The following is a 125,897-nucleotide window of genomic DNA, read 5'->3' as shown; positions in this document are numbered from 1 at the left end:
ACTCAAAATGCCCTAGATTATTTGCACACTCTAAATTGCTCTCACTGTTTTCCATGTCCTCTCCTTTGTGAATACTGATGCAAAGTAATCGTTTCACACCTCGCCCACATCCTCTGGCATAAATTCCCTCCTTTATCTTTGAGTAGTCCTACTCTCTCCCTAGCTACCCTCTTGTTTTTAATGTAAGTATAAAATGCTTTTAGATTTTCCTTGATACTACTCAATGGACTTTACATGGCCCCTTTTGGCCCTCCTAATTCCCTGCTTGAGTTCTTTCCTGCTTTCTTTATATTCCTGTCTGACTTCAGTTTCCTAGACCTTACATTTGCTTCCTTTTCGACTAAATTTACCACATCTCTGTTCATCCAAGGTTCCTGAATCTTGCCATCCTTGTCTTTTTGCCTTACTGGAATATGCCAGTTTTGAATTCCAAAATCATTCTAAACTTTTTCCTTCCTTCCATCCATCCACATAGAAATAAACATGTTGGACAATCATTGTAATTGAACCAGCCGCTGCAGCGTCTGCTGGCAGCTCGTTCCACATAACCATCACCTTCTGTCTAAAAAAAAAGCTGCCATACAGATCCCTGTTAAATATTGCCCGTCTCACCTTAAGTCTATGTCCTCTTGTTTTAGATTCCCCTATCCTGTGAAAAAAGATTGTAATCATCCACCTTATCTACACCCCACAGGACTTTATATATCCCTATAAGGTCACCCATCAACCTCCTATGCTCCAGGGAAAAAGTCCACAATATTACAAGTGTGGCCTCAACAACAACTTGTGTAGTTATAACATAGAACAGTACAGCACAGAGAATCAGAATCAGAACCAGAATCAGGTTTATTATCACTGACACATGTAGTGGAATTTGTTGTTTTGTGGCAGCAGTACAGTGCAAGATATAAGACATAAAATGTACTGTAAGTTACAAAAATAAATAAATAGTGCAAATGAAGAATAATGAGGTAGTGTCCATGGACTGCCAGTCAGAATGCTCTCCATTGTACATCTGTAGAAATTTGCAAGAGTCTTTGGTGACATACCAAATCTCCTCAAACTCCTAATGAAGTAGCACTGCTGGCGTGTCTTCTTCATAATTGCATCGCTGTGTTGGGCCCAAGATAGATCCTCTGAGATGTTGATGCCCAGGAGCTTGAAGCTGCTCACTCTTTCCACCTCTGACCTCTCAATGAAGACCAGTGCCTGTTCTCCCAACTTCCCCTTCCTGAAGTCCACAACCAATTCCTTGGTCTTGCTGATGTTGAGTGTGAGGTTGTTGTTGCCTTCAGACCCTTCAGCCTGTGATGTTGTGCCAAACTAATTAAGCTAATGACACCTAATCCCTTCTGCCTACACAATGTCCATATCCCTCCATTCTCTGCACATTCATGTGCCTGTCTAAGAGCCTCTTAAATGCCTTCACTACCATCCCTGGCAGTGCATTCCAGGCACCCAGCACTCTCTGTGTAAAAAAAAAACTTCCCTGTACGTCTCCTTAGAACTTAACCCCTCTCATCGTAAACACATGCCCTCAAGTATTAGACATTTCGACGCTAGGAAAAAGATACCAGCTATCTATTCTATCAATGCCTCTCATAATTTTATAAACTTCTATTAGCTCTCCCCTTAGCCTCTGCTACTCCAGAGAAAACAATCCATGTTTGTCCAACCTCTCCTTATGGCACATGCCCTCTAATCCAGGCAACACCCTAGTAAACCTCTTCTGCACCCTCTCTGGAGGGTGACGGGGGTAATTACAGACATTTTAACCTCTTCCTACTTCAATCTGAGGTTCCCACCTGCTTTAAAAAGACCACTATCATCTCAGTACCAAAGAAAAATAAGGTAACGTGCCTTAATTACTACCAGGCGGTATCCACATCTGACATCCACGATCCCTCTGACATCCACATTCCCTCTCACATCCACGATCATGAATGATTCAAGAGGTTGGTCATGGCACACATCAACTCCAACCTCCCAGGCAACCTCAACCAACTGCAGTTCACTTACCACTGAAACAGATCCATGGCAGACACCATCTCCCTGACCCTACACTCATCTCTGGAGCATCTGAATAGTAGAGACACATACTGTACATTAGACTACTATTTATTGACACAGCTCTGTCTGTAATACCATAATTTCAAGCAAACTCATAGACTTGGGACTCAATGCCTCCCTTTGCAACTGGCTCCTTGACTTCTTGATCAACAGACTACAATCAGTAAGAATAGGCAGCAACACCTCCACCATGATTATCCTCAACAATGGTGCTCCACAAGGTTGCATCCTCAGTCCCCAACTTTACTCCCTATACACTCATGACTTCGTGGCCAAATTCTACTCTAACTCCATCTGCAAGTTTGCAGATGACACCACCGTAGTGGGTCAAATCTGAAATAATGATGAGTCAGAGTACAGGATGGAGATAGTGATTCTAGTGGCATGGTGTCATGGCAACAACCTTTCCCTCAATGTCAGCAAAACAAAAGAGCAAGTCATTGACATCAGAAAGCAGGACAGTGCACACGCTCTGTTTACATCAATGGTGCTGAGGTGGAGATTGTCAAGAGCTTCAAGTTCTGAGGAGTAAACATCACCAATAGCCTATCCTGGTCCAATCACGTAGACACTATGCCAAGAAAGTGCACCAGTGTGTCTACTTCCTCAGGAGGCTAAAGAAATTTGGCATGTCCCTATTGACTCTTCCCAATTTCCATAGATGCACCATAGAAAGCATCCTATCCAGATGCGTCATGGCTTGATATGGTAACCGCTCTTCCCAACACCACAAGAAACTGCAGAGTTGTGAACACAGCTCAGCACATCATGGAAACCAATCTCCCCTCCATAGACTATGTCTACACTTCTCTGTAAAGCAGCCAACATAATCAAAGACCCCTCCCACCCTGGACATTCTCTCTTCTCCCACCTCCCATTGGGCAGCAGATACAAAAGCCTGAAAGCATGTACCGCCAGGCTCAAGGACAGCTTCTAACCTGCTGTTATGACTATTGAATGGACGTCTTGTACAATAAATTGGACTCTTGAGCTCACAATCTACCTCATCATGGCATTGCACCTTATTTTCTGCCTGCACTTTCAGGGAACTATGTACCCCCAGGTGTCTCTGTTCTACAACAATCTCCAGGGCTCTAACATTTACTATGTAAGTCCTCCCCTGGTTTAACTTACCAAAATGCAGCACCTCACACTGGTTCAAGTTAAATTCCATCTGCCATTCCTTGATCCACTTTCGCAGTTCATCTAGATCCTGTTATAATCTTAGAGAACCTTCTTCACTGTCCACTACTAATTTTGGTGCCATCTGCAAACTTACTAACCATGTTAACAACATTAACATCCAAATTGTTAATATGAATGATGAACAACACTTTACTAAAACATTGTGTTCCCTTGCTTGATTCCATTGGTAAAGCCTGGCGAGAAGCTTAATGAATGTAGTAGAATAAAGTTCTATTGCTATTGTCAAAAGGATGCTGATTTCGAGCTGTTCACCCACAAAGTCATATATCTTTCCATTGACAGGTATGATGCAAACCTCAGCAAGCTTCTAAATTGTCTGTGGGTTACCTATGAGCAGACCAAAAGGTGTTGCGTAATTTGCTTCTCACTGCAAACATAGGGTCTTGCCTAGCCTGCATTAGTACTGAAGTGGTTTTTGACCTTCCAGGTGGCCCATTCCTCATCTACCCCTGCAGGAGGCTGCTCAGTTCCATGCTGACCCCACTGCTAAAGTCTGTCAGTTATTGTCTCCTCAATTGGTGCTGATTACCTGCATCATCAGGAAAAAGCTCCTGCATGACCTCAGGCATTTTTCAGTGGTTGTGTGACATGCAGAGGGCATCTTGCTGTCCTTGACTTGCTGTTTCCTTTCTCCTTGGAAGGCAACAGCCCACCAGTTGTCTGATGGTGATACTCCAGTGAAGAACTACAGGGTGTGGAGATTTGTTAGCATAAGACTGCCAGTGACAAATCTGCAGCTGTCATTCAACACCAGTGTAGTGAGGAGCAGAACAAAGGAAGCCTGGTAGGGCCTGGTCATCTGGTTACCATCAATGTGAGAAAGTTAATTTGTGCTGATGAGCTGACCCTGAGCACAGACCAAACAGATAAGGATGTTCTGCTAAGAACAGACATCCTGATAATTACAGAACTGGTAGTTAAAGACATTATGGGATGGTGCCAGTAGGAATTTAAAGAAATTGAAGAAACAAGTATGTATGTGGAAAAGTAGTTGACTTGTAGCCGTACAATTGCTGGTGAGGAACCAGGTTATGTCTGGGAGACACACAGAAAAATATATTAAATACAGTATATGCATCACAGGATAACTGGTGGTGTCAACTCCAGAGAATAACTATCATAGAAGGAACCTTGATTTAGGAGACTCAGAGAAGAGTTCACCAAGACCAGGTTCATCTAGAGCATGTACTATCTATATATAAGTAGTGAGTTTTGGAAGTTGTGAAACTAAGCTACGTAGCAAGCCTTTGAGTGAATGATGCTGTCGAATGATATTGTCTCATTCACTGACACCATCTCCAGTTTTGTTCAGTCCTTAACAATTATTTCTTATTCAAAAGTCGGATATCTCTATTGCTCTTCTCCCTTATTCTCTTCTCACTTCCCACTCCCATACAGAATACCATTGCCCATGACCTATCCTCTTTCAAGCCTTACACTTTAATTAACCTTTGTTCTCTGTAACCTCAGCTGAGAACTTCAACTTTAAGATCCCCATGCACAACTTGAGATGTTTAAGTGACTTTACCTCACCCAATCCTAGTGACCTCCTATGTTTTCTGGTCACACATTTTGCTCCTCTGATCCTGTTTTCAGTTCTCTGAGATGTCCTTCCCACCTTGGTTGAACTGCATACATAAAAGACGTTGTTATTCGTTTAAGTCCATCAACCTTAGTTGGCTCATATTTCACAGTGCCCTGGATGTTAAAATGAAACCAATTACAAAATGACAATGTTTTTACACAGACTATTAATCATTGTTGGTGGATAGAGCATTGTTCTCACTTTTTGGCACATAAATTTTCTAATCTACCTTCCTCATTGAACAGTTTCCTCATTCCTTCTGCATTCCAGTTTACAGGAAGTATTTGAGAAAGAGGCTGAACTTTTCTCTGAACTTCTTTCAAGATCAGTTTAACACTGATTTGTGTTATAACTGATAGTAGTTTGGTGAGACAAAGCTATCTGTGTCTGTGGATCCCTATTACCTCACTCCTTTGTTAATAATTAACAGTGACCTCGCTTGTAATTTGAAAAATGGCTGTCTCTAGAACAAACCTGAGGTTAGTCTTTCAAAGACGTGAGAAGTTTACCTCTCTGCCTTTGTATTATGATGGGTTCCTGTGGAAAAAAAGCACAAGGGATAAGGTAAGTGAGAATCATGTTTCAGCAATAACTAGTCAATGAACCTTGCTTTGTGTTCCTCATTATGAAGAAATATGCAGAAAGTACATAAGTATTTTTGTTATTGTTTGGAACATCTATATTAAAGAATCAAAACTGCTTGTGCAGAATGGAGAACCTTAAGTACAATCTAGAGTTGATAAGTCCATATCAGGATAAAAGGGTTACAGTAAAAAACTTCCTTAAAGGCCTCAACTTTCATTATAGTGCTGTACATGGCTTAATAACACAGATTTAAGTAGTCCCAGTTAAACTCCAGCACTATTACACAATTGGGAAGAGGGAACAAGAATAAAATGTTATACTTCAGACAGAAACTGTTTCAGTACTTTGAAAAACAGAAAATGCTGGAAACATTCAGCAGTTCATGCAGCATCTATGGAAATAGAAAGCTATCTGACCTGAAACACAGTCTCTCTTTCCACTGATGCCACTTGACCTATTTTGGACCTGAAACATTTACCATTTTTCTTTCCACAAATGTTGCCTTCCCTGCTGAGTGTTTCCAGCATTTTCTATTTTTATTTCAGATTTCCAGCATCTACAGTTTATTGATTTTCTGCACCTATGAACTTGACCTGCTAATATTTTAAGGAATAACATGAATCCTGAGGGTACAAAATACCTACACTACCACAAAATATACTGCTAGTTATCTTTAAAAAATGATAAAATAGCCTGAGATATACCATTCACTGTCCCTGGCTAAGAGTTAGTGAAATTACCCCAAGTACGTAGCGAGGAACAGACTGAGAAGTCCAATAGTGTAAAAATGATGAAATCCCATAAATGGTACAGAACTCAGGACTACTGCATATTTCCAAAAGGCTTATCATTAACTTCTCTTCAGTAGAAACCTTGCACAACCAGAAGTTTGCCTTTAAGTGGTGCCTTTTAATGTAAAAAAAAATTCAGAAGGTGTTTCTTGGAGACTTAATTTTAAATAGGCAGGAAAGCAGTTGGAGCATAGGAAGGATTTGGGGAGAAATTGCTGGATTTTGGACTTAAGTATCTGAAGATACAGCAGCCTCTGGTGAGACAAAGAGAAAGAAGGATGTCCAAGGGTATGTAGTCAAGTTTGGAAAGCTTTGGCAGTGTGGGTTAGTTTAAGACAGAATCAGGCAAGCCCATGAAGGAACTACAGAAGGATTAGAATTTTCATATTGGGTTATTGGAGAGCCTTGAGTGCAATGCAGTTGCTGGAGCAATGATGAAAGTTCAGTGGAGTCTGGTGCAGGGTAGGTTTTGGATTGCCAAGTTCTTATTCTATCTGGAATACCAGGAGTTTTGTTTTCCCCCTCTATTGGTGAAGTCCTCCTCAGTATTATAACATCTAGTCACCCTGCCTCTTCTGGAATTTGGAAGTATAAAGGCAGAAAACCTGATTTCAGATTTCCACTAATTTTGTCCACAATTAACTTTGAAGTTTCTTGGGTAACTCTATTTTTTCCTCATTAGGAAGGACTTTGCATTTGTGGGCAACCTTACCAATAAAACAGCTGTTAGACGTAGTCTCCCAAAGAATACAAGATGCCACATGACATATGGCGTTAACTTGATTATTAGTGAATTTCCTAAAAATATCCTCAATATGTAGCATCAAAATGCATTTGTATCCATTTAGTGTGTATGTTTGTTTCAACTATGCCACAGAAACCCTAATCTATATTAGGCCAGCAACTACTCAGCCTTGTTTTCAAATTCCTCCATGTCTTCAAAACCCTTAGCTATTGTTTTCAAAACCCTTACCTATCTGTAATGTTTTCCAGACCTGCTAACCTGCTCCTACTCTAGCCCCCTGTGCAATATCAATTTTTAATATTCTACCTTTTGTTTTTCTGATTGCAAGCCAAAAGACCAGTGGTGTACCACAGGGGTCAGTGCTAAGATCCTTACTGTGTATTATATATGTTAACAATTTGGATATGAATGTAGGGTGAATGATTAGTAAGCTTGCAGATGACTACAGGATGATATTCAACTGTTGATAAATTACACAGAACATTTGAAGGTGGAATTTAATCCTAATATATTTGGCAGTATTAATAAAGGTAGTGCAAACATAATAAATGGTAGGGGATAAAGGAGTAGTGAGAAACAAAAGGACCTCTGTATAAATCTAAGGATTCCTGAAGATGACACCACAGGTGGATAAGGTAGTGAAGAAGGCAAATAGAGATTAGCCAAGGTATTGAATATAATAGCAGGGAGGCTATGATACAACTTTACAAAACATTGGTTAGGCCACACCTTGTGCACTGTTCTGGTCACTCTACAGAAAGGTGGTGATTGCATTGGAGAGAGTGAAGAAGAGGTTCACCAGGATGTTGCCTGGAATGGAGAATTTGAGGAGGGACAGGATAAATTATGTCTGTTTTCTTTGGACCAAAGGAGGCTGAGGGAGGACCTGATAGAGCAGTATACATAATTATGAGGGACAGGTAGTAGAAAACTTTTCCACAAGGCAGAGGTGTATGGAACATGAAGATAAGCAGTAAGAAGTCTGGAGAGGACCTGAAGAAGAATGTTTTAGTCCAGAGGTGATTGGAAAATGAAATATACTGCCTGAGTGGATGGTGCAGGTAGGTACTCAGTCATAGAGTTGCACAGCGCAGAACCTGGCCCTTTGGCCCAGCTCGTCCATGCTGATTGTGATGCCTATCTACACTAATCCCATTTGCCCACGTTAGCCCCTTATTGATCTACTTTACCCATCCAAGTGCCTGTCCAAATGCTTTTTAAATAATGTAAATGTATCTGCCACTATCACTTCCTCTGGCAGCTTGTTTCATATAACCACCACCCTCTGTGTGGAAGAGCTTGCCCCTCAGATCTCTTGCAACACACACAAAGTGCTGGAGGAACTCAGCAGGTCAGGCTGCATCTTTGGAGGGAAATAAATAGTCGACATTTCAGGTCGAGGCCCTTCATCAGGACTGGAAAGGAAAAGGGCAGAAGCCAGGGAAGAGGGAGGAGCAGGTGATATATGAGTCCAGGTGAGAGGGGGAAGGTAGTGGGTGGGGAGGGAGGGTGAGATGTAAGAAGTTGAGAGGCAAAGGGCTGAAGAAGAAAGAATCTGGTAGGAGAGGGTAGTGGACCATGGAATAAAGGGAAGGAGGTGGGGAATAGATGGGCAGGTCATGAGTTCGGGGGATGGGGAAAGTGAAGAGGTGAGGGGGCCACAGGAATGAGGGAAGACAAAGGGGGGAGGAGGGAGAGAAGCAAAAGGAAGAAAGAAGAGGGGAGGGGTTACCAGAAGTTAGACCTCCTCCCCCACCACCATTCATGGCCCGAGTGAGGCAAATTTCCAGGTGAGGCAAAAGCAAGGATGTCCTGGTGGCCACCCACTTCAATTCCACATCCCACTCCCATACTGACATGTCTATCCACGGCCTCCTCTACTACCACGTTGAGGCCAGACGCAGGTTGGAAGAAACACCTTATATTCCACCTTGCTAGTCTCCAACCTGATGGCTTCAACATCGACTTCTCTAACTTCTGGTAACCCCTCCCCTCTTCTTTCCCCCCCTTTTTTCCCCTCCTTCCTCCTCTGGCTTTGTCTTCCCTCATTCCTGTAGCCCCCTCACCCCTTCTCTTTCCCCTTCCCCCACCCTCATGACCTGCCCATCTATTCCCCACGTCGTTCCCTTTATTCCATGGTCCACTGCCCTCTCCTCCTGGATTCCTACTTCTTCAGCCCTTTGCCTCTTCTACCTATCACTTCTCAGCTTCTTACATCTTCCCTCTCTCACCTGGACTCACCTATCACCTGCCAGCCTATGGTCCTCCCCCTCCCCGACCTTCCTATTCTGGCTTCTGCCCTCTTCCTTTCCAGTCCTGATGAAGGGTCTTGACTCAATATGTTGACTGTTTATTCCCCCCCCCCAATGATGCTGTCTAATCTGCTGTTCCTCCAGCACTTTGTGTGTGTTGCTCCAGGTTCCAGCATCTTCAGAATCTCTTGTGCCTCCCTCAGATCTCCTTTCAATTTCTCCCCCTCACCTTAAGTTTATGCCCTCTAGTTTTAGAAATCCCCCCACCCTTGGAAAAATACTATCTATGCTCATAATTTTATCAGGTCACTCATCAACCTCTTACATTCTAGTAAGAATAAACCCAGGATATCCAGTCTCTGCTTCCGTTCCAGACAACATCCTGGTGAATATTTTCTGCACTCGTTCTAATGCTACCACACCCTTTCTATAGTGTGGTGACCAATATTTTGTACAGCTGCAATATGACATCCTAAGTCTTATGCTCAATGTCTTGGCCTATGAAGGTAAACATACCAAATGCCTATCCACTTGTGTTGCCATTTTCAGGGAGCTTTGAACTTGTGCCCTAAGGTCCCTCTATGCATCAACACTGCTGAGTTCCCTGCCATTTACTGTACATATTCTGTTGGTATTTGATGTCCTGAAATTCATTATCTCACACGTGTCTGGATTAAATTCCATCTGTCACTGCTCTGTCCAACTTTCCAACTGATCTATGTCCCTCTGTATCCTTTCACAACCTTCTTCACTATCTACTACTCCACCAATTTTTGTGTCGTCTGAAACTTACTATTCAGTCCACCTATCCTGCTTGCCATTACACCTCAGCTCCCATGTGCTTTAACCTTCTGGATCAGCCTACTGTGCTGGCCTTGTCAAAAGCCCTGCTAAAGTCCATGTAAACAATGCTTACTGCCATGCCTTTATCAATTTTCGTTGTTACTTCCTCAAAAAATTCAAAGAGGTTTGTGAGACAGGATTTCCCCTACAAGAAGCCATGCTGATTCCTCCTGATCAATCTCTACCAAGTGAACATAAATTCTGTCCCTTAGAATTCTTTACAATAATCTGATGTAAATCTCACCAGCCTGCAGCTTTCAGGCTTGTGAGAAGCCTGAACTTGTCCTTCTTGTCCTTTTTGAAGGGAACAACATCCAGCTGCCATCCAGTCTTCTGGTACCTCATTCATGGCTAACAAGGATGCAAAGATTTCCATTAGAACCCCAACAATCTCCTCCTTTGCTTCCCATAGCACCTTGGAATATATTCCGTCATGCCCTCAGAACACATCACCTTAATGTGTGCCAATATCTCTAACACTTTCTTCCTGATACAGGCATATTCCAGAATATCAGCATACCCCTCCTTTAACTCTCTGTCCTCCACATCCTACTCCCTGGTGAATATCTGTGAGAAATATTCATTTCGAATCCCATTTTTTTCCCCTGGCTCCACTCATAGATTTCCCCATTGGTCCCTGAGAGGACAAAACGTCACTCTTGAAGCATTTCAGAAATATCTAGGTGGCACTTGAACTACCAAGGCATAAAAGACTATGGATCAACTGTTGGTAAAAGAGATCTCTATAGATAGGTACTTGATTGTTGGCCTGAACATGGTTGGCTGATGGGCCTGTTTTCTGTGCTATAACTCAAAGAACTTCCTTCTTATAGACAGCCTCTTTAACCAAAACTATGCTTCCTAATTCTAGATTTCGTCATTGGAGTAATTATCTTCTCAGCAGCTTCCCTGTCAAGCCTCCTTGGGAGCTTATCAGTTTCAATAAACTCTCCTCTCATTTTCAATAAATTCCAGAGAGCATAGGATAAATCTATCTAACCTTTCTTCATTAGGTAAGTTTCTATATACCCAAAACCAATAAAGAAAGCCTTCTCTGCACTGCCTCCAGAACAACCATATCCTTCCATAAGTAAGGAGATTAAACTGTATGCAGATACTACAGGAGAAGATAAAGGAGCCTGAGGGCATGTACCACCAAACTTAAGGACAGCTTCTAACCCACTGTGACAAGACGACCTGAACGGTTCCCTTATACAATGAGATGGACTATGACTTCATGATCTACCTTGTTGTAACCTTGCACCTTATTGCACTGCACTTTCTCTGTAGCTGTGACACTTTACTCTGTACTATTATTGTTTTTACCTGTACTACATCAATGGACTCTGTGCTAACTCAATGTAACTGCACTGTGTAATGAATTGACCTGTAATGAATTGATCGGTATGCAAGACAAGTTTTTCACTGTACCTCGGTACAAGTGACAATAATAAACCAATACCAATACCAATATCAGAAATCTATCAGTTAGATATAAAATCAGCCATTGATCTAACATTGATGTGGTAAATTGGATCAACAAATTTGCTGATGACACTAAGATTGGAGGTGTTGTGGACAGTGAGGAAGTATGAGAGGACATGGCTTTAGGGTGAAAGGGGAAAGATTTGGGGGAGCATTAGGGGGAACTTCTTCACACAGAGAATGGTGGGAGTGTGAAACGAGCTGCCATCTGACATGGTAAATGGGGGCTCACTCTTAAGTTTTAAGACCAAATTGGATAGATACATGGATGGGAGAGGTCTGGAGGGTTATGGACTGGGTGCAGGTCAATGGGACTAGTGGCATAACATTTTGACACAGACTAGAAGGGCCAAATGGCCTGTTTGCTGTGCTGTAGTGTTCTATGGTTCTATGGTTCTAAAAGACTGGATACCCTGGGCCAGTGAGGAAGGCTTTCAAAGCTTGCAGAGGGATCTGGACCAACTGGAAAAATGGGCCAGAAAATGGCACATAGAATGTAATGCAGACAAGTATGAGGTGTTGCATTTTGGAAGGACAAACCAAGGTAGGACATACACAGTAGATGGTAGGGCACTGAGGAGTGCGGAGGAACAAAGGGATCTGGGAGTTCAGATACATAATTCCCTGAAAGTGATGTCACAGGTAGACAGGGTTGTAAATAAAGCTTTTGGCATCCTGGTATTCATAAATCAAAGTATTGAGTATAGGAGTTGGGATGTTATGGTATGGTTGTATAAGACATTGGTGAGGCCAAATTTGGAGTATTGTCTGCAGTTCTGGTCACCTAACTATAGGAATCATATCAGTAAGATTGAAAGAGTGCAGAGAAGATTTACTAGAATGTTCCCTGTAACTCAACTCTTCAGTAACTATAGTGTTCTATGATTCTATTAATTGCGGCCTCTGAAAGAGGCTTCCAAATTTCTATACTCTTTTGTGTACAAGTGTTTCCTAACTTTACTACTAATAGCCCAGACTAAGCCTTATTCCAGAATCCTCAACAGCAGATCCAGTTCCCCTCCAAACATCCTGTACTATGCCCTTACTATCTTGAAAAGTTCATCAAATTACTCTACAACCTTATCAATTTGAAGGAATGCAAATCTTGTTTGTGTTCTCTCTCCCCATAATGTAATCTTTGGAATATAGATATCATTCTGGTAAGCTGCATTGCACTCCTTTTAAGGTAATCTTATCCTTCTTAAGGTGTGGTGCCTGGAACTGCTCAGGGTACTGCAGATGTGGTGTAACCGGGGTTTTGTATGGCTGTAGCATCATTTCTGTCCTCTTGTAAAGGCCAGCATTCTCCAGCCTTATTTATTTTCTGAATCTGTCCATGACATTTGATTAACCCTCCCCCATGTCTTTTTGTACCTCTACCTTTTCCAGCTTTTCACTATTTAGAGAGTATGCTTTTTAAGTCCCAAGTGGATGACCTCTCGTTTGCTTATATTGAAAAGTGTTTGACACAGTTTTACTCATTTACTGAATCTATCACAGTCTCTGTAATGTAAGAGTTTCATCTGTATTGCTTTCAGAGCAGCCTATCATTTCTGTTTCTGTCAATCTGCTGCTTCCCTAGGCAACAATGATTTAATCCCAATTTTTAGCTAACAGTCTCTTATTTACAGGCTTCATCATATGCCTTTTTGAAATGTATTTAAATAATAGACATTTTTCTGTCTACTATTTTAGTTACCTCCTAAATATTCCGTCATATTTTTCAAGATTTACTCTTTACAAATTCACATAAGCTCACTTTGACCACTTAATAATTATCACTTTATTCAGTCAGTCTTTCAATCCTTGACTATAGGTGCATTTCCCTACATAAACATTGGACATTTTTTTTTCATTTACTCATTCATTTTTTTTAGGATATGGGTAATGCTGGCAAGAGGGCTTGCTGGGCCATTGCAGAGAACGTTGCTGTGATTCTGGAGTCGTACGTAGGCCAGATCAACTAAGAATGGCAGATTACCTACCTTGAAGAACATTCATAAACCAAATGGGTTTTAACGATAGCCTTATATCGTTGTAGTCATTATTATTAAATTTAGCTGTTTTTGTTTCCCTCTGGTCAGCAAAGTTTAGAAATTTGTGATTAAGGCATCTGCAAGGTTTGAACTTGCATATTTTCTGATGACATATATCTCACAATGTTGTGCTGAACTAATTAAGCTGATGACCCCTAATTACACTAATCCCTTCTGCCTGAATGTAGTCCATATCCCTCCATTCTCTGCACATTCATGTGCCTATCTAAGAGCCTCTTAAACACCTCTGTCGTATCTGCCTCCACCACCACACCAGGCAACGCATTCCCAGCACCTACCACTCTCTGTGTAAAAAAAAAACTTGCCCTGCACATCTCCATTTCAACTTCCCCATCTCACCTTAAATGCACGTTCTTGAATATTAGAGATTTTGACCCTGGGAAAAAGCTACCAGTTGTCGACTTTAGTTATGCATTTCATAATTTTATGAACTTCTCTCAGGTCTCCTCTCAGCCTCCACTGCTCCAGAAAGAAACAACACTGGTTTGTCCAACCTCTCCTCATAGCACGTTCTCCAATCCACCCAGGCAGCATCCTGGTAAACCTCTTCTGCACCCTCTCCATAGCCTCCACATCCTTCTTATAATTTTTTAAAAATTTTATTTGCAGTGTGGTAACAGGCCCTTCCGGCCCAATGAGTCCGCACCGCCCATTTTAAACCCCAAATTAACCTATCTGTATGTCTTTGCAATGTGGGAGGAAACCGGAGCACCCGGAGGAAACCCGTGCAGACACGGGAGAACGTACAATCTTCTTACAGACAGTGCGACCAGAACTGAATGCAATACTCCAGATGCGGCCTAATCAGAGTTTTATAAAGTTGCAACATAACTTCCTGACTCTTGAACTCAATGCCTCAAGTAATAAAAGCAAGCATGCCATACCCCTTCTTTACCATCCTATCGATTTATGCAGCCACTTTCAGCGAGCTATGGACCTAGACCCCTAGAGCTCTCCCTAATTCTGCTATCCTCTGTACTAGGAGGAATATAGAGTAGCCATTTGACCTAACAACTGAGATGTGGGAGGAAACCATAGCATCCAGAGAAAACCTATCTGGTCACAGAAAGAACATGCTAACTCCACGCAGACTGCACCTGGCACCAGAGTTTAACCTAGGTTGCTGGAGCTGTGAGGAGACAGCTGTAATACCTGCAGTGCCACTGTGCCACCTATCAACTATTTCTTTAAAATCCTGAGATGAAAATCAATTGGTCCAGGAACCTTGTTACTCTTTAGTGGCATTTGTACGTTATGTGCTTAAATCTCGAGAGATAGATTTGACCCATAGCTTCAGATTTTGACATTTCAGCCATAGCTGGCATTATAAAAGAGCACATTGGAACTAAATTCGGTAGCCTCCTAAATGGGCATAGGGATTGTGATATTTGATGGCCATTAATTGCAACACAAGTAACACACTTAGTAAGGATGCTAAAGTTGTGAGGGGTTATATCTAGCCTGTATCTATTCAGGGGAAGGTGTAGTATGCCTGGAGCCAGGAATGTGCACAGGAATTTAAACTTGACCCATTTTGGAGGGGCAAGTTAAGTACACACTCATTGTACACTAAGGTGCACACACATGGGGCTTCAATCATGAGTGTGTTCCAGCCCATAGGTGTTTCACATGTTTTGAAAAGAAGACCTGTACTCCAGTTCACTGTCACGTACACAGAAACTGAATTATAGCAGTGCAAACAAGAAACTAAGTATTTGTAACTTAATTGGATAGAATAAATTTGAAGCAATAAACATAAATGAGGCAAGTTCCTTACCAGATGTGCTCAGTTCTTAAGCTAAAATGAGACAAGAGGCAGCTCAAGTGCAAACTTATAACTGTTGTTCTTTCATGCATTGTTGCGTTTTTGTACAATTACACACTCCTATGGTAAACGCATTGTTATTGTAACCAGCTTTTGTAAGATCAGTTAAAGGAGAAATATGTAGCAAGTTACTTCTCTTGAAAATGAGCAAAGTTAAAAAATCTATTTGGTGACTAAAATCCATGTTACTGTTGACTGGCTCTATTTCAACATGGGTTTATCAGTGATCATTGGTCCAATGCAGCACGTTTACCTGTAAGGGATGAAGAGGCAAACAGGAGAAGTTTAGGATGAGGAGAAAAGGAGAATAAAGACAAATTAGTGAAGAGAGGGTAGAAGTTAGTTAGGTGTTTGGTGGAATTGAAGGGAATCCAAGGCGCAATTTCTATGCTTTGTTAGGGAGGAAGGGCTGTTGGCTGGGGTAGATATCCTGCTAAGGAAAGGGTTGCGGGGCCCAAACACTACACCTTGGTAGTTGAAAGGAAGGGTAGTGTGGTCAAACAATTGTTCAATATACTGGTGGAGTACTGAAATAATGCTCACTGGAGGAAAGGGATAGATGGCAAGGAATATTGATCAAAGCTGGAAGAGTGGTGGATGTGGAACATAGAACATTACAATACAGCACAGGCCCTTCAGCCTATGATGTTGTGCCGACCTTTTTGCCTACTCTAAGATCGATCTAACCCTTCCCTACCACATACCCCTCCATTTTTCTATCATCCATGTGCCTATCTAAGAGTCTCTTAAATGTCCCTAATGTATCTGCTTCTACCAGCACTCCTGGCAGCATGTTCCACGCACCCGCCACTCCCTGTGTAAAAAAAAAAACAACTTACCTCTGATATCCCCCCTGTACTTTCCTCCAGTCACCTTAAAATTATGCCCCTCATGTTAGCCATTTCCACCCTGGGGCAAAGGTCTCTGGCTGTCCACTTGATCAATGCCTCTTATCATATTGTACACCTCTATCAGGTCACATCTCATCCACCTTCGCTCCAAAGAGAAAAGCCCTAGCTCACTCAACCTATCCTCATAAGCATCCTGGTAGATCTCCTCTGCACCCTTTCTAAAGCTTCCACATCCTTCCTATTGTGAGGTGACCAGAACTGAACACAATATTCTAAGTGTGGTCTAACCAGGGTTTTATAGATCTGCAGTATTACCTCACGGTTCTTAAACTCAGTCCCCTGACTAATGAAGGCTAACATGCCATATGCCTTCTTAACAACCCTATCAACTTGCGTGGCAACTTTGAGGGATCTATAGACTTGGACCCCAAGATCGCTCTGTTCCTCCACACTGCGGAAGGGCCTGTACTGTGCCGTAATGTCCTATGTTCCACATCCACCACTCTTCCAGCTTTGATTAATATTCATTGCCATCTATCCTGTTCCTCCAGTGAGCATTATTTCAGTACTCCACCAGTATATTGAACAATTGTTTGACCACACTGCCCTGCCATTAACCCTGTATTCTGCCTTCAAATTCGGCCTTCCTAAGTGAATCACTTCACACTTTTTCGGGTTGAACTCCATCTGCCACTTCTCAGCCCAACTTTGCATCCTATCAATGACCCGTTGTAACCCCCGACAACCTTCTACACTATTCACAACACCACCAACCTTCGTGTCATCTGCAAACTTACTAACCCAAGTCAAACTTACTAACCCAAGTCAAAGTCTTCGTCCAAGTCATTCGTAAAAATCACAAACAGCAGGGGTCACTGACCTCCAGGCAAAATACACTCCATCCAGAACCACCAACTGCCTTCTATGGGTAAGCCAATTCCGAATACACACAATTCCGAATGAACAATAGCAGGGTTAAAAATGCTTTTCACTGATGAGTGTTCAGACCAACCTCAATGGTCTAAAATGTAGCATTTCTTGCTTACTTACAGAAAAATAACTTTCCAGTAGAGGTAGCAGGTCCTGTTTGTTGGGGGCTGGTGGAAGGGTAGGATTAGGGTTTCTGATGTTAGGACGTTGTCATCATCTTGGGGGGTGGTTGGTTGGATGTGGGGTAGATGTGATTGCATTCATGTTGACTGCACTTGTGTTACTCCTTGGCAACCTCCTGCCAACATCTCTGCCACCCCCTTATGGTTAACATTTTTCAGCAGCCAATACATGTCTCATGGAGCCCCTGAGAGCATTCTCTCCCCACTTTTCCCATCATTGCAGTTTCTGTTCTTGAAGCAGCATCACACTCCATAGCTGGAAGAATGCAGCTTGAAATATCTATATGAGCTTTTGGTTCCTGAAGTCTCAGCTACAAGGTTAAGTTCTGGCTGCTGCAAGATCAACAGAATAGGGCATCTTTAATTTAATTTTATTTACAGTGTGGTAACAGGCCCTTCCGGCCCAACAAGTCCGCGCTGCCTATCTTAAACCCCAAATTAACCCACCCATACATCTTTAGAATGTGGGAGGAAACCGGAGCACGCGGAGGAAACCCACGCAGACACGGGAGAACGTACAAACTCCTTACAGACAGCGACGGGAATCGAACCCCGATTGCTGGCGCTGTAATAGCGTCGTGCTAACCGCTACGCTACCGTGCCGCTTTATACAAAGAAAACTCAATAGTGGTTCTGCAAATCTCATATTAGAAGATCGTGGGATTTTTAAAATCAGTTTGAGGATGACGCACAGTGGTGTTTAAGATGCAATAAAAACAAACTACAAAGAAAATGTCTAGGTTAGTGTCTATTGACAAGATTGTGTCAGCTAAAGAGTTGAAGGTGAGATGAGATGAGGTCACACCAGTCAATTTATTCATACTTAAAAAATGGAGGAAGCAGAACTTCTAAAAGACCATGGAACCATATAACCATAGGACAATACAGGCCCTTCGGCCCACCAAGTTGTGCCAACCTTCTAACCACTCCTAAGACTATCTAACCCCTTCCTCCCATATATCCCTCTATCTTAAATTCCTCCATATGCTTATCTAACAATCTCTTGAACTTGACCAACGTATCAGCCTCCACCACCACCCCCGGCAGTGCATTCCATGCACCAACCACCCTCTGGGTGAAAAACTTCCCTCTGACGTCTCCCTTGAACTTCCCACCCATTACCTTAAAGCCATGTCCTGTCCTATTGGGCATTGGTGCCCTGGGAAAGAGGCGCTGGCTGTCCACTCTATCTATTCCTCTTAATATTTTGCATACCTCTGTCATGTAAAAGGAGCTAGGGCTTTACTCATCCTCCTTCTCTCCAATGAGTAAAGCCCTAGCTCCTTTAGTCTCTCCTCATAATCCATACTCTCTAATCCAGGCAGCATCCTGGTAAATCTCCCCTGCACCCTTTCCAACGCCTCCACATCCTTCCTATAATGAGGCAACCAGAACCGGACACTAAGTGTGGTCTAGCCAGAGTTTTGTAAAGCTGCATCATTACTTTGCGGCTCTTAAACTCGATCCCATGACTTATGAAAGCTAACATCCCATAAGCTTTCTTAACTACCCTATCCACCTGTGAGGCAATTTTCAGTGATCTGTGGATATGAACCCCCAGATCCCTCTGCTCCTCCACACTGCCCAGAACCCCGCCATTTACCTTGTATTCCGCCTTGGAGTTTGTCCTTCCAAAGTGTACCACCTCACACTTCTCCAGATTGAACTCCATCTGCCACTTGTCAGCCCAGCTCTGCATCCTGTCAATATCCCTATGGAGGCTTCGACAGCCCTCCACACTATCCACAGCACCACCTATCTTTGTGTCATCTGCAAACTTGCTAACCCACCCTTCCACCCCCTCATCTAAGTCATTAATAAATATCACAAAAAGTAGAGGTCCCAGAACCAATCCCTGTGGGACACCACTAGTCACAGCCCTCCAAATCTGAATGCACTCCCTCCACCACAACCCTCTACTTTCTACAGGCAAGCCAATTCTGAATCCACATGGCCAGGCCTCCTTGGATCCCTTGGCCTTTTACCTGCTGAAGAAGCCTACCATGCGGAACCTTGTCAAATGCCTTACTAAAATCCATGTAGACTACATCTACTGCACTAGACACAATAGCACCTTCTGCAAACAAAAGCAGAGTAGCTGCAACAGAATGTGACTGAGTTGAGGATAATTTAAAGCCTGCTCTGCCATTCAATAAGATCGTGGTTGATCCATTCTTACCTTCAACAGCCCTTAACTTCACCAAATCTTGCCCTCAACACCTCTTTACATCATTTTCCCCACACATCTTAGGCTTTTATCATTTAAATGTCTGACACTCTCCTCCTTGGATATTTTCAATGATTCTGCTGCCAAAGATCTCTGAGATAGAAGATTCCGAAGATTTGCAACTCTGAGGGAAGACATTCCTTCTCATCTCCATCTGAATTTGGTGACCCCTTCTGAAACTATGCCCCCTAGTTCTGGACACCCCCACTAGGGTAAACATTCTCTTAGCATCCACCCTGTCAATCTCAATCATTGTGTCATTGACAGTGAAGATGGTTTATCAGGATTTGCAGAGGGATCTTGGTCAGCTGGGTAAGTGGGCCAAGGAATGGCAAATGGAGTTTAAGTCGGATAAGAGTGAGGTGTACATTTTGGGAAGACAAATGAGGATAGGACTTTCACACTGAATGGTAGGACCCTGGGAAGTGTTGTAGAACAGAGGGAACTAGAAGTACATTGTTCCCTGAAAGTGGCTTTGCAGGTAGACAGGGTGGCGAAGAAGGCTTTTGACACACTGGCCTTCATCAGTCAGGGTATTGAGATTAGAAATTGGGATGTTATATTGCAGTTGTACAAGACATTGGTGAGGCTGTATTTGGAATATTGTATTCAGTTTTGGTCACCCTGCAACAGGAAAGATGCCATCAAAAACATCACCAAACTCCGAGACCTAGGACTCAACACCTCCCTCTGTAACTGGACCCTTGACTTTCTGGCCAACAGACCGCAATCAGTGAGGATAGGCAGCAATACCTCCAGCACGATTACTCTCAACACTGGTGCCCACAATGCTGTGTCCTCAGCCCTCTACTCTACTCCCTATACACTCGTGACTGCGTGGCCAGATTCTGCTCTAAATCCATCTACAAGTTTGCAGATGATACCACTGTACTAGGCCGTATCTCAAATAACGATGAGTCAGAGTATAGGAAGAAGGTAGAGAGCTTAATGACATGGTGTCATGACAACAACCTTTCCCTCAATGTCAGCAAAACAAAAGAGCTGGTCATTGACTTCAGGAAAGGGGGCAGTGTACATGCACCTGTCTACATCAACGGTGCTGAAGTCAAGAGGGTTGAGAGCTTCAAGTTCCTAGGAGTGAACATCACCAATAGCCTGCCCTGGTCCAACCACATAGACGCCAAAGCCAAGAAAGCTCACCAGCGCCTCTACTTCCTCAGGAGGCTAAAGAAATTTGGCAAGTCCCATTTGACACTCACTAACTTTTATTGATGCACCATAGAGAGCATCCTATCCGGATGCATCACGGCTTGGTATGGCAACTGCTCTGCCCAGGACCGCAAGAAACTGCAGAGGATTGTGGACACAGCCCAGCACGTCACGGAAACCAACCTCCCCTCCATGGACTCCGTGTCTATACCTCTCGTTGCCTTGGTGAAGCAGCCAGCATAATCAAAGACCCCACTGACCCAGGTCACTCTCTCTTCTCTCCTCTCCCATCAGGCAGAATATACAGGAGCCTGAGGGCACATACCACCAGGCTCAAGGACAGCTTCTATCCCACTGTGATAAGACTACTGAACAGTTCCCTTATACGTTGAGCTGGACTCTTAACCTCACAATCTACCTTGTTGTGACCTTGCACCTTATTGTCTACCTGCAATGCACTTCCCTGTAGCTGTGACACTTTACTCTGTAGTCTGTTATTGTTTTTTTTTAACCTGTACTCTCACAAGATCACAAGACAATGGAGCAGAAGTAGGCCATTCGGCCCATCGAGTCTGCTTCATGAGCTAAACTAAAACTATTCCTATCTAGCCCCAAATTCTGGCCTTATCCCCATATCCCTTGATACCTTGACTAATTAGAAACCTATCTATCTCCTCCTTAAATGCCCCCAATGATTGGGCCTCACAGCTGTACGTGGCAAAGAATTCCATAATTACACTACCCTCTGGCTAAAGAAATTTCTCCTCATTTCTGTTTTAATTTCAATTCTAAGATTGTGCCCTCTAGTCCAGGACTCACCCACCAAGGGAAACAACTTAACCACATCTACCCTGTCCAGTCCTTTCAGCATTCTAAATGTTTCTATAAGGTCCCCTCTCATTCTTCTGTACTCTAGTGAGTACCAGTCCAAAGAGCCGACAAACGCTCATCATGAGTAAGCCCTTTCATTCCAGGAATCATCCTCGTAAATCTCTTCTGAACCCTCTCCAATGTCAGTACATCCTTCCTAAGATATGGGGCCCAAAACTGCACACAGTATTCCAAATGAGGCCTCACCAGTGCTCCAGAGGGCCTCATCAACACTTCCCTACTTTTATACACTATACCTCTCGAAATGAATGGCAACATAGCATTCGCTTTCTTTACCGCCGATCCGACCTGGTGGTCAAACTTTAGGGTATCCTGCTCAAGTATCCCCAAGTCCCTTTGTACTTCTGTACTTTGAATTTTCTCCCATCTAGAAAATAATCTGCCCATTTATTTCTTTTTCCAAAGTGTACAATGGCACATTTCTCAACATTGAATCTCATCTGCCATTTCTTTGCCCATTCTCCTAAACTATCTAAGTCTCTCTGCAACCTTCCTGTTTCTTCAATACTCCCTACTCCTCCACCTGTCTTGGTGTCCTCTGCAAACTTAGCCACAAAACCATTTACTCCATCATCCAAATCATTAATGTACAAAGTAAAAAGAAGTGGCCCCAACGCTGACCCCCTGCGGAAACACCACTAGTAACAGGTAACAAACCAGAACAGGATCCCTTTATTCCCACCCTTTGCTTTCTGCCTACCAGCCAAAGCTCCACCCACTCTAATATCCTACCTGTAATTCCATGAGCTCTTATCTTATTAATCAGCCTCTTGTGCGACACCTTGTTGAAGCCTTTTGAAAATCTAAATACACAACATACACAGTCTCTCCCTTATCCACCCTACCTGAGATTTTCTGAAAAAACTCCAATGGGTTGATCAAGCAGGATCTTGCCTTCACGAAACCATGCTGGCTTGGTCTCTCTTGCCTTGCACCTCTAGGTATTCTATAACCTCATCCTTGAGGATCGATTCCAATAACTTTCCCACCACCGATGTCAGAATAGTAGGTCTGTAATTTCCTTTATGCTGCCTCCCACCTTTCTTATACAGCGGAACTACATTTGCGAACCTCCAGTCCTCCAGGACCATGCTGGAGTCTATTGATTCCTGGAATATTATCACCAATGCCTCTGCAATCTCTAAAACCACCTCCTTCAGAACGCGGGGGTGCATCTCATCCGGTCCAGGAGACTTATCTGTCTTTAGTCCATTTAGCTTCCCTAGCACCTTCTCTCTAGTAATCTTGACTGAACTCAGTTCTATCTCCTGAGACCCCTGACTATCAGGTATATTGCTGATGTCCTCCACAGTGAAGACCGATGCAAAATACTCATTTAGTTCTTCTGCCATCTCTCTGTTATCCATTATAATCTCTCCCGCACCGTTTTCAATTGGTCCTATATCAACCCATGTCTCTCTTTTGCTCTTCATATATTTAAAAAAAACTCCTTAGTATCGTTTTGAATGTTATCTGCCAACTTCCTTTCATAATTCATCTTTTCTTTCCTAAAGACCTTCTTAGTTTCTTTCTGTAAGTTTTTAAAAGTTTCCCAGTCTTCTGTTTTCCCACTAATTTTTGCTTCCTTGTATGCCCTCCCTTTTGCTTTTATTTTAGCCTTCACCTCTCTCGTTATCCACAATTGTGCCATTTTTCCATTTGTAATCCTTTTTCTTGGAATATATCTATCTATCTATTATCTTGGAATATGCATTTTCCTTATTTCTTGTAGAAATTCCATCCACTTCTGCTCTGCCGTCCCTCCAACTAGCTTACTTTTCCAATCAATTTGGGCCAGTTCCTCTCTCATGCCACTCTCTCATTTCCTTTGTTCCACTGAAATATTGACACATCTGATATTAGCTTCTCCTTTTCAAATTTGAAACTGAACTCAATCATATTGTGATCACTAGTTCCTAATGGTTCCTTTACCTTTAGTTCCCTAATCACCTGCGGTTTGTTACACAGCACCCAATCCAAAACAGCCGATCCGCTGGTGGGCTCATCAACAAGTTGCTCCAAAACAGCCATCCCGTAGACACTCCACAAACTCGCTCTCCTGAGATCCACTGCCTTCCTGGCTTTCCCAATCCACCTTCATGTTAAAATCCCCCATAATTATCTTGACGTTGTCTCTCTGACACGCTTTTTCTACTTCTAGCTGTAACTTATAGCCCACATCCCGGCTGCTGTTAGGAGGCCTATATATAACTGCTATTATTGTCCTTTTACCCTTGCCATTTCTTAGCTCCACCCATAAGGATTCCGCTTCTTCTCTCTATTGATTTTATATCATTACTAACCATCAGGGCCACACCACCCCCTCTGCCTACCCGCCTATCTTTCCTATACACTGTGTACCCCTGGACATTCAGTTCCCGATCACATCCGTCATTAAGCCATGACTCTGTGATTGCCACAATGTCATATTTTTTAATCCGTAGCTGTGCCACTAGGTCATCCACTTTATTTCTAATGCTATGTGCATTTAAATATAGTACATTTAGACCAGTATCTGCTCCCGATTTCACTGTATCTCTATTGTTCAGCAAATTATCCTGTCTTTTCACCTGCCTGTCCTTCTTACCATCTTCACTGCACATTGTCTTGGACTTATTCCTATATACCTTTTCCTCTATCCTAACATCCTGGTTTCCTTCCCCTGCCAAATTAATTTAAACCCTCCCCAACAGCTATATTAAACATTCTCACCAGGATATTGGACCCCTTGGAGTTCAGGTGTAACCCATCCTTTGTGAATAGGTCATACGTCTCCCAAAAAAGGTCCCAATGATCCAAGAATTTGAAGCCCTGCCCCCTGCACCAGTTACTCAGCCACACATTCATCTGCCTGATCTTGCTATTCTTGCTTTCATTAGCATGTGGCACAAGTAGTAATCCTGAGATTACTACCCTGGAGGTCCTGCTACTCAACCTTCTTCCTAACTCCCTGTAATCTTCCTTCAGGACCTCCTCTCTTTTTCTACCTATGTCATTGGTACCTACATATACCAAGACTTCTGGCTGATCACCCTCTCCCCTCAGAATATTCTGGACCCAGTCCAAGATATCCCGTACCCTGGCGCCAGGGAGGAAACACACCATCCGGGTATTGTTGTCGGGTTCGCAGAATCTCTTATCTGTTCCCCTCACTATACGATCTCCAATCACCACTGCATTTCTCCTTGCCCGCTGGACCACGGCACCAGGCACAGTGCCAAAGTCCCGTTTGCCGTGGTCTTCCTCTGTCGTGTCATCCTCTCCAACAGAATCTAAAATGAGATACCGATTTTTGAGGGGGATTGCCACAGAGGTACTCTCTACAAATTCCTTATAGAGAGTCTGTCTATCTCCTCCTCACTCTCCCTAATCAGCCGAAGGTCATCAAGCTGCAGCTCCAGGTCACTAACACGATCCCTGAGGAGCCGCACCTCAATGTATTTTGCGCAGATGTAGTCCTCAGGGAGGCTGGTAGTCTCCCAGGTTCCCCACATCTGGCACTCCAAACATAAAACTAATCCCAGGTGCATACTGCTATGGCACTGTCTAATGTTACTAAAATAAATAAACTAGTAACTTACCCTCGCTCTATAAATCTCGCCCCTTACCCGTTCTCGCCTAAGCCCGTTGATCCAAAGCCCAACCATTCTGCTCACTCTCACTCCGCTGCCCGCTCCAAACGCTGCCCGCTGGATACGGCTGTCTTCTTTTTAAACCTCTCGCGCGCTGCCCACTGACGTGCCTGCGCACTCGAGCCCTGCTCTTTCCGATTAGAGGAAAAAAACACTTAGCTGCTCCGAAGTCTGATGTTCGCCGAAACGACCCGAATCGAAACCGCCGAAGTTTGTTTCTTCTCTTTTTAAACCTCTCGCGCGCTACCCGCTGACGTCATGGGCCCGCGGACTCGAGCCCCGCTCTTTTCGATTAGAGATGTAACTCAATGTATCTGCACTGTGTAATGAATTGATCTGTACGAATGGTATGCAAGACAAGTTTTTCATTGTACCTCAGTACAGGTGACAATAATAAACCAATACCAATACCAAAGAGTGCAGGGGAGATTTACAAGGATGTTGCTGGGACTCAAGGGACTGTTATGGAGAGAGGTTGAGCAGGTTGGGACTTTTTTCATTGAAGCATAGGAGAAAGATGGGTGATCTTATAGCTGTGTATAAAATTATGAGGGGCATAGATAGATAGGGTGAATGTGCACAGTCTTCTTCTGAGGGTTGGGGAATCAAGAACTAGAGGGCATAGTTTAAGGTGAGAGGGGAGAGATTTAATAGGAACCCGAGGGGCAACCTTTTCACCCAGAGGGTGGTCAGTATATGGAATGAGCTGCCAGAGGAAGTGTTTGAGGCAGGTACATTAATACCATTTGAAAGGTATTTGTACCTTGGACTCTACCTGTACTTCTTGTTGTCTTGGTGAAGCAGCCAGCATAATCAAAGACCCCACCCACCCAGGACATTCTCTCTTCTTCTCCTGTTCCATCGGGTAGATGATGCAGGAGCCTGAGGGCATGTACCACCAAACTTAAGGACAGCTTCTAACCCACTGTGACAAGACGACTGAACGGTTCCCTTATACAATGAGATGGACTATGACTTCATGATCTACCTTGTTGTAACCTTGCACCTTATTGCACTGCACTTTCTCTGTAGCTGTGACACTTTACTCTGTACTATTATTGTTTTTACCTGTACTACATCAATGGACTCTGTGCTACTCAATGTAACTGCACTGTGTAATGAATTGTCCTGTAATAAATTGATCGGTATGCAAGACAAGTTTTTCACTGTACCTCGGTACAAGTGACAATAATAAACCAATACCAATACCAATATCAGAAATCTATCAGTTAGATATAAAATCAGCCATTGATCTAACATTGATGTGGTAACTTGGATCAACAAATTTGCTGATGACACTAAGATTGGAGGTGTTGTGGACAGTGAGGAAGTATGCGAGGACATGGCTTTAGGGTGAAAGGGGAAAGATTTGGGGGAGCATTAGGGGGAACTTCTTCACACAGAGAATGGTGGGAGTGTGAAACGAGCTGCCATCTGACATGGTAAATGGGGGCTCACTCTTAAGTTTTAAGAATAAATTGGATAGATACATGGATGGGAGAGGTCTGGAGGATTATGGACTGGGTGCAGGTCAATTGGACTAGTGGGATAACATTTTGGCACAGACTAGAAGGGCCAAATGGCCTGTTTGCTGTGCTGTAGTGTTCTATGGTTCTATGGTTCTAAAAGACTGGATACCCTGGGCCATTTTTCCCTGCAGCGGAGGAGGCTGAGTGGTGACTTTATAGAGGTATATAAAACCATGAGGGACATGGATAAGCTGAATGGCCACAGTCTTTTTCCCAGAATAGAGGACTCTAAAACTAGACAGCATATATTTAAGGTGAGAGGGGAAAGATTTAAAAGTGACCTGAGAGGCAATTTTTTCACACGGATGGTGGTGGGTATGTGGAACAAGCTGCCAGAGGATGTAGTAGAGATGGGTAAAATTACAATGTTTAAAAGATATTTTGACAGGTACATGGATAGGAAAGGTTGAGAAGGATATGGACCAAATACATACAAATGGGACTAGCTCAGGTATGCATCTTGGTTGGCACAGACAAGTTGGTCTGAAGGGTCTGTTTCTGTAATGTGTAGCTCTATGACTCTATGGCTAAGAATCTATTAACAAGATATCTCAGAGCCCTGTACATTAATGTTAGTCATCATTAATGAAAGAAAGGAAGAGTAAATCCAAAACTGAATTGAGATCCTAAGGTTTTTGGTAACTAGGGAGATTTTTGTTAACTCACTTTTCTAGAAGACCTGTTGTGTTCTTTCCATCATAAACTGCACCTTTGACAGAGTGGAATTAAATCTGGAATAATGGCTACCAAGGAGTAATAAGACTCTTTAGAGGATTCACATTGCATTGTGAAATACAAGAGTAAACAGTGGGTAGTTCAAAGTATTAGTCCAAGTTCAAGATTAAATTACAGTGCCCAAAGCACTATTTTTGCTAATTACACCATGAAACACCTCCATGCTTCCGTCACCTGGAGATTCAATTTCTATAGTACTGTTCTTGTAGGCTTCTCCGCCTTCTCAATTAAAATATTTTCAGAGTGATAAATCCCTTATTCTCATGTCCAGAAAGCCCAGCTCACCCTAGGATCAGGCTGAATACAGGGATCACATAAGAAATTCTGCAGATGCTGGAATCTGGAGCAATACACAAAAAGTGCTGGAGGAACTCAGCAGGTCAGGTAACATCTATGGAGGGAAATAAACAGTTGAGTTTTCTGGCCAAGACCCTTTATCAGGACTGGAAAGGAAGAGGGCAGAAGCCAGAATAAGAAGGTGGGGGGAGAGGAAGGAGCACACGCAGGCAGGTTATAGGTGAGTCCAGGTGATAGGCGAGTCCAGGTGAGGGGGGAAGGTAGGTGGGTAGGGGAGGGGGGGAAAATGTAATAATCTGTGAGGTGATAGGTAGAAGAGGCAAAGGGCTGAAGAAGAAGGAATTGGGTAGCAGAGGGCAGTGGACCATGAAGTAAAGGATGGAGGGGGGAGAGGAGGAGAGGAGATGGGCAGGTCATCAAGGCAGGAGAAGGGAGCCACAGGAATAAGGGAAGACAAAGGAGTGGTGGGGGGGGGGGGGGTGGAAGAAAAAGAAGGGGTGGGGTTACCGGAAGTTAGAGAAATCGATATTGAGGCCATCTAGTTGGAGTATGAGGTGTTGTTCCTCCAACCTGCATCTTGCCTCAATGTGGCAGTAGAGGAGGCCATGGATAGACATGTCAGGGGTCTTTGATATCATCAGCAGTACAAGGGTCAAGGGATCCTTCCTGCCTCAATATTTATGTATGTTGGGATTAGTATTCTGAAATATTGCTTGAAGCAGGATCTATAGTGATAAGATGTATGTGATTCAGGCAATCATTTTAGCCTATTTGCACAGAATTATGTAGAATGTACATGGAGCTATGATGTTATAACCATTACAGAGACTTGGCTGAGGAAAGGGCAGGACCAGCAACTCAACATTCGAGGATTCAGATGTTTCAGCCGTGATAGAGAGGGTGTAAAAGAAGTGGGGGCATTGCACAACTGTTCAGGGAGAATGTTACACTGATACTTAGGACATCTTGGAGGGATCATCCAATGAGGCAATATGAAAACAATAAGATGGCAGGAGACAGAGGAACAGGTGTGTAGGAAGATTATGGAAAGATGTAAAAGCAACAGGTGAGATGTAGTGAGTGACTTTAATTTCCCCAATATTGACTGGGACTCCCTTCATACCAGAGGCTTAGATGGGGCAGAGTTTGTTAGGTGTATTCATGTGGTTTCTTGATGCTTTATGTAGATAATCCAACCTTGGAAGGAGACATACTACACCTTAGATTGGGAAATTAGCATGGCCAAGTGATTGGAGTTTTAGTGGAAGAGCATTTTGAGAACAGTGATCGCAACTGCATGTTTACATAGTTACATAGAACACTACAGCACAGGAACAGGCCCTTCAGCCCACGATGCCATGCCAAACTAATTAAACTAGGAATTAAGTGCCTTACTAAATTAATCCCTTCTGTCTACTCACCTACTAAATGTCTGTATTCCTCCATTTTCTACACATTCATGTGCTTATCTAAGAGCTTTTTAAATGCTTGTATCATGTTTGCCTCCACCAGCAGCAGCACATTCCAGGCATCCACCACTTGCTGTGCAAAAAAACTTACCCTACACATCTCCTTTGAATTTTTAGTATTAGATATTTAGACCCTGGGAAAAAGATACCAGTTGTCTACTCTATCTATGCCTTTCATAATCTTATAAACTTCTATCAGGTCTCCCTGAGCTTCCACTGCTCCAGAGAAGCCTCTGGCTAGATTGGGGAAATTGAAGTCCCAGGACAACAACCCTGTTGTCTTTACACCTTTCCCTAATCTGCCTGCATATCTGTTCCTCAACATCCTGGTAGCTACTAGGGAGTCTGTGGTATAATCCCATTAGAGTGATTGCATCTTTTCTTATTTTTGAGTTCTACCCATATAGGTGGATGAGCTTTCCATTATATCCCCTTTGAATACAGCTGTGATGTTGTCGTTAATTAATAACGCAACTCCTCCCACTATCCCCCCCCCCCCACCCCCTTTTACCTGCCTATCTGTCTTTTATTAAACATTGAAGCCCTGGAACATTAACCATCCAGTCCTGTCCCTCTCTCAACCAAGTCTCTGTAATGGCCACAGTATCATAGTTCCATGTACTGATCCATGCTCTAAGTTCATCACCCTTGCCCTTAATACTCCTAGCATTAAAATAAACACACTTCAACCTGTTCATCCCATCGTGTCTATTACTTTACTCCTGCCTTTCCTTCCTTACAGACATACTGATTATGGTATCTATCTTCCTCTCAATCTCTCCACTTTCTTACCTGGTGCTCTGGTTCCCATCCCCCTGCAAAACCAATTTAAACCCTCCTGATTAGCACTAGCAAATCTCTCAGTGAGGATGTTGATTCCCCTCCAGTTAACATGCAACTTGTCCCCCTAGTACAGGTCACCCCTGCCCTCGAACAGTTTCCACTGATCCAAGAACCTGAGCGCCCTGCACCAGCTCCTCAGCCACACATTCATCTGTTCTGTCATTCTAAACTTGCCCTGGTTAGAACGTGGCACCAAGAGTAATCCAGAAATTACTAACTGCAAGGTCCTGCTTTTCAGCCTCTTTCTTTACTCCCTGTATTCACTATGCAGGACCTCTTCCCCTTTCTCCCTGTGTCGTCAGTGCTAATGTGCACCACGACCTCTGGCTGCTACCCCTCCCCCTCCCCCTTGAGAATGCTCTGTAGCCGCTCCAAGACATCCTCAACCCTGGCACCCATGAGGCAATACACCATCCTGGCATCTCTTTCATGGCCACAAAATCTCCTGTCTGTCCCCTTTATTATCAAGTCTCCTATCATAATTGCTCTGCCGGACTTTACAGAGCCACTGACCTGACTGTTACTGCTGTGCCCTGATTCATTATCCTCAATGATTCAATCACAAAGCCAGCAGCTCTACTTCGTTAGGAGTTTGAGGAGATTTGGTATGTCACCAAAGACTCTTACAAATTTCTATAGATGTGAAGCGGAGAGCATTCTGACTGGTTACATCACAGCCTGGTATGGAGGCTCCAATGTGCAGGATTGAAAGAGGCTGCAGAGGGTTGTAGACTCAGCCACCTCCATCGTGGGCGCAACCCTCCCCAGCATCGAGGACATCTTCAAGGGGCGGTGCCTCAAGAAAGTGGTAGCCATCACTAAGGACCCTCACCATCTGGGACATGCCCTCTTCTCGTTACTACCATTAGGGAGGAGGTACTGGAGCCTGAAGACCCACACTCAACGATTCAGGAACAGCTTCTTCCCCTCCACCATCAGATTTCTGAATGGTCCATGAACACTACCTCGTTATTCCTTTCCTTGCACCATTTATTTAATTTTGTAATTTATAGTAATTTTATGTCTTTGCACTATACTGCTGCCGCAAAACAACAGATTTCACATCATATAAGTCAGTGATAATAAATCTGATTCTGATTCTCCCCAACAGTATCCAAAGGGGTATACTTGTTGCTGAGAAGAATGGCCACAGGGGAATCCTGCACTGTTGCCTGCTTGTTCTATCTTTCCTGGTGGTCACCCAACTGTCTGCTACCTGCATCTTAGGTGTGACCACCTCGCTAAAACTATTGTCTATGATGCTGTCAGCATCCCAGACAACCCTATGTATGTCCAGTTCCTTAACGCGGTCAGCCAGGAGCTGCAGCTGGGCACACTGGTAATCATAGACCCTTTAGCCTAACATCCATGTAGTTACTAGAAAGCGTTTTGAGGGAAAAGGTATACTTACATTTGGAAAGTCGGGATTGGTTAGGAGTAGCCAGCATGGATTTGTGCATGGGAGATCTTGTCTTATGAATTTGATTGAGCTTTTAGATGAAGTGACGAGGAAGGTTGACAAGGGGAGGGCGATAGACATAATATGTATGGATTTCAGTAAGGCTTTTGATAAGGTTCCGCATGATAGGCTGCTCTGGAAGATTAGATTGCATTGGCATCCAAGGAGAGCTAGCAAATTGGATACAAAATTGGCTGGATGATAGGAAACAGAGGGTGATGGTGGAAGGTTATTTCTCAGACTGGAGGCCTGTGACTAGTGGTGTGACCCAGGGGTTGGTGCAGGACCCATTGTTATTTTTCATGTATGTTATTGATTTGAATGAGAATGTACAAGAAATAGTAAGTTTGCAGATGACACTAAAGTAAGTAGTGCAGCGGTATTTTGAATTGCAGCGGTATGTGGTAGATGGGCTGAGGAATGGCATACTTCAGATAGTATGAAGTGTTACATTTTGGAAGGACAAATCAAAGTAGGATTTCTTACATTGAACAGAAGGGCCCGAGATACTGTTGTAGAACAGTATTGAATATAGATGTTGGGAGGTTATGTTGCGATTGTACAAGATGTTGGTGAGGCCACACCTGGAGTATTGTGCTCAGTTTTGGCCACACTGTAATAGGACGGTTGTAATTAAACTGGAAATAGTGCAAAAAGATTTACAAGGACATTGCCAGGACTTGTGAGACTGAGTTATAGGGAGAGGTTAGACAGGCTGGGCCTTTACTCCTTGGAGCGTAGGAGTCTGAGGGGTGATCTCACGAGGGGCATAGATAGGGTGAGCAGTCTTTTTTCCAAGGTTGGAGAATGGAAACTAGAGGACATAGTTTTAAGGTTAAAGGTAAAAGGTTTACTAAGAACCTGAGGGGCAACTTTTTTACACAGCGGGTGGTAGATAAATGCAATCAGCTGCCAGAGGAAGTGGTTGAGGCAGGTACATTAGATACATTTATGAAGTATGTGAACAGGTATACAGATGACAAGAGTTGAGAGGGATATGAGCCAATTGCTGGAAAATGGGATTAGCTTGAATATACATCTTGGTCGGCATGGACATGTATCATCCAAGGGGCCTTTCTCTGTGTTGTACAATTTTATGACTCTATGATCTCCTGCAGGAGAAGTCATCAGGGACACTGGCATCGTATCTGATCTCCCACATCTTGTGGGAGGAACATGCCTGAACTCCCATCCCAGCTAATCTTAAAGGGAGAGTATTTCTAAGGAAATCCTTCCCTGCACTTACCTGATTCTGCTGCTCACCTTCTCTCACCCAAGCCTCTCGAACCAAACCTGCAGCACTTATACTCAACCATGGCACTTGGAGGTGAAATGTAAGAGGAAAGTATGCAGTTAATGGTAGGATCCTTAACAGCATTGATGTATGGAGGGATCTTGGAGTTCAAGTCCACAGCTCCTTGAAAGTGGATAAAGTGGTGAAGAAGATGTATGAATGCTTGCCTTCATCGGTCGGGCCAGTGAGTATAAGAGTCAGGAAGCCATGTTGCAGCTGTATAAAACTTTGGTTAGGCAGCACTTAGAGTATTGTGTGCAGTTCTGGTCACAGAAGAGGTTTACCAGGAAGTTGTCTGGATTAGAGGGTATGAGCTATAAGGAGAGGTTCAGCAAACTTGGATTGTTTTCTCTGGAGCATCAGAGGCTGAGGGGAGAGAGACCTAACAGAAGTTTATAAAATTATGAGAGGAACAGATAGGGTAGACAGTCAGAATCTTTTTCCCATGGTAGAAATATTGTTACATACCAGCCACAAAAGAAACACACCGAGTCATTTATAAGTGTTAGAAACTATTTTATTAATAACTACTTAGGATAAGAAAAGCAAAAATGTTAGATATTAAACATTAACCCGAAAACTAAACTCGAAGTGTGTGTGTGGCAAATTCCCAAACTCCAAGTCCAGCAATAAGTCTCAAAGTTCAGTTCAGCAAGTCACAAGGTGAAATGTGAACAAAGGTTTTTGCAAAACCACTGTTGACTGAAGAGAAAATGTAGAGAGAATATGGAGAGAATTTACAAAATCCAAATGTTCCACGATGGAACCCATATGACACCTCAATCACTGAGGACCTCCACTGCTTTGTTCCAAAGTATCTCCCACCTAGAAAGGCATTTGAGATGTGGCCGTCCACAGAAGTACCCGTTTCCCTCTACAGGTTAACGACAAAGTGTTTGCTCCAAAAATGCATACATGGATTGTAGTGACAGACACAGTTATTGCTCTCCATCCGTTGTTACAGAGACCAGCAGTCAGTCTCCCTCTCTCTCTCACTTCTCACTGACTCACTGAGCAAAAACGTCAGCACTTTGTAATCTTGTTGTTGTGACGACACCACACACACTACTACTCTACTGTACTATATTTTAAAGCGACAGTCACCAAATAGCAACCTAATCCGTAACAATATCAAACACTAGAGGGCATAGCTTTCAGGTGAGAGGAGGAAAATTTAAAGGAAATTTGCCGGACAAGTTTTTTAGACAGAGAGTGGTAGTTGCCTGGAATGTGCTGCCAAGGGTTGGTGGCAGATATGCTGCTGGCTTTCAGGAAGCTGTTAGATAGGCACATGAATATGCAGGGAATGGAGGGATATGGATCATGTGCAGGCAGAAGGGATTAGTTTAATTTGGCATCATGTTTGGCACAGATATCGTGAGCTGAAGGGCCTGTTCCTGTGCTGTACTGTTCAATGTTCTATATGTAGCTCAGTGCCAATATAGAGCTAACCAACATGCACACACAACCCACTGGAGTAGAAATTCATCTTGGTTGAGAATACAAAAATGATAGAGGTGTGTACAATATAGTTAAGTACAATGCAGAGGTAATGCAATCTCTTTGGGTCCACTATATTAAATCTGAGAAATGTCTTCACGTGGTTAACCATGGCTTGGGTATTTAGTAAGTGATAGCTCTTGTTATTCAAGAAGAGCTCCAAGTTGTGAAGAGAAGCCCAAAGTATCCTGTGAAGGCAGTTTTATACACACATTAATGTATTCTTGATGGGGCAAGCAGAGACATGGATACACCTGCACCCTTTCCCTCCCCACCTCCCCCACCACTAATCACCTTTAATCACCTGGGATATAAGAAATTATGGATGGTCATGCACGCATCTACTGCATAGTATTAATATTAACTGAGCACACTCATAGCCTTCCAAAGTCCAGCAAATTTAAATTCCTGTGCACATCTCTCTGATATCCCATACATTTTGGAAAGTCTGTAATCCACACAAATATATGCATCCACTCTACGTGATGGTCTCTGCTGAGAAATAAAGAAATGAAATTCCTTTCCTTTGAAAATAGAGCATCTGTGACCTTTCTACTGCTGCAGTGCAGTGCATAGCAAAATGGGCAAAAGTGGCTGAGAATTTGCTTGGAGCTTAACCTGTTGGACTCTGGTGTAAACCCTGCTCACGCACATACACAGATGTTTTTGCCTCACTTTCATTTAAGTTGCAGCTGGGGAGACGGAAGTTGGTGGGAAATCCTTAAGCACAGTCTTCAACCTGACACCCCAATGGAGTACTGAGGGAATGTTGAGCTGCTGAGTTATTGTCTTTTGAATAGATTGTTCTGCTTCCTTGGGTGGGCATAGAAGATTCTACAGCACCATTTGAAGACCAATGAAATTCTGCCTGGTGTCCAGCCCAGTTGTTACCAAGGTTACCAATTTATCATAATCACATTGCTATTTCTGGGACTTTGCTGTGTGCAAGTTAGCTACCACGATTCCTACACTGCAAGATACTACACTTCAAAAGTAATTAATTGGCTGTGAAGTCCACATATTTCATTGTATCATCAGAAAATTTTCCACATATAATGAATATCAAAAGCAAATAAAAAAAGCAACTGAAGCAAAAAGCACTTCTCACACTCTGCTTTCAGGCTAGATCACAATAATGACTTGATTCTGTATTTGGTGCTCCATCTTTATAATTTTTTATTATTTTTCCAGTACACAGAAAAACTGGATCTGCAGCATTTTATATCTGTAGAAGATGACAACAGCAGAGATAAAGGCCACCAAGCAGTTAGCTTCCGACTGCATCTAAACAACGGGGAGGTGAAACTGAAGGTATCCCAATTAAATTTCTGATCTAAGTCCAGATATTGATTTTGTTTTTTTTTAATAACTTATTCATTTGTAATTCCTCATTCTGTGATTTAATGCTCAAAATTATTTTAACTGGATTTGGCTGACCTACTACTAAAATAATGGACAACAGGAAGCACACAAAAGCAAAATAATAAATTTATCAGGTGGGTAATGCTATTCTTTCCTTCATTTGGTATGGAAGGCCTAGAAGGGATGGATTTTCATACTGCATCCAGGAGAGTTTTATGAGCCAATATGTAGATAGTCCTACTAGAGAAGGGAAAATACTGGATCTAATCTTAGGGAAGGCAATGGTGCAGTGTTATTATCAATGGATTAATAATCCAGGACAAATTTCAGAGAACCTGGGTTTGAATCCCACCATGACAGATGTGATAAATTCATATTCAAATCCTGAAATTAAAAAGAGTCTAATGATGACCATGAAAACCATTGTTGATTGTTGTAAAGATCCATCTGTTTCTGCTAGAGTCCTGTAGGGGAAGAAATCTGCCATCTTTAACCATCTGGTCTGGACTGTAAGTGACTCCAGACCCACAACAATGTGGTTGACTCTTAACTGCCCTCTGAAATGGACTACCAAGCCATTCAATTGGAATAAACCACTAGAAAGCCACAAGGAAATAAAATCAGATGGATCATCGGGAATTGACCTAGGCATCGGAAACAACAACGGCAAAAGTTGTCCTGTTAACCCTGTAAACTTCTCCTTACCAACATCTGGGGGCTTGTGATAAATTTGGGAAAGCCGTCTCATGGACTAGTCAAGCAACAGCCTAAAGTCAAGCAACAGCCTGACATCGTTGTACTCACAGAAGCATACCTTACCAGACATCACCATCTCCATCTCTGGGTATGTCCTGTCCCAAGGCAGGACAGACACAGCAGAGGCAGTGGCACAGTATAATACAGTTGGAAGGGAACTACCCTGGGAGTCCTCAACATTGACTTCAGATCCCATAAAATTTCTTGGCATCAGGTTAAAGGAAACCTTCTGCTGTTTACCACCTACTATTACCCCCGCACTCCTCCTCCCCCACATACCCCTGGCTAATGAATCAAGACAACTGCATGGAGAACACCACTTGGAGGAAGCACTGAGAATGGTAAAGGGCAAGGGTGCAAAATGTACTCTGGGTAAGGGACTTCAACGTCCATCATTAAGAGTGGCTCAGTAGCACCACTACTGACTGAGCTGGTGAGGACCTCTACCAGCTAGAAGGACAAGGGCAGCAAAAGCATGAGAACACCACCATATGGAAGTTGCCCTCCAAGAAACACACTATCCTGACTTGGAAATATATCACTGTTCCTTCACCGTCACTGGGTCAAAATCCCTCCCTAAAGGCATTGTGGCTATACTCACACCTCAAGAAAGGCAGCTCACCACCAGCTTCTCAAGGGCAATTAGGGATGGGCAATTAAATGCTTCTTCAGCCTATGAAGTCCACGTCCTTTGATAGAACAAAAAAATGAATAAAGCAGAGCAGGTAGTTGAAGTCACCATAACTCTGTAAGTTACAAGGTAGTTATGGAAGGGATAAAGGTCCTAAAATGTGAGAAGGCTGATTTGAAAATCATAGAATCATAGCAAGGTACAGTCCTTCAGCACACTGAGTCTGCACTGACCATCAACCACTCATTTTACATTAATCCCATCTTCTATGCTCCTCAGACTCTCCAGCCTCCCCCAGATTTTACCACTCACCTATACACTAGGGGCAATTTCCAGTGGCCAATTAACCTACAAAATCGCTCATCTTTGGGGGAGGAAATTGGAGCATCTGGAGGAAACCCACATTGTCACAAGGAGAACATACAAACTCCACACAGAAAGCACCTGAGGTTAGGACTGAATTCAGGTCCCTGGCACTGTGAAGTAGTGGCTCTACTGGCTGCGCCATTGTGCCGTCCAAGACAGGACCAAGCAAAAGTAGACTGAGAGTAGCTATTTACTGGGAAATCTTTTAAAAGTAAACTACTGAATGTTCAGAGCCAACATATTCCTGTTAGGATGAAAGGTAAGGAAGACAATTCTAGGGACCCCTGTATGTCAAGGGACATCAAGAGCTTGATAAAGAAAATAAAGGATTCATATACAGCAAGTATTGAAAACAGGTGAGACCGTTTAGAGAACGGGCCACAAAATATCATTGGCAGACAAAGTTCACAAGATCACAAGACAAGAGAGCAGAAGCAGGCCATTTGGCCCATCAAGTCTGCTCCAAGGGAAAGGGAGAAAAAGAAATGAGAAATGGAGAATGGGGGGGGAACAAAAAAAACCTATTCTAATCCCAATTTCCGGCTTTATCCCCATATCCCTTGATACCCTGACTATTTAGATATCTATCTATCTCCTCCTTGAACACCCTCATTGATCTGGCCTCCACTGCTGTACGTGGCAAGGAGTTCCACAAATTCACCACCCTCTGGCTAAAGAAATTTCTCCTCATCTCTGTTTTGAAACTGTACCCTCTAATTCTAAGATTGTGCCCTCTGGTCCTGGACTCACCCACCAAGGGAAACAGCCTAGCCACATCTACTCTGTCCTTTCCTATCAACATTTTAAATATCGCTATGAGGTCCCCTCTCATTCTTCTGTACTCCAGTGAGTACAGTCCAAGAGCCGACAAACACTCATCATACGTAAGCCCTTTCATTCCCGGAATCATCCTCGTAAGTCTCCTCTGAGTTATGGACAATCTCAAGGCATTTTATAAATATATTAAGAGTAATGGAGCAATCAGGAAAGGTTTAGTAGAACCTTTGCAAAGGTCCCACAAGAAAGGCTGGTCCATGATGCTGGAGTCCATGGGATACAAAGGGACAATTTGTGTGTGGAGCCAGACGATGTAGGTGAGGTCTTAAAGAATATTTCTAATCTATATTCACTAAGGAGAAAGGCAGGCCTTTTTTTGTGTGGCTGTGTTTCAGCTGTGAGTGCCATTTTTGAGTATAAGTGCTGAGGCTTTGTTCATGTGGCTTTGGTGAGAGGAGAGTCATGGAGTCATAGAGCAATACAGCACGGATACAGGCTCTGTGGCTCAATGAGTCAATGCCAACTATGGTGCCCACCCATCTAGTCCTAATTTCCTGTGTTTGGCCCCTATCCCTTTTAGCGCCCTCCCCCACACCCCATGCACAAAAAAATCAGCTAATTCCAGTTAAGGCAGGGGGATGGGAACTGTAACATCAGATCAGAAAGTGGAAGGATTGAGAAGATAGATGTCATGCCTGATATGTCTATAAGGACATGAAGGAACAGGTGGACATGTGGATAGGTAGGAACAAGGCAATAGACACGGTGGGACGAATGGGTTGAAGTGTGTTTATTTTAATGCTAGGAGTATTAAAGGTAAGGGTGATGAACTTAGGGTATGGATCAGTACATGGAACTATGATGTTCTGGCCATTACAGAGACTTGGTTGAGAGAGGACAGGAATGGATGCTTAATGTTGAAGTGTTTCAATGTTTTAGAAAAGATAGAGAGTGAGGTAAAAGGGGATGTGGGCGGTAGGAGTTCCACTATTAATCAGGGACAATATCACAGCTTTACTCAGATGGAACATAATGGAGGGCTCATCCACTGAGTTTATATGGGTAGAACTCACAAATAAGAAAGGTGCAATCACTCTGTTGGAAAGTTATATTACAGTTTTATAAAACTCTGGTTAGGCTGCATCTGGCATATTGCGTTCATTTCTGGTCACCCCATTCTAGGAAGGATGTGGTGGCTATGGAGAGGGTGCAGAAGAGGTTTACCATGTTGCTACCTGGATTAGAGGGCATATACTATAAGGAGAGGATGGACAAACTTGGATTTTGTTCTCTGAAGCATGGAGGCTGAGAAGAAATATGATAGAAGTTTATAAGATTATGAAAGGATTGGACATGGTATCTTTTACCCAGCGTCCAAATGTCTAATACTAGAGGGCATGCACTTAAGGTGAAAGGGGGTAGGTTCAAAGGAGATGTGCAGGGCAAGTTTTTTACACAGAGAGTGGTGGGTGCTTGGAATGCGCTGCCAGGGGTGGTAGTGGAGGCAAATACAACAGAGGCAATTCTTAGATAGGTACCTGAATGTGCAGATAATGGAGGGATGTGGACATTGTGTAGACAGAAGGAATTAGTTTAGTTAGGCGTTTAATTAATTTGGCTCAACAGCATGGGTCAAAGAGCCTGTTCCAGTGCTGTACTGTTTTATGTTCTATGTTCTAACTTTACAAAACTTTGGTTAGACCACATTGGCAGTGGTCATCACGTGATAGGGAGGACATGATTGTACTGAGGAGGACGTAGAGCAGATTTTGCTTGGGACAGATCATTTCAGTTATGACGAGAGAGTGGATAGGCTGGAGTTGTTTCCATTGGAGCTGAGGAGACTGAGTAGGAATCTGATAGAAATATACAAAGTTATGAGGAGCAGAGATAGGGTAGATTGTGAGAAACCTTTCTCCATAACAGAGATGTCAAAAATGAGAGAACATAGGTTTAAGGTGCGAAGGAAAAGAGTTAAAGGAGACCTGAGGATGAATCTTTTCACCTAGATGACAGTTGCAATTTGGAACACACTGCCAGAGAAAGTGTTGGAAGCAGGTTCTTGCAGTATATTTAAAAAATATCTGGACAAGCACTTGAATTGCCAAGGCACAGAAGGCTATGGACCAATGGCTGTTAAACTAAATTAACATAAAAGGGTATTTAATGGTCAGCATGGACATGGTGGGCTAAAGGCCAGGTTCCTGTGTTATATGACTCCATGGTCGACCTAGATTTATTACACTCTCAATTGCTTCTGGATCCCTCACTTTTTACAGACATCTATTTAATTCTACTTTGAATTTATTTAGGGCCTCAACAGCTGTCTAAGTCACAGAACTACACAATACCATGCAATTTTTTCTGCTGTCTTTATTTCTATTTCTTGTTTTTCTAAATGTAGTGCTTTTTATCATTTCAACTCATTTGAAAAAAAAAGCTGCTTACATATTTATCAATAATTCTGACCTCTCCCCACAGCCACATCTTAATGAATGGATATTACACCCTAGCCCTAACCCTAATGCATCTGTTGCTCTGAAAAACTTCCTGTCATTGCTGGATCAAAGTCCTGTAATTCTCTAACTGTATGATCAACATAGCAATTCAAGAAGGCTTATAAACCTTAGAATCATGGAGTATAGGGTCTTACAGCACAGAAATGTGCCTGAGGGCCTACAATGTCCATGCTGACCTTTTTAGAACATACAACAATACAGCACAAGAACAGGCCTTTCAGTCCACAATCTTGTGCCAAACTAATTAAGCTAATGACACCTAATCCCTTCTGCCTGCATATGGTCCATATCCCTCCATTCTCTGCATACTCATATACCTATCTAAGAGCATCTTAAACGTCTCTATCATATCTGCCTCCACCACAATGCCTGACAGCACATTCCAGGCACCCACCACTCTCTGTGTAAAAAAAAACTTGTTGCACACATCTTCTTTGAACTTTCCCCCCTCACCTTAAATGTATGCCCTCTAGTATTAGACATTTCGACCCTGGGAAAAAGATAACAGCTGTCTACTCTATCCTGGCAGCACATTCCAGATATCAACCATTTTCTCCTTAAAAAACCTTACCCCTCAGCTTCCCTTTAAAACTCTTTCCTTTCACTTTGAATCTACGGCTTCTTGATTTTGATACCTCTGCCATGGGAAAAATATACCCTGAATATCTACCATATCTATGCCTCTCATAGTCTATATATTTTTATCAGGTCACCCCTCAGCCTCCTTTGCTCCAGGGAAAACAAAGCTAGCTTATCCAGTCTCTCCCCATAACTAAAGTATTTCAATCCAGACAACATTCTGGTGAATCTCCTCTGCACCTACTAAGAGCATCCAGGGATGGCAAGAAATGTGAGTTTGTCTGTGTCATCAAATCAAAACATTTCAATGTGTTTTCAACAAGGGCAAGTGGGATTATCTTAGATGGGAATCTTGTTTGCCATGGACCAGTTGAGGTGAAGGACCTTTTTCCGATCTTTATGACTGAATGAGTCTAAGTGAATACTTTTGAATTCCTGCTTCACCAGTGACACCTCCTATAGGAGCTTGTGGCAGCATGCTAAAAGAGTGCATGCCTGTACAAAAGCTTACATTCACCTGAAATAGTGGATTCAAAAAGATGTAAGCGTGACTTTACACCAGCCATTCTCTTTAAACATGGCTTCATAGATGTCACAACGTTATGGAAAAGTTTGAAAAATGTCAGTAGAATACTAGATTACAATATTTACTCAAGGATGGAAAGACATAAGAATTGCCCTTATTGTGTGTTATTCTCATCACCAAGGTTATTAGCATCACTGGTAATTACCACTTTAATCTGGCCCACATCTTCATTCCCTTAGTCCAATTCCACTTGTCTTTATCCAACTCAGACTTGGAGTTCAAGTTGAATATCTTGTTTCTTAAAAAGATATTGTTGAAGGAGCAGTCATGCTCAGAATTAGAGGTCTAGCTTGGAAGGCTGGGATATGTTATGCTCAGGCATATTTGCTTGAACAAAATTCTGTGTGTGGGTTTTGCTCTAGAGGAAATGGAAGTGTTGAAGGCAAGTTGTGGTTAGTTCTAAGATTTAAAAGTTCCTTACTTCCCAGGTGCTTCCAATCCACCCTTCTTAGAGGTTAAAAATCCTTTTCATACAGTCGAGCAAGAGCCCATTCAACACGTTGTGACTCTTTGAAAGAACATTCAAGTTATCCTTATTTCCCTACTCTGTCTACTTGGCCCTCCAAATCTTTTGTTCTTAAATATATATCCAGATCCTTTTCATCACCCCCTCATGTAGTGGTTTCTAGGTCATAAAAGCTTGTGTAACTAAAAAGGTTTCATGTTCATTTTGATTCACATGATTATTTTAAACATACTTAATTTGTTTAAAGCCCTACAGAAACAGTTGTTTGCTTTACCACTCTGTTAAACCTTTTGCTCTGAGGAGAATGATCCCAGTTTTTGTCACTGCTGAGAGTGAATATCTGTTTCGAGCTTATGTTTGACATTTTTTTGTTCACTGCAGTTTCTACTATAAGCTGACATTATATTTTACCTTTTGTATCATGATACCATGATGCTGCTGAAAAAGTAATGAATGAAACAAATCTGGTTTCAAGTGGGATTACATAACCAGCTACTGCAGTGTATGCAATGTAGCTATCAGTTATCAGCACCTGTTATCTACTCTGAAATGACATACACTTATTGTAATTTTACTTTCCCATTGTCTCCAGGCTGAAAACATTGAAACTAGAGAAGAATGGAAAGGTTATATTTGTGTGGTCACTCAGGTATGATTCTTGTTTTTGTAGCATGTTCCTGTATTAAATGTTAGCTGTTCAATTTTACAAGACTAATAGAATTTTAAACTAATATAGTTTACTGTCAAGGTCAGCTTGGTAAAAGAAGTTCACACAAAAGTAAAGTGCAGAGGGGAGCCCCTCTGGGAATCCCCATGATTTAATACTGACTGTTGCCAACTTGATTGGACTATATCATGAAAATTACTGTTGTTGTTATTTTTGAGAGTTGCACTGTTAAGACTTAATTTTCTTGTGGTGACAGAAATAGATGGCAATAAACACCATGTTCCTGCCATTGATAAAGTCCTATTCCTCCCAAGACTTATTTTTTATTACTAAAGTAAACGTTACTCAGAAAAATATGTAAAAGTACAAAAAGCACAGTGCACAGTTCTCTTTACATTCGTAGAGATATTTGGTCTATATGTTCACAGTGTTATCGGTTCTATACGTTTGATAGTGTTTGCACATTTTGTCTATGTAGCACCATTGCCACTCATGTGGCCCCTTGGAATGTTACAACTTCAAGTGGTTTCTACACCAGACTTAGCCCCTAAATGGCAGAAGGATCTTAGCCTGCAGGCCTTCCTCACAAAGACTTGGCATTGGCTGCACCGAGCTTGAGTGCTTTCCTCAGAACATACTCCTGCAGCCTGGAAAGTGCCAGTCAGCAGCATTCCCTTATGGACACTTTGTTGCACTGGCAGACCAACAAGTTTTGGGCAGACCAAAGAGTGTCTTTCACTGAGCTGATGATCTTCCAGCAGCACTTGATGTTTGTCTCAGTGTATGCTGTGGGGAGGCCTCTATTATGCAGCTGTTTTTGTTAGAGTGAATGTTAAATGTGGGGAGTTTAGGGAACCTTGGCTGATGAGAGATATTGAGGCTCTGGTCCAGAAAAAGAAGGAAGTATACGTTGTAAGGAAGTATGAATATTCTCAACACTGGTGCCCCACAAGGCTGCATCCTCAGCCCTCTACTCTACTCCCTATACACTCATGACTGCATGGCCAGATTCTGCTCTATCTATAAATTTGCAGATGATACCACTGTAGTGGGCTGTATCTCAAATAACTATGAGTCGGAGTACAGGAAGGAGTTAGAGAGCCTAGTGACATGATGTTTGACAACAACCTTTCCCTCGATGTCAGCAAAACAAAAGAGCTGGTCATTGACTTCAGGAAAGGGGGCAGTGTACATGCACCTGTCTACATCAATGGTGCGGAGGTCGAAAGGGTTGAGAGCTTCAAATTCCTAGGAGTGAACATCACCAATGGCTTGTCCTGGTCCAACCACGTAGGCGCCATGGCCAAGAAAAGCTTACCAGCGCCTCTACTTCCTCAGGAGGCTAAAGAAAATTGGCATGTCCCCATTGACACTCACCAACTTTTATCGATACACCACAAAAAGCATCCTATCTGGATGCATCACGACTTGGTATGGCAACTGCTCTGCCCCTGATCACAAGAAACTGCAGAGAGTTGTGGACACAGCCCAGCACATCATGGAAACCAGCCTCCCCTCCATGGATTCTGTCTATACTTCTCACTGTCTTGGTGAAGCAGCCAGAATAATCAAAGACCCCACTCACCCAGGTCATTCTCTCTTCTCTCCTCTCCCATCAGACAGAAGATACAGGAGCCTGAGGGCACATACCACCAGGCTCAAGGACGGCTTCTATCCCACTGTGATAAGACTATTGAATGGTTCCCTTATACAATGAGCTGGACTCTTGACCTCACAATCTACCTTGTTATGCCCTTGCACATTATTGTCTATCTGCACTGCACTTCCTCTGTAGCTGTGACATTTTAGTCTGTATTCTGCTATTGTTTTTACCCTGTACTACCTCAATGCACTGTGTAATGAATTGATCTGTACAAATGGTATGCAAGACAAGTTTTTCACTGTACCTCAGTACAAGTGACAATAATAAACCAATACCAATGCCATTGTGTTTAAGAGGTTGGGGATGAGTGAATCTCTTGATGACTATAAAAAGATTAAGAATACTCTTGAGGAAAATCGGGAGGGTAAAGAGGGGGTATGAAATGGATCTAGCAGGTAAGGTTAAAGAAAATCCTAAGAGGTTCTATAGATATATTAAGAATAAAAGGGTAGCTATGGAGAGAGTAGGTTCCCTTAGAGATTAGCAGGGCCACCCATGTCTCAAGCTTCAGGAGATGGGTGGGATTTTTAACAAATATTTCTCCTCGGTATTTACTGAGGAGAAAATCATGGTTGCTCAAAGGATAAGGGAAATTAGTGGAAATGTTTTGGAGGACATTTGTATTACCAGGGAGGAGGTATTTGCATCCTTAGAGTGCATTAAGGTGGATAAATCCCCAGTGCCTGACTGAGTGTATCCTAGGACTCTGTGGGAGGCTAGAGGACCAATTGTGGAGGCCCTTGTGGAGATTTGTGCTTCATCGTTAGCCACTGGTGAAATTCCCAAAGATTGGAAGGTGGCTCATGTTGTTCCTTTGCTAAAGAAGGGTAGCAAGGACAAGCCAGGGAACTACAGGCTGGTCAGCCTGACATCAGTAGTGGGGAAGTTACTGGAGGGAATTCTGAGGGACATGATCTACCAGCATTTGGATAGACAGAGTCTGATTAGGTGGAGTCAGCATGGCTTTGTGCGTGGAAAGTTGTGCTTGACGAACCTTTTATAGTTTTTGGGAGAGGTAACCAAAAGGATAGATGAGGGTGGGGCAGTGGATGTTATCTATTTGGACTTCAGCAAGGCCTTCGACAAGGTCCCGCATGGTAGGCTGGTCTGGAAGATTAAGTCTCATGGAATCCAGGGAGAGCTAGTTAGGTGGATTCAAAATTGGCTCGGAGGTAGGAAGCAGAGGGTGGTGGTTGAAGGTTGTTTCTCAGAATGGAGGCCGGTGACTAGTGGTGTGCTGCAGGGGTTGGTGTTGGGACCCTTGTTATTTGTTATTTATAAAAATAATTTGGATGCAAATGCACAAGGTTTGATCTGTAAATTTGCGGATGACACAAAATTAGGAGGTGTTGTTGATAGTGAAGAAGATTATCATAGATTATAGGTGAATCTTGATCAGTTAGGAAAGTGGGCCGAGGAGTGGCAAATGGATTTCAACACAGATAAGTGTGAGGTGATGCATTTTGGAAAGTCAAACCAGCATAGGACTTGTACTATGAATGGTAGGGCACTAGGGAGTGTAATGGAACAGAGGGACCCAGGAGTACAAGTACATAGATTGTTGAAAGCAGCATCACAGGTAGACAGGGTGGTGAAAAAAGCATTTAGCACGCTCTACTTCATTAGTCAGGGTATTGAGTATAGGACTTGGGGCATTATGTTGCTGTTGTATAAGTTGTTGGTGAAGCTGGCAGTGGAGTGAGAGGTAGCAGAGTGGTTGGGCTTTGGCTCAATGGGCTTAGGCGTAAAGGGACAAGGCGGGTGAGTAGCTGATAGGTAAAGGTAAGGTTTATCTGTTACCTGTTATAAATTTTAAGTAGGATACAACTAGGTAGGGAAAGAATAGTTCAGATGGAGGACATGGTGGTGTGCTGCAGCTGCTTGATGTGGGAGCTAGTGGACCTTGCTGTGGTGCACAGTGACCACGTCTGCAGTAAGTGCTTGAGGCTGGAGGAACTTCGGCTCAGAATTGATGAGCTGGAGTCGCAGCTTCAAACACTGCGAAGCATCAGGGAGGGACAGAGTTATGTAGATGCTGTACATCAGGAGACAGTCACCCCCCCTTAGAGCAGGTACTTCTGGGGTCTAGGAAGTAGATAGAAGGGTGATTGTCAGGGGAGAGAAAAGGAAAAAGAGAACAAACAGGCAGACAGTGCAGAGGATCCCGGAGGCTGTTCCCCTCAATAACAGGTTTTCCGCTTTGGAGGCTGTTGAGGGGGATGACCTGCAGGGGCCTAGCAGCAGTAGCCAGGTCTCTGTCACTGGGACCAGTCCTACTGCTCAGAAGGGAAGGGAGGAAAAGAGGAGGGCAGTAGTGATAGGGGACTCAATAGTCGAGGAAACAGATAGGAGGTTCTATGGAAGTGAGCATGAATCCCGGATGGTATGTTGCCTCCCGGGTGCCAGGGTCTGGGATGTCTCTGATTGGGTCCACAGCATTCTTGAGTGGGAGGGAGAACAGCCAGAAGTCGTGGTACATGTTGGTACCAATGACATAGGTAGGAATAGGGATGAGGTCCTGAAAAGTGAGTTTAGGGGGCTAGGCAAAAGGCTGAAGAACAGGACCTCAAGGGTAGCAATCTCAGGATTGCTGCCAGTGCCACGTGATAGTGAAGGTAGGAATAGGAGGAGATGGCAGATGAATGCATGGCTGAGGAGTTGGTGCAGGAGCGAAGGTTTTAGATTTTTGGATGATTGGTATCTCTTCTGGGGAAGGTGGGACCTGTACAGAGAGGACGGGTTACACCTGAACCTGAGGTGGGCCAATATCCTTGCAGGCAGGTTTGCTAGGGTGGTTCGGGAGGGTTTCAACTAGTTTGCGAGGGGGATGGGAACCAGAGGGGTAGGTCAGAGGAAGAAGTGGATGGGGAAAAGTCAGATCTAACATGTAGAGAGGCTTTGAGGAAGGAGAAGCAGAGTACAGGGTATAAAATTAGAAAGGTGCATTTACTTAAATGCAAGAAGTATCAGGAATAAAGGTGATGAACTGAGAGCTTGGATAAATACATGGGACTACGATATTGTGGCTCTTGCAGAGACTTGGCTAACACCAGGGCAGGAATGAATAATGAATATTTCTGGTTTTCAGTGTTTTAAAAGGGATAAGGAGGGGGGGCAGAGAAGAGGAGGAGGGGTGGCGATACTGGTCAGGGATACTATTACAGCTGCAGAAAGAGTGGATAATATAGAAGGATCCTCTCTAGAGTCAGTATGGGTGGAAGTTAGGAACAAGAAAGGAGCAGTTACTCTACTGGGAGTAATCTATAGGCCCCCCGGTAGCAGCAGGGATACTGAGGAGCAGATTGAGAGGCAGAAATTGGAAAGATTCAAGAATAACAGGGTTGTTATCATGGGAGACTTCAACTTCCCAAATATTGATTGGCACCTGCTTAGTGCCAAAGGTTTAGATGGGGCAGAGTTTGATAAGTGTGTCCCGGACAGATTCCTGTCACAGTATGTTGACAGACCGACTAGAGGGAATGCCATATTAGATCTAGTATTAGGTAATGAACCGGGTCAGGTGACAGATCTTTCCGTGGGTGAGCATTTGGGGGACAGTGACCACTGGTCCATAACCTTTAGCATTGTCATGGACAAGGATAGGAGCAAAGAGGACAGGAAGATATTTAATTGGGAAAGGCAAATTATGAGGCTATAAGGCTAGAACTTGAGACTGTAACTTGGGATGACATTTTTGAAGGGAAATGTACTATGGAGATGAGGTCGATGTTCAGGGATCTCTTGCAGGATGTTAGGGATAAATTTGTCCCGGTGAGGCAGAGAAAGAATGGCAGGGTGAAGGAACAACTAGTTAAGAAGATGAAGGCAGCACACATAAGGTTTAAGCAGCAAGGATCAGATAGGGCTCGTGAAGAATATAGGGTAACAAGGTAGGAACTTAAGAAGGGGCCGAGGAGAGCAAGAAGGGAACATGAAAAGGCTTTGGTGAGTAGGGTTAAGGAGAATCCCAAGGCTTTTTTCTCGTACGTGAAAAGCAGAAGGATGATGAGAGTAAAGGTAGGTCCGATTAGAGACAAAGGTGGGGAGATGTGCCTAGAAGCTGTGGCAGTGGGTGAGGTGCTCAATGAATACTTCTCTTCGGTATTCACCAAGAAGAGGGGTCTTGATGATGCTGAGGACAGTGTTGGTAAGGGTAATGTTCTAGAGCATGTAGATATCAAGAGAGAGGATGTTTTGGAGCTATTAGAAAACATTAGGACAGATAAGTCCCCAGGGCCTGATGGAATATTCCCCAGGCTGCTTCATGAGGCAAGGGAGGAGATTGCTGAACCATTGGCTAGGATCTTTGAGTCCTCATTATCCAAGGGAATGGTACTGGAGGATTGCAGGGTGGCAAATGTTGTCCCCTTATTCAAAAAAGGTGGTAGGGATAGTCCAGGGAATTACCAGGGAATTAAAGACCAGTGAGCCTTACGTCTGTGATGGGCAAGCTGTTAGAAAGGGTTCTAAGAGATAGGATCTATGGGCATTTAGAGAACCATGGACTGATTAGGGACAGCCAGCATGGCTTTGTGAAGGGAAGATCTTGCCTCACAAGCCTGATAGGGTTCTTTGAGGAGGTGACCAGGAAGATAGAAGAGGGTAGTGCAGTAGATCTGGTCTACATGGATTTTAGTAAGGCGTTTGACAAGGTTCCACATGGTAGGCTTCTTCAGAAGGTCAGAGGCCAAGGGATCCAGGGATGCTTGGCCGTGTGGATTCAGAATTGGCTTGCCTGTAGAAAGCAGAGGGTAGTGGTGTAGGGAGTGCATTCAGATTGGAGGGCTGTGACTAGTGGTGTCCCACAAGGATTGGTTCTGAGACGTCTACTTTTCGTGATATTTATTAACGACTTGGATGAGGGGGCGGAAGACTGGGTTAGCAAGTTTGCAGATGACACAAAGATAGGTGGTGCTGTGGATAGTGTAGAGGGCTGTCGAAGCTTGCAGAGGGATATTGATAGGATGCAGAGCTGGGCTGAGAAGTGGCAGATGGAGTTCAATCCGGAGAAGTGCGAGGTGGTACACTTTGGAAGGACAAACTCCAAGGTGGAGTGTAAGGTTAATGGCAGGATTCTGGGTTGTGTGGAGGAGCAGAGGGATCTGGGGGTTCATATCCATCACTGAAAGTTGCCTCACAGGTGGATAGGGTAGTTCAGAAAGCTTATGGGATGTTAGCTTTCATAAGTCATGGGATCGAGTTTAAGAGCCGTGAGGTAATGATGCAGCTCTACAAAACTCTGGTTAGACCACACTTGGAGTACTGTGTCCAGTTCTGGTTGCCTCATTATAGGAAGGATGTGGAAGCATTCGAAAGGGTGCAGAGGAGATTTACCAGGGTGCTGCTTAGATTAGAGAGTATGCATTATGAAGAGAGACTGAGGGAGCTAAGGCTTTACTCATTGGAGAGAAGGAGGATGAGGGGAGACATGATAGAGGTATACAAAATATTGAGAGGAATAGATAGAGTGGACAGCCAGTGCCTCTTTCCCAGGGCACCAATGCTCAATACAACAGGGCATGGCTTTAAAGTAATGGGTGGGAAGTTCAAGGGAGATATCAGAGGGGGGTTTTTCACCCATAGAGCGGTTGGTGCATAGAATGCACTGCCTGGGGTGGTGGTGGAGGTCAAGTTCAAGAGTTTGTTAGATAAAGCATATGGAGGAATTTAACATAGGGGGATATGTGGGAGGAAGGGATTAGTTAGTCTGAGGCATGGTTTAAAGGTCAGCAAACATGGTGGGCCGAAGGGCCTGTATTGTGCTGTATTGTTCTATGGTTGCTTTTGGTCACCCTTTTATAGGAGAGATGTGGTAAAACTGGAAAGAGTGCAGAAGAGATTTACGAGGATGTTGCTGGGACTGGCGAACCTGAGTTGTTGGGGGAGGTTGGCCAGCCTAGGTCTTTATTTCCTTGGAGTGTAGGAGAATGAGGGGTGATCTTATAGAGGTTTATAAAATCATGAGGGGCATAGATAAGGTGGATGGTAGCAGTCTTTTCCCCATGATAGGCGAGTCCAAAACTAGGAGGCCTAGATTTAGGGTGAGAGGGGAAAGATTTAGAAAGGATTTGAGGGGCAATTTTTTCAGGGTGGTGAGTATGCGGAAAGAGCTGCCAGAGGAACTGGTTGAGACAGGTACAGTAGTATCATTTAAGAAACACTTGGATAGATACAGGGAGGGGCGGGGCTTAAAGGGATATGGGCTGAACGCAGGAAATTGGGACTAGATGTGTGGGCACTGGGGTTGGCATGAACTTGTTGGGCTGAAGGGCCTGTATCTGTGCTGTATTGCACTATAACTCTATGACTATATAAGCTTGTTCCAAAATTTAGTAAGTCTTGGTTGATCTGATTTTGACCTTAGCTTGACATTCCAGTCTTCCCTCAGTAATTTGTCACCCTCTTGCTTCTCAAGTATTTATAGAACATAGAACAGGACATGCCCTTCGACCCATGATGTTGTGCCGAACTAACCCTAACCTATTCCTTCTGCCCGTACATGGTCCATATCCCTTTCTATATTTTCACGTGCCTACCTAAGAATCTCTTGCACTCCTCTGTCATTACTGCCTCTGCCACCGCCACTGCATTTCTGGTGCCCACCCACCGTCTGTGTTTAAAAAAACTTTCTAAACCTTACATTTGCTTCCTTTTTCTTCTTGACTAAATTTACAACCTCTCTCATCATCCAAATTTCCCCTACCTTGCCATCCTTGACCTTACTTCTTACTGGAACATACCGATCCTGTACTCTGTGCAATTGCTTTTTAAACACCTTCCACGTGTCAGATATGGATATGGACAGCTGTTCCCAATTAACTCTCCCTAGTTCCTGTCAAATACTCTTGTAAATTTGCCCTCTCCCAATTTAATATTTTCCCACATGGTCTATTCTTATTTTTACTCATAGTTATTTTAAAACTTAGGGAGTTGTGATCACTGATTCCTGAATATTCTCCCACTGAAAGGTCAGTCACCTAGTCAGGCTCACTTCCTAATACAAGGTCCAGTATGGCCCTTCCTCCAGTTGGACTATCCACTTACTGTTTTAAGAACCCCTCTTGGATGTACCTAACAAATTCTACCCCATCTAACCCTTTTGCTCTAAGGAAGTTCCAGTCTCTATTAGGGAAGTTGAAGTCACCCATTATGACAAAACAGTTGTTTTCGCATCTTTCCCTAATCTACCTGCATATCTGTTCCTCCATGTCCCAGTGGTTATTGGAGTGTCTGTTGTATAATTTCATCAGAGTGGTTGCATCTTTTCTTATTTTTGAGTTCTACCCATATAGGTAGATGAGCTTCCCATTATATCCCCTTTGAATGCAGCTGTGATATCGTACCTGATTAGCAGTGGAACTCATCCCTCTCTTTTATCTCCCTCTCTATCTCTTCTGAAACATAGAAGCGCTGGAACATTTAGCAGCCAGTCCTGTCCCTCTCTCAACCAAGTCTTTGTAATGGTCACAACATCATAGTTCCATGTATTCCATGCTCTGTTCATCTCCCTCACTCTTAACACTCCTTGTATTAAAATACACACACTTTAAGCCTACATCCCATTGAGTATATAACCACACTCCTGCCTGTCCTTATAGATTTACTGGTCATGTCATCTACCTTCCCTTCAGTGCTTCCACTTTCTAACCTGGCGCTTTTGGTTCCCATTCAACTCCCTATCAACTTCCAGCCTCCCTCCCATCTGCCTCAGTGCTACTTTAGATCTCACCCCCCTGCCAATCTAGTTTAAACCATCCCCAGCAGCACAAACATATCTTCCTGGCAGAATATTGGTCCCCTCCAGTTCAGATGCAACCTATCTCTCTTGTACAGGTCACCTCTGTTCCAGAAGAGATCCCAATGGTCCAAAAATCTAAATCCCTGCCCCCTCCACCAACTCTTCTGTCACTATTTCATCTGCCATATTCTTACTCTCACTTAGCATGTGGCACCAGGAATAATCCAGAGATTAGTACCCTCACAGTCCTGCTTTTTAACCTCTTTCCTAACTCCCTACATTCACTCTGCAGGACCTCATCCCTTCTGCCTAGGTCATTTGTGGTAATCTGCAAAACAACTTCTGGCTGCTCACCCTCCCGCTTGAGAATGTTCTGCAACCACTCAGAGACATCCTTGACCCTGGCACCAGGGCAGCCACACATTATCCTGGAGTCCAATTTGCAGCCACAGAATCTTCTGTCTGCCCCCCACCAACTATCGAGTCTCCTGTCTGCCTTCACCTTCCCCACTGAACCTCACGGTACCACCGACCTGGCTGCTGCTGCTGCTTTCTCCTGAACAGTCACATCCCACCAACCCCACCCCCACCACCACCACACCAACAGTATCCAAAACAGTATACTTGTTTTTGACGGGAATGGCCACAGGGGAATCCTGCAAGGTCTACCCCCTCTACCTTTCCTGGTGGTCACCCAACTGCCTGCAGCCTGCAACTTAGGTGTAACCACCTCAGTAAAATTCTCAGTTCTGATGCTCTCAGCATCCTGGATTATCTTAAGTACTTCCAACTCCAGTTCCATTTCCTTAATGTGTTCAGCCAGGAGCTACAGCTGGGCACACTTTCCACAGGGATACTTTCCATTTCATTAGACCTCCCAAGGTGTAACACTTGCCTGGATTAAACACCATCTGCCATTTCTCTGCCAATATCTGTAACTGATCTTCATTCTGCTGTATCCTTTGACAACCCTCTACCCTGTTCACGACTCTACCAATCTTTGCATTGTCTGCAAACTTACTAACCCACTCATCTACATTTTCATCCTAGTCATTTATATACATTACAAACAGATGCTCCAGCACTGATCCCTGCTGGTCATGGACCTCCAGCCAGGATGACAGCTTCCACTACTACCCCCTGCCTTCTATGGGCAAGCTAGTTCTGAATCCAAACTACCAAGTCACCATTGATCCCGTGCATCTTAACCTTCTGGATTATCCTACCATGAGGGACTTTGTCAAATGCCTTTCTAAAATCCATGTAGACAACATCCTCCGCCCGATCATCATCAATCACGTTCATCACTTCCTCAGAAAACTCAATCAAGTTAGTAAGACATCACCTGCCCCACATAAAGCCATGCTGACTGTCCCTAATCAGGCCACGTGTGTAAATTATATCCCTAGAAATCCTCTCCAATAGCTTCCCTACCACTAATGTGTGGCTCACCGGCCTATAGTTTGCTGGATTATCCCTATTTCCCTTCTTTAACAAAAGAACAACACTGGTTACTCTCCAGAGAAACAAAGGACTACAGATGCTGGAATCTAGATGAAAAGCACTATGATGCCAACTACTCTCCATCCTTCCAGGATGTCAGCTGAAGCTAGTGAGGATACAAAAATCTTGGTCAAGGCCCCAGCACTATCATCCCGGTACCAAAGAAAAGCAAGGTAACATGCCTCAATGACTACCGACCAGTGGCTCTGACATCATGAAGTTCTTTGAGAGATTGGTCATGGCACGCATCAACTCCAGCCTACCAGACAACCTGGACCCACTGCATTTCGCCTATAGCCGAAACAGGTCTACAGCGGATGCCATGTCCCTGGCCCTTCACTCAGCTCTGGAGCATCTGGACAGTAAAGACACTTACGTTAGACTATTGTTTATTGACTACAACTCTGCCTTCAATACAATAATACCAAGCAAGCTTGTCACCAAACTCCGAGACCTAGGACTCAACATCTCCCTCTGTAACTGGATCCTTGACTTTCTAACAAACAGACCGCAATCAGTGAGGATAGGCAGCAATTCCTCCGGCACGATTATTCTCAACACTGGTGCACCTCAAGGCTGCGTCCTCAGCCCTCTACTCTATTCCCTATACACTCATGACTGTGTGGCCAGATTCTGCTCTAACTCCATCTGCGAGTTTGCAGATGATACCACTGTTGTAGGCCGTATCTCAAACAGTGATGAGTCGGAGTACAGGAAAGAGGTAAAGAGCTTAGTGGAATGGTGTCATAACAACAACCTTTCCCTCAATGTCAACAAAACTAAAGAGCTGGTCATTGACTTCAGGAAAGGGGGCGGTGTACATGCACCTGTCTACATCAACGGTGCTGAGGTCGAGGGGGTTGAGAGCTTCAAGTTCCTGGGAGTGAACATCAGCAACAACCTGTCCTGGACAAACCATGTGGATGCCATGGCCAAGAAAGCTCACCAGCGCCTCTACTTCCTCAAGAGGCTAAAGAAATTTGGTTTGTCCCCTTTGACTCTCGTCAACTTTTACCGATGCACCATAGAAAGTATCCTATCAGGATGTGTCACGGCTTGGTATGGCAACCGCTCTGCCCAAGACTGCAAGAAACTGCAGAGAGTTGTGGACACAGCCCAGAGCATTACGGACACCAGCCTCCCCTCCTTGGACTCTGTCTTTACCTCTCGTTGTCTTGGTGTAGCAGCCAGCATAATCAAAGACCCCACCCACCCAGGACATTCTCTCTTCTCTCCTCTTCCATCGGGTAGAAGATACAGGAGCCTGAGGGCACGTACCACCAGACTTAAGGACAGCTTCTACACCACAGTGATGAGACTATTGAACAGTTCCCTTATACAAAGAGATGGACTATGTCCTATGACCTCATGACCTCACGACCTACCTTGTTGTGACCTTGCACCTTATTGCACTGCACTTTCTCTGTAGCTGTGACACTTTACTCTGTACTGTTATTGTTTTTTTTACCTGTACTACATCAATGCACTCTGTACTAACTTAATGTAACTGCACTGTGTAATGAATTGACCTGTAAGATCGGTTTGTAAGACAAGTTTTTCACTGTACCTCGGTACAAGTGACAATAATAAACCAATACCAATACCAGCGATCTCCTTTCTTGCCTCTCACAAACACCTGGGATATATCCTATCAGGCCCTGGGCACTTAACCATCTTGATGCTCTCCAAAAGACTCAGCACCACTTCCTTCCTTATCTCAAAATGCCCTAGTACATTAGCATACCCCACACTGCTCTCACAAGTCCTACACCTTATGAATACTGATGCAAAGTACTCATTTAGTACATTGGCCACACCCTCTCACTCCAAGCATAAATTCCTTCCTTTATCCTTGAGTGGTCCTACCCTCTCCCTAGTTATCCTCTTGTTTTTAATGTAAGTATAAAATGCCCTGGTTTTCTCTTTAATCCTACTTACAAAGGACATTTCATGGCCCCTTTTGGCCTTCCTAATCTCCTGCTTGAGATCTTTCCTGCTATTTCAATATTCCTCAAGGGCCCTGTCTGATTTTAGCTTCCTGTCATTGTTGAGGATTGGGTAGTTCCTGGAGTCATGTTAAACTTTATAATTATAGAGCTTGTATAAAATTACAAAGGGCTTAAATAGGGTAATAGTCTTTTTTCCAAAGGTGGGGGAGACTAAAACTAGAGGGTGTTGGTTTCAGGTGAGAAAAGAGAAATTTAAAGGCGATCTGACGGGTAAGTTTATCTAGAATGAGCTGTCAGAGGAGGTGGTGGAAGCAGATTCAATCACAATGTTTAAGAGGCGTATGAAGAGATACTTGGATAGGAATGGTGTTGAGGGACATGGGCCTACTGCAAGCAAGTCGACTAGTGTAGTTAGGTTTCACAGTTGGCATGGATAAGGTGGGCCAAATGGGCCCATTTCTGTGCTACAGGTTTCTCTGATTCTTTGATTCTATATCAATTGCATTTCAAATCACCTGTTGCACCTTCATGTTAGCTTTCAATGAGTTGGAACTTCAACAATACTCAGCTTCTCTCCATTTAGTAAATACTCCACTCTTCTATCACGTGCACCAAACAAAGATGCAAAATCAAAGTTGAGTTTATCGTCATATCCACGAGGACATGTATGCACAGGTGCAATGAAAATTCACTTGTAGCAACATCACAAATTCATAGCATAAGAGACACAATATTCACAATAAAAATATAAATTAAAAATAAATTCAATAAAATTAACAATAAAGAACACTATTAGAACAAAACAAAACTCCATTGTAGTGCAAAGTGGTCATTAGTGTTGCTATACTGAAGTGTTCAAGGCCTGCTCTGAATTATAGCATTTAGCATGGTGATAATACAACACATGATGAAGGATGGGCTCAGTGTTCCAGATGCACTTCATCCACATGTCTGTTGTCTGACCACTTCTACCCGTGGTGTCATGGACAGGTCTGTCCATTAGGTAGGTTCTCTCACCACTTTTATTGCAGCTATGGCCTTCAGGATTCAGCCAGTTCATTGCTACTGAACCTTATGATGATGAACTTTGATGCTCCCCCCACCCCAAAAGACATTCTGTGCCCTTGCTGTCCATGGTGTTCAGATTAGAGGAAAATTAATTCATCAGCTGAGAGAGCAATAGAAGGTAATTAGCAAGAGATTTCCATGCTTGTATTTGATCTGTTGCCATGAGACTTCGTAGGAGCTGGGGTTAATTTCAAGGATTCCCAGACCTACTACCTCCCAACTGTTTATCACTGTATCTACCAACTTCATTGGGTCTACCCTGCCGAAGAATAGCACATTAGTACATCGGCCACACCCTCTGACTCCAAACATAAATTCCTTCCTTTATCCTTGAGTGGTCCTACCTTCTCCCCAGTTATCCTCTTGTTTTTAATGTAAGTATAACAAGCCTTGGGTTTCTCTTTAATCCTACTTACAAAGGACATTTTATGACCCCATGTGATGAAACATTGGGTGAAAGTTTTTATTCTGTGAAAGTGACTGTGTCAGGCTGTTCTTTGACCAGTCTGTGGGGAGGTTCTCCCAATTTTAGTGCAACACCCTAGTTGTTACTGAGGGAAGCTTTATAGAGTCATAGAGAGAAAGGCAGCATGGAAACAGGTCCTTTGGCCACACTGTCCATCAACCACCCATCTATACTAATACTATATCATAATTTTTTTTATTCTCCCCACATTCTCTTGAACTCCCCCCCTGATTCTACCAGTCAACTGGACAATATACAGTGACCAATTAAGCTACCAGCTCACACATCTTTGGGATGTGGGAGGAAACTGGAGTTCCCAGAAGGAACCCAGGGAGAATGTGCAAACTTCACACAGACAACACCCGAGGTCAGGATTGAACAGGGTATCTGGCACTGTGCCTTGCCTCTTTGTTGGGCTTTGTGTATCCCTCATATTTTTCAGGCCAGAATTGATATTGGACAGTCTGTCTGGTTTTAATTGATTATTTTTTTGAACCAAAGTAAACTTTATTCATAATAAAAGACAAACTATATACAATAATAAAACAGTGCAAATCTTTACATTCGTGTGCAGATCAATCATTAATCATTAGTTTTGTAAGTTTTGATTTTTACCACTATCTATTGATCGTTTTGTAAAAAACCACAACACTGATGCCACCCGTGTAGCTCCCTGGGGTGATACCCCAATCCCATATTTACAATCTTTAAGGGGCTTCGTCGCCTGACCCTGCCTTTCCCTCTCCAGTGGCAGAAGAACCCTAAACTGTTGTCCTTCCCCACTGAGCCCTCGCATTGGCTTCACCCAGCTTCAGTGCGTCCCCTAGCAAGCACTCCTGCAGCCTGGAATGTGCCAGTCGACAGCATTCCCCTACGGACATCTCTCAGTGCTGGGAGACCAACAAGTTTCGGGCAGACCAAAGGGCGTCTTTCACCGAGTTGATGACCTTCCAGCTGCAGTTGATAATGGATATTATCGTGTGTGTCCCTGGGAACAACCTGTAGATCAGAGAATCCTCTGTTACGCAGCTGCTGGGGATGAACTTTGACAAGGACTCTTGCATCTGTCGCCACACCCTCCTCGCAAACCCACAGCCCGCAAAGAGGCAGGCGACCGTCTCGTCCCCAGCGCAGTCCTCCCGGGGACAGTGCGCACTGGGAGTGATGTTCCGACCATGCAGGAAGGAGCTGATTATTTGTCTTCATAGCAGTTCCAATACAATTGAGTGGTTTGCTTGAGTTGAATCAACCATGTTGTTATGGTTCTGGAGTCACATATTGGCCAGACTGAGTAGGAATGACACATTTTGTTTTTTAACAGATATAAACTGATTTTTACCACTATCTATTGCATCATAATCACAACTACTGATACAATGTTTTTATTCAAATTAATTTAATTAACAGAATTTAAAGTTCCCAACTACTTTGCTGGCGGATGAACTATTGTACATGAATCATTCGTTCAGTTCTCTGGATCACTAGAATCACTATTCTCCTGCACCTATGGCTCATAAGCCAGATACAGAAACAGATTAACTTGATACTTGTCTCATTGCTGATTTTTAGATCTTGCTGTTTTCAAATTGAAGCCGTGTTCACCTGCTTCATGGTAGTATCTACATTATAAAGTAACTATTTATTTGTAAAGTACTTGGAGATGTTCTAAGGATATAAGAGGTGAATGTCTTTCTCATTTACATGAGAAAAGCATGTCCTGTACAAAGTTAAAGCTTATCCAGCTTTCCAATATCATGTATGGCATGAACTAGAATCAAAGAAAAACACTTCTCTAGTGTTGATATGTCAACCTGGTCCCCTAGGGTATAGAAAGAATTCGGAGTCAATCGTGTTCCTATGAGGATAAAAGCCAGGAGTAACAAGTTCAGGGAACCCTGGCTTTTGAAGGTTATTGAGGGTTGGATAAGGGGAAAGAAGGAAACATGGCAGGTATAGGGAACTAAAGATAATTGAGGCTGTCAGGAGTACAAAAAGTGGAGGGAGATGCTTAAAAAGGAAATTAGTAAAGCAAAGAGGGGTCACAAAATATAACTGCCAGAGAGTATTGTTAATCTGAAACTATTTGATAAGCATATTAAAGTCAAACAAATAATGAAGGAAAGAGTAGGGCCCAATAGGGACAACATAGGCATTCTATGTATGGAGCCAGAAGTAATAGGCGTGGTATTAAATTAATACTTTTCATCAATATTCACTAAGGAAATAGACTACGTAGGTGGAGAATTTAGCAAAGGGGAAGGTGAAAGTTTAGTGCAAATCTCAATAAATAAAGGGGAGGTACTCGATGCCTTAGTGGGCTTAAAGGTGGACAAATCCCAAAGGCCAGGTGGGATCTATCCCAGGCTGCTCTGAGAGGCAAGGGAAGGGACTTCTGGGGCTTTAACTGAGATTTTTCTTTCTTTTTCAATCTTTTTATTAGTTTTCAAATTAATACAGTTTAATATATCAATGTTTATACATGTAATACAAAGAGATCAGGAGAACAGTCATGACATGGATAATCATAAAGAACAATAAAGTATAAAAAAAATCTGTAGATCCAACGATCTGTTAGTGAATGAATATAATATAAAAGAAAAAGATTAACTGAGATTTTTAAAACCTCGCTGATCACAAGTGACGTTCCTGTTTGACTGGAGGACAGCAAATGTGGTCCCAATTTTAAGAAGGGCAGCAGGGAAAGCCTGGTAGTTATAGACCTGTAAGCCTAACAGGAGGGAAGTTATTGGAGAAAATGCTGAGGGTTAACGATCACTTGGAACAACAGATCTAATCAGAGATAGCCAACATGGCTTTGTCATGGGCAGTTCCTGTCTGACCAATCTGACTGAATTTTTTGAAAAGATCACCAAGTGTTTCAATGATGGTAGAGCAGTAGATGCTTCATTAAAGCCTTTAACAAGGTCCCACCTGGAGGCTGGTCTAAAATGTTAGGGCACGTGAGATTCAGGGCTATTTGGCAAACAGGATCCAAAAATGTCTTGGCAATAGGAGACAGAGGGTGATGGGAAAGGGTTGTTATAGTGATCGATGCCAGCAATTGGTGCTCAGATCTCTGCTGTTCATAATAGACATGTGTGATTTGGATATGAATGTTGGAGGCATGATCAGTATGTTCGCAGATGACACAAAGATTGGCAGAGTTGTCAACAGTGTGGAAGGTAGTCATAATGATGTGTTGATGAAATGAGCTGATCAATGCAGATGGAGTTCAATCCATATAAATGTGGTGAAGCATTTTGGGAGTACTAATGAGGCTAGGATATATATAATGAATGGTAGGGTCTTAGGGAGCATTAATGAACAGAGAGACCTTGGAGTACAAGTCCAGAGTCATAGAATCATACAGCATGGAAATAGGCTCTTTGGCCCAACTTGTCCATGCTGACTAACATGTCTATCTGAGCTAGTCTCATTTGCCTGCATTAGGCTCATATCGCTCTAGGCCTTTTCTATTCATGTGCCTGTCCAAATGCTTTTTGAACATTATAATTGTACCCACCTCTACAGCTTCCTCTGGCAGTTCATTCCATATACCAATTCCATATACTGCGTGAAACAGTTGCCTCTCAGCTCACCTTTAAATCTTTTCCCTCTCACCTTAAGTCTATGCCCACTAGTTTTAGACTACCCTACCCTGGGAATAAGACTGTGACCATCCATCTTATCTATGCCCAGCATGATTTTATATACCTCCATGAGGTTACTCCTCAACCTCCTATGCTCCAGGGAAAAAAGTTCCAGCTTAACAAGTCTCATCTTATAACTCAAGTCCTCCAGTCCCAATAACATGCTCATAAATCTTTTCTGCATCCTTTCCAGCTTAATGACATCCTTCTTATAGCTAAGCGACCAGAACTGCACACAATTCTCCAAGTGTGGTATCACCAATGACTTGACAGTTCTAAAATGACGTCCCAACTCCTGTACTCAATGCCCTGACTCAGGAAGGCAAGCATGCCAAAGGCTTCCTTCACCACCTTGCCTACCTGTGTTGCCACTTTCAGGGAACTATGTACCTGTACCCATAGGTCCCTCTATTTTACACAACGCTCCAGGCCCTTTCATGCACTGCAAATCCTGCCCTGCTTTAACTGACCAAAATGCAACACCTTGCACTTGTCCGAGTTAAATTCCAACAGCCATTCCTTAGCCCACTTACGTAAAAAATAGAGTCATATAACATGGAAACAAGCCCTTCGGCCCAACTGGTCCATGCTGACAAAGATTCCCATTTGCCCACGTTTGGTCAATGTCCATCTCAACCTTTCCTATCCATGTATCCTGTCCAAATACCTTTCAAGTGGTATTAATGTACCTGCCTCCAACACTTCCTCTGGCAGCTCATTCGATATACTGACCACCCTCTGGGTGAAAAGGTTGCCCCTCGGGTCCCTATTAAATCTCTCCCCTCTCACCTTAAACTATGCCCTCTAGTTCTTGATTCCCCAACCCTCAGAAGAAGACTGTGCACATTCACCTTATCTATCTATGCCCCTCATAATTTTATACACAGCTATAAGATCACCCCTCATTCTCCTATGCTTCAATGAAAAAAGTCCCAACTTGCTCAACCTCTCTCCATAACAGTCCCTTGAGTCCCAGCAACATCCTTGTAAACCTCCCCTGCACTCTTTGGTATTGGTATTGGTTTATTACTGTCACCTGTACTGAGGTACTGTGAAAAACTTGTCTTGCATACCGTTCGTACAGATCAATTCATTACACAGTGCAGATACATTGAGTTACATCTCTAATCGGAAAGAGCAGGGCTCGAGTCCGCAGGCACATGACGTCAGCGGGTAGCGCGCGAGAGGTTTAAAAAGAAGACAGCCATATCCAGCGGGCAGCGTTTGGAGCGGGCAGCGGAGTGAGAGTGAGCAGAATGGTTGGGCTTTGGATCAACAGGCCTAGGCGAGAATGGGTAAGAGGTGACATTTATAGAGCGAGGGTAAGTTACTAGTTTATTTATTTTAGTAACATTAGACAGTGCCATAGCAGTATGCATCTGGGATTAGTTTTATGTTTGGAGTACCAGATGTGGGGAATCTGGGAGACTACAAGCCTCCCCGAGGACTACATCTGCGCAAAATGCATTGAGGTGCAGCTCCTCAGGGATCGTGTTGGCGACCTGGAGCTGCAGCTCGATGACCTTCGGCTGATTAGGGAGAGTGAGGAGGAGATAGACAGACTCTCTATAAGGAATTTGTAGAGAGTACCTCTGTGGCGGTCCCCCTCAAAAATCGGTATAGAGTGAGGAGGAGATAGACAGACTTCCCCAGTTCATCTAGAACCCGTTGTAATCTTCACTCTCCACTACACCAGTAACTTTGGTGTCATCTGTAAACTTACTAACCATGTTAATAACACTGTCATCCAAATCGTTAATGTAGAAGACAAGCAACAGAGGACCCATCACCTGTCCCTCAGGCACACCACTGGTCACAGGCCTCCAATCTGAATGACAGCCCACCACTCCTTCTGACTCCTTCCGCTAAGCCAATTTTGTATTCAATTGGCTAGCTCACCCTGGGTCCCATGTGATCTTACCATCTAGACTTACCATGCGGGACCTTGTCAAAGGCCTTAGGAAAATCCATGTAGACAACATATACCACCCTGCCCCCATCAGTCCTCTTCGTCACCTCTTCAAAAAGCTCAGGCAAATTCATGAGACATGATTTCTCATGCACAAAACCAAGCTGACTATTCCAAATATGTCCTTGCCTTTCCAAATGCTGGTCCTCTGAAATAAACAATCCTTCTTAAATAAAGGCACAGCAGGATTCTGGGCAGTGTGGAGGAGCAGAGGGATCTGGGGTTCATATCCACAGATCACTGAAAGTCGCCTCACAGGTAGATAGGGTAGTTAAGAAAGCTTATGGGATGTTAGCTTTCATAAGTCGGGGGATTGAGTTTAAGAGCCACAAAGTGATGATGCAGCTTTACAAAACTCTGGTTAGGCCACAGTTGGAGTACTGTGTCCAGTTCTGGTCACTTCATTATAGGAAGGATGTGGAGGCGTTGGAAAGGGTGCAGAGGAGATTTACCAGGATGCTGCCTGGATTAGAGAGTATGCATTATGAGGAGAGACTAAAGGAGCTAGGGCTGTTCTCATTGGAGAGAAGGAGGATGAGGGGAGACATGATAGAGGTATACAAGACATTGAGAGGAATAAATAAAGTGGACAGCCAGCGCCTCTTTCCCAGGGCACCAATGCTCAATGGCGTTAAGGTAATGGGTGGGAAGTTCAAGGGAGATGTCAGAGGGAGGTTTTTCACCCAGAGAGTCGTTGGTACATGGAATGTGCTGCCTGAGGTGGTGGTGGAGGCTGATACATTGGACAAGTTCAAGAGATTGTTAGATAAGCATATGGAGGAATTTAAGATAGAGGGATATGTGGGAGGAAGGGGTTAGATAGTCTTAGGTGTGGTTTGAAGGGCGGCACAACATGGTGGGCCGAAGGGCCTGTATTGTGCTGTATTATTCTATGGTTCTACAACATTAGCCACCCTCCAGTCTTCTGATACCTCATCCGTGGCTAAAGATGATGCAAATATCTCTGCCAGGGGCCCTGTAGTTTCTTCAATAGCTTCCCACAATGTCCTAGGATACACTTATCAGGCCCCAGGGATTTATCCACCTTAATATGCCTTAAGACTGCCATACCTCCTTTTTTGTACTGTAGATATGTTGCAATGCGTTTCCCTATTTCCCTTAATTCCTTGGCCCCCGTGATTTCTCCACCATAAATACAGAAGATAAATATTCATTTAAGATTCCACCCATCTCCTGTGGATCCGAACATTATTCCTTAAGGGGACCTATTGTCTCCCTAATTACCCTTTTGGTCTTAATATACTTGTAGAATCTCTTTGGATTCTCCTTTACCTTATCTGCCAGAGCTATCTCATATCCTCTTTTTGTCCTCCTGATTTCCCTCTTAAGTGTACTCCTAGATCTCTAGTACACTTCGTGATTCACTTGATTCTAGCTGCCTATACCTGACATATGCCTCCTTTTTCTTCCTGGCTAGTACCTCAATCTTCCTCATCATCCAGAGTTCCCTAATCCTGCCACTCTTGCCCTTCACTCTAATAGGGACATGCTTGCCCTCAACTCTCTAACTCACTATTAAAAGCCTCCCACTTGCCAGGCATCCATTTACCTGCAAACAATCAACTAGGTTCCTGTCTAATGCCTTCAAAATTTACCTTTCCCCAATTTATGACTTTAATTTGTGAGTCAGACCCATCTTCTTCCAATAATGGAGTTATGGTTACTGGTCCCAAAATGCTCCTCCTACTGACACATCAGTCACTTGCCCTGCCTCATTGCTCAGTAGTAGGTCCATTGTTGCCCCCCTCTAGTATGGCCATCTATATATTGTTTGAGAAAAATTTCCTGGACACATTTAACAAATTCTGCTCCATCCAAGCCCTTTGCACTACAGCAGTCCCAGTCAATATGTGGTGCAAATTTGAAATCACCAACTATTACAACCCTATTATTCTTACAGCTATCTGCCATCTCCCTACATATTTGCTCCTCTAACTCCTGCAGACTATTAGGGGGCCCTATAATACAATCCCATCAAAGCAATCACCCCCTTCTTATTTCTAAGTTCTGCCCACATAGCCTCACTAGATGATCCCCCAAGAATATCCTTCCTAAGGCAAAGAGTGGTTGTTGAAGGGTCGTATTCTGCGTGGAGGTCGGTGATCAGTGGTGTACCTCAGGGATCTGTACTGGGACCTTTGCTCTTTGTGATTTTTATAAACGACCTGGATGAGGAAGTGGAGGGGTGGGTTAGTAAGTTTGCGGATGCCACGAAGGTTGGGGGTGTTGTGGATAGTTTGGAGGGCTGTCAGAGGTTACAGAGGAACATAGATAGGATGCAAAGTTGAGCTGAGAAGTGGCAGATGCAGTTCAACCCAGATAAGTGTGAAGTGGTTCATTTTGGTAGGTCCAATATGTTGGCGGAATATAGTATTAATGGTAGGACTCTTGGCAGTGTGGAGGATCAGAGGGATCTTGAGGTCCGAGTCCATAGGACACTCAAAGCGGCTGCACAGGTTGACTCTGTGGTTAAGACGGCATATGGTGTATTGTCCTTCATCAATCGGGGAATTGAATTTAGGAGCCGAGAGGTATTGCTGCATCTATATAGGTCCTTGGTCAGACCCCACTTGGAGTATTGTGCTCAGTTCTGGTCACCTCACTACGGGAAAGATGTGGAAGCCATAGAGAGGGTGCAGAGGAGATTTACAAGGATGCTGCCTGGAATGCGGAGCATGCCTTATGAAAGCAGGCTGAGGGAACTCGTCCTTTTCTCCTTGGAGAGACGGAGGATGAGGTGGAACCTGATAGAGGTGTATAAGATGATGAGCGGTATTGATTGGGTAGATAGTCAGAGGCTTTTCTCCAGGGCTGAAATGGTGGTCACAAGAGGACATAGGTTTAAGGTGCTGGGGAGTAGGTATAGGGTAGATGTCAGGGGTAAGTCTTTTACTCAGAGAGTTGTGAGTGCGTGGAATGGGCTGCCGGCAACAGTGGTGGAGGCAGATACAATAGGGTCTTTTAAGAGACTGTTGGATAGGTACATGGAGCTGAGAAAAATAGAGGGCTCTGGGTAAGCCTAGTAATTTCTAGGGTAGGGACATGTTTGGCACAGCTTTGTGGGCCCAAGGGCCTGAATTGTGCTATGTTCTATGTTCTACTGCCATGATGTTCTCCCTAATCAAAAACGCAACTCCCCCTCCTCTCTTAGCTCCACCTCTATTACGCTTGTAGATCTATACCCTGAATATAGAGCTGCCAGTTCTGGCCATCCCTTAACCATGTTTCTGTTATGGCTATAATATCCCAGTTTCATGTACCAATCCATTCCTTTGCCTTACCGATCCGGCTTCTTGCCTTAAAATAAATGCAGTTTAGTCTATCAGACCTTCCTCTCTCCCTGTCTTGCTGTCCTGTCTACTGAACTTTCTTGCTTTAACAGCGCCAGCAACCCTATCTTTCTCACCTGCCACACTACTGCTTTTGGTCCCAACCCCTGCCAGACGAGTTTTAACTCTCCCAAGTACCAGTATCCCTGCCAGGATATTGGTCCCCCTTCAGCATAGGTGCAACCCAACCCTCTTGTACAGGCCCCACCTGCCCTAGAAGAGAGCCAAATGATCCACATACCTGAAGCCCTCCCTCCTGCACCAGCTTCTTAGCCACACATTTAACTTTGCTATCTTTCTATTTCTTGCCTCATTAGCTCATGGCACAGGGAGAAATTACTCCCTAATTCCTCTTTACAGGGCCTAATCTCATTCCTGTCTGTGTCTTTGGTACTGTGACCTCTGGCTGCTCAGCCTCCTCTTTCAGAACATCCTGTGCCTATTCAGAAATATGTTTGACCCTGGCACCAGGGAGTCAACACACCATCCTGGGGTTTCACTCACGGCCACAGAAACGTCTATCTGTGCCCCAGTCCTTTTTCTCTATTGCATGCCTAGACTTTTCCATACACTGCTTTACAGCAGAGCCAGTTGTGGTGCCACTGACTGGGCTGCTGCTGCTATTTTCCCTTGAGAGGCTATTCCACCCAACAATATAAGATCTTTATTAGTCACACATACATTGAAACACACAGTGAAATGCATCCTTTGCGTAGAGTGTTCTGGGGGTAGCCCGCAAGTGTCGCCACACTTCTGGTGCCAACATAACATGCTAACCCGTACGTCTTTGGAATGTGGGAGGAAACCGGAGCACCCAGAGAAAACCCTTGCAGACACGGGGAGAACATACAAACTCCTTACAGACAGCAGCCGGAATTGAACCTGGGTTGCTGGCGCTGTAATAGCATTACGCTAACTGCTACGCTACCATGCCCGCCAAACTGGTATACTTGTTTGAGAGGAGGATAGCCATAGGAGATTTCTGCACTATCTGTCTGTCTCTCCTGGTGGTTACCCACTTACCTGGCTGAAACTTTGGTGTGACTACCTCCCTGAAACTCTAACCTCTGACACTCTGCTTCCTGTATGCTGCTCAGCAGGTCTAGCTCCTGCTCCAACTGATCCTTCTGGTCTTAGAGTCTGAGAGGAGCGGCAGCTGCACACTTCCTACAAACATAGTCGTGAGTGACACTTGACCACTTGTGATAACTTGTCACATTTGTGAATAAGACTTGTCAGATGTGGAAGATCCTGGATCTCCTGCATCTGACAAGACGACCATACCACTCCATGACTGCCATTATTGGCCCTTTAATAAGCTAGCGGATTTACGAAAAAACCTTACCTTTCCCTTACCTTGTTGCTGTTTGCCCTCCTCATCGAAGTCTGAGTTTCACCAAAGCCTGCACTTTAACCTACCAGCAGCACTTCCAGCAGAGATCCTTGAAGGTGGCTTCACAAATTGATAATGTGGTTAGGAAGACATAGAATGCAGGCCTTCATGAATCAACTTTATAAAACTTTGGTTAGGCCTCAATTGAAGTACTGCATGTAGTTCTTAGTGCCACACTATAGGAAGGACATGATAGTGCTGGAGAGGGTGCAGAGGAGATTCACCAGGATGTTGCCGGGGATGATGCATTTAGTTGTTACAAGAGACTGGAGAAGCTAGTTCTGTTTTCATTGAAGTGGCGGAGGACTTGATTGAACTATCTAAAATTATGAGGGGTATAGATAGGGTAGAATGCAGGAAACCTTTCCCCAGATCAGAGGTAAACAAAACAGGAGGATGTAGATTTGGGATAAGTGGGAAGAGATTCAGGTGGGATATGAGGGGGACCTTTTTCACATGGAGAGGGGTGAGCATCCTGGAATACATTGCCCAAGAGAGTGTTGGAAGCGGTGTCACTGACAGCATTTAAGAAGTTTCTAGATGAGCACTTGAATTGCTGTGGCATAGAAGGGTCTGGGCCAAGTTCTGGGAGATGGGATTAATGTGGATGGGTGATCGCTGGTCAGCATGGATATGGTGGGCCAAATGTCCTGCTTCCATGTTCTATGTGACTTGAGGACTCTTTAATGAAAATAGTTATCGTGAAAAGGTGATAGAATTGGATTTATCTCATACTCAAGCTGACAAGAGAGCTTGGTTCAGTATAAGTGATTTCTCCTCACAACCAGAGTTTTTTTCTTATACTGAATGTTGCAATTTTGCATTTTGAAGTGCTTGGACTTTGGATCCTTCAATCCCAGTTTAAATGTAAAATCCAAGGTTGTTCCTGTGTAGCACGTGCAGCATTTAGTTAATGATTAGCCATTGAATGCAGACCTTTTAGTTTTTCAGCCCTATTCAAATAACAATTCAACTACTTCCTTATTGACATGAATTACATTACAAACTACTCTAGTCATAAAATGGAACATTTGCTTTGTGTGTCTTTTCTGTTAACAGGGCTGATTTTCATTTTTAAGGAGTCCAACTAAATTCAAATAAGTATAATTAAAACTTTTGGATTATAAACATAAAATGTGAATGAATCAACTGTGGTATTTTCTGTTACTTAAATGATCCCAAAACAGAATAAATCTGAATGACTTGCTATTTCTTCTCAAGAAGCAGACCTCTTCAACTCACCAATCAGTTCACAGTAAATTTATTAACTATTTTTCCATTGAGAAGCATGGTATATTGGAGTTAAATGCTGGGTTAGGATACATTATTGCAAAAATCCTTCAACAAAATATGTCTCTGAAAGGGACATTTTTCCAAGTTCTCTATCCCTTTACCTGACAAGATATTACACCTGAAAAATGACTCATTAGCCTCTCCACCTGTCCTCCTCTAAGTCACTCCATAGACCTATCTCTTTGATCAGTTGCTGTAATGTCCCATTCTCTTACCCAATGACAATTCTTGTCTATTTATGCTCCATTAAACTGACTGAGACGTTGTACTGCCTGAAAGAATATACTCCCTTTGGGACAAAAGAGATCAAAAGTCTATTCCAACAACATTATAAGATCAATTCCAACAACATAATCAGTTATAGAAAGATACAGCGTGGAAACAGGCCCTTCAGCCCACTGATTCATCACTGACCATCAACTACCCAGTGTGTTCAAAGTTGGAATATAGTCAATCTAGTCATCATGCCTGGGCCTTCTTACAACATCTTGGGTATAATAACTCAGCGGAATATTGACCCTTAAAGGTCTGGCCCTACTTCAGAGACCGAAACTGTTGGAGATACTCAAAGACCATTCAATAAATACAACAGGTGTGAACTACATTTGTCTCAATTCCTCCATAAGAACCCACTGCTACAAGAATAGCGAAGTGAAGGAAGGATTAGCTGCAATGAAGTAAAGTAGTGGGCAAATATGACATTTACCCTAGAGTTTCTTCAGCAGTTGAATGTCAAGGGGTTCTGTAGCTGATGAAATTGTACAACAATGTCATGGAATTTGGTTTTTGGAGACAAAAGAGTCTGTAAATGCCAGAATCTGGAGCAACACACAAGATGCTGGAGGAACTCAGCCGGTCAGGCAGCATCAATGAAGGGAAATGGACAGTCAACGTTTCAAGTCGAGACCCTTCACCTGGACCAGATTCTGAGCCCAGATGAAGGGTCTCAACCTGAAACGTTAACTGTCCATTTCCTCCAGTTATCTGTTTTTGCCCTACTCAAATCTGACAAGCATGGTACTGTTCTGGTGCTCAATCTACATACATCTGGAATTTTCAACTTACAACAAATAAAGTTAGTGTTGAGCCAGGATTATGCTGTGACCAACAAATGCTGAGACCAGATCGCAGCCTTTTTACATCTGTCATCAGTCTGCAACACAGCCTGAGTTAAAGACCTATTGCTGAAACTCCTAAAGTTCATCCCCTGCACTAAAACACAATGTGTGAAATGGACATTGGACCACTATCTTATGGTAAGAGTGTATAAAATTCAAGGGTATATGTTTAAAGTGAGAGACAGGAGGCTTAAAAGAGATCTGAGAAATAAATTTTCCACCCAAAGACTAGTTGCTATTGGGAATGGTCTGTCAGATGGGTGGTGGGGGCAGGAACGGTAACAAGATTTAAGATGCATCTGGAAGGGTACTTGAATGAGCAAGGCATAGAGGGATGTGAAATTAATGCAGGCAAATAGGTTTAGTATAGATAAGGATGATAGTCAGTATAGACATGATGACTATACTGTACAACTCCATGACTCTATCTTACTCATCATTCACCTAAGCACTATCTAGACAAAAAATATGCTGACCAACAGACTCACACCAATTTATGTAATCACCTTGCCTTTGCCACAATTTTAACTCTCTTTAAAAGAACCTATGGTGGAACATTTCTGGAAAGTGGGAGGTTCAAGCCAAACCCCCAGGAATCAACGGTTACTGCCTTCCAATATAATAAAATATGTGGCGCAAACACGCTGTAGGTTTTATTTTCACATCAATGAAAAATTATGATTCCACTTCAACCTACTTCAGAGGGATGTTAGATCACACCCTAATCATCAAAATCCACCTAAAGAAGGTAGCTGGCAAAAGGAACGCAATTATCAACTTGATCCAAAAGCTGACTAGCACAAACTGGAAAGTATCTGCATCAATGCTGTAGATGTAAGGTGTGGCCCTTGTGCAAGAGTTGAGATTGCTGGGCCCTTGACCAAGATCCTTGTGTCCTCTCTTGCTACTGGCAAGGTCCCAGAGGACTGGCGAGAAGCTAATGTTGTTCCATTGTTTAAGGAGGGAAATAAGGATAATTCTGGTAACTATAGACTGGTGAGTCCTATGCCAGTGTAGGGAAGCTATTGGAGAGGATTCTTAGGATTAGGACTTATGAGCATTTGGAGAACCATGTCTTAATTAGGGACAGTTGGCATGGCTTTCTGCAAGGCATGTCATGTATTACTAACTTGATTGAGTTTTTCCAGGAGGTGACGAAGGTGATTGATGAAGGTAGATCTGTGGATGTTGTCTACATGGATTTTAGTAAGGTGTATGACAAGGTCCCACATGATCAGCTCATCTTTGTGATGAGCCTCATCGGCTCATGATTATGATGCATGGAATCCACGATGACTTGGCAATTTGGATTCAGAATTGGTTTGCTCATAGAAAACAGAGACTAGTGGTTTGTGGGACTTATTCTGGCTAGAGGTCCATCACAAGTGGTGTTCCGCAGGGATCCTTACTGGGACTTCTGCTGTTAGTGATTGGATAAATGACTTGAATGAAAACATGGCTGGATGGGTTAAAACGTTTGCAGATGACACAAAGATTGGTGGCAATTGTGGATAGTGTTGAATATAGTGTCAGAGGCCAAGGGATCCAAGGAAGCTTGGCTGTGTGGATTAGGAATTGGCTTGCATGTAGAAAGCAGAGGGTTGTGGTGGAAGGAGTGCCCTCGGATTGGAAGGCAGTGACTAGTGGTGTCCCGCAGGGATCGGTTCTGGGACCTCTACTTTTTGTGATATTTATAGATGACTTAGATGAGGGGGTGGAGGGCTGGGTTAGTAAGTTTGCGGACGACACTAAGATAGGCGGTGTTGTGGATAGTGTGGAGGGCTGTCAGAGCTTACAGAGGGATATTGATAGGATGCAGAGCTGGGCTGACAAGTGGCAGATGGAGTTCAATCTGGAGAAGTGTGAGGTGGTACACTTTGGAAGGACAAACTCCAGGGCAGACTACTGGGTAAATGGCAAGGTACTTGGCAGTGTGGAGGAGCAGAGGGATCTGGGGGTTCATATTCACAGTTCATTGAAAGTTGCCTCACAGGTGGAAAGAGCAGTTAAGAAGGCCAATGGGATGTTGGCTTTCATAAGTCAGGGGATTGAGTTTAAGAGCTGCGAGGTGATGATGCAGCTTTACAAAACTCTAGTTAGGCCACACTTAGAGTACTGTGTTCAGTTCTGGTTGCCTCATTATAGGAAGGATGTGGAGGCATTGGAGAGGGTGCAGAGGAGATTTACCAGGATGCTGCCTGGATTGGAGAGTATTGAATATGAGGAGAGGCTTAAGGTGCTAGGGCTTTATTCACTGGAAAGGAGGAGGATGAGAGGAGACATGATAGAGGTATATAAAATACTGAGAGGAATAGATAGAGTAGACAGTCAGCGCCTCCTTCCCAGGGCACCAATGCTCAAGACGAGAGGTCATGGCTTTAAAGTTATGGGTGGGAGGTTCAGGGGAGATGTTAGAGGGAGGTTTTTCACCCAAAGAGTGGTTGGTGCATGGAATGCACTGCCTGGGGTGGTGGTGGAGGCAGATACATTGAACAGGTTCAAGAGCTTGTTGGATAGGCATATGGAGGAACGTGAGATAGAGGGATATGCGGGAGGAAGGGGTTAGGTAGTGTGAGGCTGGTCTGATGGATGGCACAACATGGTGGGCCGAAGGGCCTGTTTCGTGCTGTATGGTTCTATGGTTCTATGGTTCTATTGCCAAAGGGTACAATGGGATATAGATCAGTTGTAGATATGGGCAGAGAGATGGCAGATGGAGTTTAATCTGGTCGAGTGTGAGACTTGTGAGATCAAATGTAAAGGTACACAGTTAATGGCAGGACCCTTAACAGCGTTGAAGGGATCTTGGGGTCCAAGTCCATATCTCCCTGAAAGTGGCTGCACAAGTTGATAGGGTAGTAAAGAAGGCATATGGCATGCTTGCCTTTATTAGTCTAGGCATTGGGTTCAAGACTCAGGAAGTTATATTGAAGCTCTATAAAACTCTGGTTAGGCCACATCTTGAGCATTACATTCAATTCTGGTCATCCCTTTAAAGGAAGGACGTGGAGGCTTTTGGAGAGGATGCAGAAAAGGTTTACCAGGATGCTGCCTGGATTAGAGGGAGGTTGGACAAATTTGGGTTGTTTTCTCTGGAGTAGTGGAGGCTGAGGAGAGACCTGATCAGTTTATAAGATTATGAGAGGCATAGATAGAGGAGACAGCTGGTATCTTTTTCCCCAGGGTCAATATGTCTAATATTAGAGGGCATGCATTTAAGGTGAGAGGGGGTAAGTTCAAAGGAGATGTGTGGGGCAAGTTTTTTTACACAGGGAGTGGTGGGTGTCTGGAATGCGTTGCCATCAGGCAAATATGATAGAGGCATTTAAAGGGCTCTTATGAATATGCAGAGAATGGAGGGATATGGACTTGTGTAGACAGAAAGGACTAGTTTAGTTAGGCATTTAATTCCTAGTTTAATTAGTTTGACACAACATCGTGGGCTGAAAGGTGTGTTGCTGTGCTATGGTACGGTACGGGGCGGCACGGTAGTGTAGCAATTAGCGTGACGCTATTACAGTGCCAGCGATCGGGGTTCGATTCCTGTCGCTGACTGTAAGGAGTTTGTACATTCTCCCGTGTCTGCATGGGTTTCCTCCAGGTGCTCCGGTTTCCTCCCACATTCTAAAGACGTATGGGTAGGTTAATATGGGGGTTTAAAATGGGCAGCGCGGACTCTTTGGGCCGGAAGGGCCTGTTACCACACTGTAAATAAAATTTTTAAAAAAATTTTAAAAACACTATTCTACCTTCTACATACTCAGCAGGATGTACAGATTCTGTGCACCAGGATAGATCAGATTTAGTCACAAGCATCTTGCTGATGTCCAATCAAACACTGTAGTGCAACACAACATTGAAACTCTGAAGTCTACCACAAATAGGCCATGTGCCATTTACTGAGTGAGTCCATTATCCAATCCACAAACATGAGAGAGATATTTTACTGATAATCTCTGTCACTAATACAATTATCTGATTTATGAATGCAAGTTATTGTTTTATTTATTGCTCCTAAGATGAGAGCAGCAGCGAATATTTTTCCAATAGATGTGGTACAAACCTTTGAATAGCTCTTGAAGCATATAATTTGTAAAACTGAATATCTGATTTCACCTCTAATATCCAGAAAGTTTAGAATAATTCTTTCCTCTTCTCAAGTAACAAGTAATCATTATAAAGTGTTAAACTTTATGGATATTTACTGCACAAAACCCAATCCTGCTGCCAATTATGTCAATAATTTGATTTAGAAGTTTGCTTTTGTCCAATTTTACTAGCTGGAGGTTCCCAGTACTTTGTCACTACTGCCTGGGCAGATCCTACGTCTGAAAGAAGTGGCTGCACGAGAGAAAGAACGTCAGTCTACTGCACCAAGGAGACAAGAATCACAATGCTTTTTGGTAGAGAAACCTGATCCAGAGGTGTATGATGATTTATTGAACACAATGCCAGAGTATGTAAAACTAATACACCAAAATTATGAGGGCAAATTCTATAAACTTAGTTTGTATTCTCTTGAGTATAAAGGTTAAGGTGTAATTTGGTCAACGGGTTTGAATTGGTAAAACATTTAAATTGGTGAAAACTGAGAAGCAATGCCAAATAATATTCTCTGGATCTGCCCCATAATAACCCAACCCTAGTATTGTGGAAAGTATTTACCAAACCAGCCTGATACCAGACTGAGATTGTAAAATTATCACATGGCTCAGATCATTTTGAAACCTAGATGAGTCTGGCAAGCCTATTTCACTGCAGGGGTTTAAGATGTCGGAGTGTTTTAATTTTGGAAAAATCACATCGACTTGATTTGCATTAATGTAAGCTTACGCTTTTAAGTGGAATTGTGAATAATGAAGTATAGAGAGGGAAATGAAGAATGTGAAAGAACATTTTACATAAATAATCATTAGTAATATATGCACAAAATCTTTACTAAACTACTTATCTAACACAATTATTTTGTAATGAACTGGAACAGTCTGCCAGAACGAGTAGTAGAAACAGCTGAGGAAGTAACTTCCATAAGAGAACTGAATATGTTCTTGAAAGGAAAGATATTGCATAACTTTGGGGTAGGAGGGCAACAGAAAAGCAGGGGTCTAAGACTAACCGAATCACATTTGAAGAGCCAAATGGCCTCATCCTGTGACCCTGCCCATCTCTGTAACTGTGTTCCTTGAAGTGTAGCACAAGTTACCAATGCATAGTTAAAGTAAATAACTCATATTCACGTTCACTTTTACTGTTCCTGCAGGTGCTTCTATAAAGTGTCTCGCAATGAAGCTGAAGCTATGCTGGAAAGGCACCCTGAAAATGGCAGCCTGATAATAAGACCTTCCACTGAGAATTCAAACTACTCTGTCACTACTATGATCACACAAAACAGGTAGATATAGTCTGAGCAGAGGCAATGTGAAGTAAATGTGGCACTTTTAATGGAGGTGCAGGATCATTGTTGGGAGATTTCAAGAACAAGCTAAAAAAGTTTGAAAAGCACAAAGGATCCTCAACATTGTGAATGAACTTGTGAAGAACAAAGAGATAATGCTAAACCTTTACAAGTTGCTGGTTAATCCTGAATAATTCTGGGCACCAAAATTTAGGAGGGATGTCAAGACCTTGGAAATATTGCAGAAGAAATTGTCCAGAATTATACCAAGGGTGATGGAGTTCATTATATTTAGGGATTAGAGAAGCTAGAATTATTTTGCCTAGGGTGGAGAAGGCTAAATGATGATGCCTCATTTATTTTAATGCACTGAGTTTCACAGTGCTGCAGTTAAAGATTGGAATAGTTAGGCAGAAATAAAACCAAGGTCCTTTTTGTTAGTTTCAAGGTAAAATAATACTGTAATTGAGTATTCATAGCAATCAATCAATCACATGAATATTCAGGGAATGGAGGGATATGGACCATGTACAGACAGGAGAGGACTAGTTTAATTTGGCATCATGTTTGGACCCAGCATTGTAGGCCAAAAGGCCTGTTCCTGTGCTGTACTGTTCTATGTTCTATCAGTCAGTTAATCTATATCACAGATATAATTCAGGGAAAACCTCTATGGCACAAAGACTTAGAAATGAAAGTTCCAAAGTCACTAAATCAATTTAATCTGTGCAAGTCATATCAACTTTGGTAGATGTATCATTGTAGTCAGTCCCTGCCTAAATCGTGTGTTCATTGTAGTCAGTCCCTGTCTAATGTGATATGAACATCTTACTTTCATGAGGAATGGTGTGCAAAAGAATTAATTCCCAGTGTTCTACATTTATTTGCGATGTGGCTTAACACAGGAGTGTAACTATTGAAGGCCTTTGTGATTTGAGGCAAATCTCCGTGTCTCAAACATCTGTACTTCTCTAAAGTCTCTACAGGCAGGTAGTAAATGAAGTGCTGTTTGTTTTAAATTATAAACTGATTTATTCCTTGGTAGATTAAAACATAGAGGAAAGAAGTACACATGTGCTGAGAAATACATTCATTTACAGCAAACTTTAATTCAAAATATTTTTGAAACAACTTGTATTTAGACTGTGGGAACTTGTCCAAAGTATCCTGAAATGTGAGTGATCGCAGCTTCTGTTTTCTCATAATTGTCTTTTACTGATAGCTGGACATAACCTGTGCAGGCTGTCAGTGTGAAATACAAAGAAGGAGTGACAGACAGTCAACAAGATAATCAAGCACCAGAAAGTATTCTGTGTGACATGGCTGGAATGCAATTGTGGCACAGTTCCCTGAGATTGATTCATTCCTCTCATTTTCTATTATATGTTGCCCTTAGCTACAGTGGCAATTTTCAGGAAGCTTAGGAAATCTGTGGAGCTGACATTACATGTTAATATCATTGTAACATATTGAAAATGACAAACTTATGCATGAAGCTTAACATGTTTGATTAAAATATGGAAATTGGAGCTGGTTTCTCAGTGCATAGACTTAAGTAGCTATTTAGTCTTAAATCCTGATTCAGTCCATGAGTAGCTTTAGCCTGCAGAGTGAGAAATTGAGATTGGTGATGGATGGGGGGTGGGGGGGGGGGGGGGGGTGGGTGGAGAGAGAGAGAGAGAGAGAGAGAGAGAGTGTGGTAAAATTGGGCAGGGTGAGAAATGGCAGACCAAAACATCTCTTTTCATTCCAAATGAGTGGGTTTAAACCAGGGTTTAAGAGCATAAGAAAGAGCAGTGGAAGGGGCATTTGACCCTTTGAGCCTGCTCCTTCATTTATTGTTTATAGCTGATCTTCAATGCCATTTTCCAGTATGAACCCAATGTCCTCTCAATTTCTGCTTCAAATGAACTCCGTGAACTTGCTGAGACAGAGAATTCCAAAGGCTCTTCACCCTTTTCAAGAATAAATTGGGCCTCATCTCAGTCTTGAATGGCTACTTAAATGCCTCTTATCCAGTGATTGTGACCCCCTTGTTCTAGATTCATGAGCTAGGGAAAACATCTACCCTGCACCCAGCCTGTAGAGCCTGTAAGAACTTTGCAAGTTTGAATGAGATCTCATTCATCTCAGCTTTAGAAAGTACAGGAGTAGTCTACTAAATCTCTCCTCTTACAGCAAACCTACCGTCCTTAGTATCGTTGATCTTCACTTCAGTCTCTCTATAGCACGTTTTTAGTTAAGGAGACTAAAACGGTATGCAGTACTGTAGGTGCAGTCTTATTGACACCTATTTACTTGCAGTAAGACATCTTTATTCCTGTAGTCAAACCCTCTCATAATAAAGGCCATCATACCATTTATAGAGTCATCAGGTCATATAGCATAGAAACAGGTCCTTCGGCCCAACTGGAGTGGCAAGTAGATTTCAATACAGATGATGTGAGATGATGCATTTTGGAAAGTCAAACCAGCATAGGACTTGTACTGTGAATGGTAGGGCACTAGGGAGTGTAATGGAACAGAGGGACCTAGGAGTACAAGTACATAGTTTGTTGAAAGCGGCATCACAGGTAGACAGTGGTGAAAAAGGCACTTAGCACGCTGGCCTTCATCAGGCAGGGCACTGAATAAAGGAGCTGGGACATTATGTTGCAGTTGTATAAGTCATTGGTGAGGCTGCACTTGGAGTACTGTGTACAGTTTTGGTTGCCCTATTATAGAAAAGACGTGGTTAAACCTGAAAGAATGCAAGGAAGATTTACAATGATGTTGCCAGGACTAGAGGGCCTGAGTTATAGGATGAGGTTGGCCAGGCTAGGTCTTTATTCCTTAGAACCTAGGAGAATGAGGGGCGACCTTATAGAAGTGTTTAAAATTATGAGAGGCATAGATAAGGTGGATTGTAACAGTCCTTTGCCCAGTGTAAGGAAGTCCAAAACTAGGGGGCATAGGTTTAGGGTGAGAGGGGAAAGATCTACCCTGCATCCAGGGGAAAGAGAGGGGAAAGGGACCTGAGGGGCAACTTTTTCACACAGAGGGTGGTGAGTATATGGAATGACCTGCCAGAGGAAGTGGTTGAGGCAGGTACAATAGTATCATTTAAGAAACACATGGAGGGACGGGGCTTGGAGGGATATGGATGGGATGGAGGAAATTGTGACAGCTGGGTGGCCGCAGTGGTCAGCATGGACTCATTGGGCCGAAGGGCCTGTATCCGTGCTGTATTGCTCTATGACTCTATGGTCCAATGCCAACCAACATGCCCATCTAAGCTAGTCCCATTTACCCACATTTGGCCCATATCCCTCTGAACCTTTCATATCCATATACTGTACCTTGTTCAAGTGTCTTAAATCGTATTAATGTACCTGCCTCAACCACTTCTTCTGGCAGCTCATTCCATATAAGGACCACCCTCTGGGTGAAAACGTTGCCTTTCAGGTTTCTCTCCCCTCTTACCTTAAACCTATGCTCTCTAGTTCTTGATTCCCCAGACCTGTCCTATGCCCTTCAAGCTTTTATACACTTCCAAATGATCACCCCTCACTATCCTGTAATTCAATGAATAAAGTCATAGCCTGCTCGACCTCTCCCTATAACTCAGTCCCTCAAGTACTGGCAACATCCTCATAAATTTTTTCTGCACTCTTTCCAGCTTAGTGATATCTTTCCTGTAGCAGAGCAACCAAAACCGAACACATTATTCCAAATGTGTTCTCACCAATGTCTTGTCCAACTGCAACATAACATCTCAATGCCTATACTCAGTGCCCTGACTGATGAAGGCCAGCATGCCAAATGCCTTGTTCACTAACCTGCTTACCTGTGATGCCACTTTCAGGGAACTATGTACTTGTACTCCTGGATCCCTCTGTTCCACAGTACTCCCCAGGACCCTACCATTCCCTGTGAAAGTCATACCCTGATTTGTCATTGCAAAATGCAACAAATACTTAAGTGATTTAAACTCCATTTACCATTTCTCAGCCCACTTACCCAGCTGATCAAGATCCCTCTGTAATTCCTGATAACCATCTTCATGGTCTACAACACCACCTATTTTAGTTCATCTGCAAACTTACTAAACATGCCTTGTACACTTTCATTCAAATCGTTGATATAGATCACAAATAGCAATGGGCCTAGCACCAGCCCCTGCGGCACATCCTTAATCACAGGCCTCCAGTCCGAAACACAACCTTCCACCATTACCACCTGCTTCCTACCATCAAGCCAATTATGTATCCGATTAGCTAGCTCTCCCTGGATCCCATGTAATCTAACTTTCCATAGCAGCCTACCTTATCAAACGCCTTACTGAAGTCCATATAGACTACATCTACCACCCTGTCTTCATCCACCTTCCTGGTTGCTTCTTCAAAAAGGCCAATCAAATTCATGAGACATGATCTCCCACTCACAAAGCCATGGTGACTATCCCTAATCCACCCCTGTATTTCCAAGTGCATGTATACCTTATCCCTCAGAATCCCTTTCAGTAATTTACCTACAACATATGTCAGGCTTACTGATCCATAGTTCCCAGGTTTTTCTTTGCAACACTTCTTAAATAAAGAATATTTAAAATATTAGCCATCCTCCAGACTTTCAGCATTTCACCCGTCGCAAACAGTGATGCATATATCTCAGCCAGGGCTCCCGCAATTTCTTCTCTAGCTTCCTGTAGTTTTCTTGGATTTGCCCTCCTAATTGCTTGCTGTACCTATATGTTGGCTTACTATGTACACCTAGATCACTTTGAACATCAAAATCATCCAATCTCTCACTGATTAAAAATATTTTGTTTTGTACATTATATTTCCTCACATTGTATTATATGTGCCATAGAGTTATACAGCATGGAAACAGGCCCTACAGCCCAACTTGTCCATGTTGATCAGGATGACTCTTGAAGCCAGTCCCATGTGCATGCATTTGGCTCTAAACCTTTTCTATCCATATACCTGTCCAAATGTCTTTTAAACATTGTAATTGTCCCCACCTCTATAGCTTCCTCTGGCAACTTGTTCCATATAACGTACCCCACTCTGTGTGAAAAATTTGCCCCTCGGGTCCCTTTTAAATCTATCCCCTCTCATCTTAAATCTATGCCCTCTAGTTTTCGATTGCTATATCATTGGAAAAAGACTGTGACCATCCACCTCTTGATTTTATGCCCCTTTTGATTTTATAAACATCTATAAAGTCACCCCTCAATCTCCCACGGTCCTGGGGAAAAATGTCCCAGCCTATCCAGCATCTCCTTATAACTCAAGTCCTCCATTTACAGTAATATGCTCATGATTCTTTACTGCATCCTTTCCAGCTTAATGACATCCTTCTGAGAGCTAGGTGAACAGAACTGAGCACAAATGCTCCAAGTGGGGTCACGTCAATGACTTGTAAAGTTGCAACATGATGTCCCAACTCCTATGCTCAATGCTCTGACCATAGAAGGCAAGCGTGCCAAACACCTTCTTCACCACCCTGCGTCTCCACTTTCAGGGAACCATGTACATGTATCACTAGAACTCTCTGTTCTCCAACACTCTCTAGGGCCGTACCATTTGCTACGTCACTCCTGCTCTGGTTTAACTTATCAAAATGCAACACCTCGCAGTTGTCTGAGTTAAATTTCATTTGACATTCCTTAGCCCACTAGCTCAGTTCATCTAAACCCTGGTGTAATCTTAAATAACCATCTTCACTGTCAACTACATCACCAATTTTAGTGCCAACTGCAAAATTACTAACCATGTTAACAATATTGTCATCCAAATCATTAATATAGATGATAAACAGTATCAGTCCCTGTGGCACTTTACTGGTCACAGGCCTCCAATCTGAATAATAACCCTGTACTATCATCCTCTGCTCTTTGTGTCCAATTTGGTAGCTCACCCTGTATTGCATGTGAGCTAACTTTCCAGACCAGCCTACCATGCGGGACCTTGTCACAGGCCTTGCGAAAGTCCATGTAGAAAATGTCTACCACCCTGCTCTCATCAATCTTCTTTGTTACCTCTTCAAAGAAATAAATCAAATTTTTTGACTGTATCCTCACAATTGCACCTAGTTTTGTTTCATCAGCCAACTTGGAAATATGACATTTAACTCCCTCAGCAAAATCATTGATGTAAATCATGAATAGCTGGGGTCCAAATGCCAATCCCAATAGTCAGAGTCGGGCATCCTGAAAATGATATACTTATTCCCACTCTTTGCTTTGTCAATCCATGATAGTATATTACCCTCAATTCCTGTGCTTTAACCTTGTTGCCAACCACTTGAAAATATTGAAAATATTCCAAAAATCCAAATGCTCTGCATTCACTGGTTTTCCCTTTGTATATTCTACTAGTCACATCCTCAAAGAACTCCAGTAGATTATTCAAACATAATTTAACTTACGTAACAACATGCGAACTTTGCTCAATCCTATTACTCTTTTCATTTAAAATAGTTACAGAAAGGGACAGAGCTGGTCCATGGGTTCAAGTTCTACATTGGGCCAAGGCACATTTTGATGGTATGAGATAGGAGCTTGCAAAGGTTGATTGGAGTAGGTTGTTTCCGGGACAAGGAACCTCCGGCAAGTGGGAGGCTTTTAAAAGTGAGATAACGAGAGTTTAGGGTCTGCATATTCCTGTTAGAGTGAAGGACAAGGCTGGTAGGAACCCTGTATGATGAGAGATATTGAGGCCCTGGCCAGGAGAAAAAAGGTGGCATGGGTCAGGTACAGGCAGCTGGGAAGGGATGCAGGAATTTACTCAAGAAAGAAATCAGGAGGGCAAAGAGGGGGCATGAGATAGTTTTGGCAGAGAAGATTAAGGAGAATTTATGTATATTAAAGAAAAAGAGTAAGTGGAGAGAGAATAGGGCCCCTCAAAGGCCGAAGTGGACATCTTTGTGTGGAGCCTTAGAAGAAGGGCGAGGTCCTTAATGAATATTTCTGCTCTGTTTTTACCATGGACAAAGACATGAAGACCTTGAAAAAGTAAATGGGGAGGTCTTGGGAATAGTCTGCATTACAGTAGAGGATGTGTTGGATATCTTAAAAACGTCTCAAAGGTAGACAAATCTCCAACAAAGCTGTGGGAGGCTAGAGAAGAAATTGTTGGAACCCTGGCTGAGATATTTGCATCATTGTTTGCTACGGATGAGGTTCCAGTAGACTGAAGGTAGCAAATGTTGTGCCTTTATTCAGGAAGGGCTGCAAAGAAAAGCCTGAGAACTATAGGCCAGTAAGTCTATCATGTGTGATAGGTAAGTTACAGGAGAGGTTTCTGAGGGATAAGATATACGTAGATCTGGAAAGACAGGGGTTGATTAGGGGTAGCCAGCATGGTTTTGTGTGTGGGCGATCATGTCTTACGAACTTAATGGAGTCTTTTGATGATGTGACTAAGAACATCTATGAGGGCAGGGTGGTAGACATGGTCTGTATGGACTTCAGGAAAGCCTTTGATAAGTTTTCATATAGTAAGCTGCTTTGCAAGGTTAGATCGCTTGGAATCCAGGAAGAGCTGGGTAATTGGATAGACAATTGATTTGATGGTAGGAAGCAGAGGGTGTTGGTGGAATGCTGTTTCTCGGATTGGAGGCCTGTGACTAGTCTATGCCTCAGGGGTCGGTGCTGGGCCCATTGTTGTTTGTCATCTATATCAACAATTTGTATAAGAATGTATAAGGCATGGTTAGTAAGTTTGAAGATGACACTAAAATAGGTGGTATAGTGGACAATGAAGAAGGTTATCAAAAATTACAGGGGATCTTGATCAGCTGAGTAAGAAATGGCAAATGGAATTTAGTTCAGAAAAATGTGAGGTGTTGCATTTTGGAAAGTCAAATCCAGGTAGGAATTTCACAGTGAATGGCAGGGCCCTGGGGAGTGTTGTAGAACAGGACATTGGAGTACAAGTACATGGTTCCCTGAAAGTGGAGTCACAGATAGACAAGGTGGTGAAGAAGGCTTTTGGCACGCTGGGCTTCAACAGTCAGTGCATTGAGTATAAAAGTTGGGAGGTCATGGTGTAGTCGTACAAGATGCTGGTGAGGCTGCAGTTGGAGTATTGTGTTCAGTTTTGGTCACATTGATATAAGAAAGGTGTTATTAAACTGGAAGGAGTGCAGAAAAGATTTACAAGGATGTTGCCAGGACTTGAGGGACTGAGTTATAGGGAGAGGTTGGACAGGCTAGGACTTTATTCCTTGGAGGGTAGGAGATGGAGAGGTGATTTTATAGTGGTGTATAAAATCATGAGGGGCACAGATCAGGTGAATACACTCAGTCTTTTTCCCAGGGTTGGGGAATCAAGAACTATAGGGCATAGGTTTAAGGTGAGAGGGGAAAGATTTAATAGGAGCTTAAGGGACAACTTTTTTTACACAAAGGGTGGTATGTATGTTGAATGATCTGCCAGACGAAGTGGTTGTGGCAGGTACAATAACATCTTTTAAAAGGCTGTAGGAGAAGTACATGGATCGGAAAAGTTTAGAAGTTTATGGGCCAAATGCTGGCAAATCTAACTAGCTTGGATGGGGCATCTTGTTCGGCATTGACCAGTTGGGCTAAAGGATCTGTTTTCGTGCTCTGTGTTTCCAAGGTATTACATCCTACCTTGTAGATTGCAGGTTGTGTAGTTTCTGTTCATGGTGAACAATGAAACAGAAAGTCAACCAATCTAGCTAAATACTATTCGTTTTCCCTTTCTTCTGATTGATGGTGACCAAGGTTTTTGATTGCATAGTGCTTTTTTATTTCAGCACTATACAGTTGAAAGTATATTTTTCGTGAGGTGAAACACAATAACAACTATTTTTCTGCTGTAAATTTCTATGTAAAATCCTTTGAATATACACACCATACTAATAGTAAACAATAAACAAAGCAGGATTTCACATTTTGTCTTATAGTGTCTCTTGTGCCTCCCAAACATGCTTTCTCCACCAAACTGCACCAATGAAAAGCTGCACAGGAATACCATTATTTCTACATAAGATAAAATATAGGTGCAGGAGTAAGCCATTTAGTCTCTCAAGCCTGCTCTGCCACTTTGTAACCTCATGATTGATCTGGTCAGTGGCACATTATTTTCTGTTCCCTATAACCATTAACTCTTCTCCAGACTCTTCTATTTCTCCGTCTTTCTAGGTCATGTTCCAACGTCCATTGTCATTGGGTGAAATGAATTATTAATATTGCTTATTTTAACATTTATCTTTCAGTAAAGGAGTCATAAAACACTACAAGGTGACAAGTGAGGATAGTGGATTTGTCATCGGGCTGGAAAATCCAGTGAGTTTTTTCTCCTACTGTACCTACTATTGCTTAAGATCTTGTGCTCATTTTAGCAAGGTTGTATAACTTGCAGGCAATGGGTTGAAATTTTGGCCTTAACCGCTAATGTTTGAATTTGAAAGTGGAAGGGGAGAACAGCTGCCAGTGTGAGAAGTTTGGACAACGTTGGTACAAGTTCCAAGTCTTTCTTTACAGTGTATTGCCTCCAAATATTGATACACCCCAAAATATTGGGAATCCTTTGAAATATTAACTTATTTTTGACAACCCATCTTTGCTTCTGAAAATTCAGTGGATAATTCAGCACTAAACAATTGAAAATGCATTTTCTTGGAGTGAAACAGCAAGTTCAACTGTGCATTTTCTAGCATGGGTCACACTTGGATTTTTCATATCAGTCTCATGTAAAGTAAAATATTTCCTCCTCAACATCATTTTGTGGTGTTGCCATGAAAATTATATTGCATTGTTCCACGAGCAACAGTTATTAGTCATTCCTATCACAACTAGGTTTTACAACTGCTGGAGCAGACTAGGATTTCACATTTAAGTCCCATGTTTAATTTCCATCCTTCTTCCCTCACCTTCCCCAGCTGCCTGATTGTACTTGGCCTTGACTAATCCCTCTGACCTCCCAATGGCCCGAATCCTCCTGTTAGGACTGTGGCCCCAGATTGAGATAGTGAGTCCAAAATGCCTAAATTCTGCATTGCAATCCTCTCGCACACCACCCAATCCCCTGGACCTAGATTTGGTTCCACATGGTGCATTTTCCAAGGAAGTAGAACTGCACTTTTGTTCAATAGTGTTCAAATGCTGCTGAAGTTTGCAGTGGCACACAGCCAAAACTGCACAAAATGATTTCAAGGCCAGAGTCAAAGGAATAAAAATCCATTCAATTTAGCAATTCCTTCATGGCTTATGAGCACGTCAAAAGATCTCACCAAGATGATGATGGAGAAAATTGGCACAGAATTCTCTTGCCATGGACACACCATGTTCAAGCAATTGTTTGGAATTTCTATTGACCTCCCATTGAAGTTAAATACCCATACAATGGAAATTTAGTACATTATTATCTGGTCAGAGGGAAATTACTGCATGTCCAACTGTCTTGGCAGTTAGTCTGGAATTAAATAGAGATTGGATTACGTAGAGGTGGTAGGCTCCCATTCCTCAAAGACATCAGTCAACTTGTTAACTTCACTGCAATCTAAAGGTCTATTTTTATCCAGTTCTTTGGGATTTGTAGAAATTTGTCATTAAGAAAATACTAATATGACACTAAGAAAATCATTATACTATTAGACAGTGTCAACATGACTTTTTGAAAGGGAAACTATGTGTGATAATTTCATTGAAGTTCATTGACAATGTAGCTAGCAGGATGGATGAAGGGGAACTAGTGAACATGGTTGGATTTCCAGGAGCCGTTTGATTGGATCAAAATTTATAGATTATTAGAGATTTGATGATATTGAATGAGATATATTTGCATGGATAGAGAGATTTGGTTAACTATTAAAAACCAGAATAGGTACAAACAGGTCATTTTCAGGGTTGGTGATCTGCAAGTAGTTGTGTGTCCCAAGGCCTCAGTATTTACAATCTATACGAATTGTTTGTAACCAAGTTTGCTTACAGTGTAAAGATAGATGGGTATCTTTAAACATACAAGTTAGGAATCAGAGTCAGCCACTTGGCTCCTCAAACCTGCTTTGCCATGTAGTAACATCAAAGCTGATCTGATTGTAACAACAACTTTCAATCCCATCTACCAATGACATCCTTTTACCCTCTTCAAGTATCTGTTTGTCTTAAAAACACTGCTTCCATCACCCTAGTCCTAGATTCTCCCAGAGGTCTCAATGGTGGAGCACTTTAGGACCAGTAAGCATAGTTCTATTAGTTTTAAAATAGTTGTGGAGAAAGATAAGACTAGTCCACAAATTAAAGTCCTAAACTGTGACAAAGCTAATTTTGGTAGCATTAGATAAGAATTTGCGAAAGTTGAGTGGGAGAGGAGTCTGTTTGCAGGTAAAGGAGAGTTCAGGACCAGGATGTTTCTGTTAGAGCGAAGGGCAAGGCTGACAGGATTAGGGAACCTTGGTTGACAAGGGATATTAAAGCTTTGGTCAGTAAAATGAAGGAGTCATATGTCAGGTATAGGCAGCTGGGACCAAATAATATAGAAGAATAAGGGATGTAGGAGTACACAAGAAGGAAATCAGGGAGGCAATAAGAAGACATGAGGTAGCTCTGCCAGATAAAGTACAAGAGAATCCTAAGAGATTCTAAAAGTATATTAGGAGCAAAAGGGCAACTAGGGAGAGAATAGTTTCCCTTAAGGATTAATGTGATTGTCCGTGTGGAACCATAGGAAATGGGCATGACCTTAAATTTCTCCTCTATATTTACCATGGAGAAGGCCATGGAAGCTAGGGAATTCAGGAAAGAGTAGAGTGATGTCCAGTGAGGTACTGGAAGATTGGAGGGTGGCAAATGTTGTGACTTTATTTAAGAAGGGCTACAAGAACAAGCCAGGGAACTATAGGTCAATGAGACTAACATTAGTGATGGGAAAGTTGCTGGAGGGGATTCTGAAAGAAAGGCTCTACCCACATTTGAAAAGGCATTTGATTAGGGAGAGACAGCATGGCTTTATGCATGGGAAATCATGTCTCATGAATTTGATTGAGTTTTTTGAAGAGGTGACAAAGAGGATTGACGAAGGCAGAGCTGTAGATGTTGCTCACTTTGTTTATTTTTTTTGACATAGAACATAGAACAATACAGCACAGGAACAGGCCTTGAGGCCCACAATGTTGTGCCAAACTAATTGAATTAGTAATTAAATGCCTAATTAAACTAACAATTCTTCTGCTGACACGGCCCCCATATCCCTCCATTCTCTGCACATTCATGTGCCTATCTAAGAGCTTCTTAAATGACTCTAACATATTTGTGTCCACTACCACCCTAGGCAACACATTCCAGGCACCCACCACTCTCTGTGTAAAATAATTGCCCCATACATCTTCTTTGAACTTACCCCCCCTCACCTGAAATGCTTGCCCTAAGTATTAGACATTTCGACCCTGGGAAAAAGAGATACCGGCTGTCTATCTGTTCCTCTCATAATCTTATAAACTTCTCTCTGAGGGACCTTGTCAAAAGCTTTATTAAAATCCATGTAGCAACATCCACAGCTCTACCTTCATCAATCAACTCAGTCACCTTCCTGAAAAATTCAAAACAAGTTAGTAAGACATGACTGCCCTGCACAAAGCCATACTAGCTGTCCTTAATTAGGCCATGCTTTTCCAAATGCTTATAAGTCCAGTCCCAAAGAATCCTCTCCAATAGCTTCCCTACCACTGACATGAGACTCACTGGACTATAATTTCCAGGATTATCCCCTTCTCCCTTCTTGAACAAAGGAACACAATTAGCTACTCACCAGTCCTCTGGGATCTTGCTTGTAGCCAGAGAAGACATAAATGTCTTGGGTAAGGCCCCAGCAATCTCATCTCTTGCCTCAATAACCCATCAGGCCCTGGGGACTTATCCACCTCAACATTCCTTCAGGAGACCCAACATCATCTCTTTCTTTATCTCAAAAATGCCCTAGCATATTATCATGCTCCACACTGATATCACTATCCTCTACAACCTTCTCCTTGGAAAATACCAACCCAAAGTTCTCATTTAGGACCTCGCCCACATCCTCCACCTCCAAGTACATGTTCCCTCCTTTATCCTTGAGTGGTCCCACTCTCTATGATTCTATGCTCCAGTTTCCCCCCCCACATCCCAAAGATGTGTGGGTTTGTAGGTTAATTGGCCGCTATAACTTGTCACCAGAGTAAGGGTAAGTGGTAGAATCTGGGGGTGTTGATGCGAATGCAAGGAGAAATAAAATGGGATTAGTGTAGGATTAGCGTAAAAGGGTGTGTATGGTCGGCACAGACTCAGCGGGTCAAAGGGCCTGTTTCTGTGCCGTATGACACTATGACACTATGACTGTGACTCTCCCTAGTTATCCTCTTGCTCTTGATGTATGTATAGAATGCCTTCGGATTCTCTTTAATCCTACTTGTCAAAGACTTTTTATGGCCCCTTCTGGCTCTCCTAATTCCTCTTTTCTAGCTTCTTTATAACACTTAAGGGCTCTGTTTGATTTTAGCTTCCTAAACGTTACATACGCTTCCCTTTTCTTCTTGACTAAATTCACCACCTCTCTCCTAATCCAAGGTTCCCTTACCTTGTCATCCTTGTCCTTCCTTCTTTCTGGAACGTACCTGTCCTGTACTCTGTGCAATTGGTCTTTCAACACCCTCCACATGTCAGATGTGGACTTGCCCAAAAACAGCTGTTCCCAATTAACTTTCCCTAGTTCCTGCCTAATACTCTCATAATTTGAGCTGCCCTAATTCAATACTCTCCTGCGAGGTCCATAATTAAGCTTAATCGTAGCCCCTCCTCCTGTTGGACTTGAAACCCTCCTGGATGCACCTAACAACTTCTGCTCCGTCTAAATCTCTTGCACGAGGTAGATGCCAGTACATAATGGGGAAGTTGAAGTCACCCACGTCAACAACCCTGTTGTTTTTGATCCTTTCCCTAATCTGCCTGCATATCTGTTCCTCAGTTGTCCTGGTGGCTATTGAGGGATCTGTCATATAATCCCATCTGAGTGATTACACCTTTCTTATTTTTGAGTTCTACCCATATAGACTCAGTGGATGAGCCCTCCATTATGTCCCCTCTGAGTGCAGCTGTGATATTGTCCCCGACTAATAGGGCAACTCCAACCCCCCAAACTCTTTTTACCTCCTCTCTTTTCTAAAACATCAAAACACTGGAACATTAAGCATCCAGTCCTGTCCCTCTCTCAACCAAGTCTCTGTAATGGCCACAACATCACAGTTCCATGTTCTAAGTTCATCACCCTTACTCTTAATACTCCTCACACTAAAATAAACACACTTCAACCCATCTGTCCTATTGTGTCTGTTACCTTGTTCCTGCCTGTCTTTAAAGACCTACTGGTCATGACATCTATCTTTCCCTCAATCCCTCCACATTTTTACCTGGTGCTCTGGTTCCCACCCCCCTGCCAAACTAGTTTAAACCCTCCCTAGCAGCACCAGTGAACCTCCCGGCCAGAGTATTAGTTCCCCTTCAGCTAAGATGCAACCCGTCCCTCTTGTACAGGTTGCCCCTAACTCAGAAGAGGTTCCAATGATCCAAGAACCTGAAACCCCCCCCTCCTGTATCAGATCCTCAGCCATATATTCATCTGTTCTATCATTCTATTCCTGCCCTGACTAGAATGTAGCACTGGGAATAATCCAGAGATTACTACCCTTGAGGTCCTGCTTTTCAGTGTCTTTCCTAACTCCCTATACTCACTGCACAGGACCTCTTCCGCCTTTCTATTTATGTCGTTGGTGCCAATGTGCACCATGACCTCCGGCTGCCCACTCTCCCCCTTGGGAATGTTCTGCAGCCGCTCCAAGACATGCTCAACCCTGGAACCTGGGAGGCAAAACTCCATCACCTATCCGTCCCCCTAACTATTGAGTCCTTTAGTACTATTGCTCTGACTGACTTTACCCTTTCCTGCTCAGCCTCAGAGCCAGTCACAGCGCTACCGACCTGGCTGCTGCTGCTGTGCGCTGATAGGTCATCCCCCCCAGCAGCATCGAAAGGTGTATACTTGTTGCTGAGGGGAATGGTACAGTCCTGCACTGTTTGGCTGCTCACTTTACCTCCCCTGGTGGCCACTCAACTATCTGCTGCCTGCACCTTAGGTGTGACCACCTCATTAAAACTCTTATCAGCATCTCGGACGATCCAAAGTACATCCAGCTCCAGCTCCTAAATGCAGTCAGTCAGTAGCTGCAGCTGAACCAGAATCAGAATCAAATTTATTATCACTGACATATGATGTGAAATTTGTTGTTTTGCAGCAACAGCACAGTGCAGATATAAAAATCTATAAATCACATAAGTAAACAAACAAACAAATAAATAAATAAGTAGGTAGATAAACAAATAAATAATACGAGAAAAGGAATAATGAGGTATTTTTTAAATTTTAAATTTAAAAAAAGATTTAAATTCATGGACCATATGGTCACAGACCATTCAGAAATCTGATGGCGGAGGGGAAGAAGCTGTTCCTGAAACATTGAGTGTGGATCTTCAGGCTCCTGTACCTCCTCACTGATGGTAAGTAATGAGAAGAGAGCGTGTTACAGGTGGTAAGGGTTCTCAATGATGGATGCTGCCTTCTTGAAGCACCGACTCTTGAAGATGACCTCGATGGTGGGGAAGGTTGTGCCCATGACGGAGCCGGCTGAGTCTACAACTCTTTGCAGCCTCTTGTGATCCTGTGCATTGGAGCCTCCATTCCAGGCGGTGATGCAACTAGTCAGAATGCTCTCCACCGTAGATCTATAGAAATTTGCAAGATTCTTTGGTGACATACCAAATCTCCCCAAACTCCTAGTGAAGTAGAGCTGTTGATGTGCCTTCTTTGTGATTGCATCAATGTGTTGGGCCCAGCATAGGTCCTCTAAGATGTTGATGCCCAGGAACTTGAAGCTCCTCACCCTTTCCACTGCTGACCCCTCAATGAGGACAGGTGTGTGTTCTCCCAACTTCCCTTTCCTGAAGTCCACAATCAGTTCCTTGGTTTTGCTGACATGAAGAGCGAGGTTGTTATTGCGACACCACTCAACCAGCTGGTCTATCTCACTCCTGTAAGCCTCCTAATTGCCATCTGAGATTCTACCAACAGTGGTGTCATTGGCAAATTTATAGATGACGTTTGAGCTGTGCTCAGCCACACAGTCATGAATGTAGAGAGAATAGAGCAGTGGGCTAAGCACACATCCTTGATGTGCGCCTGTGTTGATAGCCAGTGAGGAGGAGATGTTACTACCGATCCGCACTGATGGTGGTCTTCTGATGAAGAAGGTGAGAATCCATTTGCAGAGAGGGAGGTACAGAAGCCTTGGTTTTGTAGCTTGGTTAATAGTACTGAGGCAATGATGGTGTTGAACGCTGAGCTGTAGTTGATAAACAGTAGCCTGATGTATGTCTCGTGGTTGTCTAGGTGCTCCAAAGCAGAGTGCAGATCCAGTAGGATTGTGTCTGCTGTAGACCTGTTGTGGCGGTAGGTGAACTGCAGTGGGTCCAGGTCCTTGCTCATGCAGGAGTTAATTATAGCCATAACCAACTTCTCAAAGCACTTCATTATGGTAGATGTGAGTACTCCCAGGCAATAGTCATTGAGACAGCTCACCCTGCTTTTCATGGGCACTCAAAATGATTGCTGCCCTGTTGAAGCAGGTAGGAACCTTGGACTGTAGCAGTGAGAGGTTGAAGATGTCCTTGAACACTCCATCTAGTTGGTTGGCCAGACTTCATCCTCCTCCGCTCCAAGGAAAATAAACTCAGCCTTATCAAGTCTCTCCTCATAACTGAAAAGTTCCATCCCGAGCACTATCTCAATGAATCTCTTCTGCACCCTCTCCAGTGCAGTCACATTCTTCCTCTCGTGTGGTGACTAGAACTGCATACAATAGTCTAGTCCTGGCCTAACATTCTTGTACAAGAAACACAGAAGTTACCATGCAGGTAGGAAGATGGAGTTCAAGAGTAAAGAATCCTTGTGTAGGGCATGGGTGAGACCACATCTGGAGTAACGTATACAGCTTTGGCTTCCTTTTTGTGAGGTAGAATAAACTTGACTTAGCAACAATGCAGGGAAGGTTGTATTTCATTGGTTGCTTGGATGAGGGAGTTATGAGAAAAGAATAAACAGATTGGAGCTAAGAAGAAAAGTGAGAAGGGATCTTAGGAATACAAGTTTCTGAGGGGGTTTGTGGGGGATGATTCTGAGAGGATGTTTCTCCTGATGTGTAAGACTAAAACACACATATTCTGAGGAGAAGGGGTCAGCCACTTGAGACTAAGATGAGGAAGAACTTCTCTCAGGGGATTATGAATTTTCAGAATTCTCTGCCCCAGAGAGCTGCGAATTCTGAGCCATTGAGTGTGTTAAGGGCAGAGATGGATTTCCGCAAAGTTGTGGAGATTGTGCAGCAAGGTGGAATTGAGGTCAAAGATTAGATCAGTCATGTTCTAATTGAATGGCAGATTAGACATGAGGGGCCATTTAGCCTACACCTGCTCTTGTTTCTTTTGTTTATAATTTAAATGTCCTCTGACAAACTTTAAAAATTATTTTCTATCAATCTTGCTTGGGGACCACCCGAGCACTGATCACAGTACTTACTAATTTTCCTAAGTTGATTGTTTCTTGGACTGGAGGAAGATGAATTGTTTTGTTTCCCAGAGATCAGTTTTGGGGCCATTGCTTTAGTTCATCTACATTAATGATCTGGATTTGGTGATGAAAACCACAATTTCTAAATTTGTGGATGACACAAAGCTTGGCAGTATTGTCAACTGCAGAGAGGATGGTGATAGATTGTAGCAGTAGGTAAACAGATTGGACTGACACATGGCAGATGAAGTTTAATGCAGAGAAATGTGAGGTGATGCAGTTTTGGAAGAAAGATGAGGAGAGGCAATGTAAAATGAAGGGTACTCTTCTAAAAGGAGTGTTGAAGCAGATGGAGCTGGGATTATGTGTGCTCAAGTCATTGAAAGTATCAGGGTAGGTTGAGAAAGTAATTAGTAAGTTCTGTTTTTTTTTCAATAGAAGCATTGAGTATAAAAGTAGGGAAATCCTGCTGAATTTTTTTAAAACACTGTTCTGGCCTCAGCTGAAGTTCTATGTTCAATTCTAGTCAACACTTTATAGGAAAGAAGTGAAAGCAGTAGAGAGGGTCAAAAGGAGAGTTACAAGAATGGTTTCTGAGTTGAGGACTACACTTACAAGGACAGATGTGAGAGGCTGGAACTGCTTTCTTTGGTGAAAAGAAAGCTGAGGGGAGATTTGAAAGAAGTAAATAAAATGATGAGGGGCCTGGACACAATGGAAAGTGGCAAGTGCTCGCTTTGGTAGTGGGGTCACAGGTGTAAAAGAAAAAGGAAGAGAATTAAGAGCGACATAAGGAAAAAATGCTTTTATACAATATGTGGTTGGAACCTGGAATGTACTTCCATCGGATGTGGTGGAGGTGGTTTCATTGTGGCCTTGGAAAGGGGATAAAATAAATATATGGTGGAGAAAAATTTGCAAGGCAATGTAAAGAAGGCTAGTGGGTGGAACTAATGAGTTGCTCTGCTAGAAAGCTGGCTTGGACATAATGGGTCGAATGACTGTCTTTTCTATTCCCATTCTGATTCAACAAAAATGTGGTATATTAGCACCTATATATAAAGGGAGAAAATGCAAGTTCAATAACAAAAGATCAATTTAGGGAGAGAGGCAGGAAAATCCATCTTAAAAATACCCTCAGTTCCTTTTTTCTGGTTCATCAGCATTGTAATACCGCTTTAGAACGATATTGCTCCATGTGGTCTTGAGGAAACCACTCAGGGTAAGAGCAATACAATGACTAAATGCCTGTTAAACTGCAGAGCCAGAGTTAACATTGTGTTGGGTCAGGTTCCCCTGTATTTTGGTTATCAGTTCAGCTGCATTTGCTGCTCAGTTATTCTAATGTTTATGAATTTTTGTGAAAGAAATAGGATGCAGCTTGTTTGTACTGAATTAATCAGAGATTATTCTGGATTAATTAAATTATTGCAGTAGAAGGTCCACCTAAATGGAGAGAAGATGAGTTAAATCAAGAACGGATGTTTAGGTAACAGCTTTAGGTGAGTATCAGGAATCTATGTACCATAGGCATTAGGTAAGAACTGGGGGATAAGGAGTTGCATAATTCCAACTAAATAACTAAACAGCCATTTTTCTTCTGTTCAATAGGTCACATACTCCACCCTTCAGGAAGTTGTTGATCATTTTATAAAAGTGACCAATGGAGTTTTGAAACCATACTTAGATCCTAAAGAGTATGCCAACAAAATTGGTATGTTTGCACGTCCACACTACATATGGGCTTGGGGACATTTAATATCTTATATAGTGTCACATTCAGAACATTCTGATTTCAACAAGGAATAGAACACATTTAAAATACAAAGAAAACTCTGTTTTATGTCACAACTTTAAATATTGGCCAGGCCCTCGATGGATCTTTTATGTCTACCCACAGGGATAAATGGAGCCATGATTAATGTCTCATCTGGCAGTACAGCACTTAGAAATATAGAACATAGAAAAATTACCTCACAATTCAGGTCCTTCGGTCCACAAAGCTGTGTCGAACATGTCCCTACCCTAGAACTTACAAGGCTTACCCAGAGCCATCTATTTTTCTCAGCTCCATGTACCTATCCAACAGTCTCTTAAAAGACCCTATCGTATCCGCTTCCACCACCGTTGCCAGTAGCCCATTCCACGCATTCATCACTCTCTGAGTAAAAAACTTACCCCTGACATCTCCTCTATACCTACTCCCCAGCACCTTAAACCTATGTCCTCTTGTGGCCACCATTTCAGCCCTGGGGAAAAGCCTCTGACTATCTACCTGATCAATACCTCTCATCATCTTATATACCTCTATCAGGTCCCCCCTCATCCTCCATCGCTCCAAGGAGAAAAGGCCGAGTTCCCTCAACCTACTTTCAGTAGACATGCTCCGCATTCCAGGCAGCATCCTAGTAAATCTCCTCTGCACCCTCTCTATGGCTTCCACATCCTTCCTGTAGTGAGATGACCAGAACTGAGCACAGTACTCCAAGTGGGGTCTGACCAGGGACCTATATAGATGCAACAATACCTCTCGGCTCCTAAATTCAATTCCCCAATTGATGAAGAACAATACACCATGTGCCTTCTTAACCACAGAGTCAACCTGTGCAGCCGCTTTGAGCGTCCTATGGACTTAGACCCCAAGATCCCTCTGATCCTCCACACTGCCAAGAGTCCTACCATTAAGACTATATTCTGCCATCATATTTGACCTACCAAAATGAACCATTTCACACTTATCTGGGTTGTACTGCATCTGCCACTTCTCAGCCCAACTTTTCATCCTGTCTATGTCCCTCTGTAACCTCTGACAGCCCTCCAAACTATACACAACACCCCCAACCTTTGTGTCATCTGCAAACTTACTAACCCATCCCTCCACTTCCTCATCCAGGTCGTTTATAAAAATCACAAAGAGTAAGGGTTCCAGGACAGATCCCTGAGGTACACCACTGGTCACCGACCTCCACACAGAATACGACCCTTCAACAACCACTCTTTGCCTTCTGTGGGCCAGACAGTTCTGAATCCACACTGCAATCCCCCCTTGGATCCCAAGCCTCCTTACTTTCTCAATAAGCCTTGCATGGGGTACCTTATCAAACACTTTGCTGAAATCCATCTACTGTTCTCCCTTCATCGATGTGTTTAGTCACATCCTCAAAAAATTCAATCAGGCTCGTAAGGCAGGACCTGCCCTTGACAAAGTCATGCTGACTATTCCTAATCATATTATACCTTTCCAAATGTTCATAAATCCTGCCTCTCAGGATCTTCTCCATTAGCTTACCAACCACTGAGGTGAGACTCACCGGTCTATAATTCCCTGGGCTATCCCTACTCCCCTTCTTGAATAAGGGAACAACATCCGCAACCCTCCAATCTTCCGGAACCTCTCCCGTCTCCATCGACGATTCAAACATCATCATCAGAGGCTCCGCAATCTCTTCCCTCACCTCCCACAGCAGCCTGCTGTACATCTCATCCGGTCCCGGCGACTTATCCAACTTGATGCTTTCCAAAAGTTTCAACACCTCCTCTTTCCTAATGTCTACATGCTCAAGCTTTTCAGCCTGCTGCAGTTCCCCACTACAATCCCCCAGATCTTTTTCCGTAGTGAATACTGACGTATTCATTAAGTACCTCCGCTATTTCTTCCAGATCCATACACACTTTCCCACTGCTGCACTTGATAGGCCCTATTCTTTTGCATCTTATCCTCTTGCACTTCACATACTTGTAGAATGCCTTGGGGTTTTCCTTAATCCTGGCCCCCAAGGCCTTTTCATGCCCCCTTCTGGCTCTCCTAATCTCCTTCTTAAGCTCCTTCCTATTAGCCTTATACTTTTCCAGATCTCTAACATTACCTAGCTCTCTGTACCTTTTGTAAGCTTTTCTTTTCCTTTTGACGAGATTTATTATAGCCTTTGTACTCCATGGTTCCTGTATCCTCTCGTGACTCCCCTGTCTCATTGGAACATGCCTATGCAGAACTCCGCATAAATATCCCCTGAATATTTGCCACATTTCTTCTGTACTTTACCCTGAGAACATCTGTTCCCAATCTAATCTTCCAATTTCCTGCCTGAGAGCCTCATAATTCCCTTTAATCCAAGTAAACGCCTTTCTAGTCTGTCTGTTCCTATCTCTCGCCAGTGCTAACGTAAAGGAGATAGAATTATGATCACTATCACCAAAATGTTCACCCATTGAGAGATCTGACACCTGACCAGGTTCATTTCCCAATACCAAATCAAGTACAGCCTCTCATCTTGTAGGCCTATCTACATATTGTGTCAAGAATCCTTCCTGAACACACTTAACAAACTCCTCCCCATCTAAACCCCTCACTGTCTGGAGATGTCAATCGATGTTTGGGAAATTAAAATCCCCCATCACAACAGCTCTGTTATTCTCACACCTTTCTTGGATCTGCTTCCCTATCTGCTCCTCGATATCCCTGTTACTATTGGGTGGCCTATAAGAAACACCCAGTAAAGTTATTGACCCCTTCCTGTTCCTAACCTCCACCCACAGAGACTCCGTAGACAGTCCCTCCACAATGTCCACCTTTTCCGCAGCTGTGACACTATCTCTGATCAACAGTGCCACTCCCCCACCTCTTTTGCCTCGCTCCCTATCCTTTCTGAAACATCTAAAGCCCAGCACTTGAAGCAACCATTCCAGTCCCTGAGCCATCCAAGTCTCCGTAATGGCCACCACATCATAGCTCCAAGTATTGATCCAAGCTCTAAGCTCATCCGCCTTGTTCACAATACTCCTTGCATTAAAATAGACACATCTCAAACCTGTCTGAGCACGTCCATTCTCTATCACCTGCCTATCATACCTACTACTAGCTTTCTCTATTTGAGAACCAAACGCCTCTTCCCCAGTCTCTCCAGTTCGGATCCCACCCCCCAACAATTCTAGTTTAAACCCTCTCCAGTAGCCTTAGCAAACCTTCCCGCCAGGATACTGGTCCCCCCGGGAGTCAAGTGCAACCTGTCCTCTTTGAACAGGTCATACCTGCCTCAAAAGAGGCCCCAATGATACAGAAATCTGAATTCCTGCTCCTTACTCCAATCCCTCAGCCACGCACTTAACCTCCTCTGCATTCTGTTCCTATACCCACTGTCACTTAGCACAGGCAGTAACCCGGAAATTACTACCTTTGAGGTCCTGCTTCTCAACTTCCTTCCTAATTCTCTATAGTCTTTTTTCAGGACCTCATTCCTTTCCCTACCTATGTCGTTGGTACCAATATGTACCACGACCTCTGGCTGTTCTCCCTCCCCTTTCAGGATATCTTGGATACGATCTGAAACATCCCGGACCCTGGCACCTGGGAGGCAAACTACCTTCCGAGTTTCTTTCCTGCGTCCACAGAATCGCTTGTCTGCCCACCTAACTATAGAATCCTCCATCACTAGTGCCCTCCTCTCTCTTTCCGGACTCTGTGCCAGAGGCACTGCCACTGTTGCTTCCCCCAGGTAGGCTGTCTCCCCCAACAGCACTCAAGCAGGAGTACTTATTGTCAAGGGGTACAGCCACAGGGGCACTCTCTAGTACCTGACTCTTCCCCTTCCCCTTCTCCCTCCTGACTGTGACCCACTTGCCTGACTCCTGTGGCCCGGTGTGACCACCTGCCTATAACTCCTTTCTATCACCTCCTCATTCTCCCTGACCAGACGCAGGTCATCGAGCTGCATCTCCAGTTCCCTAACACAGTCCTTCAGGAGCTGCAGCTCAACACACCTGGTGTAGATGTAGCCTTCCCAGAGGCAGGGAGACTCTGGGAACTCCCACATCTGACACTTGAGTACAGGATACCACACTCATACCCTTTCCTTTCCTCAAGTCACCTACCTTTCCTCGCCCCTTTACACCGAAGCCCAAAACACTCTGCTCCCTCTCACTCCGCTGCCCACTGGATATGGCGGTTTGCTTTATAAACTGCCAGCGCCGCGCCTGCGCAGTCCAGCCCCCACTCCTCCCGATTAAAACTTATAAAACACTTAAAACAGAACCTTATAAAAATCTAACCCTAATAATAACCCTATTAAAAACTAACCCTTATAATTAAAACCCTATTAAAAAAGATAAAAAAGAAAAACATATCTGCTCCAAATTCTTCTGAAGTGAAACCCATGAAGCCCCCGAAGATATTTTCCCTCCCCGCTTTCTAAACTGCCCACGCTGTGCCTGTGCAGTCCAGCCCCCACTCTTCCCGATTAAAACTTATAAAACACTTAAAACAGAACCTTATAAAAATCAGTATCGGAGAAAATGGACAGGATTAATCATAGAGTCATATAGCACAGATATAGGACATGTTGACAGTTTTGCTCCATTTAGCTACACCATAACATATCCTTTTATACCTTGCCTATTTGTGTCTGCCTAAAAGTCCCTTAAATATAGTTAATTGTATCTGACTCCTCCACCTCCTCTGGCAGGGAGTTCCAGATACCAACCACTCTCTGTGTAAAAAAACCTACCCCTCAAATCCCCTTTAAAAATTCTCATCAATATGGCTGACCAAAATGGCTAGCAGATCACCCATTTGTGGAAGACAGTAGATTTCAGATAGCCTAGCAGCTATTTTAGATGAAGTAGATTTAACTTACAGCACGGTAACAGGCCCTTCCAGCCCAATGAGCCCGTGCCACCCAATTACACCCATGTTAACCTACTAACCCATATATCTTTTGGAATGAGGGAGGAAACTGGAGCACCCAGAGGAAACCCACGCAGACAGCCACGGGGAGAATGTACAAACTCTTTACAGACAGCGGCAGGAATTGACCCCCAATCACTAGCACTGCAATAACGTTATGCTAACAGCTACTATTGCAGCAGTTCTATAAATATAATTCTGAATATAAGGTAACCACAAGCCAGGCTTGGAACCTTGGTTGTGTATTGGAATGAGTTAATATTTTGGTTTAGATTTGATGATTTTGTAAGAGATAAAGGTAACAATTTTTCACTTTTTTTTGCAGAGATGTCCAAAGATCAACACAAAAGGGTACAAATGAAGCTGTTGCCAATGTCAAGAGTAGCTCCAATTCAGCGTCTCTCAATATCACCATCTGAATACCCAGGCACACCAGGAATGATGCAAAAGCCATGCAATTCTCAACAAAAGCTGCCTTTAAAGCAACAACTGTTAAAACCAGGCAGGGCTTGTTTGTTGATTTGATAATATAATGTCAGATAATATAGTGTCATAGCTAAGTTTAACAAGCAGCTAGTTATGAAAGATTTTGAAGGCAACAGGGAGAGGTATAGCAGAGAGGAATCCCATATAGAGATCAGTATAGCTCATTCTCACAAAAGGAATCATTTATACCTTACATTCGGTTTAGGATGGATTTATATCATCAGGATTTCCCTAATTGCATTCTGAATGTTGCAAAGAGTGTCACTCGTTGAACCTTATCAAATCCTTTCCCTGGTGTTTCATTCTAACTTAAAATTAAAACAAATTAGGAAAATATGTAACAGTTCAAATCATATGGTGCATTACAAAGAGGGGCCTGGATTGCCTGACGGGTCTTATCTATTTTAATTCTCTGTTTTTAAGATTAAATTGCTATTATCTATTATGCAACCAATCATAGAGATAATACTCATCCAGCCAATCACAGAGCAATATTTGCAGCCATGGAAACTACCAATTTTCAACAGCCAGGTTTTCAGTCATTCATATGTAGAGATTAATCATTAAATAAAAATGTTTCAGGTATGTTTTTAACTGAATTTACTTGTACTCACCTAAATAACATCAGAAATGAGGAGTCAGGGTAGGTCAAGAGTTGGTGATTGGAGGAGCGAGAAGGGTGGTGTGAGACAAGATGGGAATCAAGGAGAGGTGAATCAGATCATTCGCAGTGTTGGTAGATATTATCCATGCACTATAGGAGATATTTTTGTTTTATTTCTAATCAGTTTGCAAAGTGAAGGCAAGCAGGTGCATAGGCTCATGATCTTAAAAGCAATGAACTTACAGGTGATCATGCACAATTTACTTCAGAATGTTAAGGATGCAACTGTATGCCCCTCAAAAGCTATAACATTTAAAATTCCTGCACTACCTAATTCGGTATTGAACTTGAGTCTCGGGCATTTGGAACAAACAAAGTAGGATTTGTAGTACATTCTGTTGCATCGTGTTTGTGCAAACTGGCACATAATGGGACTGTAATGGATTTCTATAAATTTGTTCTTGTTCTTCCATGCACATGTTGTGCATACTCGAGGACTGGGCATGCAGAGCAATCACAGAGAGCAGTAAGTGTTTGATTGCATGAAGATGTCCTATGCGTGAAAGCCTGCAATTGGTGCAACAAACAGTCAGCTGGAGGAACTCTGTGGGTTGAGCAGCATCAGTGGGGGGGGGGGGGGCGCTGGGGGAAGGGGGAAGGAGTCGTCAGCGTTTTAGGATGCTCTCCTGGAGTTTCTTCAGGAGATTGCAAATGTTAGAATCTGGAGCAAAAAAACAGTCTCTTGCATCTCCAGCCTATAGTTGGTACTGGACTTTACACCAAAGCTACTATTAAGTCTGGACCCATTAAAAAGTTTGAGGCCTGCTCTGGCATCTGTTGAGGGGGAGGCCAACTTTACCTGGTCTGCTGTGGGGTAGTTTGAGGGATTCATTTTCTTCCAGGTGTGTCCTACTGGTTTTCTTAAAGATTGCCCACCTCCCCTCAGTACTGATGACATCAGTTTCCCTGATTGCATCTCTGACTGACCTCTGACCAAGCCTGGTCCTACCTACCTATCATCATCCAGCTTTCCTCTCTAATTTTCTCTCTGATCCAGCAATTCTTTCTGTGCACTCCCTCCCCCAGCACCTTCACTCCCCAATCATCTTCCCCTGCTATCCACTATCAGATATCCAGTTGATTTCCTCGTCAGCTCCACATCAAAAGGAGGGTGTGTTCAATTACCTTGAGCCTTGTGTACAATAAAATGTTGCTGCAGCAAGCCTTAGCATTCCCTTCCTTACTCCCTCCAACTCAGCACTGTTTAACATGCCTTTATGGGGGCTGTATAATTCTTGGCCAAAAATATATCCTAATGTCCATTTCAATTTTTCAGCAGGGGACAGTAGCAGAGGCCTAGCCAAAGAAGAATCTGAACCAAACTATATGAATAATGAAAGTAAGACTGCAATAGAGTTCTGTATTTTTCTTTGGAATTTATATTTTTCGTTCAAACATCATATTCACAAAAAAAATTTATTTCTTTGTTCAATTTATAACAGTTCTCTGTTAATAATATATACCCAATCTGCTGTTGCAATTCTATTTACTGCCTGCAGTTTCACATTGTCCCACAACTGAGATTTTTAATATTATTCATTTGTTTCCATATTCAGGAGATGATTTTGTCTTATTAAATCAAAAAAAAAGTATCTTAATTGAGGCCTGTAGGATTAGGGTTACTTTGCTGCCAAGTTAGCCAATCAGCCCCTTTACAAAGTTTACTTCTCCAATATTCCCCAAAACATGGCAACAAGACAATCCATGTATCAAAGAAGAGAAACTTTTTATTTCACGCACATCATACTGTGAAGACTCCTTCAGATCATGGAATAAGCTGATCTCACCTTGTGGCTGCAGGTGGTCTCAAGATCCTGCAATTGGCAGTAGCCAGCCTGTCATGGGATCAGGTGCTTTGTGAACTGCAGTTATCTAATTACCGAAGCCTCATCTGTACCAAAAGCTGCCAGTAACAAATTTTTAAGTGAATAAAAATGACAGGAGATGATTTTTAACACATAAAATGCTTTCCCTGGTGTTATGTTTGTTCTTCATCAAGAGACAAACTTCGCGTGGGTTTAACATCTGAACATTTTATTAACCAACACCAGAGTGGCTTGCTTTCCCTCTCTTTTTACAGCCACTTCCTGTTCCCCCATATGACCCCTTACATTGCCTACTGGGAACTGAAGTTCTTTATTATAACTACATAATAACACATCTTTCCCCTTTAAAGAAAACCAAACACAATACTTTGTCCTTATAAACCTGCCAAGAACCATTGTCCACTCAGCAGCTTTCAATCAGTCTCTGAGGTGGTCTGGTACTTGTTTTCACAGGTGTGTTGCTTTCACTTGCTGCATTACTATTGGTGTTTTTCCTGGGAACTCTGGTCCGCATGTTCATTTTCTCCATATGCTGCTCCCTTTGGTGTACTGACAGGGGACGGGTCACAGCCATGGGTTGGAGCTTGTGGACATAGATCCACGCAGTTCCTCCTCAGAAGTGTCCCTTGCTCCATCTGGATCTGGTATGAATGAGGATTTACTTCCTCTTGCACAACTCCTTGCATGGACCATGTGCCAGAATCATGATCTCAGATTCACACTTGATCCCCAGGCTTCAGGACTGGTAGGCTTTTTGCTGATGTGTTGTGATTCTGTTTGTTTTTCTTTCCCTTCCTCTTTAGTCTGTTTGACCATGTGTGCTTCTTCAGGTGTCAACAGGTTTTCATGTATTGGAAGGTTAGTTCGTATGTGTCGACCCATCAGCATTTGGGCTGGTGAAAGGCCATTCTGCAGTGGCACACTTCTGTAAATCATTAGCCTTCTGTGGAAATCCTCTCGTCTATCTTGTGCTTTCTTCATGAGGCCCTTCACCACCTTAACTGAACTCTCTGCTAGGCCATTAGAATTTGGGTGATGTGTGCTTGAGGTTATGTCGAAACCCCCAAACATTGGCAAAGGATTCAAATTCACAGCTCGAAAATTGTGGACCATTGTCTGATACTACTTCACATCGCAAACACAGCTTCCAGGAATGTGATAACTGCTTTGCTGGACGTTGATTGTAGTGTCGCAACCTCTGGGTAATTGGAAAAGTAGTCTGTTACAACAATATGGCTCTTCCCATTACAGTCAAACAAATCCACTCCAACTTTGAAATACGGCTTGTCTGCTGCAGGGTGTGGTGTAAGTGGTTCTGCTTGCTGCTTTGGTCTGTAGGCAAGGAATATTTCACATGAAGCTGATGTCTTGGTTCAATCTTGGCCAGTACATCACTTCACAAACTCTACATTTACATTTTTCCTCCCCAAGATGCTCTGGAGCATCTCCTTGCGTAGTGACTCTGGAATCACAAACCTGTTCCCTTTGAAGACAGTTCAGCTCTGCAAGCCCAATAATCCCGAATACATCCTTTGCTGCTGGCCATCCTTTCTGTATTGTATCATTGATTACTTTCATTGTTTCATCTGCCTCTGCTGCTTTCCTAACCTGCTCTGTTCTATCTGGAGATACTGGAAGAGAGGTGACAATCATGTCAACAGAGGCCTGTATATCTGCATTAACCTGTTGGTCACTCTTTTCTGTCTTGTCAACTGCTCGAGACAGCACATCAGCAGCAAATAGATATTTTCCAGTTGTGTAGATCATCTTCACATCATATTTCTGCAGCCTTATCAACATGTGCTGTATCCTCATGGCATAGTCATTCAGTGGTTTGGACATAATTGAGACCAACGGTTTATGGTCTGTCTCCACTTCAATAGCTTGCCCATAGATGTACTCATGGAACCTTTCACATGCATATGTACTGGCAAGAAGCTCTTTCTCTATCTGTGCATAGTTGGCTTCCCCACTTGTTCAAGCCCTTGATGCATAGGCCACAGGTTGCCACGTGCCATCATGCTGCTGCAGTAGTACTGATCCAAGGCCATGCCAGGACGCATCAGCTGATACCCTGATACACCTTTCTGGATCATAAAACTTCAGCATGGGCTCTTCAGTTAGGACCCTTTTCAACATCTGGAAACACTCTTCTTGCTGATGAGACCAAATCCATTCATTTTGTTGCTCAAGGAGTGACCTAAGTGGTGCTGACACTGTTGACAATCAAGGGATAAACTTAGCCAGGTAAGTCACCATCCCTAAGAAACATCTTACCTTCTCTTTGTTTTGGGGCTTCTCCATGTTTTCAATGTCTGACATCTTTCTTGGGTCAGGCTTCACTCCCTCCTCAGATATGACATCTCCTATGAAGATCAGTGTCTTAACACCAAACTCACATTTCTCTTTATTTAATTTTGAATTGACATTCCTTGTCATGTCAAGCACTTGTCTCAGTTGAGTATCATGTTCCTCCTTGGTGGACCCCCAGACGATGATGTTATCCATCATGGTCACGACACCAGGTATGCCCTCAAAAATCATGTAGATGGTTTTATGGTAGATTTCAGGTGTGGACAGGATCCAATATGGCAGCTGAAGATAGTGATATCTTCCCTGTGGTGTGTTAAAGGTACACAGTCTTGAACTTGCCTCATCAAGCTTCATCTGCTAAAACCCAAATGATGTGATGGTTATTTGGCACCTGAAAACTGGGACATGATCTCCTCCCATGTTGGCAATTTAAAATGCTCTCTCTTGATGGCTTAATTGAGATCTCTTCAGTCTAGACGTATCCACAATGCTCCATTTTTCTTTTGCACAATGACCATTGAACTCACCCAATCTGTTGGTTCTTCAATTTTCTGTGACATTCATCTGTTCCATGCATGCTAGTTCTTATTTAAGTTTAGCTTTAAGTTGAATCAGAACTTTCCTGCATGCATGGACAACAGGAGCCTCTGCCTCATCAATGTGAATTTTGTGTACACCAGGTAAGCATCTGAGCCCCTCAAAGACATCTGCATACTCTTCCATGAGTGTTGTGTGGTCATCTTTGGTATGTGAAGCTACTATGAAAACTTTTTTCACTAGGGTGAGCTTTTCACATGCACTCAGACCTAATATTGGCTGTACTCTCTTTTCTACAATCAGTAGCTGTGATTTTAAGTGCTGCCCTTGTGCTTAAAGGTCACATACAGCCCCTTTTTACTGGAACTTTCTCCAGTGTAGCCTGTCACTTTTAACTTCACAGGGTAAATCTTACTCTTTACTGAGAGTCTTATAATCATCCATGGATACCAGATTCACCTGAGCTCTGGTGTCAAGCTTGAATGGAATTACAGTCTCATTCACAGTTACTGGAACAATCCATTCTGTTTTACCAGCAGCCACAGTCTGTATAGAATCCACAAAGAATTCCTTCATTTCCTCATCAACTGTGTGCACCTTTCTCTTGTTAACCCCAGCTTTGCAGCACCTTGCAAAGTGATTCTTCTTCCCACAGCTATTTCAGGACTTCCCATAAGCAGGACACATCTTTGCAATGTGTCTACCTCCACATGCGCTGCATTTGCTATTTGAGCCTTCCTCTTTGCTTTGCTGTTGCTTTCACTTTCAGAAATGCCTTGTGCGCTGTTTCTGTTTTCACAGCATGCACTGTTGTGTCTACCCTGTGCAGCTCCTTAGCTTGGGCTCGTGTGGTTTCTGCTGACCTACACCTATTCACTGCCTTTTCCAGGGTCAAATCTTTTTCATGGAACAGTCTTTCTTTGAGTCCATTATCTGGAATTCCACAAACTATTCTGTCTTTAACTAGTGAGTTTCTCAAATCTCCAAATTCACAAGACTTACTCAGTGTGTGATGCTCAGCTAAGTATTGGTCAAAGCTAACTTCGTGTTTCTGGTCACAGGAAAAAAAAATTCTCTCTCAAATGTGATGTTTTTACTTGGGATAAAATACTTCAAATTTTTTCCAAAGTGCCCAACTCAAAAGCTGTCTCATCAATTTGAAAGCTGTTATAGATGTCCAAAGCATCTTCGCCAATCATGTGCAGAAAAATAGACGCTTTCAATTTTTCATCATTCCCTCTTGCTCCACTAGCATCTAAATATATGTTGAATTGGTGTTTGAAGTGTTTCCAATTATCAGTTAGGTTGCTAGTAAACTGCATAGGTGTGGGAGGATTTAGCTTATCCATAACGGGAACTCTCGGCCTCTCACCTGAATCTCTTTTGGCAAATCCAGTGGCTACTGAACTTCAGGAACAATGTGCTCCCTTACTACGCCAGCTTTTTCACCTTCTTATTACAGCTTCTCTTTCATGCTCATTGAGTCTCTTTCTCAATTGCACACAGTATTCATCTACTCTCCCTGCTCAGTCCTCACACCAATTTCTGACACCATTTTATGTTTGTTCTTCATTAAGAGACAAACCTCGTGTGGGTTTAACATCTGAACACCAACACCAGAGTGGCTTGCTTTCCCTCTCTTTTTACAGCCGCTTCGTGTTCCCCATGTGACCCCTTGCATTGTCTATTGGGAACTGTAGTTCTTTATTATAACTACATAAAAACACATAACAACACACCTGGGGCACAATTTAAATAATGTATAATTCACTGCTTTCATTGTGATATTCTCCTTGCTGATCTATGAATTAATGATGAGGTCATAAATTGCAAAATTTTAATCCATTTTCTGTCAGTAAGTAATTACTATTTACGGTGGGAAAGAAAAAACATGGGAACTATAAATCAGTAAGTCTAACATCTGTGGTAGGTAAGATATGGAGAGGATTCTGAGGGATAAGATATGCGTGCATCTACAAAGACAGGAGTTGATTAGAGGTAGTTAGCATGGCTTTGAGAGTAGATCATGTCTTACGAACTTGGAGGTTTTTGATGATGTGACCAAGAAAGTTGATGAAGGCAGTGCAGTAGACGTGTTTACGTAGACTTCAGTAAGGCCTTTACACCAAAGCTACTATTAAGTCAGGACCATACAGGTTCCACACGGTAGGCTGCTCTAGAAGGTTAGATTGTATGGAATCCAGGGAGAGCTGGCTAATTGGATACACAATTGGCTTGATGGCAGAAAGCTGAGGGTGGTGGTGGAAGGTTGTTTCTCAGACTGGAAGCCACTGTGTGCGCCTCGGTTTGAATAAGGATTTATGTATTAACAATTTGAATAAGGATGTACGAGGCATGGTTAGTAAGTTTGCAGATGACACTAATAGGCAGTATAGTGGAAAATGAAGAAGGTTATCAAAAATTACGGGGGATCTTGATCTGTAAGTGGGGCCGAGGAATGATAAATAGAGCTTAATTTGGATAAGTATGAGATATTTCATTTTGGAAAGTCAAATCCAGACAGGACTTTCACAGTGAACAACAGGACCCTGGGGAGTTTTGCAGAACAGAGGGACCCTGACATACAAGTATGTGGTTCCCTGAAAGTGGAGTCACAGGTAGACAGGGTTGCGAAGAAGGCTTTTGGCACGCTGGGCTTCATAAATCAGAACATTGAGTATAAATGTTGGGAGGTCATAGTGTGATTGTAAAGGACACTGGTGAGGCTGCACTTGGAGTATTGTGTTCAGTTTTGGTCACACTGCTATAGGAAAAATGTTATTAAACTGGAAAGAGTGCAGAAAAGATTTACAAGGATGTTGCCAGGACTTGAGGGACTGAGTTATAGGGAGAGGTTGGACAGGCTAGGACTTTATTCCTTGGAGCATAAGAGACGGAGCAGTGAACTTATAGAGGTGTATAAAATGGAGGGGGGCATAGATAGGGGCAATCTTTTACCCAGGCTTCGGTTATCAAGAACTAGAAGGAATAGGTTTAAAGGTGAGAGGGGAAAGATTTAAGAGGAACTGGAGAGGCAACTTTTTTTTATAAAAACTCAACGGGTGCTATCTATGTGGAATGAGCTGCCAGAAGTGGTTAAGGCAGGTTCAATAACAACTTAAAAGACAGTTGGACAGGTACATAAATTGGAAAGGTTTAGAAGGTTGTGGGCCAAACACTGGCAGATGGGGCATCTTGGTTGGCATGGACCAGTTGGGATGAAGGATCTGTTCCCATGTTGTGCTCTATGAACTAGGAGCTGTGCATGAAACATATTCCAAAAATGAAAGTGGAATTAGAGTGAGTTGCAACTGACAGTGAGCAATCTAATTTCCTGTTACACAGAACTTCAAGAGGAAATGGGTGAAAACAATTCAAAACATTCCCAAAATCAAGTCGTATATGCAATTTGAGTACAAAGAACAGATACAAATATTTTTTTACCCTAGTTCAATTTCTAGGCATCATAGAACATCACCCTTATCAGAAGGGCTTGATAGCAATAATTTATGATTTGATTATGAAAATACATTTAGAGATACCAGATAAAATTAAGAATGAATGGGAAAGAGAACTTCAGATACCTCTACCTATAGAGACCATAGAAAACCATAGCACACTACAGCACAGAAAACAGGCCATTTGACCCTTCTAGTCTGTGCCAAAATGTTATTCCGCTAATCCCACTTACCTGCACCTAGTCCATAACCCTCCAGACCTCTCCTGTCCATGTATCTATCCAATTTACTCTTAAAACTTAAGAGTGAGCCAGCATTTACCACATCAGATGGCAGCCCATTCCACACTCCCACCACTCTGACTGAAGTTCCCTCTAATGTTCCCCCTAAACCTTTCCCCTTTCACCCTAAAACCATGTCCTCTCGTACTTATCTCTCCTAATTTAGGTGGAAAGAGCCTACTTGCATTTACTGTCTATGCCCCTCATCATTTTGTAAACCTCTATCATATCTCCCCTCATTCTTCGCCGCTCCAAGGAATAAAGTCCTAACATGCTCAATCTTTCCCTGCAACTCAACTCCTGAAGACCCCGCAACATTCTTGTAAATCTCCTCTGCACTCTTTCAATCTTACTGACATCCTTCCTGTAGTTCGGCGACCAGAATTGCACACAATATTCTAAATTTGGTCTCACCAATGACTTATACAACCTCACCAAAACATTCCAACTCCTATACTCAATACTTTGATTTATACATGCCAAAAGCCTTTTTTTTACAACCCTGTCTACCTGTGACTCTACTTTCAGGGAATTATGCATCTGAACTCCCAGATCCCTTTGTTCCTCCGCACTCCTCAGTGTCCTACCATTTACTGTGTATGTCCTACCTTGATTTGTCCTTCCAAAATGCAACACCTCACACTTGTCTGCATTAAATTCCATCTGCCATTTTCTGGACTTTTTTCCTTTTGGTCCAGATCCCTCTGCAAGCTTTGAAAGCCCTCCTCACTGTCCACTACTCCTCCAATCTTAGTGTCATCCACAAACTTACTAATCCAATTTACCACATTATCTTCTAGATCATTGATATATACAACAAACAACAATGGCCCCAACAGATCCCTGAGGCACACCACTAGTCACAGGCCTCCAATCTGAGAAACAACCATCCACAACCACTCTGTCTTCTCCCACTCAGCCAATTTCGAATCCAGTCTACAACCTTACCATGGATAACCATTGACTGAACCTTCTGAACTAATCTCCCATGTGGGACCTTGTCAAAGGCCTTGCTAAAGTTCATGTAGACAACATCCATAGCCTTACCTTCATCTACTTTCTTAGTGACCTCCTCAAAAAACTCCACAAGATTCATTAAACACGATCTACCACGCACAAAGCTATGCTGACTATCCTTAATCAACCCTTGACTGTCCAAATACTTATATGCCCTATCTCTCAGAACACATTCCAATAATTTACCCACTACTGATGTCAGGCTCAGTGGCCTGTAATTACCTGGTTTACCCTTTGAGCCTTTCTTAAGCAATGGAACACCATGAGCTACCCTCCAGTCCTCTGGCACCGCACCCGTGGCTAAGGACATTTTAAATATATCTGCCAGGGCCTGTGCAATTTCTACACTAGTCTTCAATTCGTTAATACCTCTTCAATGTGTGCTAGACACTCTTTAATACAGTTTAAGGTGGTTCATAGGACCCATATGTCTAAGGATAAGTTAGCTTGCTTTTATAACCATATAAATCCTATCTGTGATAGATTAATTTGGAGGTGGCTTCCCTGACACATGTTTTGGTCCTGCCCTTTTTTGGAAAAGTATTGGAAAGACATTTTTGATATCATTTCAGTGGTATTGAATATTGATTTACAACTACATCCTATTACTGCAATTTTTGTGTTACCAATGATCAATTCTGGCCACTTATCTGCCTCAGTTTGTCATATGATTACATTTGTTACATTAATAGCCAGAAAATCCATTCTATTTAAATGGAAAGATCCTAAACCTCCAACTACATTGCAATGGTTTTCCCAAACTATAACATGTTTAAACTTAGAAAAAAAACAGGAATGGTACCATTGATCCCTCGGTTAATTTTGAAGAAACTTGGAGCCCATTTATCCAGCATTTTCATATGATGTAAACTGACCTTTCCAAATCCTTCTCAATAATTTTCTATTCGAGTATAAAGGAGCGGAGTTAATGACATAATTTTTTTTAAAATGAAATACAACAGCCCAGTTTTTGTTTAGTTCTTGGTTAGTTTGTTTATTATTACCATTCATTTTGTTTTGTTACTTTTAGTTTGGGGCTTTTTTCCCCTCATATAATCAAATTTCTTTTAAATCTTTTTCATGTTCAATTATTAAGAGATTGGGAGGTTCAGATTACATATTTTACTCTTTATGTTTGTATATGTTAACTGTTATTATTGTAATCCCAATCTCTTTATATCATGTGTATAATCACTATTGTTATGTATATCAGTTTGAAATTAATAAAAAGATTGAAAAAGAACAAACAGAAAACCTACAGCACAATTCAGGCCCTTCAGCCCACAAAGCTGTGCCGAACATGTCCCTATCTTAGAAATTACTAGGCTTACCCATAGCCTCTCTATCCATAACCATCAGTGCGATAAGGTCAGTCTTTTCTGCACATCGTGATACAATTGTTCAGGATTTTGAATTATGTTTTGGCATGGTGTGAATCAGTTGTACACTGTTTAATGGGCAGTCATCAGTACTTCTTTCAAGGTATACTAACACTCACGCAGGGTTTTGTTCATGATATGACAGTTTTTGAGTTTCTTGCAATGGGTTTGTGCATGGTTTCGTGCAATAGTTCACCAAGTGATGCAGTCTTTTGGTACTTTCAAAATGTGCTACACTCTACAGTGCAGAGTTTGGTGTAGTAATTGAGTGTTCACGCTGCAATGTTGCTGCTTGGTATTTATAAACCATGTGATACAGTTGCCTAATGTTAAATATGTGATGATATGAGTTTACTGTGCCATATGATAATCAATGTTTCTTCCTAAGTTTGATACAGTTTTCCAGTACTTAGAATATTGAACCTAGAACATAGCACAACACAGGAACAGGCCCTTCATCCAAACATGTCTGTGCCAACCATGATGCCAATCTAACTAATCCTCTCTGCCTGCACATGGTCTATCCCTCAATTCCTGACCTGTTCATGTGTCTGTCTAAATGCCTTCTAAACATTGTTGTAGTATCTGCTTCTACCACCTCCCCAGTAGTGAATTCCAGGCACCTACTGCTCTGTAAAAAAAGTTTGCCTCTTTTAAACTACCCCCTAGTGCAAGCCAATTACTATATTAATATAGATTTTTCTGTATGTTTCAGTTCTCGTAAAATTGAACCAGATAAACCTGGCTGGTGAGTGGAGTGAATTAGTTTTGTACCTAAATGTTATCAAGATTTGTAACGTAACAATGATAGATTGAAAAATGACTAATGTGTTGTTTCTTTAAATGCAGATGACAGACCACCCAATTATACTGCTCCAAAACCATGGCGTCTAAAGCATTTTACCACAGGTAATCTTGATCCTTCACTTTCTTACATAATTTTGTTGAATAAATTAACTAGATTAACTAGAAATAAACTAGATTTTCAAGGGGGAGGACTGCAGGTATAGACAGAAATCAAAGGTTTGTGCATGATAGAAATGTTCTCAGGTGCATCTATTTCAATGCAAGAAGTACTGTAGGCAGATGAGTTTAGGGCATGGATTGGCACATGGGATTACAAAATCATTGCTATTAGTGAGACTTGGATGCAGGAGGGGCAGGACTGGCAGTTTAATGATCCAGGGTTCCGTTGTTTCAGATGTGATAGAGGGAGAGGAATGAAAGGGGGAGGAGTAGCATTACTAGTCAGGGAAACTATCACAGCTGTGCATAGATAGGACCGCCTGGAGGGTTCCTCTACAGAGGCCATATGGGTGGAGCTGAGGAATAGGAAAGGTGTGGCCACACTAATAGGGTTGTATTATAGACCGCCCAATAGACAGAATTGGAGGAACAAATCTGTAATGAGATGGCAGACTGATGTAAGAAACAGAAAGTTGTAATAGTAGGGGATTTTAACTTTCCACATATTGACTGGGACTCCCACACTGTGAAAGGGCTGGATGGCGTGGAATTTGTCAAATGCGTTCAGGAAAGTTTTCTAAATCAATATGTTGAGGTACCAATGAGAGAGAATGCAATACTTGATCTCCTATTAGGGAACAAGACAGGTCAGGTGACAGAAGTATGTGTAGGTGAGCATTTTGGGTCCAGTGACCATAATGTCATTAGTTTTAAGTTAATTATGGATAAGGACAGGTCTGGTCCTTGAGTTGAGGTTCTAAATTGGAGAAAGGCCAATTTGGTGGAAATGATAGAGGATCTAGGAAGAATGGATTGGGATAAGTTGTTTTCTGGCAAGGATGTGTTCAGTAAGTGGAAGGCCTTCAAAGGTGAAATTTTGAGTGCAGAGTTTGCATATTCCTGCCAGGGTTAAAGGCAAAGTTAACAAGCATAGGGAACCTTGGTTTTCAAGGGATATTGACAATCTAGTTAAGAAAAAGAGGTGTATAGCAGGTATAGGCAACTAGGAACAAATGAGGTACTTGAAGAGTATAGAAAAAGTAAGAAAATACTAAAGGAAATGAGGAAGGCAAAAAGACCTGAGGTTGCTTTGGCAAATATTGTGAAGGTAAACCCAAAGGGTTTCTACAAGTATATTTAGAGTAAAAGCATAGTAAGGGACAAAATTGGTCCCCTAGAAGATCAGAGTGGTCATCTACGTGTGGAGCCTCAGGAGATGGGGGAGATCTTAGTTTTTTTGCATCAGTATTTACTCAGGAAACTGGCATAGTGTATATGGAAGGAAGGGAAACAGGCAATAGTGTCATGGAACATAGAGATTAAAGAGGAGGTGCTTGCTGCCTTACAGCAAATAAAGGTAGATAAATCCCCCAGGCCTGATAAGATATTTCCTCAGACCTTGAGAGAGACTAGTGTAGAAATTGCAGGCGCCCTGCCAGATATATTTAAAATGTCCTTAGCCATGGGTGCCGTGCCAGAGGACCGGAGAGTAGCTCATGTTGTTCCATTGTTTAAAAAAGGATCAAAAAGTAAACCAGGTAATTAGAGGCCGGTGAGCCTGACATCAGTAGTAGGTAAGTTATTGGAAGGTGTTCCGAGAGATCGGATATACAAGTATTTGGACAACCAAGGGCTGATTAAGGATAATCAACATGGCTTTGTGTGTGGTAGATTGTATTTAATGAATCTTGTAGTTTTTCAAGGAGGTTACCAAGAAAGTAGATGATTTCAAGTAGATGTCTCAAGTAGATGTCTTTAGTAAGGCCTTTGACAAGGTCCCACATGGTAGGTTAGTTCAGAAGGTTCAGACACTAGGTATCCACGGAAAGGTTGTAAACTGGATTCGAAATTGGCTGTGTGCGAGAAGACAGAGTGGTAGTGGATGATTGTTTCTCAGACTGGAGGCCTGTGACTAGTGGTGTGCCTCAGGGATCAGTGCTGGGACCATTGTTGTTTGTTGTCTATATCAATGATCTAGATGATAATGTGGTAAATTGGATCAGCAAGTTTGCTGATAACACTAAGATTGGAGGCATAGTGGACAGCGAGGAAGCTTGCAGAGGGATCTGAACCAACTGGAAAAATGGGCCAGAAAATGACAGATGGAATTTAATGCAGGCAAGTGTGAGGTGTTGCATTTTGGAAGGACAAATCAAGGTAGGACATACACAGTAAATGGTAGGGCACTAAGGAGTGCAGAGGAACAAAGGGATCTGGGAGTTCAGATACACAATTCCCTGAAAGTGGCGTCACAGGTAGACAGGGTTGTAAAGGCGGCTTTTGGCATCCTGGCATTCATAAATCAAAGTATTGAGTACAGGAGTTGGGTTGTTATGTTGCATAAGACATTGGTGAGGCCAAATTTGGAGTATTGTGTGCAGTTCTGGTCACCCAAGGTTGGTTGGATATTTGTAAGATTGAAAGACTGCAGAGGAGATTTACTAGAATGTTGCTGGGTCTTCAGGAGTTGAGTTACAGGGAAAGATTGAACAGGTTAGGACTTTATTCTTTGGAGCGCAGAAGAATGAGGGGAGATTTGATAGAGGTTTACAAAATTATGAGGAGGTATAGACAGAATTAATACAAGTAGGCTCTTTCCACCTAGATTAGGAGAGCTAAGTACGAGAGGACATGGCTTTAGGGTGAAAGGGGAAAGGTTTAGGGGAACTTCTTCACTCAGTGGTGGGAGTGTGGAATGGGCTGCCATCTGATTTAGTAAGTGTGGGCTCATTCTTAAGTTTTAAGAATAAATTGTATAGATACATGGATGGAAGAGGTCTGGAGGGTTATGGACTGGGTTCAGGTAAATGGGACTAGCAGAATAATGTTTCAGTACAGACTGGAAGGGCTGAATGGCCTGTTTTCTGTGCTGTAGTGTTCTATGGTTCTAAATGTATTGACATGCAACAGTCTGGAAAATGCACCTATATGCTTGGTAAAAGCAGTTGATGATTTAACTTTCTTCGTATCACTATTGGAGGTTAATATCATTTCTGAAGGTATTATAAATGGACCATTTATATAAATTCATATAAACACTGAGGCAGTGGGTTGCCAATTAAGTTCACTGTATGTTCTCCCTGTTCATTAGATCCTTGCCTGTCTCCCACTGGACTTAATTTTCCTTCCCTTAACTAACAAAATTAAATCAAAATAACATGCAGCAGAAATGGCCAACTATGACCATGCCAACTGAAAAAAGAGTTGAGACTTATTCTACTCTGCAGTTCTCAGCCCATTGCCTTTCAGATTACCACACATCATATGGTCATCCAAGTATTTTTTTCCCCCAATCTAATGAGTGTTTCTGCCTCTACCACTTTGTTGGGCATTGAACTCCAGTCCCCCACCATTTACTGCGTGCAAAGACTTTCTCAACTCCCCTTTAACCCTTCCACCAGTTACTTTTAATCTATGTCCCCAGTAATTGGTCTCAACTAAGGAAGACAACATTTCCTGTTTACCTTAACCTGGCCTCAAATTTATATACCTTATTAAATCACCTCTGCTTCCTGACTGCCACTTTTGTTACTTGCCCTGCCTCATTTCCTCAGAGGAGGTCCAGTGTTGCACCCTCCTGAGTAGGATCCTTGATATATTGACTCAGGAAACTTTCCTGGACACATTTCACAAATTCCACCCTGTCCAGGCCCTTAACACTCTGGGTAGTCTGGTCAATACCAGGGAAATTAAGATTTCCCACTAATACAACCCATTATTCTTAAAACTATGAGCAATTTCTCCACACACCTGCTCCTCAAGTTCCCACTGACCATTGGGGGTCTATAATACAGCCCCACTAGAGTGACCTTCCCCTTGTTACTAATTCTACCCATATGGCCTCACTGGATGATTTTCCCCCACCACCCCCCAAGAATGTCATCTCTAACTACCGCTGTTATGTCCTCCCTTATCATAAAGCAACACCCCATCATCTACCTTTACCTCTGTTACACCTATAACATCTGCATCATGTAATATGCAGCTGCCAATACTGCCCTTCTCTCAGCCATGTTTCTGTTATGGCTGTTTTCTACCCATGTCATAGTTTGCAATGTGTATAATGACCTCTGGCTGTTGACCCTCCCCCTTGAGAATGTTCTGCAATCGCTCCAAGACACCCTTGACCCTGGCATCTAGGAGGCAACATCCCATCCCCTGGAGTCTCATTTGCAGTCACTAAATCTCCTGTCTGTCCCAACTATAGTCTCCTATATACAGCTCTTCTCGTTTCCACCCTCTGCTGCTTTGCATCAGAGCCAGTCATGTTGCCACTGATCTAGATGCAGTTGTCATTTTCTCCTGAGAGGCCATCACCCCCAGTAGTATCCAAACTGGTATACTTGTTTGAGGGGGAGCAGCCACAGGAGGCTCCTGTCCTTCCTGGTAGTCACCCATCCATCTGGCTGAATCTTTGGTGTGACCACCTCCCTGAAACATCCATCTATGACACTGTCCCATCTATGCTCCTGAGTCCAACTGCCACTCAAAATGATTCATGTGATCTGAGAGAAGCTGCAGTTGGACACATTTACTACATATGTTCACTGGGGATATTGGACTTCTCTCTAATCTCCTACATCTTAAAGGAGGAGACTACCATCAGTGCCCCTTTTAACAACTCACAGAAAATGAAAAATTGTACCTTGCTTTATCTTGTCGCAGTTTGCCTTCCTCACTGAATCCTGGCATTCACCAAAGCCCCCACTTTGCCCTCAACAGCAGCACTTCTCAAATGGCCATTCTGGTAGATCTGACCTCTTATTTGCTACTAGCCTCACAGTAACAAAGCAAACAGCTCCTCACCTGACAAACAATCTGTTTTTCCTCCTGCTTTAGAACCATAGAACACTACAGCACAGAAAACAAGCCATTTGGCCCTTCTGGTCTGTGCCAAAACAGTATTCCACTAGTCCCATTTAGCTGCACCCAGTCGATAACCCTCCAGACCTCTCCTGTCCATGTATCTATCCAATTTATTCTTAAAACTTAAGTGTGAGCCCACATTTACTACATCAGATGGCAGCCTGTTCCATACTCCCACCACTGAGTGGTGAAGTTCTTCCTAAAACTTTTCCCCTTTCACCCTAAAGCCATGTCCTCTTGTACTTATCTCTCCTAATCTAGGTGGAAAAAGCCTATTTGCATTTACTTTGTCTATACCCCTCATAATTTTGTAAACCTCTATCAAATCTCCCCTCATTCTTCTGCACTCCAAGAAATAAAGTCCTAACCAGTTCAATCTTTCCCTGTAACCCAACTCCTGAAGACCCAACAATATTCTAGTAAATCTCCTCCGCACTCTTTCAATCTTACTGATATCCTTCCTACAGTTAGGTGACCAGAACTGCACACAATACTCCAAATTTGGCCTCACCAGTGTCTTATACAACCTCACCATAACATCCCAACTCCTATACTCAATAGCTTGATTTATGAATGCCAGGATGCCAAAAGCTTTCTTTACAACCCTGTCTACCTGTGACGCCACTTTCAGGGAATTATGTATCTGAACTCCCAGATCCCTTTGTTCCTCTGCACTCCTCAGTGCCCTACCATTTACTGTGTATGTCCTACTTTGATTTGTCCTTCCAAAATGCAACACCTCACACTTGTCTGCATTAAATTCCATCTGCCATTCTCTGGCCCATTTTTCCAGTTGGTTCAGATCCCTCTGCAAGCTTTGAAAGCCTTCCTCACTGTCCACTACATCTCCAATGTTAGTATCATCAGCAAACTTGCTGATCCAATTTACCACATCATCTAAATCATTGACATAGACAACAAACAACAATGGCCCCAGCACAGATCCCTGAGGCACACCACTAGTCACAGGCCTCCAGTCTGAGAAACAATCATCCACTACAACTCTGTCTTCTTCCACACAGCCAATTTTGAATCCAGTTTACAACCTTTCCATGGATACCTAGTGTCTGAACCTTCTGAACTAACCTCCCATGTGGGACCTTGTTAAAGGCCTTACTAAAGTCCATGTAGACAAGATCCACAGCCTTTCCTTCATCTACTTTCTTGGTAACCTCCTCAAAAACTCTACAAGATTCGTTAAACATGATCTACCATGCACAAAGCCATGCTGACTATCCTTAATCAGCCCTTGGCTGTCCAAATACTCAGATCTCTGAGAACAACTTCCAATAATTTACCCACTACTGATGTCAGGCTTACCGGCCTGTAATTATCTGGTTTACTTTCAGAGCCTTTTTTAAAAACAACAGAACACCATGAGCTACCCTCCAGTCCTCTGGCACTGCACCTGTGGCTAAGGACATTTTACATATATCTGGCAGGGCCCCTGAAATTTCTACACTGGTCTCTCTCAAGGTCTGAGGAAATATCTTATCAGGCCGGGGGGATTTATCTACCTTTATTTGCTGTAAGGCGGCAAGCACCTCCTCCTCCTCCTCTTTAACCTCTATATGTTCCATGACACTACTGCTTGTTTCCCTTCCTTCCATAAACACTATGCCAGTTTCCTGATGCAAAAAAACTGTTTAAGATCTCCCTTATCTCCTAAGGCTCCACACATAGATGACCACTCTGATCTTCTAGGGGACCAATTTTGTCCCTTATTATCCTTTAACTCTTCATATACTTGTACAAACTTGGTTTACCTTCACAGTATCTGCCAAAGCAACCTCATGTCTTCTTTTTGCCTTCCTGATTTCCTTCTTTAGTATTTTCTTACTTTTTCCTATACTCTTCTAGTACCTCAGTTGTTCCTAGTTGCCTATACACCTCTTTCTTAACCAGATCGCCAATATCCCTTGAAAACCAAGGTTCCCTATGCTTGTTAACTTTGCCTTTAATCCTGGCAGGAACATGCAAACTCTGCACTCTCAAAATTTCACCTTTGAAGGCCTTCCACTTACTGAACACATCCTTGCCAGAAAACAACTTATCCCAATCCACTCTTCCTAGATCCTCTCATTTCCACAAAATTGGCCTTTCTCCAATTTAGAACCTCAACTCGACCTATCCTTATCCATAATTAACTTAAACTAATGACATTATGGTCACTGGACCCAAAATGCTCACCTACACATACTTCTGTCACCTGACCTGTCTTGTTCCCTAATAGGAGATCAAGTATTGCATTCTCTTTCATTGGTACCTCTATATATTGATTTAGAAAACTTTCCTGAACACATTTGACAAACTCCAAGCCATCCATCCCTTTCACAGTGTGGGAGTCCCAGTCAATATGTGGAAAGTTAAAATCTCCTACTATTACAACTTTGTTTCTTACATCAGTCTGCTATCTCACTACAGATTTGTTCCTCCAATTCTGTCTATTGGGTGGTCTATAATACAACCCTATTAGTGTGGCCTCACCTTTCCCATTCCTCATATACACCCATATGGCCTCAGTAGACGAGCCCTCCGGGCTGTCCTGTCTATGAACATCTGTGATATTTTCCCTGACTAGTAATGCCACTCCTCCCCCTCTATCACGTCTGAAACAACATTAAGCTGCCAGTCCTGCCCCTCCTGCATCCAAGTCTCACTCATAGCAATAATGTCATAACCCCACATGCCAATCCACACCCTAAACTCATCTACCTTACCTACAATACTTCTTGCATTGAAATAGATGCACCCGAGAACATTTCTATCACATACAAACCTTTGATTTGTCGATACCTGCAGTCCTCACATGACCTTTTTCCTCCTCCACATCACTATCTGCTCTAACACTACAGTTCCCCTCCCCCACAAATCTAGTTTAACCCCCCCCCCCCCACCCCAGAGTAGGACTAGCAAAACTACCCGCAAGAATGTTAGTCCCCCTCCAGTTCAGGTGCAAACAGTCCCGTTGGAACAGGTCCCACCTTCCCTGGAACAAAGCCCAATTGTCTAGAAACATGAATCCCTCCCCCCTGCACCAATTCCTTAGCCACATATTTAGCTGCATGATCCTCCTACTTCTAGCCTCACTAGCTCGTGGCATGGGCAGCAATCCTGAGATTGCAACCTTGGAGGTCCTGTCCTTCAACTTTGCACCTAATTCTCTAAACTCTTTGCAGAACCTCCTCCTCTTTCCTATCCACATCATTGGTCCCTACGTGAACCACAACATCTGGCTGCTCACCCTCCCTCCTGAGAATATTGAGAACTCGATCCAAGATATCACAGACCCTGGCACCAGGGAGGCAACAGACCATCCAGGATTCTCGATCTCTCCCACAGAACCTCCTGTCTGTCCCCCTAACTTACAAATCCCCTATCACTACTGCTCTTCTCTTTTCCCTCCTTCCTTTCTGAGCCAAGGGGCCCATCTCGGTGCCAGAGATGCAACCACTGCAACTGGTCCCTGGTAGGTCATCCCCACCAGCAGTATCCAAAACAGTACACTTATTTTTGATGGGAACAGCCACAGGGGTGCTCTGCTGTTTCTGTCTATACCCCTTCCCTTTCCTGACAGTCACCCAGCTACCTGCCTCATGACTTTTAGTGGTGATTATCTCTCTGAAAATCCTGTCTATTTCTGCCTCACAGATGATCCAGAGTTCATCCAGCTCCAGTTCCCGAACTCTGTTTGTCAGGAGCTGCAGCTGGATGCACCTTTTACAGGTGTAGTCATCAGGGACAAGTGTGCTGTCCCTGACTTCCCACATACTGCATACGGTGCGCACAACTGCCCTAACTGCTGCCATCACTACCTACTCCTAAGTTAATTAAATTAAAGGAACTTACCAGCCTTACCTCTCAGGGAACAAGCTCTTCCTCAGTCTCTGCTCACCAAAGCCTCAAAGCTCCACTCCTACCCTGAGCCACTGACACACTGGTCCCTACTCCTCTTCAGTTACTCCTCCTTATATTTGTCCCTGCCATTTACCTCAAGTACACACTCCCTTTAATCAAGCACTCAGCACTCTGTTTAACCCTTCAGTTGCCCTCCACTTATTAAGCTTTTTAAGTGCACTCACCATACCTGAAAGAGAACTGCTGCTCCAACGGCTGCCGGGCTGCTTCTGTAAAAGGAGCCCGGCAGCTAGTTCTGGGTATCACAGTAACAGAACACATGTGTTAATTCCTTTTCCACTATCTAGGGACCAAACAGTCCATTCAGGGGAGGTAGCTGTTCACTTGCACTTCTGACAATCTTGTGGGCTGCATTTCATGTTCCCATTGTGGTCCCCTCTTCAGTGGGGGAACCAAACGCACATTTGGGTCCCAATTTGCAGAACAACTGCATTAAGTCCACAGGGATGACTCTGAGCATCCAATTACCTCCCACTTTAATTCACAGTCCCATTCCCAAACTTGCATGTCTGTGGTCTCCCACATTGCTCTAACTTGAGGAACAGCATCTCATTTTCTGTTGTGTATATTGCAGCCTTCGAAACTCAATGTCACATTCAACAACTTCTGGTAACTTGGTTACTCTGTTGTAACAGAATGGGCCATTCCTGCTGCAGACTATCCATCTGTAAAGTAATTCAGTTTTTTTCTTTCCATTAACACTGCCTGATCTGCTGGGAATCTCTGAATAGCATTTCTCAGCTTTTAAATGTCCTTTTATTTTCTCTCTTTCTAACAATCCTCATTTATCTATCAACCAATTGGCTTTTCACCTCAATAATCCTGGAATTAGGGGTATTCCCTTCTTCCCTCCCCATCCTCTCTACTGCACTGCAGGATTGGACTATGTCTTCTCCATTTTAGTTCATCACCTAGTACCATTCACCTGGATTTAGGTATTCATTGTTCACCATAGATCTGTGTTGCGTTATATAAAAGATCCTTTTTGTGAAGTTGCTTCACATTGTTGCCCTCGTACCTTTCACCTCAAACATAATTTTCCCACTGTGTGTCTGAGCTGGCAATAGAACAGGAGGGGAAACAATGTGGAGTTGTGATATAAACTGACCAACTGGGTACATCCTAAATCAATCAATTGAAGAATTGAGTAATAAGCAACAGGGTGATAATGAAAGAAGTCAAATCAGATGGGTGAGGCAAATCAGAGGAATGAGGAAAAGATTGTATTAAGATACTGGGAGAATTTTCACTGGAGCAGAAAAGGCTTCAGTATATATAGAGGCTTTTTTAAATCATGAAGATTTTTGATGTAGAAAGAAATGATATGGGATTAAATTGGAACGTCTTAACCAAACAACCATAGACATGATGGGTCTAATGGGTCAATTGTGGGTATGACATGTCATTAAATTCTGTATGTCAGTTGTAAATTAGTGGTAAGATTAACTGTTACAATTAGTCATGCATACCTTTAATGCCTTAGCACTTTATTACATTCCAGGGATTCCACACACAAGAATTCAATAGTTCTCTGAAGGCTTTACGTATCTCTTCCCTATCATCCATACACAAGCTCTAGTCGTGTTGCTATTCTCTCCTCAAATCTTCCAGCTATTGTAGATGGATAATGAACCATGTCTGCTCTACTTCAGTGGCAAATTTTTGTAAGCACCGTAGAATTAATCTTCAACATAGCTTATGTCAAGAAAAGCTATAGCAACTATTGCTCAAGGAGGGAATTTGCGCTTGGAGTCAGAGGATGTGAGGGAGGTACTAAATGAGTACTTCACCAAGGAAAATGACATGGAGGATGGTGAGATTGGTGTGGGGTGTGCTGATGTGCTGAGGCATCTTGAGATCAGGGAGGATGTTTGTACTCATTTGAAGAGCATCAAGGGGGATAAATCTGCAAGACCTGATAGGATACATCTCAGGTTACGAGAGAGGCTTGAGAGGAGACTGCTGGGGATACTTTGTATCCTCACTATCAACAGGCAAGGTCCTGGAGGACTGGAGAGTAGCCAACATTGTTCCTTTGTTCAACAAGGGAAATAAGGATAATCCAGGAAAGTATAGGCTGGTGAGCCTCACATCAGTGGTAGGGAAGTTCTTGGAGGAGATTGCGAGGGATAGGATTTATGCGCATTTGGTAAAACATGGCCTGATTAGGGACAGTCAGCATGGCTTTAGGCAGGGCAGGTTATGTCTTACTAACTTGATTGATATTTTTGAAGAGGTGACAAAGATTGATGAGAGTAGGGCGGTGGATGTTGTCTATGTGGATTTTAGAAAGCATTTGACAAGGTCCATCATGGTAGGCTCCTCCAGAAGGTTAGGATGCAATGGATCCATGGTAACTTGGCTGTTTGGATTCAGAATTGGCTTGCCCATAGAAGAAAGTGGTGGAAGGGTGGAATGGGTAGAAAAGTCAGGTACTAAAAGACATGCATTTAAGGTGAGAGTTGGAAAGTTTAAAGGAGATGTGCAGGGGAAGTTTTTAAAACAGAGAGTGGTAGGTGCCTAGAACGGGCTGCCAGGTAATGGTGGAAACAGATACAATAGTGGTGTTTAAGAGCTGTTAGACTCAAGAATATGTGGGGAATCAAGGGAGATTGATTATGTACAGGCAGAAAAGATTTAGTTTAATTCGGCATCGTGTTCAGCGTAGACATCGTGGGCTGAAGAGCCTGTTCCTGTGCTGTACTGTTTTATGTTCTATGTTCTATAGCTATTCTCTACTCTATACTATGGCATATCTCCTTAAAAAGCTGCAGTGATTATTAGTGCAGTGTTACTTACTGACAAAGGGGAAATATCATTAAGGTGCTTGATCCCTGCTTGCTTTTCAGTATTATGTTACAAAATGTGAGCATTTGGAATGTAATGCCTTTTGAATGGACTGCAGGTGATTTGAGCACTGTACCAAAACTAATCCTTTCCTGTGGCAACAACTTGGAACAACTTAACAAAAAAGTTATTTTCTTTAATAACACAAGACAGAGCAATGAAAATCTAAATTCAGGTTAATGGCACTGGGTGATGAATTGAGATGGAGCAAGTGTAGTCTTATCTTGCTTTACATCTGTTATTTCTAAGGTGAAATACAATCCAACCAAAGAGGCTTATTTTTAAATTCAAGCCTCAGTTAAAATGAGAAGTTGTAACAGCGAGATCTCTAGGCAGGCTCTTTAGAGCCAATTGATTTGGCATTGGATCTTCACATTTCTCTTCAGATTTCTCAGAACTTTTGGCTGTGATTTTTCAGCAAGAACCACTCCTGAATTCACAGGATAACAAAAGGTAAAAATATGATTCTGAAACTGTTTTCCCTCCTCTGCTTTATGCAGGTGAAGATGAAACAAGTGAACTTATGACAAAGCTCATGAAGAGACGGGAAAGACTGGCAGATGATTAGTAAATACCATGCACACTTCAAAGAATATTGTTCCAACAAGCACTTGTCTTATTAACTTAATGAATGTAAGCATGTCTGCATTGTATTTAAGTCAAACCACTGAACTTTTACCACAAAAAACTTCAAAGTGAGAGAAATAATCAAATAAAGTAATTGAGAGTGTTCTAGGTTTTACCAAATTGCTTTTGTTCTGAATCTGATCCTGATGCTAGACTAGTGAAGTTATCACAGAACAGTTTAATGCGACAGTTAGTTTTGTTTTGGGTTGTCTCTTTTTATAACTTTGAGAGATTTCCTTCATCATTCTGTGTTATATTCAAAAATAGTCCAAAAGCTTAACAAATTAAAGGACATTTGTGATTGAGGTTTTAAAATTATGTGCAAAAGCTTCCAAATCGCTGAAATTTGGAGTAGCTGTTAACCGCCACAGTAGGAATGGAATTGGAAAAGGAAGTGCTAGTATGGGAAGTGTTCTTTAAATTAGAACTTAATTTAATTAGAACTTAAATTAGAACTTAAATTAGTACACTGCTTACATAATTACAGAAGTTTGCTATGGTAATTTCAAGAGTACAACTCAGATGACACAGTAGCAGAAAGAACATTTAAAGCCCCAATTATTTTTATATCATCAAAAAATTACTTCAGAAATATCATCAGAATAAACAATTTAAACATAATAACAGTTCAAACAGTAAATATAAGCAGATAATTTAATGCTGTTGATTGATTTATAAGAAATGAATGGCAAGTGGGAGGCTTTTAAGAG

At 42.8% G+C, this 125,897-nt stretch overlaps 1 protein-coding gene across 1 annotated transcript; it reads left to right on the top strand.

Annotated features, from left to right (window-relative positions):
- The first annotated feature begins 31,485 nt into the window (after positions 1-31,485).
- LOC127572587 (signal-transducing adaptor protein 1-like) lies at positions 31,486-125,581 on the top strand. The gene is made up of 12 exons (XM_052020006.1): positions 31,486-31,539; positions 35,645-35,764; positions 43,088-43,144; positions 74,603-74,778; positions 75,583-75,714; positions 84,949-85,018; positions 94,935-95,037; positions 100,328-100,504; positions 102,429-102,491; positions 112,679-112,711; positions 112,813-112,872; positions 125,061-125,581. The coding sequence occupies exons 1-12, from the start codon at positions 31,486-31,488 to the stop codon at positions 125,126-125,128; spliced, it is 1,113 nt and encodes a 370-aa protein (XP_051875966.1). The 3' UTR covers positions 125,129-125,581.
- Positions 125,582-125,897: the final 316 nt, after the last annotated feature.

The sequence above is a fragment of the Pristis pectinata genome, chromosome 7, assembly GCF_009764475.1.
Source record: "Pristis pectinata isolate sPriPec2 chromosome 7, sPriPec2.1.pri, whole genome shotgun sequence".
Classification (NCBI taxonomy): Eukaryota; Metazoa; Chordata; class Chondrichthyes; order Rhinopristiformes; family Pristidae; genus Pristis; species Pristis pectinata.
This window is presented reverse-complemented; position numbering and strand designations above follow the sequence as displayed.

Coding starts and splice junctions, on each gene's coding strand:
- LOC127572587 (XM_052020006.1), top strand. CDS start 31,486: ATGTATGTCCAGTTCCTTAACGCGGTCAGCCAGGAGCTGCAGCTGGGC. Junction 31,540..35,644: donor AGCTGCAGCTGGGCACACTG/GTAATCATAGAC, acceptor TTATTTTTCCAG/TACACAGAAAAACTGGATCT. Junction 43,145..74,602: donor ATATTTGTGTGGTCACTCAG/GTATGATTCTTG, acceptor CAATTTTACTAG/CTGGAGGTTCCCAGTACTTT.